General features: G+C 40.4%; 5 protein-coding genes, 1 long non-coding RNA gene and 2 pseudogenes across 10 annotated transcripts; 5 read left to right on the top strand and 3 right to left on the bottom strand.

Annotated features, from left to right (window-relative positions):
* Positions 1 to 8: 8 nt before the first annotated feature.
* On the top strand, positions 9 to 7,055 carry LOC120108116 (annotated as a pseudogene).
* A 2,216-nt stretch (positions 7,056 to 9,271) lies between these two features.
* LOC120108115 (myb/SANT-like DNA-binding domain-containing protein 4) lies at positions 9,272 to 10,336 on the top strand. The gene has a single exon (XM_039121675.1). The coding sequence runs from the start codon at positions 9,528 to 9,530 to the stop codon at positions 10,095 to 10,097; it is 570 nt and encodes a 189-aa protein (XP_038977603.1). The 5' UTR covers positions 9,272 to 9,527; the 3' UTR covers positions 10,098 to 10,336.
* An 11,612-nt stretch (positions 10,337 to 21,948) lies between these two features.
* LOC103713567 (DNA-directed RNA polymerase I subunit 1) lies at positions 21,949 to 49,104 on the bottom strand. The gene is made up of 21 exons (XM_008800547.4): positions 48,961 to 49,104; positions 47,849 to 48,018; positions 45,749 to 45,908; positions 45,315 to 45,626; positions 41,766 to 42,011; positions 41,433 to 41,615; positions 40,321 to 40,483; positions 37,287 to 37,474; positions 36,494 to 36,757; positions 35,862 to 35,950; positions 35,640 to 35,787; positions 35,324 to 35,539; positions 34,925 to 35,191; positions 34,679 to 34,820; positions 33,947 to 34,152; positions 31,133 to 31,335; positions 30,706 to 30,904; positions 30,338 to 30,615; positions 24,310 to 24,450; positions 23,250 to 24,114; positions 21,949 to 22,744 (listed from the first exon to the last, which is right to left on the bottom strand). The coding sequence occupies exons 1-21, from the start codon at positions 48,982 to 48,984 to the stop codon at positions 22,211 to 22,213; spliced, it is 4,998 nt and encodes a 1,665-aa protein (XP_008798769.2). The 5' UTR covers positions 48,985 to 49,104; the 3' UTR covers positions 21,949 to 22,210.
* Positions 49,105 to 54,877: 5,773 nt separating this feature from the next.
* LOC103713566 (ADP,ATP carrier protein 1, mitochondrial-like) lies at positions 54,878 to 60,062 on the top strand. 2 transcript variants are annotated; one of them, XM_008800545.4, is made up of 5 exons: positions 54,883 to 55,025; positions 55,670 to 55,703; positions 57,183 to 57,709; positions 58,751 to 59,122; positions 59,466 to 60,062. In XM_008800545.4, the coding sequence occupies exons 3-5, from the start codon at positions 57,203 to 57,205 to the stop codon at positions 59,760 to 59,762; spliced, it is 1,176 nt and encodes a 391-aa protein (XP_008798767.1). In that variant the 5' UTR covers positions 54,883 to 55,025; positions 55,670 to 55,703; positions 57,183 to 57,202; the 3' UTR covers positions 59,763 to 60,062. The 2 variants fall into 2 exon arrangements, with proteins under 2 accessions (XP_008798768.1, XP_008798767.1); XM_008800546.4 differs by lacking the exon at positions 55,670 to 55,703 and having other exon boundaries at positions 54,878 to 55,025.
* Positions 60,063 to 63,751: 3,689 nt separating this feature from the next.
* LOC103713578 lies at positions 63,752 to 66,877 on the bottom strand. 4 transcript variants are annotated; one of them, XR_005509599.1, is made up of 5 exons: positions 66,575 to 66,860; positions 65,958 to 66,098; positions 64,666 to 64,728; positions 64,432 to 64,528; positions 63,752 to 64,325 (listed from the first exon to the last, which is right to left on the bottom strand). XR_005509599.1 is itself a non-coding variant. In XM_039121672.1 (5 exons), the coding sequence occupies exons 1-5, from the start codon at positions 66,810 to 66,812 to the stop codon at positions 63,963 to 63,965; spliced, it is 837 nt and encodes a 278-aa protein (XP_038977600.1). In that variant the 5' UTR covers positions 66,813 to 66,855; the 3' UTR covers positions 63,752 to 63,962. The 4 variants fall into 4 exon arrangements, 2 of the variants coding, with proteins under 2 accessions (XP_038977600.1, XP_038977601.1); XM_039121672.1 differs by having other exon boundaries at positions 65,958 to 66,033; positions 66,575 to 66,855; XR_005509598.1 differs by lacking the exon at positions 65,958 to 66,098 and having other exon boundaries at positions 64,666 to 65,653; positions 66,575 to 66,877.
* A 3,415-nt stretch (positions 66,878 to 70,292) lies between these two features.
* On the bottom strand, positions 70,293 to 74,351 carry LOC103713565 (exopolygalacturonase-like). The gene is made up of 4 exons (XM_008800544.1): positions 74,032 to 74,351; positions 73,136 to 73,453; positions 71,164 to 71,679; positions 70,293 to 70,672 (listed from the first exon to the last, which is right to left on the bottom strand). Exons 1-4 carry the CDS (start codon positions 74,239 to 74,241, stop codon positions 70,436 to 70,438), a joined length of 1,281 nt encoding a protein of 426 aa, XP_008798766.1. The 5' UTR covers positions 74,242 to 74,351; the 3' UTR covers positions 70,293 to 70,435.
* Positions 74,352 to 86,824: 12,473 nt separating this feature from the next.
* LOC120108114 lies at positions 86,825 to 92,542 on the top strand. Its single transcript, XR_005509597.1, has 2 exons — positions 86,825 to 86,952; positions 87,093 to 92,542. It is a non-coding gene; the product is annotated as an uncharacterized LOC120108114 (long non-coding RNA).
* A 23,452-nt stretch (positions 92,543 to 115,994) lies between these two features.
* LOC120108117 lies at positions 115,995 to 131,874 on the top strand (annotated as a pseudogene).
* Positions 131,875 to 132,755: the final 881 nt, after the last annotated feature.

The raw sequence follows: 132,755 nt of genomic DNA, 5'->3' as shown, positions 1-132,755 counted from the left end.
GAAGAAATACCCAGGAAGGTCATGTTCAGATCAGAGGAATTAAATGTGCTTCTTGTGTCGTGTCCATAGAATCTGCTATTGGGAATATGAAAGGAATTGAGAGCATCTCAGTGTCACCAATTCAAGGCCAGGCTGTAATCAGATACAGACCAGAATTTATCAATGTGAGTCAGCTAATAACTTTTATTAATGGGTCTCAATACTGTAAATGACAATTTTTGTCTACAACTGTGAGTATGGTAATCTTATATTGCGCCATAATGTTGAATTTGAACTCTTGTGATTGAGTTTGGTTATATGGAAGTCTGCTTGCTTGCGAGGCCCTGTCTAATCTGGGCTGTGATTTGCCTTGACGATTTAAATATTAGGTTTGATGTGGGTTGGTTCCAGCTTTTCTAAACCTTAACCCAATGCAGTATAAGGTCTCGGGTTTTCCTCATGGACATACCCTTGAATGGTTTGACCAAAATTCAGTTCATGATGGATTTGGTTATAATCTAACTGTCCAACCTAGCTTTACCTTACTATTTGTTGATATGCTTATGAATGTTAATAGCAAGCATCTGGGGAAAATGAATTTTATTTTATTAGATAATGAAGTCTGCAGTAATGCTGAAGAGCGTGAAACGAATGAGAACTTCTATGATTTTCTTAAATATGCTGTTCAATGGTCTGTCCATTTTAGCGTTTATTGATTTTAATATTCGAAGGACAGAATTTCGTAGTATATTTTTTCGAAATTTTTGATACATGGTTAACTGGCCTAGAATCCACATTTAACAGATTTTTGCATTGCTTTTCAACTGTGAACATGTTTGGCTGTGATCATGCTTGACCACCAGTGCAAGAAGTTTCTTCTTGCCTACATAGTGCATATTGGAATTATTCATAAAAAATTCCTACTAACTTTTTTCCTTAAAAGTTTTGGTGATATGAAACCATCAGGTACCTGCACACCAGAATCCCATATTTTATTGGTTTAAATTTTATATCATGCATGAAGATGCTCTTTTGTACTCGCTTTTTCACGTGGATACAAAAATTTTACTCAATGAATATGAAGATTTGCTTACCCATAGAGAACTCTTACCAAAGTTTCTACTCAAAAGTTTCACTTTTAGGAATATCTGGTGCATGTGGCCTAGAAATCCTATGCTCAATCTGTTAAAGTTCAGTTCAAATTTTTATGCATGTGTACTTTCTAATACTACATAATCTCTAAACCACTAGTATGAATATGAAAATTTGCTCATTGATTAGGGCTGGACTATGTCTACTAAAAAGAGCATCGAGCAGAGCTGCTGAAAGATAAGTTGATTTGTCAATTGTGTTGTTGTCTGCTGTTTTAGCAAACTAATTGAACAATCAGAAACATAGTCAGTATAAAGTTCAAAAAACAAAAAAGATAAAAACTTCAAGCTAGGAGAGGCACCTGGTTGCTTCTGTTTGGTGATATATTTTAAATCCTATCGTTTCTAGACTCTGTTAAAACATGTTCAGTTAGATTGCTCTTAGTTTCTATCCCATTAATAATTTCAATATGTATTCTTTATATGAAATCTGGATTCTGTCTTCAGGCAAAAACAATTAAAGAAGCCATAGAAGACTTAAATTATGAAGTTGATGAATTTCCTGAACAAGAGATTTGTGTATGTCTTCTTCGAATCAAAGGAATGGCATGCACAAGCTGCTCAGAGTCTGTTGAACGAGCACTTCTCATGGTTGATGGAGTTAAAAAAGCTGTTGTTGGCCTTGCCCTTGAAGAAGCCAAGATCCACTTTGATCCCAACGTAACTGATTCTGATCACCTAATTGAGGCTATTGAAGATGCAGGTTTGGTGCGGACCTTATTAGCTCTGGAGATGATTTAAATAAAGTTCATCTGAAACTTGAAGGTCTCCGTTCTCCAGAAGATGCCATCCTCATCCAGTCATCCCTTGAAGCAACTGAAGGTGTAAACCATGTTGAAATAGATCCAATGGGTCAGAAAGTAACTGTGGCCTATGACCCTGATCTCACTGGTCCAAGATCACTCATTCGGTGCATTGAAGAAACTGGTCAAGGCCCTAACTTCTTTAATGCAAGGTTGCATACTCCTTCAAGGCGTAGAGAAACAGAACGTCATCAGGAAATTAGGGCTTACAAGAACCTGTTTCTTTGGAGTTGCCTGTTTTCGATTCCAGTTCTTGTTTCTCTATGGTACTTCCTATGCTTTCTCCTATTGGGTGACTGGTTAAGCTATAAGCTATACAACAATCTTACTACTGGAATTTTTCTAAGATGGGTCCTTTGCACTCCAGTGCAGTTCATAATTGGCTGGAGGTATGATTCTGAATATTACACTAGTTTCTTCCATGTTGTAATCATTGTTGGTGCCCTCATTAGCTGATATGATTTCCACCATCATTACCAACACTGTAATTGTTGTCTGCTGCCACTTAATATACTCTTGTGATGATACTTAATTTTCATTAAGAGAGGGTTTTCATATTGATTAACTCATATTTAATTCAGATACATGGCTTCTGATTCAATGTGATTTTGTCCTTATTTATTGCTTCTAAAATTTTTACTGTTTCCCATTAGTCAACTTCAGTTTGGGGGGAGAGAGGAGGTGCTTTATTGATTACTAGTTATTTCTTGTTAGTACTTGGTAGAAGTCTTCTCCCCCTATTCTTTTTTATATCTTTCTATCATTTATGTTTACAAACTTAAATTGCCAAGTATGAACAACATTAATTAATATTTCACATTAATTAATTGTATTCTAGTTTTGTTGCAATTGCTAATGCATATTTTGTATGTGGCAATTGTTGCAGATTCTACATTGGATCTTATCATGCTTTGAAACGAGGCTCCTCTAACATGGATGTTCTTGTTGCATTGGGAACTAATGCCGCTTACTTCTACTCTGTGTATATTGTTATAAAAGCATCAACCTCACGATCATTTGAAGGACAGGATTTCTTTGAAACCAGTGCTATGTTGATATCTTTATTCTGCTGGGAAAATATTTGGAGGTGATGGCAAAGGGTAAGACATCAGATGCTTTGGCGAAACTGACAGACCTTGCTCCTGAGACAGCTTTTCTGCTAAATATGAATGGGGATGGGAATGTCATCTCAGAGACTGAGATCAGCACCCAGTTACTACAACGAAATGACGTGATCAAGATTGTTCCTGGTGCAAAAGTCCCAGTTGATGGAATGTTATAAAAGGTCAGAGCCATGTGAATGAGAGCATGATTACTGGAGAAGCAAAGGCTATTGCTAAGAGACCAGGAGACAAGGTTTCATCCTAGTAAACTTGTTACTATTGTCATAGTTTGCAAGCTTCTTGTATTCTAAATACTCTCTTGCCTACATATTGCAAGCAGGTTATTGGAGTACCGTGAATGAGAATGGGTGCATACTAGTTAAGGCCACTCATGTTGGGTCTGACACTGCTTTGTCACAAATAGTTCAGCTGGTGGAAGCTGCTCAACTCGCAAGAGCTCCTGTGCAGAAATTAGCTGACAAGATTTCAAGATTCTTGTTCCAACTGTATGTTCCTTATTTGATTATCTTCTGCTATACAAGCATCCGATCAATAACTCTCAGTAAAATTGTTTTTTGCTGTTATAAGACTAATAGCTATTTATAGTTATAATACTGATTGTTATTTACAGTTATAAACCCCTTTAGGTTAACTTGTTCTAATTTGATATTTGTAAGTGGATCTTTTCCTAATTTGGAATGTTTTCTGCGGGAAGTGGGCAGAGCCCTAATCTTTGGTCCTATCTTTGTAATCTTCGACATTTAGTACATGTAGGCTTTAAGAGCATGTATTCATGTGGATACAGATGATACAAATCTGTGAAGAAATTTACTATGCTTGAGCTGCTCCTGTGCAACATAAAACCCATAAGTATTGCACTAGTGCTTTGTGGAAACTTTTCTTCCACTTGGCGGCAGATCTAAGCTGGCTTACAAATCCTAGATTTGTAACACTTTATGAAGTTTGATCTGCATACTGATACTGCTGAGAGGAGTATTTGGATGATGATCTCTTTTCTAACCCTTTCTATTTTTACTTTATATTTTATAAGGTTGTGGTGGCTGCATTTCTTACTTGGCTTGGCTGGTTCATTCCTGGAGAAGCTCACCTTTTACCACGGAGTTGGATTCCGAAGGCCATGGATGGTTTTGAGCTTGCTCTACAGTTTGGGATTTCAGTATTAGTGGTTGCCTGCCCATGTGCTCTAGGACTAGCAACACCAACAGCTGTTATGGTTGCCACTGGAAAAGGAGCTTCTCAAGGGGTCCTTATCAAGGGTGGTAATGCACTTGAGAAAGCACACAAGGCAAGTAAGACAAAACTGCTGTGGTTTCTCTTTGGTTATCATGCTGTGGTATTAGTTCTAATTGTTTGATCCAGATTTTGGTGATGCTATTAATGGTGAGACTGATGATTATCTGACATTCTTCATTAATACAGGTGAAAACTGTCGTATTTGATAAGACTGGAACACTGACTGTCGGGAAACCTGCTGTAGTTCACACAAAAATCTTCACAAATATGCCACTACAGGAGTTCTGTAACTTGGCTTCTGCTGCAGAGGTTAGCCTTTTTAAAGCAATATATAGTTCTTCCAGATACTTATAGTGGATAATTGTATTGTATCCAGGATTATCTGTCTGTTTGCTACTGCAGGGTTGCACTGGAACCTTTTTTAGTTCAGGATGAACTTGTGATTTCTTCAGAATACCTGGATCAATGTTTCTTAGCACTTGTCTCTTTGGGAGACATCCCATAAAATTTCCTTGGCATTTTATGTTACTTTTGTCAGGCTAACAGTGAGCACCCTTTTAGCAAAGGCTGTGGTGGGGCATGCAAAGAAGCTTCACCAGCTGTATGGGTCTTACAATGATCACAACAGTAGAAGCGAAGGACTTTGAGGTGCATCCTGGTGCAGGTGTTAGTGCATATATTGGTGGTAAAATGGTTCTGGTGGGAACAAGAGGCTCATGCTTGCCTTCCAAGTCCCAGTAAGTCTCCCGAGGTTTCAAGACTATATGTCAGACGCTGAAAATTTAGCGAGGACCTGTGTGCTGGTTGCTGTCGATGGTATGATTTGTGGAGCTTTTGCCGTGTCTGATCCCTTGAAGCCCGAGGCTGGACATGTGATCTCATTTCTAAATTCACATGAGCATCTCAAGCATTATGGTAACTGGTGATAATGGGCTACCGCCAAGTGTGATAGGCAAGGGAGCTTGGAATAAGTACAGTGTTTGCTGAAAACAGATCCAGTGGAAAGCGGGAAAAAATTAAAGAGCTGCAGGTAAGCTTAAAATATTGATCTGGTTTTATAACCTTTACTCTTCCAATCCAAATTTTGCATGCTTAGTTGAATATTCTTTTTTTTAAGAAAAACAGTGGGGACATCGTCACCAGGGTTCGAACCTTAGGACCTCTCTCAAATGGAGATGGTCACCAACCAGCAGAGCTATGGCTGGTGAACTAGATATTACTTTTCTGTCATCTGTCGTTACACCGGTTCTCTGTTTCTCTATAATATGACATGGAAGAATCTAGAAGAGGAATATCACAGATGATAATAATTAGTCTGCTACAACTAGATTAATTGAACTAGTTAAACCAATTCAACAAGTTCTAACTCAATAGAAAAATAAACATCCTTGCTGAACTATCTGCGTAAACTTTCTGAGTCTAGTTTCCAAGTCATTTGAAGGTGAGACAGGTTAGTGTACTGATTTATCTGGTAAAACACCATATCAATATGGTTTCATCCCAGCCTGTGTCAACTTGTTAGAAGGTTTTTCATTTTACTCTTTGCTGAATGCTATCATTTTCTTTTTCGTTTAAGTCTTAACTGAGACTGTAGGAGTTTCTACCACATGCATTATTCTGCCCTTTTGTCCTTTGCTTGATGCATTCTAAACAGTTAGAATTTAGATTTTGAGATGTTACATTGCTAACAAAGGAAGTTTATAAGAAGGATGACATGGGGAGGAAGGAAAATGAGAAATTTCATTCTACTTATAAAGCGGTGGTATTCAATTTTTGTTAAGATATTATAAATCCAAAATTGCATAAAACAAGTAAAATCACCAACATCATGATTTTATGGTATATATGAATGAAAGATACTAATTAAACAGCTAAAGTTCATGACCATCTGCAACCTCTTCCCCTTTTTTCCCAAGAAACATAGAAGTAAACATAGTGTCAAGAATAGTTAGTTACTTATGCCATAGAATACAACGGCCAATCATGTCAGAGGCTTCTGTATCACATTGCAGATGAAAGGATTGACAGTGGCAATGGTGGGAGATGGGATTAATGACTCACCAGCATTGGTTGCTGCTGATGTCGGTATGGCAATTGGTGCCGCACTGACCATTGCTATTGAAGCTGCTGATGTTGTTTTAATGAAGAGTAACCTCGAAGATGTTGATCACTGCCATCGATCTCTCAAGGAAGACAATTTCTAGAATCAAGCTTAATTACATGTGGGCCTTGGGGTACATATATACTTGGCATGCCAGTTGCTGCTGGGGGTTCTCTTCCCTTTCACTGGAATCCGAACTGCCACCTTGGCTTGCCGGGGCATGCATGGCAGCCTCATCACTCAGTGTCGTCTGCTCCTCTCTCCTCTTGCAGTCGTATAAGAAGCCGTTGCATATCCAAGATGTTCAGGGATCTGATGAAGTACTCCAGTTCAGTCTAAGTTATCATCTTCTTTGTATCATTCAAACTTTCCCCACAACATGATTGCGAGATTCCTCGCCGTTGTTATAAGAATCAGATGAGTATAGCTGTTAGTCCAGCAGGTTATACCCTCATTGTCTCAATGCATCCTTGCTTTCCTATTAACATGATTGGAAATTGCTGATCGGTCACAAGAACTAGTGGCTATAGTTGAAGTGTCTGTCCGTCAAGTTCTTCTAAAGTTGGTATTAGCTTTGATCTGTATCGTAGCATCAAACTTAATAAGTTGGTCAAGAAGTTACCGATCATTTTTCTGTGATCTAACAGCTGTAACTGTTAGTCCAGGTTTTTCTCTAATTTGATGTGAGCTGTGATTTCTGTTGCTTCATTAACTTTTCTTGAATAACATGTTTGGGAAATTTTTTTCTTTGTTTTTATTGTGAACAGTACCTCTCCAATTTTTTTATATGCTAATAATCTTTGCACTTTATCATTGGAACTATTTGATATGGCTCGGATTTGCCATCCCTAAAATCTCGTTTGATAGCTTCTACCTGCCAACCAGACAGCAATATGTCTAGCAAAATCAATAGCAATCAAATTTTCAAATAATCAGTGTGATTAAAAAAAAAACGTCTGATCACGGTGCATCTAAATAAGAATATCTTAATCACCAAGCCAAATAATATGCTTTATTATTTTGGGAAGAAAACAGGCCTTTTCGGCCATCTTGCCTTTTTGTTTTTTATTTTTCCTCTAACTCTGCTTTAATTTCTAGAGGGTTTAAGACACTTCAACTTCGAAGAGAGAAACAGAGGAATAGAGGGGTAACGATAGAAGGGAGAGAAAAGAAGAGAGCAGCGAGACTCAACCCAGATCTACTACTATACATTTCACAATCAAGTTAAAAAATCTTAAAATATTTGAATATTAATTATAATTTTATTCAAAATAAAAAATATATTATTGAAAATTAAAGTAGGCAACATGGCGTTCTCTTGGAAGCGCTAAATGGTGCTCGGTATTGAAATTTAAAATTTTAATTAAATATTTTAAAAAATAAGTGAAATATAAAATTAAAATACAAGAAGAAGAATGACAATCAAAAGTTGTGCTAGATTGTTTTTGGTTCATCTTGAAGTGAACACTAACAACATGTTTCATTTTTTTTTCCTTTCCTTGTTTCGTTCATGTAAAATGCCATCTCCTTGGATACTCACGCAATACCTTTTTTTACAACAATAGGTTTTGCATATAAATTTCTATTTGATTATTAACTTTGTAAAAACAAAAAAGAAGATTTATTTATTTTTTTTACTTGTTGATTGATTGTAGAGCGGGTCCATATTTAAGGGGATTTTATTGGGTATTTGTAAATATGCATTGCTCACTTTATTGCGAGAGTCAGTGGCAAAACCCATCTAGAAAATCCTTAACTATATATTATTTTGTGAAAAAAAAAATCTAATTTTTCTTACAAAATTAATAATTAAATATTTTTATGCAAAAACCGACTTCCAGTACTCATATTACGTAATTTAAGAAAGATAAATACGAGAAGCGTGTCGAGCCAAAGGCAGAGAAACTTAATTTGCAAGCATTTTGTCGAGTGACTTGATGCGGTGAGATCCAATTCTTCTCATCCAAAGCGACCATGGTGGTTTCGGTTCAAGGCGAGCGGCTCCATATAGACCAAACCGGATTCTTGCACCTGCTTCGACCGAACCGCTCACGGTTCACTTTAGGTCCGCTCCGACCATGCGGTTGCTAAGTTTATTGCCTTCAGACCCTCAAATGGGCCCATGCGGTCTCTATGCAACAATCCATGCAGCTCGCTCGCTTTCTCTCTGTCTCTCTTCTCGCCGCACCCTCCGGCCAAAGAGTCTCCATTTTTACGCGTTCAAGCTCTCAAAGCACCGCGCGTTTTCGTCCATCTCGTCGTCGAAAGCCTAGCCTCGTTGGATCAAAAGCCATAAGGTTTCTCATCTCTTTGAACCTGTTTTCCTGAAATCTAGGGTTTCGTTTCGGACTCGGCTGTTCGGATCGATGGGTTTCTGGGTGTTTTTTCTTCTTCGATTTCTAGGGGTTTTGGGTAATGCCTGTAAGCCGGCCCTGAGGAAGAGGGGAAGCCATGGATAATTCGATGACTGGCAGCGGCTTTCTCGCTGGATCATCCGCCGACCCTTCCGTACACCACCACCCCCAGCCGCACGACCCCCTCCCCTACCTTCAACCAATGCTCGCCGCCGGCCTCTTCGACCCCCGCCACCGCTTCTCTGAACCCCCCGTCTCGCGGGAAGGGCATCTCCCCCTCCTCCACCGCCGCCGCCACCAGCGACGATGACGACCAACTCCCAGCCGCCGCCGCTGCCGAGGAGAACGGCCACGGGCAACAGACCGGCACGGGATCGGGCAAAAAGGGCTCACCTTGGCATCGTATGAAGTGGACCGACGAGGTGGTCCGGCTGTTGATCCGGATCGTCGCCTTCGTCGGGGATGACTGCGCTCATGAGGGCCCGTGGATGGGACGGCAGGTGCTGTGAAGAGGAAGCACGGGCCGCATTCCAGAAGAAAGGAAAATGGAAGATGGTATCCTTACTGATGCAAGAAAATGGCGCCTTTGTTTCGCCACAGCAGTGCGAGGACAAGTTCAATGACCTGAACAAAAGATACAAGAGGTTGAACGATATCCTTGGTCCCGGGACCTCCTGCATTGTCGTCAATGATCCTGCAAGCTTGGAGTCGATGCCCATCTCCAAAAAGCAAAGAGCGACGTGAGAAAGATCCTGAGCTCGAAACATCTTTTTTACAAGGAGATGTGCGCGTACCACAGCGGCCAGAAAATACCTGATTGTCCTGATATCAATTTGCAGAGCTGTTCGCTACCACACGTCACATTGTCGAAAGATGGCAATCAGTGTGTTGATGGGGAGGGGGAGGAGGACGAGGATGAGGCAGATCATGATGAAGGGGATGAAGAAGAGGGGAGCGAAGAGGTTGAGAGAGGGGGATTTGAGAGTTTCCTTGCTGAAATCGATGCAGTCCTTCAGGACCCGACGAGATCACCATTAGAACAGCGGAAGTGGTTGAGGATGCGGGCATTGCAACTCGAGGAGGAGAGATTGGACATTGAGACTGAAGCTCTGGCAATAGAGAGGCAGAGGTTCAAGTGGCAGAGGTTCAGCAGCAAGAAGGATAGGGAGATCGAGAGATCGAGGCTGGAGAATGAAAGACTGATGCTTGAGAACGAGCGAATGAGGATGCAGGCAAGGCAGAAGGAGTTGGAGCTGCATTTCAAGAGGTCTGGAGACTCGTTAGAGTCTGCTGGTTTTGGGACAGAGGAAGAGCAAGGACGGGAGCAGATGGAGTTTGGAAGGGTCCATTAAGATTTTGTCCTTGAGACTAACCATTGGCATTTCTAAAGCATTGATCGTCACCTTTGTTGTTGAGGTTTCTTCTGTACAGCTGGGGAGGTATTATTGGTAGGCTATACTTCATGTGGCTTTCTCTGAATTCACCATGTGGACTTCTTCAATTACTGTAGATGTAAGTTATAACTTGAGATGATCATATCTTATGATGTGTTAAACAAGGATTGCTTGCGTTCGATATGTCTGGATAAGGCTATGTATGGTGTCGCGTGGACATGGACGTTGAGATCAGATTTGGACATGTGTCAAACTTGGCAAGAGAAAAAACAATCAGAATACAAGGACATGCAAAAAAAAAAAAAAAAACTAAATTAAATATGTTTAAAGTTTTTTAAATATTGTATAATGGAAAAAATGAAAAGATGTTATAGGCTAAGGCAGTTCGATATACATGTCTGTCATATAATTTCTAAAATTAGTTCAGAGTTACAAGAACCATGATATTTTGCATAATTATTTGAATACCTACACATTATGTTCTAAAAACAATAAAAACCCACATGTATCACAATCACAGTTGCGAGAAGTTGCAAGAAAAGAACTTGATAAGAACCCATGTGTCCAATGTGTATCCAATTTGCTGATACATGTTTGACACAGATTCTTTGAACTAGACATTAGGCCTGTTAACGAGCCGAGCTGCTTGGGCTCGGCTCGGTAAAAGCTCGGCTTGAGCTCGGCAAAAGCTCGGCTCGTTAGTTAAACGAGCCCGAGCCTGAGCCCAAAATGAGGCCCGTTTAAATCCGAGCTCGAACCCGAGCAGCTCACGAGCCCAAACAGAGCTTGTGACTTAACACGACCAAATTTTTTTTTCAAATATTTGGATCTCTCTCGGATCCTTCAGAATGATGTGATGTGGCAGCGGAAGAGATGGCCTGACAACACTTGTAGGGGAATGTCACTTCTCTTGTATCAGAAGTGGGTGGGAACAGCTGGGAGTTGATGGTCTCGAGACTAAGCTCAGTGGTCTGTCTCGAGGAGAGGCTAAGCCCATGTCCTCTATGTCAGAAATGGGTGGGATACTCAGAGGGAGAGAGAGAGATTGAGAGAAGGGCGTAGGTAGAAGAAGGCATTTGGAGACGGCACCGGCAACCACCGGCGACTGCAGGACCGGCGAGGTGGGTTCTCAAGAAAGCAACTCAGGCCGAGCTCCAAGCACGGGTTCTCAAGAAGGCTCCGAGCGTCGGCGGTCGTGGTTCGATGCTAGGCACAGAGAGGCTTGCAATGGCGCTTCGCACCGTCGGCGGGCGGGCTTGGGGCTTGACGAAGAGGAGGCCTCGGGAAGAATAAAAAGCACCCGGCTTCTCTCCTCCGGAACTGGTGGCGCTCTTCTCCGGCGCTGGACGACGGACAACCTTCCCTTTCTCTTCTCCGGCGTTGGACGACGGACAGCCTTATCCTCCGGCGCGGTCGGCCGGTCTTCCATGGGAGCCGCAAGTAAAGGTATGTGAGTGTTAGATGCTTGATAGAATGTCACAAAGAAAAGAAAGACACTCCGAGCTCGGGCGAGCTCGAGCTCGAGCTCAAGCTCGAGCTTTTGCTTTGCCAAGCAAGCCCGAGCTCGAGCCCAATACAGAGCTCGGTACCGAGCCCAAGCCTGAGCTCGAACTTCTGTGAAACGAAACGAGCCCGAGCCTCGGCTCGTTAGCAGGCCTACTAGACATGAGAGTCCAGGTTACATAGGCTATGCATGAATTATTGCTTTTGCTGACATTATGCAGATTGACAATATTGTTTTTATGTAGCCTTAGAACAAATGAACTTTTGTATACTTTTCAATATTTAAAGAAAGTTTGAAAATGCTAAGTTGCTAATATATGGATGAGAGAAACTAGTTTTATCATATGCTCTCTCTCTCTCTTTCTCTTCCTTTTTTTTTTGTTGGAGATCATGTTGCAAAAGCATAATATGAGAGTCGTTGCTTGTCATAATAGGGTATTGGATGTTAAGGTTGTGAAGGATTGAAGGGGATATGTGCTGAATCATTGAACTGGCTGCAAGGTTATGGTTCTCGAACAATAGAAAAAAATATTCTTCTAATTGATAAAATAAATTAGCTATATATTGTGTTCTTTAGCAATTCATTTTGGGACATTTACTAAAACAAGGCAGCATTGGGTGTCGGAAGAAAGCAACTATGAAATGGGAAGAATTGTATATTCAAAGAAAGCATGGATGCTTTTGGTAAGAAGTGGTTACTATTTATAGTCTTAGGTCAAGAAATCTTCTGATCTTAGATAGGCAATAGTAAAGATCAGTGAAGCCACTGTCAGTTTAGCATAAATAAAAACCTATGAATGCTTTCTAGTTTTGTTGATTGGAAACTTAGAAGGGCCAACAGGATGGTTGGGACTCAATTGTATATGGAAATGCTTCTAGGATTGTCTTTTGGTTAATTGTTTCATCCACTTAGGGATGGTCACAAACCAATTCTTAGAATTCAGAAAAATCATAGGCTTGTATTATCCTCAAGTTTTAGGGTTTTAAGTTGTAAGGGTACAGCAAATTCTGATTGTGCATGATGTGCTCTTGCAGGGTAGGGAGGAGAGAGATGAAGGTTAGGGATCATATAATCCTGGCGGTTTTGGCTTGTTCAATTAAAATTGGAATATTGCTTTTGGATATGCTTGAGTTTGTGGAGTTTGGTTTGCGTGTAGTTTGGCTTGAGATTCAGGGTTTTCATCAAACATGTCAAGGGAAACTCTTTTTCTTTTTGTGCATATGATTTCCAAAATTAGTTCAACGCGACAAGAACCATGATATTTTGCATAGGTATTTGGATACCTACAGACTATGTTCTAAAAACAAATAGGTATTTTGCGTAGTTCAACGTGACAAGAACCATGATATTTTGCATAGGTATTTGGATGCCTACAGACTATGTTCTAAAAACAATAAAAGCCCACTTCTATCATGATTACAGTCACATCCACTAATTATTGAAAATTTCCTACTTTATGGAAATTTGTAAAAGTTGCAAGCAAAGAGCTCAATAAGAACCCAAGTATCTGACGTGTCTCTGATTTGCTGATACATATCCGTCACAAATTCTTTGAGCTAGACATGAGAATCTAGGTTACATAGGCTATGCATGAACTATTGCTTTAGTTAACATTATGCGAATTGACAATTTTGTCTTTATGTAGCCTTAGAACAATGAATTTTTATATATTTTTCAATATTTAATGAAAGTTTAAAAAAAGCCTCACTCGCTGCTATATGGATGAGAAAAACTAATTTGATCAGCTCTTCTCTCTCTCTCTCTCTCTCTCTCTCTCTCCTCTCTCTCTCTCTCTCTCTCTCTGTTGTGTGTGTGTGTGTGTGTGTGTGTGTGTGTGTGTTTCGAGATTATGTTGCAAAGAAAAATATGAGATGGGGCATTGTTTCTCATAATATGATATTTGGATGTTTTAGGTTTCGAAAGATTGAAGGGGGATATGAGCTGAATTCATTGAACTGGTTACGAGTTTATGGTTCTTGAACAAAGGAAAGAAATTCTTCTAATTGATAAAATAATGTGGCTATATATTGTGTGCGTTAGGAATTCTTTTGGGGATGATTACTAAAACAAGTTCTTATTGGGTGTCAGAAGAAAGCAACATGAAATGGGAAGAATTGTATATTCTAAGAAAGGAAGGATGCTTTGCTTAGAAGTGTTAACAATTTATAATCTTAAGTCAAGAAATCATGTGATCTCAGGTAGCCAATGGTAAGGATCAGAGAAGCAACTGCCACTTGAGCTTAAATAAAAACATGTGGATGCTTTCTAATTTTGTTGACTGGAAACTTAGAAGGGCCAATAGGTTGGTAGTGACTTGATTGTTTAAGGAAATGCTTCTAGGTTGCATCTTCTGGGTAATTGTTTCATCAACTAAGGGATGTTCATAAATCAGTTCTTAGAATTCAGAAAAAACCATGGACTTGGATTACCCTAAGTTTTAGAAGTTTTAAGTTATAGGGGTACAGCAAATTGTAATCATACATGATAAGCTGCTCTTGCAGGTTGGGGAGGAGAGGTGAAAGTTAGGGATCATATAATCCTGGTGGTTTTGGCTTGTTCAACTAAAATTGGAATACCTGCTTTTGGATATGCTTGAGTTTGTGAAGTTTTGGTTTCACTGGTTTGGATCGAGATTCAGGGTTTTCGTCAAAGATGCCAGGGGGGTGTTTTTTAGCTTATAATTTCCAAAATTAGTTTACTGCTGCAAGAACCATGATATTTTGCATAGTTATTTGAATACCAACACACTATGTTCTAAAAAATAATAAAAGCCCATCTCTATCACCATCGAAGTCACTGAAACTTATTGTTGAAAGGATCCTAGTTTATAGCATTTTGTAAAAGGAACTCGATAAGAACCTGTGTCTAGTGTGTCTCCAATTTGCTGATATATACCTGACACAGATTCTTTGAGCTAGACGTGAGAGTCTAGCTTACATAGGCTATCCATGAGTTATTGCTTTGGCTGACATTATGCACATTGACAATGTTGTTTTCATGTAGCCTCGTACCAATGAACTTTTATATGCTTTTCAATATTTAAATAAAGTGTGAAACTCCTAACTTGCTATTGTATGGATGAGATGAAATAAATTTATCAGCTTTTCTCCTTTTTTTTCAGATCATGCTCACAAACAAAATATGAGATAGTCATTGGTTCTCATAATAGGGAATCGGATGTTGAGGTTGTGAAAGATTGAAGGGGATAGGGGCTGAATCATTGAATTGGTTACAAGTTTATGGCTCTTGAACAAGTAGAAAAAATTCTTCTAATTGATAGAATAGTGTAGATACAATGGGTGCTTGAGCAATTCTTTTGGGGACGATTACTAAAACAAGACCTCATTGATTGTAGGAGGAAAACAATGACGAAATAGGAAGAATTGCATATTCCAAGAGAGCGTGCACGAGTTGGTAAGAAGTGTTACCATTTATGATCTTAGGTCAAGAGATCTTGTGATCTTAGATAACCAATGGTAAAGATCAGAGAAGCAACTGCCACTTCAGCATAAATAGAAACCTACGAATGCTTTCTAATTTTGTTATTCGAAACTTAGGGATTCGATTGTATAAGAAAATGCTTCTAGGATTGTGTCTTTTGGGTAATTGTTATATCAATAAGGGATGTTCACAAATCAATTCTTAGAATTCAGAAAAATTATAGGCTTGGATCACCCTTAAGTTTTAGAAGTTTTAAATTGGAGGGGTACAGCAAATTCTAATTGTGCATGATAAAGAACTCTTGTAGGGTGGGGAAGAGAGAGGTGAAGGTTAGGGATCATAGAATCTTGGTACTTTTGCTTGTTCAATTAAAATTGGAATACTTGCCTTTCAATATGCTTGAGTTTGTGGAGTTTTGGTCGGAGTGTAGTTTGGCGTGAGATTCAGGGTATTTGTTAAACATGTCAGGCGAAACTTTTTCGGAACAAAATAGAAAGATCAAAGGGAAGTTATGAAACACCATTTTTGAGTATATTTTGTTATACGGTAACTTTGTGTGTGTAGTTTTGATAATTTTAGGATGAAACTAGTATCTATTAAGATGCATGAACAAGTACAAAAAAGTCCAGGTAATTATAGACTATATTTTGAACTGGTATATAACCCAATGCTAACAACCATCATCCATATGGATGGAGGTTTTGGGTTCAAATGTTAGTGGTGCCATTTCTTAAAACCTAGTTTGGAAACCAGATAAGCAGTTCTGATTATTTTTTTGTTATCCTTGATGGTATAGCTGGTTCCAGAACAAGGTTGGCTAAGTCGAGATATAACTTATTTGTGTTTGGATATAACTTAAGGTATAGCTGGTGGATGCTCTTGCAAATGATTAGTTTTGGATAAGATCCGCCAAACCGGTACTAGGACCCGTGCCGGTCGGCTACCAGTTCGGTACGGGGTGAACCAGGCGGTTCACTCCGATTCTATAGACCATAATTCGAGCCTTTTAAAAAGGTGAGGGCCCAAACTGGTTCAGACCGATGTGAACCGAGCGGTTCGCACCGGTTCCGCTTCGAACTACCTGATTTGGAGCGGTTCAGGGTGCTTCGGGGAGGATTTCGAAATTTAGGACCAAACCGATCCGGTCCCCTCTAGTTCGGTTCTGTACAAGGTGAACCAGGCAGTTCAGTTCGGTATAGAATGTGCCAGGCAGTTCGGCATATCTTGGGTTTGGATCTCTCGCTATGCTAGGTAAAACATCTCATGCGCTTTCATGTCATAGTGAAACTAACCTTAAGTTCCAATTTCCTTATTTGGTAGAATTTTTAGTTGTGAGATAGGTCTTTGTGATAGTTTTTTCGGGTTCTCTATCTTTGAAGGTCTCTGAATTGCACATGAATAGGAAAGCAACCTAAGTGCTGAACCTAGTTATTAACACATGATCTAAGTCTTTTGAGTAGATCATTATTGTGGTGCGGATCCTATCTACCACTAGGGCATCAACATTGATACAAATGCGCGAGGTGCTTGAGAGAAGAGGAGCTTTTAGACCTTTGGCTGTTTCACTGTGATTAAATGGCTGATTTGAATGTCTGAGTCTGGTCTATTAAGATCCTATTCTTTTTAACATTGTCCAGTTGTGATTCATGGGTATTTTTGGCTAGTGGCTACTGATACGAAGGTTAAATCTATGCAGGATTTCAGTAAATCAGGCAATTTTATTCGAGGCTTGGACAGAATACTGTTGAAGGGTGTTCGAGAATTAGACTGAAACTATGGATATTGTCTTGTATTCTATTAGATGTTCCTATTCTCTCTCTCTCTCCCAGGGGCCTTTCTTCTCTTGGGGGACTACTACATAAAGAGTTCTTCGAGTACAATATTCTTTTCATTTTATCATTATTCTCATATCTACCTATCAACTTGTCAAGGATTAAGGAGTGATCGAAATGTTTCCTCCTTTTCTTCTATTTCATTTATTATAGTTTTTGCTGCTTCTGGGAAAAGGATTAATACTTCTGTCAAGTATAGAAGATTTAAACATTAGATCACCATCTGGATAAGCACAAAGGGTAGTCAGATACTGCCAACATTTCTATGCTTTCAAGAATTAAATAAATATGAGATTATGCATGAGAACTCAGTATACATGAGAATTCATTGGAAAGACAGCATGATTGGCTCTCCATGCACAATTCATGATCAATTTATTTTTTTTTAATATCCATTCTACAAGCTTATTTTTCATAAATAATATCTTTTCATGACTGGACACCTTTGTAACTAACTATTCAATTGCAAAGCAAAATTATCACTGTTAGTGTTATTATTTACTGTAGCTGCAAATACATAGTGAATGTCTGGTAAGATTTTTTTTTTTTTTTTTTGCATAAATGCATATATAAACCTCTGAGTATGTGCATATTAGGATGTTTGTACACGTCTGGGTCCATTCATCGGAGTAGTGCTGCTGATCAATGCTCTTTTATATGCCCTTTTATCTGTTCATGTCAAATATATGAAGTACTTAAAACATCTACAACAGTAGCTGCAGTTTTTTGTTATCTATAAGGTTGTGTGCGCTGATACCATTACTACATAATTGATGTTAGCTATAATTAGTTTATCTTTTCTGTGTGAGCTTCCATTGATTCGCTAGTCTATCATAACCAACCACTTGAAATTTTTATGAGTATTTAGTGAGTTACTTTTTTCCTGACACAACTGCAGAATTCGAGATACATCCATTCAATAGGTACCAACATTAGTTCTTCCCTCCAAATGAAACTCTATGATTTGGTTTTGTAGATTTTGTTGCTTTTGATTTTTTAAATGCCAACACAGCTGCATGTCTAGCAGCTTCTGCAGCACGGGCATTTTTCACGTGCAAAGCTGCAGATATTGATTTCTGTTCAGCCCACTTTATTTAAGAATATAATATTGAAATTTTGACTTCAACCCTGTTGAAGGAACGTTGCTTCAATTATCCGACTGGACACTGCGTGCGAAGATATCCCCAATTCTTCGGATGTATTGGACTATCTTTTCTTGTTAGGTTTTTATTAAAGAATCTTTTCTACCTTTTGTTTTCAACATGAATTTGTTCTGATATCATGCTGATCCTTTGAAAGTTGTTTTGATGAGTACAGTCTTTACTGGCTTGCTATACTCTTACTATGAGATGTAGCATCAAACATTCTTGACCAAAATCTCTTCATGGCAAAGGAATGAAGTTCTTTTGCTGGATGTTCAGCTTTTTCTTTCATAAGTAGAAATGTTCAGATCTGGTAGCGTACTTGTGCTGAACTCACTGTGCTATTTAAGGCCTTGTGATTTTTAGATTGTCATAGACAAGTTAAGAAGAGCAATTTGATTAGGAGAAATAATTCAATTGTTTGGTCAAGATATCCAGGATGTGTCTTGGGTGGGTGTTCATACGTTGTGAATGAGGGACACAGAAAAAAAAAAAAAGAGTTCTTCTGTTTTGTATGATCTGAAATTAATTTCAGGAACTTAAGATATGGAAAATTAAAAAACGATGTCTACAAATGGAAAGATGTTCTGATGAAACATAGGAGGAAGATGCGTAAGGGAGGAGCCCCCCCCCCCCCCCCCCCCAAATTGAGCTAAAGCCTCAATAAGATGATGAAACATAGGAGGGAGTGCGTAAAGGGAGGAGAACCCCCCCCCCCCCCCCCCACCCACCTTACCTGTACATCTATAGACCAACTACAATCCACTCAACGTAAAAAAAGCATACACTTAATCCTTAACCATTGCTTTAAACACCTTAAAAAAAGGGGCCCCAAAAAGGGGGGGAAAAACTAAGACTTTTTTCTAGCTAAAAGGCATTTATTACTCCAGTCTTGTTGCTGTGTCTCAAGCCAAGGATAACTTGGTCAAAAGCCAGTCTGTTTGGTGTGCTTAGCACGAATCCCCCAGTGAGGCACCCCATAATCATTTATGATTTAGTTGAAAGGAACTGGAATCTCAGCATATGGCCTTGAAGAGTAATGTTGTAAATTATACCTAAATAAGAGAAATATTAATTATTAAACTGGGTATTCATTTAATACTAAACTACTAACCGACTCTACATTCGCTTCTCTTCTTTGGGCCTTGAAGCAGGCAAGTTTTGGTTTCCTTGAATTTTTGCAAGAAAAACATCTTCACTGCTGAAACCTTTGACAGGAAATCAGTATAATGTCAAGCTCTGAGACCTGGCTAGCAGTTAAGAGACTTTTATACTCAAAGAGGAGTGTCTTCTACTCTAGGCCATTCGGCATAAGTTTCTTCTTCTTCAGCCCTTATATGAACCTAATTCTATAGGTTTTTCTGGTTTCTATTAAGATATTCTTTGGTTTCCTAACTTTTTGGCTCAAGTGAATAGCTTGAACGGAGGTAAATTGAACTTCTTGCTGCAGTCAGCGTCCATTTTTTATTGAGGGACCCCAAGAGTAGATGTTTGTATTTGATTAATTTAAAAGGTTTCGGTCGCTTGTCCCTATGAATTCTTTTCCGTCCAAAGTTGAAGTTTATATTGGCTGAGTAGCTGATTCACAAAGGCTGAATTCACCATGGACTAATAGATCACTAACAAGCTTGGCTTCAATTGATCTTATCAAGCTTCTCTCAGGTGAACTTTTAGATACATTCTACCTTTCTAATAGTTAAGAGGCTGCTTGAATTCTGATCTCCACAAACATGGTTCCAAGAAATGAACGACTAGAGTTTGAGGTACACGAGTTGGAAGTTTTTTGAGTTCTTTATCCGGAGAAGTTGAATCTCATGTTTAAATGTTTGTCGGTCATGAATGTCAGATATTTCATTTAACTGTTGATCAGCAGTTAGCAAAGGAACAGAATTCACCTAGAGGTCAGAAGATCTCCATTAACAATAAATTATAAATAAACTGATGCACATAACAGTTCACCTATAATCACCAGCACTAACAACAGTACATAGCATCATTTCTATGTTCTTTATGGCCGGATCTTGATTGTGGATTTCTTTTTGCAAATAGATCGTAAGATTTGTGAATGATTAAACGATTCTCGGATAATGTAACTATAATTGAAGAATCATTGGTGAACCGGGGCTTGTATAAATGGTCACACCCTGCTTAGCAAGAGACTATGGGTTCATGTCTTGGATTGTGCATTCCTAAATAGTTGGTTTTTGGTAACTATAGTGCAAATGGATTTCCCTCTTTTTCTTCTCAAAGAAAAAAAAAATCATATGATAAAGAAAAAAAGTATAAATAATACATCAACATGCCAATAATTTGGAGAATAAAGTTACTACGATCACTCACTGTGTTGCAAGGGGGATGATACCCTCAAATGGTTGTTGATTAGAAAAATTCACATAAATGTGCTTTGTAAAATTTACAAATCATCTTGCATAGGCTAATCATAATTTTTCTATAGCATAAAGACAAACGATGAATTATTTATCAATTTATGTCTCGACGAGTCAAATCCTTACTTTTTAATTTTAGTTATTTATCAAACTCTTATATGCTTTGTCTTGGGCGGTCATCCTTCTGTATCCTTAAACTCTAAATTGAACTATATAAATGTGGCCTAATTGTTCAATATTCCAATTAAAAAAATTATCCTAATTAGACTAGTTCAAAGATTTAAAGCTGCTGTATAACAATTCTATTTAGATTTTTTCTTGAAAAGTTTAAAATATACTAGACTCATATAGAAGAATGGATTCTAAATGATAAGAGAAAGAAGAGTAGAGACAATATGTGGAAGACCCACTAATGCTAACTTTCAAACCAACAGACGAGAGAATAGGAATGAAGGTGAAACTATGAACCAAGAGATGAAAGAGAGTTGTAATACTTTTGAAAAATATTAATTGTAAATTAAATTATTTTTAGATCTTTTTAGAATTTGGATTTTAGTTTCTTTATCTCAAAATCTTTAGTAACACATGCATCTGCACGTGTATTTTAACTTATTCCTGAATTCCTTCAGAATTTCTGGCTCAAATTTCTCTTCAAATTTTGCTTGCTGTCAATTATTTGTCCCGCACTATATGTGAATACAATAAATAAAAAGATATCTTATTCTAAATATATTAGAAAGAGAAGTTGAATACATTTCAAATTACACGATAAAAGAATAAAATTGGAAGTTTAGATAATTATAATTTATTTTTTATCAATTTTCTTCGGGACTTTCAGCATAAAATTGAAGTGAATCACTTAGAGAGAGTGAAATAGATAGACAATTAATACAGGAAGTTCCAATTGCAGAAGCTACTCTAAACCTTACTGCAACTTCTGTTTCCGGATATAGTTGAAAAAATTGCTTCTTCGCGATGGTTACTAATATATGTTGTATACCTTCTCGAGCAGGAATAATAATAGGGTAAAGCACAACTACAAATGATCATACAAGATGGGGGACTTGTGATGCTCTACATCAGATTTATGATGTTAAATCCTGGCTTGTAGTTTAGCTAATTGTTATATACAACTAAAACTCATTTAAAAATCTTTGGCCAAGATTACAGATCATTGCTGATATCTCAATCTGTCAGCTAATTCTACCCTGAAACTCAGAAATTGAAAAAGAAAACTAGAGAACCAAACTTTCAGGAGAAAAAGGACAATGTTCTATACATGGAGCATCATTCATTCACATGGGTAATTTAACAATAATATACATCTCATCATCATTAACTGTAGCTTTGTTGAACTCGAACAAAATGGATCAACAGTCATTAACTGGAGACAATGAAGAGAAACTACAAATAAGTACTCTGATTTTGAACAAGTATGTATTTCAACTAGACAGGTCATCCTCTCATTACTCGAGAGTCTTGCATTTTTAATTCAGTAGCACATTAAAGAAAGAACTTGATAGATCATTTAATTAGTGTACGACCTGTATTTCTACAAACAAAATATACAATTAGCTTGAATACCCATACAGTACATCCTTTTTCACTCTTAGAAATAAGCTATGATTAAGCAATGTAACAGAGATAGATGCACCATACAAGAAAATGAATAAGTTACCAAAAAAAATTATAAATAAAGACATGAATGCGATATACATCTATGAAATAATACATAAATGCAAAACCATATCCATCTATTCATTCATCAGAGCTGCAGATTTTGCATCAAGTCAAAACATCCGGTCCCCATCTTCACTGGCTGGCCAAGGCAGACACTAGCTGAAGGGGCATCTAAGGTATCCACCTCCCCATGGAAAGCGGATCCAACAATGAACTTGGTTGCTGTCTCGAAAGTCATCTTGCCAAAAGGTGAGGTGTTGAAATCGGTCATCCCGATCCTGTTCATCGGCCGATACCCACCATGGAAGGTCATGAAGTCTGCAATCAGCATCAGGTGACGGATATTTACGCGTATGCCATATGCATCAAACACACCCTTCACCTCTTTTATAATGGTAGCTCTGGCTGCTTCTACACCATATGTGTTTAGCATTGCATGTATATCATTTGAGGTTATTTTATTAATATCCAAGTGATCTTCCAAGTCCCAAAATGCTTGGAAGTTCACTCCTGCAGTCTGAAGTGAGAGGGGCTCATCCTTTTTTGGCTCAGTCACCGAGCACAATTCAATGTTCTTAGACTCCTTAACATAGACAGACTTGGCAGCCTTCTGAGCAACCTGCATGAAAGCATTGATCTCGTAAGTTCGATGAAAACATGATTGATAAATAATAATTTTATACAGAAAATAGAGTTAATTTTGTTACGAATAATAATAAGCCACTATATAAAAACTATCTTAAGCTCACATCATGCATCAGCAAGGCTTTCACACCATTTCCTGTATCAATATACATGAGACATCAATTATTGATGACAGACTAAAAAACAGTATCAAGTCAGACTTATCACGTGTTTGATTGGAGAACTGCAGTTTCTATGTCAAATTATAGACTAAGAAACAACCAATATAATATTCACAAATTATTGTTTCCATTGTTGCAGATTGATAGAATGCTGGTCTTTCCAAAATAATCGCACCATATGAAGAGAAAGTGATGAGCGATTTTCAGAAAAGAATAAATAACACACAAGCATAGGCCCTGAGCTACTACTAACAACCATAAGAAAAGACAAAATCAAGTTTCTCCCACCTAATTTAAGCATTGAAGAAAGAACGGTACCTCAGCCAGTAAAATGCGAGGCTCCTTCTTAAAAATGTAGTGAACCTCAAAGTTCAAACCCTTTGCATCCACAAAGATGGTTCTATTAATCTTTTTCTTCCTTGGCTTGGTCGTCGTCTTCTTGGATTCTGATTTTGATTCCTTGCTGTCCGCCAGTTTCTGCTGCTTCTTGCCATCCTTCAACGTAGGAGTAGGCTCAGCTTTAGATGGGCTTTCAGGTATTTCCTCCTCAACCTCCAAGCTAGGATCTTCAACTTCCATGCTGTGATCTCCTCCCACTGTATAGTCCTCATCAGCCTCAACCTGATCAATTTCACTTTCAAATCCAGATTGGGTCTCTCCATCATGCTCATCTGCTTTGGCAGAGCTCTCTTTTTCGATACCATCCTCATACTCCATTTCATCACTAGCTCGTTTTTTCCTCTTTTCAGCATCCATTCCTTCATCTTCATTGATTCCATCATCATCATCGACACCATCAAAGCCACTGCTATTATCCTTGTCCTCCCCGTGAGTGGATTTGCTTCCATGTTCATCTTCATCTGTCCCTTCTGCCAAGTTACTTTCTTCTTTTGCGGTAACAGAACTGATGTCACTGATCTTGCATATCATGTCCAAGTGTTTCGCTATTGCATCTTCCATAGCACCAATAAAGTCTGTTCGTAAGGTTATCATGCAATCTTCTAAGGTTAAGCTTGAATGCGGAGGGTAAAGCTCAGGTGGGTAAAGGTTCATCTTCAGCTTATAAATTGTCGACACCTCATTCCCATGAATGCAGAATGGCACACTGCAGACCTCCATACTCTCTACAATGTCTGCCAAACAGACCCTCCTTAACTTTGAAGCCAGCCGTTCAGCATCCTCCCTGCAAAAAAGCAGTCAATAACTGCAAGTTGTAAAGAATGTTTGGGGACACCAAGAGATGATATATCTAGAAATGAAAACAGACTCTTAGCAATCACTAAAATAGAAAATATCAACCATCATGGAGCAAGGTAATTCACACAATCGATAGGTGGCTCCCAATTAGCAGGTACAAGGAATAAATCCTCTGACTCACCTGGTCCTTCCATCATGCAACGGACATGTCATAACAGGAGTACGAATATCTACTGATGCTGTCATCAGGATTTCTTGTAAGCGTGGAATTCCAAGAGTCACATTCATTTCCCCTCGGCCGGCAAGATGAAAAGTGTTGAGCCTGAAGAACCAAATTAAAAAGAAAAGAAAAGGATAGTACATTAAGTCACGAAAGATGCAAGACATCACCGAGATATTGTGCCAAAAGGGAAGAAATATGAAGAAAGTAAAAAATTCCAGCAGGCACAAAGAACTTATTTTCACAGGTTACTGATAACTATATTTATATAGCCGAGAGTACAAATTGGCCACGTTTCTATAGCTTGTGTTCAGTTTTAATACAGTACGGACTTAAAAAAAAATGTAGTGCAGCCACAAGCATGGCCCCTTCAAATGCAAGAAATAATAACCTATGAAAGGTAAAACCATGGTTTGAAATAGTGGCAGAACAGGACAGTACCACCGGTACTTTCGATCAGGTACTTCTAATTGGTTGAAGACCAGAAATTACAAATTATCGTGTTGGATGTCCAGCTAGAGTATGATAAATGAAACGTGAAAAATGTGACAACCATGTCGAATGCAAATGGCAAAGGAAAGCAGGAAAATTTTTTTATGATAGTTATTCCTGAATTATATACAACATTTATTGGGTTTCTTACCTTTAATACAGGAACATCAGCATCCTCCAAGAAAGCCTAATTTTTATTACATTAAAATAGTAAATATTTTGGAATCCATTTGTACAAAGTCACAAGTCTCTTAAAATGTTACCTGCAATGCTCATGTTCCAGAAAAGTATGGAAACATTTTAACTGAACCATATATGCATTACTCCAGTAGACGCAAACTTCACATTGCATAAACATGGTGTTATTGTGACTACATTTGAACAGGCTCTCATGACTTGCCTGATAAAAATAGAGGTTTGATTGAAATTAAGGTTTGGAAGGTCATTTAGATGTTGGAGAAAGTGTGAGCTTGGCTAGACAGATACTGGTATTGCAAAAATCATTGAAACTGTCATTCTGATTCCAGATCAACTTAGGACTCTTGAAATAGCTTTGTTAGCACTAATGTTCCCTCCTACTAACAGATATTACCTTAGCAGATACATGCACTTTCTCAGATAACTATTACTATTTAAGGGGTTAGCTCAGGATCTCTCAACAAGAATGTCTTACTAAATATATAAAGCTATGCCTCTATTGCTGCACATTCACTTTGAAACCCAGGTCCTCACAGGTTTCAACCATTTTCTTCCAGAAGTACAGGAGAATAATTAAAATTGATGTCATGGAATCTATTCAGCAATTCTTTCATCAAAGTTTTCCTGCCAAATAATTGGAAGCATACTTACATTAGCTCATGCCCAAGAAATCAGATGCCTCCAAACCTGGACGCTAGACCGATAAGTTCATGCGGACTCTATATAAGACCATTGCAAAAAAGGGCATATTGGATAGCATTTACCTTGCTCATGAAATCGCTCATACTCTTAACCTGGAATAGCTTGATCCTGCTGAAAGCAGATATGGAAAGGGCATATGATCGATCATGATGGGACTTTCTCGTCACAAAACATAAGGCTCATGGTTTCTATGACTAATGCATTGACTGGAATTACAACCGCATTAAAGCTCCTACATTTGCCCTTTTTAATGATGCAATCCCTTTCAAATACTTGTAGGCAAGGGCGTACCATGTTACCAATGTTTATTCATAATGGCAAACGCTGTATTATTAAAAGTATTAGACAAAGCTGTGCAGCAGGGTAGAGTGCAAGCTTACCAGGCTTCTCCTGCAACCCATCCCATTTGTCATCTCCTATTTGCTGATGATCTACTTCTGGTGGCTAAGGCAACTCCTCAGAATTGCAGCGTGTTAATGGATATCTTTCGGTAACACGGCAGACATTTTGAGCATGCATAAATCTTCAAAATTCCAGTATCATGTTTAGCCCTCATCTTAAACCACTGACAGACTTCTTACCCCTACAATAGAGAGCTATTGCTCAAATGGATCGATGGAGATGGAAAGCTTATCAATGGCTAGCAAATCAAACTTGATATTTCTCAGTCTTGGCCTCCATTCTTGTATATCATATGGCTCATTGTAATATCCCTAAAAGGATCATATCCAAGGTTGGCTGTCTCAACCCGAACCGCCAATTTGGGGCATACCAAACCATTCCTAGCGGAAACTGGGTCAAGACACAAGTTCACTTTAGAACCAACCCAAAACGAGCAAAACCGCCCAACTTAGGGCAGTTCGGGCAGTTCGCTATCTTGATATCCCTCAATCTGACCTTGAGTCGCCTCGCCTCCCAATCGATCACCCCCTCCCTCTTGCATTTGGCTAGGGTTAGAGTTTCAACAATGCACCGCCCTCCTTTACCGCCTCCGATGATGATTACAAGTACATGCTTTGCCCTCTCTCTCTCTCTCTCTCCTGAAGACGATGATCCCGATGGCTTCACCCTCTCTCTTTCCTATCTCGAAGATGGTGACAACCTCGATGGCTTTACCCCTTCTATCTCATCTATCTCAGTCTCTCGAAGACGACCCCGGTGACTTCGCCCCCTCTCTTACTCTCCTCTCTCTCTCCCCCTTCCTCTACATTCCCCTAGATCTGGTACACCTCAGGTTGGTACGGTATGCATCCATACTCGACTGAATCGGTCATCGACCGATATGATCTCCGATACTGATTTGGCAAATCTTGATCATATCTAATACTAAGAGTATGACAAAGCAATTTTTATGGAGTGGAAACTCTAATAATAGGCGAATGCATCTTATGGCATAGGAAACTAGTTGTCAACCTCATCCGCTAGATGCTCTCTATACACCATCCTTATTGGCCTGGCACAGTGCTTTACTACTGAAGAAACCTTCATGTGTTCTTTTCAACTCTTCCTCTCTAAGGTCACAGTTCATCTTGGCCAAGTATAGGGAACGGTAGTGAAATGCTAATATCACTCTAGGGAGAAGCGCTTAACAAATGTGGAAGACACTAAGTCAATTTGCCCCTCTAATCCTTGAGAATGGCGCATGGCTTATAGGAAGTGGATCCTCTATTTACATTCTCAATGATCCTTGGATTTATTCCGGGACTCAAAATTAGAAAAATGTTCTTATTAACACCGAAGCTCTCGAAGGAACAATGAGTTAGTTGCTTACTGAGGACAAAATGAGGAACTCGGAGCTACTCCAACAATCTTCTTCCACTGAAATTAGTCAACCTGATAACTTTTATTGCTATTCCTAAAGGGAATTGGAGCAATTGTATCACTTGCTGGACCACTGCATCGTTAAAGCCAAAGAGTAAAGATTTGCATAAGTTTTTTTCTGCCAGATCAGAGCATCATCAGTCTCTAGCAGTTTCAGTTTTGGCAAAGGAAACCCCCTCCTTGTCTTGCTCATTTTTTGGTGGAAAGTTTCATGGAAGAGGTTGCCCAGTCTTTTGCACAAGAGAGGTCTTAATGGCCAACCACACTATGATCTTCGTACAAGTACTGTTGAAACTTGAAATAGTTGATCATGTTCTCTGTGATTCCATTGTTGCCAAGTAAGTCCGGGCATGCACCTCTATTGCGGCCTTCAACACTGCTTGTGCAAGCACCTTAGACCCACTCCTTCAGCATTGAAACCTAATAATGAAGCATCCGCATCACGCACAAACATCATCATTTGTTTTGTTGGTTACTCAATATGATTTGTCAGAGATGAATCTTTCTTCCAACAAACTCAAAAGAAGTCTTTGAGAAGGTTCAGTGAGTTTTAGAAAGGCCCACACACTTGCTGTTGAGTTCATCAACAATACCTTTGACTAGGTAATTGCTGGGGAAACATGGGACCCCCGCCCCTTCCATGGTCCTCGGACAACCTCTTTCTTATAGGAGCCCCCACCCCCTGCAATGTTGAAAATCTCATTGGATGGCTTGGTTAAGGATTCAAGAAGAGCCAGATCCCCCTCCATTATCCAAGGTCACTCTAGCCGATTCTAGTAGCTGGTGATAGCCCACACATCAATTTTATTGCACTATACGCTGAACTCCATGGTGCCTGGGAAGGTCTATGCTATGCTGTGGATACTCTCTAAGTTGACCATCTTTAGCTCGAAGGCAAATCCTCAACAGTAATTCGATAGGTTAATCGGCCACTGATTTCAAATTTAAAGACCCATCCCCATCTACTAGACATGAAAAGATTAGTCTACAACATGAATCTATCACCACTCACATTTACCGGATGCTAACCAATCGGCAGATTTGGTGGCTAGCTTCGTCACCGACCATGGAGTGCATGCACTCTGGATTAATGACTTGCCTTCTAATCTTAGAGAATTTGTTTGGGCCGATAAAATGGGTTGTACTTACTTTCATGTTATTTAATACATACCTGTCCTACCAAAAAAAAGCACTTTGAGTAAAAAAATGAGTAGGATAGTTGCACCAATTAACATGACAAGGAAAACAACCATCAGACTTGAAGAACGGGCAAGAAGCTCTTTATCTCTGATATTGGGAACATTACCCTTTCTATTATGAGATCTGTAAACTTGCAAATAATTGCCATTCCACATACCCAATACAACTGATGGGGATGGATACTCTAAGCCAAGTTTAATCCCCTTGAGGTTTACCAATTAATATGCCATGCTGCCAATTAGTCTACAAAAAAATTGTAGGAAATATCGATGCTCATATACTTCAGTCATATGACTAAATTGTTGCAGGAGCTGATGTGATTGGTTAAATATAGGAGTTATACACATGCTAACGATTTTAGTTGTGACATTTACTAATGTCAGCATCAGATAGTTGTACCTAATAATGCCACAAATGTTTATGCCCAAGTAAAATAATGAGCTTCAAAAACAAAAAAGGAATCATCTCAAATTATAAAAGGGCAAAGTCCCGCCTACAAAGCTTTAAGCAAGAACTAACCATTTAGAACCAATGAAAAAACGTTACACTATCTTACCATTACTGCTTTTAACTGGAGCATCCAAACTTCAATTGTTTGTTATAACATTAGCTAATTTTTTGGCGGTGCACCAGCTACTGATTCACTCTTCTAATACTGCCTCCAAAAAGCAGTTCGTTCTTCATTCATAGATTTACCAGACAAGCAAGAAATCTCATAATTATAGTACCTTTCATTTCCTACAAGAGCCTTTAATTTAACCAAACCTACATAGGTGACATGATACCCAAGATTCAACTTACTTACCAGAAAGCTTAATAGCTTGACAAATATCTAATACTTCTACATAAGTCAAAAGTATTGGCCTAACTCGTTTTCACTGTTCTTTTAGTTGTGCAACATACCTGAGATGATAACTAATCGTGATACATTAATATTTCAAAAATGAAGACATTTGTGTATAAACTTTCATATAATTGTGATAACCATTAAAAACAAAGTGACATTTGGTTTAAGTATCCATAAAATATTGATAATTTTATATTAAACATATAAGGACAATCTGATCGAAGTGCCCTTAAAACCTCAAAGGACGCTTCACTTATAGTGTCCAACACTTAAAACTAAGAGTCCCAACACTCCGGGAGAAAAAAAGGGGTAAGTGTTGGACACTTGTTGCTGACATCAGCATTACATGACAATTAAAAGTAGTGTCCAGTCATTACATCATGTGTCATGTCGTGTCCCGGTGTCCATAAGTGTCAAAACTTCTAAACCAAAGCACACCATCTCAGTGCCGGACCCCGTACCGGTGCTATACTATCATTAGATCAGTACGATATGGTACGAGACCGGTTCAACATAACAAGTGTCCGTACGCCCTTCATACCGTGTACCAGTACCGAATCAGTGATATGGTATGCCCCATGCTGCCCGGAACGGTACGACGAACCTTATTCGAAATAGCTTAATAATGAAGTGTCCATGTAACATAGAATATCAAATTTGAAATGCGTTAAATTGTTGCTAAGTATAAAAGGTATTTTTGAGGCAACATTTTACAAGAAGAGATCTTACGTCATCTGTGTTGATGGTTCTCCAACAGACTGAGCGGCAATCACACCAACAGGCTCACCAGGCTCAGCAAGACTTGACAAGTACTTAAGCTTCATTAATTTCATCAAGTCCTTTCGCTTAATTTGATGAAGAGAGCCTTGGTGGTTCTTTGATAGACGAGCAAAAGTAGTTGCATTCTCTCTCAGCAAATATGGTAACTCCTTAATATAACCATTTGATTTTGACAAATGTGCATCCTCAAGTTGACTGCTAAGCCTATCAAGAACAACCGTCTGATTCTGAAGATTGTAGGTGACAAAAAAAAATATATTACCACCAGGAGGTTAAGAGTTCGAAAAAGAAATGAAGTTTAGGGATCCTGTCCTTACAGCAGCAAGCGCTCCTAATTCAGAAATAAAGCTAGTTTTTAGGACATCAACTCCATCTTCCCCATACATAAATTGGATAACTGATCCATCTGCATCACGTACTGTGTGATCATAAGAGACTTTCAGACACTCAAGATTCTTAACAAGACATCGTTGAAGGTATCCACTTCGAGATGTTTTGACAGCCGTATCAACCAACCTGCATATATGACATATTGGTCAATGTGCTAGAAAACCTGAAATTATGATAGTTTGAATAATGCATGTGTATGCAAATAAATACAATTAAAAAGATGGTACATATATGCATTTGCAGTATACTTGGGTAGATATATGTGCTAGCTTGTTACTCGAAAGACGAAAAAGGAAAGGAATTTTGATATGAAATCTTAGGTAGAACTGTTATGAAGCTCAAAGTTTGTTGTACCCATCACGACCAGCCATGCAGTGGAAATAATACTCCTGAGGGCGAAGACCAGTCAAAAAACGATCACTGATGAATCCCCCAGCCCTACATGAAACATCCCAAGGGGGAAAGCAGGGTAATGTTTTCCCTGAAACCATACGTGGGACTCGTTTCCCTTCCAACTCTTGTTGCCCAAGCAAAGAAGAAATTTGTGTCATGTTGACCTACGAAAGCGGAGAAAGCAATCAGTAAAGATACTTTTATTAATGACCAATATGTAATATATGCAATCATGAGAGAATAAGCCTGCTTTATACATGCATTAAATGTATCATTAAATCAAGCACATTTAATACCTAAATTCACATCTTTCTTATTTTGCTTCTAATAACACTCGGTGTTTGACAAGACCGTGATTGGTAAAGGGTTCAGAACTAAAACTTAGAAACCAATCAGGTGACCTTGTATATAACAAATGGAAACCTTCTGACAATAGTAAACAGCTCCATATTAACTATACATTATAATGACTCGAAAAACCTTAGTTCTATTAAAAATCAAATGGGTCAACGAAGCTCTACCATTATCATATTTTGTTCTAGTAGTAATAAGTGGGGCATTGATACAAACCTCCCCATGGTCTGTTGTACCGATATTGGGCACTAGACCGGTTGCCCGGCAACATAGGTCGGTACATGCTCGCACCGTGCCGTGTCAGACCTGTACCGACATAGTAGAGAAGGCGAGGGAGAGGGCGAGCAGGGGAGAGGAAGAGAGAGAGAATGGAGAGAGGAAGAGAGAGAGAAGGGTGGTGGAGACCAGTAGAGGGCTGTCAGAGGCCGGCACCCGGGCAGGAGGCGGAGGTCGCGGCCGGATTTCCTGTTTCGTTCGAAACAGGGGTCCATGCCTTTTTTTAATTTCACGATATTTAAGTGAAATCGGCAAACAATTTGCCAACTTTACTTAAAAATCGCGAAATTAAAAAGCGGCTTGGACCCCTATTTCGAACGAAATAGGAAACTCGAACATGGCCTCCGCCTCCTACCCAGGTGCCCGTTGGCCCTCTACGGGCCTCCGTCAGCCCTCCTCTCTCCCCCCTCTTCCTCTCCCTCCCTCCCCTACTCACTCTCTTTTCCTCTTTCCTTCTCCCCCTCCGACAACGGATTTCGTTTCCATTGTCGGAACCGTCCCAGCGCGGACCGGGACGGCTCGGTACAATCGAAACCATCCGATTTAGGACAATTCCGCCGACCCTAGACCTCACTGTCAGGTGCTCGATGGCATGTTAATTACAGAAATAGCCAGGTCCTATTGTTTCATTTGCACTCACATGATTACATGATATGGAAAATGTACATTTAGATTGCATATAGCAAATCAAATATTTTTCCCTAACACGAGAGAGAGAGAGAGAGAGAGAGAGAGAGTTTGTAAACAACATACTTAGATAAGGCTTGCCATAATTTTTTCACATTCAAGGTTATTCAAAGTTAAATCGGTGCTCATAAAATAGATATTCCGAGTCCTCATGGCAGAGGTCAACGACAATGACAAGTATACTCAATCTTCTAGTTTTCATAGTGACACTAGGTTACACACTCAAGAAAATATAGGGAAGATGAGATACATCAAAATGCAGAAGAGAAATGTTTGGAAATTAGGATAAGTTTTACTCCAGTAGTCTAATTTTATTCAACAAAAGCTTGGAGACAACTACTCATACGACTTGAAATACTGCCCCAAATCCTTTACAATATAGCAGTATAGTTAACTCATATTTGACTTTCGAGTTCAATTTGAATTAGTGAAAGTTATCTGAAGCAATGCATGGGCATGCAAATATATCGCATAGAAAACCTCTCAAATTTTCACCTTTTCTAGTTTATTTACCCAAGACCATTTGAGAATATTTTGCAAAAATGCATGAAGAGTGTTCCGCTGCATGTGACAATCCTGTAGTCCCTATTCATTTGGTTGCAGAATAGAATCTGCTGGAATAGCAGAAAATAAGTAATAAGTTTGATAGAAAATAAAGGAGCGGTGAAGAACAACTAAGTTCTACCATTTTCTCAGAATATCTTTATTCTGATTTAAATGGATAGGTGAGTTAACAAAAAAAAAAAATCCAAAAGGTGCCACTACACCAACCCTAGAGCAGTGGTGGATAGGAAAAAATGAAATGTTGAAAAATACAATTTTACTCTAGGTTAAACCCATCCTGCACCAGGGCTTAAGAAAAGGAGGCAAATCACTTTATAAACACAGAAGACCAACAAGTTTGAACCTTAATCAGTTTTAGAATCATAATCTGCATTAACAAGTCCACAAAATCATGATTCTAACTACAGTACAACTATTATTGCAATTAGAGGCTAGCTAACTATGTAGTAGAATGCATAAAGATCGCTCATGAAACCTAATGCTCATAATCTCACCCAACTCAACCTTGAGTAGGCAATTCTATCTTAGTTTAATCTAGCTTCACTTTGCACCATTTTTTTTTTTTGCTGACACTTTGGTTACTTTATCTTCATGCTCATCTTTGTTTGGTTAAAAAAAATGTTTCCAACTTCCACTTAAAGGATCCTATATAGAAAAAAGCAAAACAACATTAGTGCATAAGAACATTGGCCATGAGCTACACAGATGTCTGACAATCTTGCAAAACAATTAAATGTTGGAAGGAGACAGTTAAGTAATAAATTTTACAGATAGAACGGTTATGACAACAACCTTCTATTCAAACAGAATCACTAAAAAAATGTGAACAGATTTACATCCACATCATACATACTAAATGAAAAAAATACGAGGAAACAAAAAAAAAATTCTTACCAAACCACCTTTAGCTCCAGTTGTCGTCATAAGAGAGAGACAATTTCTCAGAAAGGGCTTTTGGAGTCCACTTGGAAATAAGGTTTGGTTTACCTCGGAAGTCAGAACGTTCATAGAACTGGACATCATTCTATCCAACAATGTTGTTGCAGATTCTCTATTACGACATAGGACCTTCTCGATCTCCCTCTGTAATTTCATTGGGTCTAGCAAAAGTCCAATACGATACCCAAACAAAGTGTGTTAAATATATTAAAATTTTAAAATACAAAGTACAACAAAAACTTCAAGAGATGTCATATTCCTTTTTTTGGTTAAAGATGTCATATTAAAAGGTCGTGTTACCACATAAAAAAGAAACAGAAAAGGCATTGTAGTAGCAGTTTTTTTAGATGACCGAAGCAAATCTAGGTAACACTTAATTCAAATATGGATTAAATCAAAGCACCACAATGGCCCCAACATCGGAAGAAGCTTAAGAGTATGATAAATACATAAATAGATCAGCCGGGTCTTTGCCAGGGACTCTTAACACAAGACAAACGAGAAGTGATAACACCAAACATTTTGAGGGTTTGGAGGTTGGAGGAGGGAGGGACAGAGGGACGGAGACAGGGGGAGAGAGAGGGAGAGAGAGATCGGGGACATAAATTCATTATTTAATATTTTAAAATGAAAGGCTTGTGAATGGAATCGTAACATGCACACTGTAGCCGAGTAATTTGAACAAACCTCTATCCCCATCTTTAAAAGCAGTAAAACGAATGTGGACATCTTCACTTAGTGCTTCACTTTTTTCTAGTATTCTTTTCCTCTCCATATCTGAACTTTGGTCGAGTAAAAGGTCATCTACTCCACAAGTAAATCCATGCATCTGAAACCATAAGTTGTCATTCACTATATGCACACAGGTAAGGCATTAAAATAAATAGCAATGCATCAATTGTATAATTCCTGGGAAAAAACTTAGCAATTGACCTGTAGAAATAAAGTAAATAGACGACTGAAAACTGAAAGCAAAATGCCTGCAGTGTCTGCACCATAGAGTTCATGGATCGTATGGACCAACCCATATTTCCCAAATTGAGCCTTGTCAACCATTCCATGTATGAGATCATTGTTGTAAATAAGTAACTTCAGTTCATTATGATTTTTTCCAAGATATTCCTTGGGAATTCTGCCTTTATTTTCAACAGTAAATGGTGGGCGGCCTCGTGTAATATGATTTAAAATTGCAGTTATGACCTGGATTGCCACAAAGAAGTTAGATGAAAGCGCATATTGTCAGATCATTGAATGTTTCTTAACATTAAATAGTTTAAAGCTAAAGATAGCAATTTCTAAACAGTTTTCCATCAGCATTTTTATAGCATCAACCTGTTTTCCCGTCCATAGTGGAATTGGCTTCCAAATAGCAGGAAGAAGAGGCTGTATCTCATCATCTGAAGATAATGTGCAAACATTTCGACCAAATCTGCCGGGTTGAGAACTGGCAATAGGAGGCATGCAAGAAGCATACAAAAGCTGATGGTACTGCTCACGGGTCAAAAATGTGTCCAACTTTGTTAGAAGTACAGCACTTACTATATGATCCTGAAGAATACATTGCAGAAAACATTGGGAACTGACAAATTCAGTTTCTTTCAGAAAAAAAGAAAAAAGTTCAAAAAATGAAACAGCATCAACTCGTTACCTGAATCAGACCCCTGATTGGATCCCCACTTGTTGGAACAACGTACTGCTTGTTTGCATTAACAATGTTAATGGCTTCAGCCCGTGAAATTTCATCTTGTGGAAGGTGAACATTCATCTCATCTCCATCAAAATCAGCATTGTAGGTGCTGCAAAAATAAGATTTTGTTTTAGCATTGATGAGAAAGAGGAAGCCAGTACCAAAATAAATTCATTTTGAAACCTGCAATTAGCATAGTGCATGCGAAGTGTCTTTTCTCCTTTCAGAACACGAACAACATGAGCCATCATGCTAGGCTTGTGAAGAGTAGGCTGCAAATTCAAAAAATAAAACCACAAAGGAATAAAAAACCTATAAGAAATAACAAAGGAAGCTACTGAAGGATCATATTAATTTAGACATGTTGAAATTATACGTTAAATTAGCTTATTCACTGGTCTTATGTTACAAAAGGCTATAGGACTGTTTTCTTCATTTTTGAGTTTTAGGCATCCAAAATACTCCAAAAGGCACCAGGTGTTTTACACATCTATTCATAAATCATCAGACAGAATAATAAACAAAGCAGACCCATCAAAATATTTCATAAATCTGCCACACATTTTTCTTCTCCGCTGAAAAGATTTGTCCACTATAGTAAAAAAATTTAATAAAATAAGGGAAAAACTGAGAATAAATATAATCAGATTAGAAGTACAGACTAGTTGTCAAATAAATAAAAAATGTGCTCCACCAAGTGGCTTATACATCTAACACAGTAACACACCATTATTTTATACCCAGCACAAATGGCAAATATTTAAAATTGTTAAAGAAAAGAACACCATGGCAATCAAATGTTCTTAAAATCCAACCTGTCGATTAACAAGTACAATGTCCCCATCTTGTAAATGACGATACACGACCTTTCCTTCAAACTCAGATTCTGGACCCTTCCCTTGCTGCACAAGAACTCCTCTTGATGTGGGCAGCTTCCTTGAAATTGAATTGCGCATGTTTCTACCTAATTGTAATTTATACATTCTCTCATTGTCCTTGTAATGTGTAGCTCCAGGATGAATATCAGCACCATTGATGATAGCATGACGTAGCTTATTAACATTCCAGGGTGTCACTCGCTGAAGAATCACAAAATTTATTACTACTATTGAATAATATCAAGAATTAAACCATTAAAATGAAGGATGAAACAGTAGCAGAATACGAACCAGCAAAGTGATTGATAACATAGTAGCAGAAGGAATACATAGGGGCATGCCTTACCCTCCCCATTTGATCTTTACTAGTTTTGTGCTGAAGCCTACTTTACATCATGCTACATGAGCATTGGTTGGAAAATGTTCGTTATAACATACTTATATCCCAAATCCACCCTCCCAACACATGCACAAAGGGAGAGACAGACATTTCTTTGTATCTAGCATGCATAAAGACAAGGACAGGAATATTCACTCCAACGGTTGTGAGATTGGTTGGTGTAAGAATGAAATAGTATGTCAGAAAGAAAAGTTTAATAATAGAATTTGGCAATTTTCCATACAATTATGTTCATATGTGCTACAAATATACACATCTATATGTGCATGAGCAAAATAGCGCCAAAAACGAGTTAAGAGGATATTTGAGTTTAATAAAACCCTGATATACCTCAGGATATGTTAACCTCAGTGCAAAATACGGAGGAATTCCTATTTCATTGACCGCTAAGTACGGATCTGGAGATATAACAGACCGACATGCAAAATTGACCCTCTTTCCCATCATTTTCTGACGAAGGATACCCGCCTTCTTCTCCAATAATTGGCGTATACCATTGACTTCCCTCTCAGTTTTAACTGCAGCAAAATGAACCACCATATACATCAGAATCAAAGAACTAAACAATATGAATCTCCAACTAGCAAAACGGGAATATACCTTCACAAGCATGACATGTAAATTAGGAAAAAAGGAAAGAAAATGTAAACTGTTGTGTTTGTGTCTTACTTGTAGACTCAATGATACAAAAGATTATTGTAGGTGCACATAAGAATGATACATAAATAAATATCTGAACTCAAGAACCCAACGAAGTTGTCACTGAAATTTGGCTTTGGTCAGAAAATACACGTGAGAAGCCAACCTTGATTTTGTGGAGGCAACACTAAGATAATAAATAAACAAGATATAATAATTATTGCCCTTAAAATTATCAAGTTCTAAACTTAAGAGTTCAACTTCAGCTTCAGGTTTTGATTTCCTTAAGAATATCCATGACTTGTTACTCACAATACTTAAAAACGTCATGCTTAAACTAATTGAAAAAAGGTTAAAGATGCCCAAATTTTTCAATGTTTATATTTAGTAAATGCAGCTTCTGTACATCTATGCCAAGCTAAGCTCAAAATGGAAAGTGAATATATAAAGCAGAGAGGCAGACATGTCCGATCTGATATTTAATACCAAGAAGAAGTCTAGGCTTCGAAAACGCTACTCCTGGCCCAAGCTCTAATGTTGCACTCTTGCAGTAGTTTGACATCTTTTCTCAACCATTTTCACTCTAATGTCAACCGGCTAATATTAATCAAGTCACTTACAGACAAGATATATTCTTGGTCTATATTCTCTGTATGACTGGGTGTTATCTGAAAAGCACCCTGTTTGAACCAGGCCTAGCTTGAGAGACAACCAGAAGAGTTAAGCTTGGGCTTGGGCCAAGTTCAAGCCAGCGGCTACCTAGGCTTGGGCTTTCAACTCTAGGCTAGACTAGGCCAAACCAGTTCCCTGACACCCCTAACTCTTTTCCCCAAAACCCTTCCAACTATTTTATACACCAAATCCAAGTTTGGAATTCAAGGTGGCAAAACCGACAACTCAAGTATTAGTTAACAAATTATATAACTAATAATATAGTTGACAATGCATATAGGAGTTCTTCCAATTTCCTTATTGCTAATAGTTAAAAGCTAAACTTTCTAGGAACATCAACCTAGGTCAAGCTTAGGGGTGCAAATGAGCCGAGCAACACACGAGCTGCTCGAGCTCGACAAGGGTCGAAGCTCGACTCGGGTCGAAGCTCGACTCGACTTGACTATTACTGAGGTCCAGTCGAGCTCGAGTAGCTCGAACAATTTGACAAGTCAAGCTCGAGCAGCAAAATACTCGGCTTGAAGACTCGTAAGCCGAGTCGAGTATATATATTTTTAATAATATTATATTTTATTTATAATATATATTATTAATTTAATATTTTAAATATAATATTATGTTATTTTGACCATATTGCTTAATTATGACCAAGGCTCGAGCTCGAATATAGCCCGGTTGATATTCGAAACAAGTCAAGTCGATCTCGAGTATTGCTTTTTTTTTATCGAATCGAATTCGAACTTGGATGCTAAAGCTCAATCGATCTCGAGTCGAGTTTCTAGCCCGAGTATTTTGAATTGAGTCGAACTCGAGTCTCTAGCTACCCGACTCGGCTTGGATCGATTGCAGTATATTCTCGTGCACTCATGCTCAACTTCTTTGCATGTTTTCTTAAAGTTCTTACCCTAATATTTGAACTTCTTAAAGATAATTTCATTGACTGGTATACTGCTAGGACATGCTTGTTTTTCATTTTGGCTTCTTTAAATAGCATAGCGGACATACTTAAGACCTATTCATGAACAATTAGCATGCAACCTTAGCATGGCTAAAGATGCTAGATCTTACTACTAGATCTAAAAATAATGTGTAAATGTTTGGAACATGTCCACTTCCCAGTAGTGAGCCACTAAATGTAGCTTAGCATGTCTTAGCATACCAATAGCATATTCTTGAACGTCATCTATCTATCTGCACCAACATTATATGATAAGGCCTTGCTCGCTATCATTGCAATTTTTGGTTTTTAGATTTTAAAAAATAAAACACAAAAACCAGGACAAGAAACATGATTGATAGAGTATTTTTCTTTTTTTTCCAAAAAAAAAAAAGAAATTCTTGCCTAGCTTTTGAAAAAAGTGAAAGCTATTAAGAGCAGCTTTCAATTTTTTTTCTGAAAAGAGAAATGTTTTGCTTTGCCCCCATCATCGTTATCATCATCATTGTCACAACCACTACCCTCATATTCGTCACCACCACCACAACCGCCAGCACTGTTGCCACCACCACCACTGCTGCCCATAGAATTTATGCTTATGCTTTTAAAAACAGTCGACCATATCAAACATATTTATGTTTTTAACAATTTAGGAAAAGCAGAAACACAGTTGCAATTTTCATGTTTTAAGAAAATAAAAAACTAGCAGTGATGCTAATTGCAACTGAAGCATGCTATGTGGAAGCCAACAAACATGGTCATGATAAAAGTTTCAATTCTCAGATGACATAACAGTTCATAGGCATGAGAAGCTGAGTTTACTGGAGATGAACTCAAAAACTGTCTTATAATTTGCAACAAAATCAACAAGAAAGACCAAGTAATTGACAAAATTAACTAAAATTATTCCTTCGAATGACATAGATTAACCAATTTTGATGCATCACCTGCAATAGCTTTTTGTCATTATGAACCAACATGAACATGAAACCAGCACAATGAAGACAGGGTAATGCTAGTAGATATGTTTGTACTATGTCTGTCAACTATTTACATAAACAGATAATATCAAAAAATGTAATAAAACCAAAAAAATGTTAAAGACATGGTACTTACCCCAGCCCTTACTACTATCAAACAACAAATTGACATTTCTTTGAAGATCCATCCAGCTCCGCACAATATCAGGATGATCAGGGCCATTAGCAATGACATTTCTTAAAGCAATATTGGATTCTTGCACTTTACTTAACAAAACATTTTGTGGATGTTCCAACACCTAGATTATATGACATATACAAATATATGAGATGTAAGAACTAGCTCTAAAATGTAAAATGAAGGATACAAGTCATCTACATAAAATTGGCATCTTCTGAAATAGTCAGGCTTTTGCCTATGAAAAGACAAAAAACTCTTCATAACTCACATAATATGACAAAAAAAATAATGTAATGATCATAAAATTGTAGAAACAAAAATGCCAAAATGAGCAAAAGAAATATATCAAACACGCAGTAAGGTAACTGGCATGATGCTAAACACCAAAAGGGCTATGCTTGATGGCATACCTTAAAGCAGGCCTAAGAAGAAATTCTAGGCCAGAATTAAGATAGAACATAATTTGCAGTTTAGACACATTAATATGACCACTACTTTCACAGAGAAACACTATAAAGTATAAACTAACATGATATAAAAGCAAGATGCCACTCTACTCCAAAATGAACCTTCAGGTCAGGATCAAGCCTGCCAGTAAAGTAACAGCCAAGACTTGTGTTGTTTCACCCAATGCCAGACAGACTTAGTTGATCGCCAGACTGTCACCTTTTGTATAAAAGATTTGTCAGAACATGGCATCCCAGCAAATACAAGAGCGCTGTAGGGTTCCAACAATATGGCAAAATATAAGTTGTTTCATGCTGTTCAGATAGGTGCGAGCCCACTTGGAATCAAATCCTAGGCATTCTGGGATGCCAACAGAGGATAGAATTTTAGACATCACGAAGAGGCAAAAATGTCTTAGATAAAAGGGTGCAAAAATAAATCATGCAAATCATGGAAGAAGAAAAGGACCAATAATGTATTTATCAAATCCAAAATTGTAAAATAATGTTAATGTACTGTGATCAGTATGGTATCGTAGCAAGTGGTGAAGCAGTTTGTTTAGGGATAAAATCAGTAAAAACATACAGAGTATGAGGGCATGTTGGAAAAGATTTGCTCACCCCACGAGTACCACTCCCAGCAGGAGGACGAAACTTGCTTGGTGGAACAAGAAGAGTCTTCAAGAAAAACATTGCATATCCTTTGTCCCTACCCAAACGATTCAAACTTCTACGCTGAACATCGCATATAAGTGCACATATTTTGGCTTCATTATTCCACAAATCTTTTAAAATAGCTTCCACCTGAAAAAATCGAAAGAGCAGACACATGCATCCGATCATGCATACTTGAACTCAGCTATTAATGCTTCTAATAAAATTTAAATTTATAAAATACATGAAACCACATGGCTGCATGGAACATGAATTGAATTTAAAAAGTACATTACACACCTCGGAAGGTAATAGATGCTTCTTCTGTCCTGAAGATAACATCTGCTTAGCAATCTCAGGAGGGAGATCCCTTGATTGTTTTTTGGTTTTTCTTTGGACTTTTGTAATGGAAGATGGTTCTTCATCAAGTTGTGAAGCACTGTCTCCTCTTGACTGTGAGCCTTCAGTATTTTGATCCTCAGTGGATGACAGACCCAGATCAGACTCCATTATGAAATTACTTCTTATATCAGAAGCTTGTATAGCCTACACATGATCATTCCAATGGTTAGCACAAGAATCATAATATCACTTAGCAATGCAGAAAACAAAAACAAAAAAAAAAAGTTTGATAAAGGTTGAATTTTAAGCACAGAACTAGATTTCATTCCATACAATTTGAGACAGATGGCAGAAAGATATGTGAAAAACAAAAAAAAATGATTAGTTGGATCTCCAATTCATCTTTTCTAACTATGCGACCATTCTTCTGGCCATAAATAAAATAGGACTACAACCAATAACACAATTTCAATTGCATCTCCTTTTTAATAGAAATCCAGTTCCCTGCATATTATCAACCATTTGGTTAGCTTAAAAATACAAAACTAAAAACAATGTTGAAGTTTTAAAAATCAATTGTTCTACCAATCTGTAATTATAGCATGCATGTATGGGGGTGTTTGGAGTCTAGTAAGTGGAGCCACATGCAGCTCAACTTGTAGGTGCAGGCAAGCTAGCTTGTTTGAATACTTGCAACTCAATTGCACAGTAAGTTGAGTTGTTTGTTGGGCAGCAATTCATGGCTATCTTATGGTAGGCTGACTCACGGTCAAAATGGCTGCAGACGAGTTGCAACTGCTCAAGTAGGTATCTTATATATACATATATATCTTTTTCCTTCCTCCCTTCTATCCCATCCACTGTAGAGTCCCTCCTCATTGTTGCCCTCAATGCTGCCACCCAAGGTTCACAATCTCGATACTGAATCTCGTGCAGGTACCATGTTGATATAGCGCCGGAACGCCCAACATGGGGCGATATGCACCAGTATTGCGAACCTTGCCATCACCAATACCCGCCACCTCCAAGAGGCCCATGGCCATCTCCACCTTAGACTTCAACACAACAGGCTTGTCCTCTTTCCTTTCTCTCTCCTCCCCCACAAGACTTGAGTCCCACTCGCCATTGCCCTCAATGTCGTCGCCGGCCCCCGCCACCATTGTGAGGCCCATGGCTGCCTCCTCCGCCTCGAACTTCACTACAACATGCCTCTCCTCCTTCCCATCTCCTCTCCCCCACCCTGCCCTTAGGTCCCTCCCAGTTGTTTCCCTCAAGAACGCTGCTGGCCCCTGCCACCTCCGATAGGTCCATGATTGCCTCAACCTCGATGAAATGTCTATCAACGATGCCCCTCTTTTCCATAAACTCTACTCCAAATACAAGAAGTGAGCTTCCTTATACATCAACTACCGCACAACTTAAATTACAATGCGACTTGAGTTGCAATACAACTTCAACTCTAGAGCTCCAAACAACCCCTATATGTGTGTGCATGTATAGAAAGAAATAGCATTTCATGGTATTTTAAAATAAATCTCACCAAAATTATCAAGCACAAAGGTTAGAAAATAAAAACATTATGCAAACAGAAAGAAAGTATCTACCTCGCCTTTAGTAAATGGCATCATTAATACAAAAAGAGCTGGTGTTTGTAAATTGAATGGAACTTTGCATGTGCCTATCATAGCATAAATGACAAAATGGTGCACGGTCCATTTTCAAAGATAAAATGAGGATACAAATATTACCAAACTTCTTATTATGAATTCAAACACAAAGTGGTGGTCACACTGAATATGGATAAGCATTAGCCCTCACCATTCTGCAATCAATTTTTCTTAATTATTTATTATTTTTATTTGGAATCTAATATATGTATACACTAAAATTGAGGCTCTGCTTGTGCAGAGCTCTCCATTTGCCACATGGACGTCCACATTAATAACACTATTAATAAAACTCTTTATTTTGGATAATAAGTAGGGCTCTTATTTAATATATTTCTTTATCAAAATATAATAATAAAATATTATTGATAAGAATCTTATTAGCTTATTAAACCACATTAAATAAAGTATTTTTTTATTAGAACTAATAAACTAATGTAGAGATTAATGACATTATTAATAACCATATTTACTTAATGTATGATGATATTGATGAAAAATGTTTTTTATTAGTATATCCCCACCCATATCCCATGCAAGTCATTAGATTGCACTAATTTTATATTAATTTCTATTATATTTTTTATAATCATGATCTTACTTCTAAGTGAAAGTACAATCACTAATAACCTCGCTATATTGCATTTAAATATACCCTAGATACAATGCTTTCTATTTCTTATTATACAAAAGTTGGACCATGATCTTATTATTGTATAATGATATCATTTTACCATATTAATAGATATACATATACATATACTATTATAATTTGATATGGTGATAATATATTGTAGTATTAATATCAAAAATTTATTTTAGAAAATAATTAGAATTTTATATCCAGTATATTCTATTATATTTTGTTATCTACCATATCCATTCTATATTGCATTTCAAGAATAATTAGAAAATGGAGAAAAAACTGCACCCTGCGCATCATGCGGTTTATATGCTAGTTACTACTATTAAAGTTGCATCCTTTGTAATATAAAAATGTTGCATCTTTCACAAGATGCAAGTAGCATTGCGGAAATGAAAGATTTTTATTAGAGTTCATGATCAAGAGCATTGAACGTCAGAATGAGAAAAAGGTCCTTAAGACAATAGATTGAAAATTTAGAATCACAGACAGACACTAAACATGAAATGATTGTTTAGAAAGAAATGAAAAAGTGGAGACAGCGGCGGAAGGAGGAGGGGGGTGGGAGGGTGTCGGTGGGAGGTGGAGACGTGTGTGCAATGGTGGGCAGCAGGGCGGATTGTTGGTTTGAATAAAGTGTAGCCCATTCAGTTCACATAATATAGGGCAACAATTCAGCAAATGAGAACACCTAGATATTCTGAAAGGAGTAATCAGCTCCGGGTCCATGAAGAACAACCAGCATATTATGTCTCCCTTTTATCTCCCAAAGCTTACAGAAGTTAGATTCATAGTGAAAACCTTAGATTAAGGCAGTTGGGAAGGAAGGAACATGGGAATGGAGTGTCGACCTCTCCTTTCTAGTTTCTTCTCTTTTCTTTGTTTCACTATTTTTCCCAATCTTGCCTTCTATACTTTCCTCCTCCTTTCCTTCTCTTTTGCTTCCTCTTCTCTCATTTTCCCTTCCCTCCTTACACACCTAAGTAACACCACAACAGAACTAGTTCTTACAAAGAAGTTAAGGGGCAAACAACCTGTTCTGCTTCATAGACCACCACCAAGTCTCTTCTTGGAAACTCAGAAATAATGTACTGACTCAGATAATTATGAACTAAAACAAGGCTTAGAATAATAGACCAAGCATTGAACAAAACCAAAAATTGACTCATCAAATAACAGTCAACATAACAAATATACCTTATTGAGCCAACCAAATGTAGGACTAGTAATTGTTGGATTTTTCCTACTACAGTTCGCACACTTCTTAGACTTTTCCCTCAAAAATTTAGACAGAATGGAGAGAGCCTCAGAATGCTGAAGTGAGGTCCATGTCTGTTGTTGCTTTAAATTCGTTATCTTTGACAACGATTCACTGGTATGTATAGCAGCAGACTTTGTTTCTTCTTCGTTTGGGAAATAAAATTCACCCCATGAGTGAGCTTCTAAAGTTTTAGCCCCAACAATGTCACCCTTTGCTATGAGACATAGTTGTTCAGCATATCTTTGGACCTGAATATAGTTCAAAAGGGAATGAATTATAGCAAATTTAAAAAAGTTGAGAAATTTATAAATGAACTTCGATAAAACAATGACAAAAGGGAGACTCAAAAGACAGCAAAGAGTGGAATTACCTTTTCTTCATTCAACCTAAACTTACGGCAAAAGAAGCAAGTAATCTGAAGAAGATTTTGAAGATTCCTGAATAACAATGGGTTATAAAGTGGTCTTGCAAGGTCAATATGACCACAATGACCTGGGCAACGAAAAGAAAGCTGGCCACAAGATTTGCAGCTGCACAAAGTATTATAAAAATCATGCAGTGGAAATAATTGATAATTCCTAGTAAATGCATTTGCTAAGCAATAATTCAGGTATAAAAAGACTTAAAATATAGGCTAAAAATAAATGAAAAACTGGCAGAAGTGCCTAAATATACCATGTTTGAAAATTAAGCATCTAAAATTTGAGTTTAACAACTAAATAAACTCAGAACTGCATTCCTTCTGCAAGCCAACAAGTTTAGAGACCGGTAGGCATGACATGAAATAATAAGATTGCATAATAATTAATGATTAGACATCATTTTATCTCTTCTTAATTGATCCTTTAAACTAGCAATGGTTATGGTGATTAGACATAATCTATACATTATAAGGATCTCAGACTTCTCTAATAAAGGAGTGCTAAGCATGAACTTGTTAGTGCAGGCCTCCCAATTGGACAGATTTGTGGTGATTAGACATCATTTTATCTCCTCTTAATTGATCCTTTAAACTAGCAATGATTATGGTAATTAGACATAATCTACACATTATAAGGATCTCAGACTTCTCTAATAAAGGAGTGATAAGCATGAACCTGTAAGTGCAGGTCTCCCAATTGGATAGATTTGTGGCCTTCATGCATTGCCTTCTATTCAACCATAAGATTTTCCCCTATTTTAATATAGTTTTTGCAGGGGTCTTCCTAGAGCCTTCTCATGTCTCTTTCAACTAAGGAAGTGGTCTTTTTCCTCCCAATTTTCAGCTTCTCGAGCATCAGTTGGAGTATTCTTGATGTACTGACCCTCGCCTATTTGCTCACACAGCAACTTGAGCTGTGCAGGCAGGATACCTCTCTCAGTTGTGGTCGTACATGTGATTCTTAATAAGCAGCAGGATTTCAGGTGTTTGACTCATGCTGCAACTTGAGTTGTACTGGGTTCATTCGGGCTAGTTCTGACAATTATTTCAGATGTTTCAACTTGATATTGTAATTCTAGCAATTCTTATCTTAGTAACTTGCCAGGAAGATGGTCATTGAGAATTTCTTATGTTCGCCTCGATCAACTTGCTGCCCAGGACAACAACACAAGGGTTCCATCGACATCTGTTAGTAAACTTCTGGAGATGTTTACTTGGAAAGTTTCGGCCCAGGTCAGGTTATGTTGCTGTCACGACGATGGCATAGTTATCTGGCCCAGGTGCAGTTTACTTTGTTGGTTCTATCTATGATGGGATAATGATTTGGACTCGGTGGCATATGTTGCAAAACCAACAGTCTGTCTTTCTTGGCCTATAAGGCAGAAGCAAGGATAAGTGGCCTAATTTCCACTTTGCAAGTGTTAATATATGGGGAATTTAAGAATAGCACTACGACTGAAAAAACTTTACCACGTAGCACACCCATGTATGGATGACTGTGAGCATCATTGTAATTAGCCCATGGACTTTTAAAAGACTTAGTAGAAGATAAATGTTGATGTTTTGATGCAGATACACTGGAGAGAAATAGAAGTTAGAGGCATTATAATTGGTTTCATTTTTATTTAACAAATTCTAATCATGCTTCCATTGATTTTCCTGGGTCTAATAAATATTTCCCACATGTTCTTTCTAGGAAAAAAGATGCTTATAGTGATTTCCTTATCTAATAAATGCTTCCATATGTTTTTCCAAAATAAGAAAAAACTAAATTAAAATTGCTTCCCCATATGAGCTTCTAGGAATACATGTTTCCTTCGCAACTATGTAAGTGATAAAATGCACCTGGCAATATAAATTTGATATAGCACATATAGTGAAGTTCATGTTATCCCTCGCAACCCTTAGTCTAATAGCAACTTATAAATATGAGTGAAGCAATAATGTCATTAAATGCAAATGTAGAAGTAAAGCAATACATTGCAAGCTTCATGTTCTATGCATGTATTTCTTGGCGCAGAAATTGAATCATCAATAAATTAAACTTACGAGTCAGTATCATTGATTGGACCCAATGCAGGATCATACAATCCATCTGGAACGGAAGCATTTTTGGAATCAAGGAGATCAGGTTTGGTAATCTTTTTAACGCTTATCTTTCGAATTTCTTCTGCTGTATAAAAGCTAAAGCGAACTGAATCCACAACCTCTGATGCTGCCTGCTCCAGAAGCATAAAATTAGTGCTGAGCATAAGTGGAGGATGGGGGATATAGCATCAGCAAGGTAATGAATACCACGAAAATACATCTTCTTTACAACTCAATACGATGTTATAGAAAAGCAGGGATTTCAACAAAAACATAGAATGACTTCAATATTGGTATATATGAAACAAAATAGTCACAGTTCCTGTCAACCAAACCAATTAAATGCAACTGTAAAATTTTAGAAGCAGATGAATGAAGTTAACAAAATAAAGAAAAACAAGTAAATTCTTGCAGTATTGAAAGGGGAAAAATAGCAAACTGAGGCTTTTAAGGAAACGGAAATTATATAACATGCAATATAAACCGCAATTGAACATGAATAGCTCTGAAAAGATGCAAAAAGATAGAGTTTTTTCCCTTTCAAGAAAGAGATGACAGGGATGGAAGGAAGGGTGGTACTTGAAACAAAGCAGAGACATGGACAAAAACATAGAACGACTTCAATCATGGCATATGTGAAACAAACTAGTCACAGCTCCCGTCAATCTGACTAATGAAATATGGCTGCAAAATTTCAGAAGCTGATTGAATGAAGATATTCGCAGTACTCAAACGAAATAAAAGAACAAATTGAACCTTTCAATAAACAAAAAAACTAAACTAGAAACAATGTAAACCAAAATTTTGCACCAAGAGTTCCAAGAAGAGGTAAAAGGAAAAGTTTTTTCCCTTCCCTCAAGAAATAAGAGACAGAGACACACGAAAGGTTGGAAAAATCAAGAAAAGATGTGAATTTACGTAAACCGACGAAAGACGGAAAGATCTTGAAAAAGCATTAGCACAAAACAAGCATAATCTTCGTCCAGATAGTGACATCTTGTTTCCAAGATTCGAATCCTCAACAAATGACTGTGAGAAATAAAAGAAAAGGAGTATGGGGAAGGGAGGAGAACCTCTTCGGATCGGGTTTGGGCCATGTTCAAAGCGGAGGAGATGAAGCCTCACAGAGCTTGGAGGAGTCGAGGGGAGAAAGAGAAGGCACGGGCGAGTCCTCAACTCAATGGGAGATCCTCGGAACGCCAAGGTTTAGGGTTTTATTTGCCGGCTTGCCGACTTTATGTCGTTTTGCCTCCCAGAGTCTTTTTACTAATCGAACCCTTTGTAGCGGTCGGTTCGGGTCGGACCGGAAAAAAGAGCACGGGTTTCGGTTCCCCGCTTGCCGACTTTATGTCGTTTTGCTTCTTAGAATCCTTTTGCAAATAGACCCTTCATAGTCCGCGACCGGCGCGCCCTTTTGAGCGGGTTAAAGGCGCATCTATTGTGAAAGGCCTAATAAAGCGACCGACTTCGCTCTCCCACCCCCGGTTGACATGAATTACCGTAGTCCCAAAAAAAAAAAAAATAAATAAATAATAAAAAGAAGAAGAAGAAGAAGCCGCCGCGGAAAGCACCAACATCCCCATTTATTGAAAGCATAAAGTACGCTTCTTTTAAAAAAAATCTAAAATAGAGTTGGTATAAAAAGGTGCCAAATATTGTAGTTGATAAATTTATTGAAGAATGAAGATTGGGTACCGATGACTTTGAATGTTTTTTGCTCCTCAATCCATGCCACTTCTACGTAAATTTGCATTGAAAGTGTCAAGAAAATGTCATATTTTAGAGAGATACACCATCGTATTTGAATATTTATAGAACGAGACATATAAAGAGAGCAAAATTATCAATTAGGTAATAAGTTTGAATGCCCATTTTCTTCTTACATATATCACGCATGTCCATTATTGATTTGATATTTTCCAAACTACCAGATGCGTCACTTATCCTGCCTCTGTTCAGATCATTGCCTCTTCCCGTCGATACTGTTATTTCTTTTAATTTTTACTTTAAAAAGATTTGGCTCTTTTGTACTCAATCTTGGGATATTGCATTAAGTGGAAACTTGTGCTCACGAAGTGTAGGCTAAACTAGTCAGTACACCTCTTGGTAATCACTTCAGACTGAGTAAGAGACTTGTCCTTCTACAAAAGAAGAGAAAGATAGCATGGCAGTAGTTCCTTACTCCTCTGCAATCGGAAGTTTGATGTATGCTATGGTTTGCACATGCTCAAACATTACTCATGCTATTGGAGTTATTAGCAGGTTTCTTGTTAATCCTAGGAAAGATCACTAGCAAGTAGTAAAGTGGATTTTCAGATACTTGAGAGGTAGCTCCAAGATGTGCTTGACTTTTGGGGGCTTAAAACCAATTTTGGAGGGCTATACAGATTCAGATATGTCTGGTGACTTTGATGGAAGAAAATTAACTTTAGGATATTTGTTTACTTTTGCAGGGGGAGCTATATTTTGGCATTCGAAACTGCAAAAGTGTATTGCCTTATGTACCACTGAGGCTGAGTATATTACAGTTACTGAAGCAGTGAAAGAGATGCTTTGGATAAGACGGTTTCTCTAAGATTTGGGTTTAAAGCAAGATGAGTACGTAGTTCATTGTGACAGTCAAAGTGTATGAGACTTGAGCAAGAATGCTACATATCATTCATACACAAAGCACATAGATGTGAGATACCATTGGCTATGTCAGATAGTTGCAGAATAGTTAGTACAACTACAGAAGATTCACACTAACAAGAATCTAGCTGACATGATGACAAAAGTTGTGACAAGAGAGAAGCTGAAACTTTGCACCGGATTGGCCGGCATGGATTCTAACTAGTAAGTTAGAGTACAGTTTCCTTCTTCTATGGGCTGGAGGGGGAGATTATAAGTGGGTCCAGCCCACTTGAGAAGGTCCAATAGCCCATTAGGGCTTGATCTCTATTTTCTTGTAGGACCGCATGGGAGAGTGCGTGAATAAAAGAAAAGACACGTGAACTTGGGAGGCGCTTTCGGCTGAGAAACAAAAGAAAGAATAAGAAAAGAGAGCTAGGGGGTACTGTGACAAAAGGGCAGAGGGTGCAGCCAAAGAAATTGGCATGCCAAATAAAGAAGAAAAAGGAAGAAAAATAGGTTCTTTTTTCTTTCTTTATTTTTATCGGGTGTGGTTTTTCGCACAGTGATTTAACAAATTAGGTTTCTATCTAAGAGTTATGTTGGATGCTATAGGAAATTTATAGTATTCATTGTTAGAAATCTCATCACATTCTTGGGTTCATCATATTGTGGTAGTTTGGGTGATATCATTGTTACTCTTAGGGAGGTGATGTTGGAGTTTTTCCAATTTGTTGTAAACTCAAGTTTTGAGCATAAACTTGAGAATTGTAAACTCTATATTTATTATAGTGGATTGATTGGATTTGCCCTGTGTTTTTTTTCCTGTACACTGGAAGATTTTCCACATAAATTTGGTATATTTTTCTTTCTGCTCTTCGGGTATTTGATATATTGCCTGTGTGAATATTGTTTCTAGTTGGCTTTAGTTTTGGCTTAGTTTATTCTGTAATATTTTGGACCCAACAAGGTTGATGTGAGTTACGGTAGTCCCAAAATAAATAAATAAATAAGAAGAAGAAGAAGAAGAAGTCGCGGAAAGCACCAACATCCCAATTTATTGAAAGCATAAAGTATGCTTCTTTTAAAAAAAATCTAAAATAGAGTTGGTATAAAAAGGTGCCAAATATTGTAGTTGATAAATTTATTGAAGAATGAAGATTAGGTACCGATGACTTTGAATGTTTTTTCGCTCCTCAATCCATGTCACTTCTACGTCAATCTGCATTGGAGGTGTTAAGAAAATGTTATCTTTTAGAGAGATACACCATCTTATTTGAATATTTATAGAACGAGACATATAAAGAAAGCAAAATTATCAATTGGGTAATAAGCTTGAATGCCCATTTTCTTCTTACATATATCACGCATGTCCATTATTGATTTGATATTTTCCAAACTACCAGATAAGTCACTTATCCTGCCTCTGTTCAGATCATTGCCTTTTCTCGCAGATACTGTTATTTCTTTTAATTTTTACTTTGAAAAGATTTAGCTCTTTCGTACTCAATCTTGAGATATTACATGAAGTGGAAACTTGTGCTGATGAAGTGTAGGCTAAGGTGATGGAACTGTTGTTCACCCCCAACAGAAGGAGTTTAATTAAGGGGGCTTTCAGATGCTAATGTAAATATCCTAAGGGCTAGTCTTTCACATAACCACCCTTTACTTCGTAAAGGAGATCTATTGATGGCAAAAATCCAAGGTTGGTTGGTTGCATGATAGGACAATAGTAATAAATTCTTCCACAGATCCACAATGACAAAAAGGCACAGAAATTCCACCTGCTTGCTAAGGGCCAGGATGGAGAAGTTGCAAAGGCTCTAGATATAATCAAGTGCGAGATTCTTTAGTTTTTTAAGTGTTGCTAGAATAATAATGATGATGTGAGATGGGAACCATCAACCCCTCCCCTCAATAGGGTTGTGATTGCAGAGAAAATTGGGATGCTTCTGCAACGGGCTTTTGATACTGAGGTGGATGAGGCTCTATGATCTATGCCGAGGGATAAAGCATTGGGATTTGATAATTTTTCACTTTTTTCCTTAAAGAGGTATTGGCCGATCATCGGAAAGAATATCTTTCTTAGTGGTTAAGCAATTTTTACCATCAAGAAGATGAAAACTTCATTATAATCTTCTACCCAAGAGGTGAGATGTGGTAGAGCCATTTTATTTTAGGCCTATTTAACTTGTGCACCACTCTCTATAAAATTATAGCAAAATCATTGTCGACAGGATGCAACCGGTGTTGAAATTACCGATTTGTCTTGAACATGGAGCTTTCATAAGGGTTAGAAGCATTTCAGATAACATTCTTCTTGCTTAAGAGATCATGAGCGACCTCATCAAGGCCTCCATCTGGCATAGTCTCATGGTTATAAACTTGGATGTGGAAAGAACCTATGACTGAGTTCAGTGGGACTTCTTTTTCCACTCTTTAAGGTAGATGAGATTCCAGGATGATTGGATTGGCTAGGCGTGTGGTTCCATTTAAAGGCTCCCATTTGTGTTGCTGATCAATGGATCCCTTGCAGAATTCTCGAGCTCTCTATGGTTTTTCGGTAAGGGTGCTCTCTTTCTCCGTACCTTTTTATTATACATGATGATGCCTTGTTGCGTATGTCGAGGATTGTAATCTCCAACCATGTATTAACAGCTTACTAGCTTGACCTAGCAGCCCCACATATTTTGCATCTTTTGTTTGTAGATGATTGTATGCTGGCGGTTCATTCCACAGAGGCAAAAACAATAGTGCTGAAGGAAATTGTCATGAGGTATTACTTGATGTTTGGCCATAGGGTCAAGTTGCAGAAATCTTCATTGAAGCTCAGCTCGAAGGTTAATCTTGGTATGAGGCAAACAAATTAAGGCACTGTGAGAGTATCAGAATATACCAGCACGTGGCTATATCTTGGGTGCCAATCATTTGAAGGAGGCATGGTAAATCGGACCACGGAGCATTAACTCAAAGCATGCAAGGAAGATTGGAGGGCTAGAAGTGGAGGGCTCTATTTATGATGGGTAGGATCACCCTGATCAAATCAATGTTGTGCGCACTACTAGACTATTTGATGACTTATTCCATAATTCCTAAAGCTATCATCTTAAAGATGGAGCAACTAATGATGAATTTCTCATTGAACTCCATAGATAAATTTTAGTCTCATGTGAGTATCAAAAGATGCCCAACCAAGTATTGATAAAGACTACTAAAGCTCCGTTTACGAGAGCTGTTGGTAGTAGAGCTTTTAGAAGTAGAGCTTTGAAAGTAGAGTTTCCTGAAATAGAGCTTTTATAAAAAGTTGTTTACTTTTTGGTAAATATATTTCTAAAGTGCTGTGCCACTTTAATATATATTTGGTAAATAAACTAAAAAAATATTTTTGGTATGATAAGATGACCATAAAGAATATTGCACAGTATTATACAACGGAGCATAATAAAATATAATATGCATTAATACATAAATATATGATATAGTATAATATTACTATAATGTAATATAATATTACTAATATAATATTATATACTATAGTATAATAATTTAATATTATATTAAATTATTTAATATAACATATCAATGTATTATGATATAATGTAATATAATACTATATTTATAGTATAATACAATAATAAAGATATAAAATATTATAACTATTAGTGTAAATTAATTTTTCATAATATAACAAATTTTCTAGCTAGGTGATAAAATTAGTTAAACAATTATTAAAAAGATATTTTGTGTAATTGTTATATTTTATCATGAATATTTTGGTCAAAAAAACAGTTTTTCAACCGAGCTTAAAAGTGCTTTTCGAAAAAGCTTCAAAATGAAGCTTTTTCCAAAAAACTGTCTTTAGCTTTCTGGAAAAGCTAAAACAGTTTTTCGAAAATTTTATCAAACACCTTTATTTTATCTAAAAGTATTTTTGAAGGGCCAAAAAATATTTTTTTGCAAACAAAAGATGCAAAATTTGTGGAGCTGCTAGGTCAAGACTACTAAAATTTGTCATGGTTTCTAGCATACCTCAAAATCTGTTTTGCCAGAGTAAGCCTGTTTCCCAAGCAAGTAATCAACCTGCACAGAAATGTATTGTAACTCAAGTCCTCCAGCATTCGGCTACCAGAACCGTTGCTTGTGAACTTGGGCTGCAGCCTCATGCAGTTGCCAAAATCTTGCATTTCCTCGTTGACATGCACTAGAATGACTAACAACTTCACAAATATTCTAGAGGTAATGGAGCCCACACACTTTAGACGGCCCTTCACTGCCTTACTGCAGTTTCGTCACGAAGATTATGTCGATGTGTGTGTTGTCGTATGATTTGCGGTAGGGCGACCCTTTTGAGTTTTGACATAAAAACCCTAGGATGCCCCACTACAAGCCCCCTCTCCGCGTCTCTCGCCGTCTCCACCATTGGCTTCCTTTCCCTATAAACGGGAGGCGCCGAGAGAGCTCCTAGAGATTCAGGGGAGGAGTCAGAGAGAGAGAGAGAGGGAGCCTTCGTTTGTATCGTTTCCGAAGGGTAAGCCATTAGTTTTCGTTTCCGTAAGATTTCTGTTGCTAGATCTCTCGATCTCTGGTCGTTTTATTCGGTTGAATGGTCTATGGTTTTTTTTTCTAGATCTGGTTTCCGATTTCTTCTTGAACCAGTTTCAGATTCCAAGCAGGTTCGATTGATCTCAATATCTTGTCGTGATTTAGATTTTTGATCGTTTTTCTTTGTTTTTTTAATCCAAGATCTGGAGCGACTTTTCGTTTCTAGTTGTCTGTAGGATCGCCATGTACTTAATTCATTTTTCCTGAATGTTTTAATTTTCGACATTGTTTTCTCATTTATAAAAAAAGTCAGGGAAGATTATATATTTTTGTTTAATTTATATATATGTTCTGGATCTCCGGTTATTACATACGATTCTGGGGGTCTTGATCTGTTAGTTATTGTCCCGTACAAGTCTTCTCAATGTTCCTGATGATGCTCATCATCCTTATTGGTCAAGGTATAGATGATATTTATATCGTTCCAAATGGATATAGACGAAATTTTGTCTGTTCATATATTGGTCTTTTCGTTGTTTTCCTTGATCCAGGGAAGGAATTTTGTTTCTTAAATTATTTTATCATTTGTTTTCTGCTCTAAGCTGCTTTTGATCTTGTCTTATTTTTGGGGTACATCGTAACCATCAGCGTGGATTTTTAAGTGGTTTGTATACTCAAGCCGTCATTTCTGGTTATACTTTAAGTATTTTTGTTTAATATTTGGTCAGTGTTTGCCTGTTATTGAAAGTTAAAAGGAGGGCAGAAACACAATGGAAGAAATTTAGGGCCTCATTGGCTTGATTTGGGATTTTAGGTTTTGATTTGGGATATTGGATTTCAGATAATGATTGTTTTTTTCCCTTGGACATTGATTATAGAGGACCTAGTTATCTTGTTAGATTGCATGAGGGGCAATGACAGTTATTGTGAACTGCATCGAGTTGTGTTGTGCGAATATTTTCCAAGTGTTTACCTCCATATGGGTAGGTAAACTTCAGTCAAAGTGAAATCCGCATTTTCTTTGACCTTCCTACGAGCACATAAGAGAAAGGTGCCTGAGATTTCATTATAATATTTTGTATCATTGTTGACATAACTAGGAATCATATGTGGGATTTTAGTGTATATATTTTTATAACCCAAAATCGTCTATTTTTTGATCTGCTTAAGGGGATATGGTCTGCTTTAATGGGGAACCCAACCATACAATGTAATCTTCACATTTGCCTGCTGGAAATTTCCAGGCTGGGAATTTTGCTTTAGTTTATAGGAAAAGAGTTCAGGAAATTTCTATTATTATGTTGCTGTTTGTTACAGTTTGTTAATGCTTCTGTTGATGTTTGGGTAGTATTAGCCATTCGTGTTCTGTTTCATGCTTGCCTAATCATTATGTGTATAGGTATAAGCTGTATTAGCCTTATCTCCTAATCATTTTTGAAATCAACCACAGATCTTAGTTTGATGTATCTGCTGATCATTGTGCGAATTTATGTCAAAAGATGATTTAATCAGCTTGCCTGGAGAACTGGGGAGAACAAACATAAGTGGATATGACAATAGGGCAGTTTAAAAGCAGGCAGTCCTCTTAATTTTTGGATTAAAAAAATGGACTGTAAAGAATGTCATCTTTTGTTTGTAACTACATATGTGGGGACCAAACAAGTGGGATTGCTTAACATTCTTGAATTGCATTGATAGGATTCAATACATCTTTATTTACCATGGATTCTCAGTGATATTTGCTTAGTGTTTGTTCATAATATAATGTACTTAATGACACAACATTAGGTGCTTTAACTGATAATTTAGTAATATGCACAAGCAACAACCCATGTGAAAAGGAGGCTCTAAAACATATGCTTGTCTAGCATAATCATCAGCTTTGTTTTAAAAAATCATGGACATGCATTCTCCAAATTGCTGTTTTTATTTCATAAAATTCTGAATTATACTTTTCCCGTTTCTAATAATATTGTAGAGGGAGCACTTAGCATGGTAAATTGCTAAGCTAAATGTTTTTAGTTTTCTTTGAGCAATATTTAATATTTAATTTTTTTTTTACAAAAATTGTATCTTCTAAATTAACAATATGTTTCTTGTGTTAAAATTTGCTACTTATCTGAATGCTGTACATTGTTTCTAGGTTTTTCTTTACTACAAACCATGGCTGATCAAGTTAACCACCCAACTGTAATCCAAAAGGTTGCCAGCCAGTTTCATCTTAGTCCCAGCTTTGCACAAGATATGCAGGTCCGCAGTTACAACTTCAGTACGCCTTCTCTGTATGAGAGGCACTTCGCATCTGCAAGCTTTGTCAACAATGCGCTGCAAACTCCATTTATGCCTGCATGCAAAGCTACCTGTGATCTCTCCATGGTGTCATCTGTGTCACCTGTCTTTGCCCATGCGCCTTCAGAAAAAGGTTTTGCCAGCTTTGCAATTGATTTCCTTATGGGTGGAGTCTCAGCTGCAGTTTCCAAAACTGCTGCTGCACCTATTGAGCGTGTGAAACTTCTTATCCAGAACCAGGATGAGATGATCAAGGCAGGTCGGCTTTCCGAGCCCTACAAGGGTATCGCGGACTGTTTCCGCCGAACTATTAAGGATGAAGGTATTATCTCTTTGTGGAGAGGGAATGCTGCAAATGTGATCCGTTACTTCCCAACTCAGGTCAGTTTTGTTACCTACCTCTAAATCACTTCATACTTAAAGTTTATTGTTGCAACCTTACCCAATTTATTTAATTTTGCAAGATAGTCAAGAAGTAGTTGGAATTGATTGCATCTGTTTGCTTATGAAGTTCTTAAATTGCAACTCGTGGATTTAGTTTCCTTTTGACTTGCTTCTCAGAACCAGGGTGTCGAATGACCTGGTTGGATCCTCAACTAGAGTGTTCCATCTGAACTTTAAAATCCCCGCTGGTTGCTAGATAAATTTTATCTTCATGGCATAATTCTTGAAAGATTTTGGGGAGCATGCACCATTTTCTTGATCCTTCTGTAGGTAATTAGCTGAGCTTTTGAAAAACCAGACGCCTTCCCTAATTTTTTTTGGTTTACATCACTGAATGCTAATTTTTGAGTTTTGACTTATGCATTTCGTACCTTTTCTAAGTAGAAAGAATGAAAGCATATGATGGAAGGTGTTTGTAGTTAGGAGGGGAAGAAAAGGATAATTTGGTTGCTTGCAATTACAACACTCCTTTTTGACTGGCCAGATTGTGCCCTACATGTTAGGCCTAGGTAGGCCTTATATTCATATTTTTTTGCCCATTGATTTCTCTATAACCGATTTTAAAAATATATTCTTTATACATTTTTTGCCTATTCTTCTTGGACTGCTTATATATTCCCTTTTCCTGTTGTTTGATGAATTTGGTGAGGACACAATATGGCTGTACAACATCAAGGCCAAAATATTTCCTTGGCTTTCAGATTCATAGATTTTCCTTATGGTAGTATTTTAGCATCTTACTGTGTTTTTTCAACTTCTGCTATCATCTGTTGTTGATTGTAATTCATTCTCTGTGTGCTTGTACTTGAGCACCATCCTCACTCACAGCAGATGTATCTGTTGTCTTATTCCCTAGAAATTAAAGCATGTGACCAACTTCTTTGATTTGAATCAAGAACACTGACTTTATTTGTACTGGATGTTTAAATGATTCTTTCCTTCAAATATGCTAATTTCCTTACCTGTTATCACTTGCAGGCCTTGAACTTTGCTTTCAAGGATTACTTCAAGAGGATGTTCAATTTTAAGAAAGATAAAGATGGATACTGGAAATGGTTTGGTGGCAACCTTGCTTCTGGTGGTGCAGCTGGTGCTTCTTCTCTGCTATTTGTCTACTCATTGGACTATGCCCGTACCCGTTTGGCAAATGATGCAAAAGCAGCCAAAAAAGGTGGTGAAAGACAATTCAATGGCCTCGTTGATGTCTACCGGAAGACATTGAAGTCTGATGGCATAGCTGGCCTCTACCGTGGATTCAATATCTCATGTGTTGGAATTATAGTTTACCGGGGTCTGTACTTCGGAATGTATGACTCTTTGAAGCCAGTTGTTCTTACTGGAAAATTGCAGGTATGACATTTTACAATATGAATCAATATTTAGTAACTTGAATGATAATTCATCCTATGAACATCAGTAAGTGGTCGATATTTAACTGTTGGCTATCTCTTCATGCTCAAATTGCATGTGTAATATTGTTGTACTTGCCTGAGGATCTAAATATGCTTACACCTTATACGAGCTCTTCTTAGTATTCTGTATTCATCAGTTGCCATATTGTTGGGTTCCTCGACGCTTCTGAAGTTTCAACATAGATTACTCGTGTGATATGTCTGGGTGTTTTCAGTCTTATTCACCTGTTGATAAAATTGCATGGTGGCTCTTCAGCTTGTTTTACTTTGGATGATTACAGGATAGTTTCTTTGCTAGCTTTGCCCTGGGTTGGGTGATTACAAATGGTGCTGGACTTGCTTCCTACCCCATCGATACTGTTCGCAGAAGAATGATGATGACCTCTGGAGAAGCAGTGAAGTACAAGAGCTCCCTGGATGCATTCTCCCAGATTCTGAAGAATGAGGGGCCAAAATCCCTTTTCAAGGGTGCAGGTGCCAACATTCTCCGTGCAGTTGCTGGGGCCGGTGTGCTTGCTGGCTATGACAAGCTGCAGCTGATCGTTTTGGGGAAGAAGTACGGTTCTGGTGGTGCTTAAGTTGGAGATACCTTTTCCTTAGATGGCGATGAAAACAAAACTAATATTTCTATTTGAGAGTTCGTATGCCTTCCATCCGGTTCGGTTTTATCTGCCATTTTAATAATTTTTTTCTGCAGCTGGGAATTCTCCCTCAATTTTTGGAGTGATGTGCTCCGAAACCTTAATTATCATTGTTATAGTGGTGGGTTTGCCCGCTGAACGTGGAGCGTCAGAAGTTTTGAACTTTGTATTCTTATGATAGTATCTCAAATTTAAGATGACATCAATGCAGATGCCAGTAATTTGTTCCTGCTGTTCCCTTCTTTGTGTAATATGCTTTGTTCTTGCCGCATGTGAACAGGAAGTTTATCGACTATTTTTCCTGTTGTATCCATTTGGAACCAAGAATTCCCGAATTGTTTGTTAAACAGTAGATCTCAGTCTTACGTTTGTAGGCATGATACGGCATTCAACTTTGGGAGAGTTAATTGTTATCTTTATTAAGGTTTGGAAGTCTTACTCCTAGACATGACCAACTTATTTCACGGTCAATTTCATGTCTTCTCCTTGTCGGTAAAGAATGCAACTCTTACCAACGAAGTAGTAGCACGGTGGGAACGGAGTTTTGATTCCATTAAAGTGGCCTAGGTTCGAAACGTGCGGGCGTCGATTAAATGTGGAGACTGGGTGCCTTCCGTCTGGTTTGTTCGGTGGAGTCGCTATTTGGTCTGCCGGATACTTAGGTGGTACTGGTGTGATGTACTCATATGTGGATTTTCTACGGATCAAAGAGGGTATGAGTAAAATTTGTCCACCCGCATCGAACATTCTCCAGCGAAGGAGGCCAGCGGAGGTTGCTACGCGGGTGAGATTCTCCTCATCCCCTTTTCCTTTTTGTTTTAGCAAAAAAAAAAAAAGAAAGAATGCAACTTTCCTTCTCATTTGGAAATATTGGTATATTTATATTTTTTAATAGATATATGTTGAATATTAGATATATCTATATTTATTTTAAATAAAAATAGATATAAATTGAATATTAGTTATATTCATATTTTTTTTAGTAAATACAAGTATAATTTAATGTTATTTGGATAGGTATAAATCAGATCCAGTGGAATTCGATAACAAAAATTAAATAAATGACATAATCATGATATGAAATCTACTATCAAGATCGCAGGTAATGCACCATAACCATAATCAGGTAATGGTATAAGATATAAGTAGTAAACCTGCATGGAGACTGATTTGACCCAAATTTTGAATCATTGATCCAAACTAAATTATATTAAAAATATATTAAAAATTGAAATTATTTAAATAAAATGTATAATATATAGTGTTAAATTTTTTTTATATTAAATATTATTATTACTTTCTAACTGTAGCATGGGTAAAAATTCATGAATTATCTACTTTAAAAGAACATCCATCCATACATACACATACAAATATGTGTGTGTGTGTGTGTGAGAGAGAGAGAGAGAGAGAGAGAATATAACGAACTTTAATGATAATCGGCTACATTAGTACCATTATCATTGATATTAGCGAACTAAACTCTATACAAGCGAAGCCTCCATACAAAAACTTCCATCATTAATACCATTATTATTAATATTGATCATGTGCAACACGTGAGGCATAATTTTTTTCTCTTTTTTCCAACTATTTTTGAAATCCAATATAACAATATAATAAATTATAATAAATATGAAGCTTGAATAGCTAAATTTCCACTGTATATTAAGCAATGAAATTAAAATGATAGTTAAGTACATTCACACCAGTATTATCAATATTTGTTGCATTGTAAGTAATAATTTTTAATGATGGTTGGTGCATTCATATCAATATCATTATTAGTGTCTATATAGTGAATAGAACTCTACACAAGCTAAGCCTCTTCTATTATTAATACCGGTGCTATTTATATCGATTTCATGCAATACATGGGATATGATTTTTTTTAATTATTCTTGAAATGTAATATAACAATCTTAGGTTCGGCCTATTGGTTAACCAAACCCAACTCAGCCTGATCCACTGACCAGCCTAATTGAAAATTATCCTAGCCCGACCATGCAACTAGAACATGACCCAAAGGCCTGCTCCATATTTGCATTGGGGCAGAGCCCCTGTTTGAATCGTAGTCGGAGAAGAAAGTAGATTCCGCCGCCTCAAATTCCGACCGGGTGGAGGAATCTCGTTAGCTATAAGACCTGCATCACCGTCCTCTATTACCCCGCCACAAACCTCCTTCCTTCTTATTCTTCTTTTCATGTTTTGTTCGAGTTATGGCCACTTTCCTCCACTGTTATTGTGGCTACGGCCGATCCTCACTGAAACGAGGCATGAAGCACCCTAAACCCATCTTTCTTCTCTTCCGTTCTACCCCTTTCTCTATTGGGATATTCTCCTGAAACCTCTTATACATGTTCTCATCCCACCATGTGATCAATTAGGCACATATCTCTCATGTGTCAACCCGAGCAACGAAATGGTGTGAACAGATGCCATCATTATCAATCCCTATTGTGTTCTCTGCACCCTAACCTGACTCTTGTTCCGTGATTTGACTAGTTTGACTATCTATAATGGATCGACTCAGGCCATTGGATGCTGCTGCCTGGCTGGCCCTGTCCTTCCTCCACCTTTTATTGATACTTTTCTACTATAATCCCTGATTTCCATGACTATATTTTCTAATTACTAGATTTGATTCTATGCAAGGGTGTCAAGACTTAGGATTTTATTTTTAAATTTATCATAGATATATTTTGATAAAAAATATCTTTATGGATATTAGGTTGTAAAGGAGTCTCTCATAATTAGTTAGATTTATCTGTTAGTTAATCTCGTAAGGTAAGTAATGATCTGTCTTTTCTAATTTTTTATTTAAATAATATTATTTTTGGCATCAAATAAATTGTAAATCAATTTATCCATGATTTATGAATTTTACGAAATCGTGTTTTGAACAGAAAATAAACATATAATTTAATATATTTTATAGAATTTTATTACGTTAGTTTTTTGATCTTATATGAACTTGCATATTTTGATTGAATTATAGTATATATGTTATTATGTAAAAAGAGCTCTACTACGTATTAGAATCAGACCCTCAGGCTGACTATGTTAATGGAGGTTAAATGTTGGCATTTTAGCTATTCCAGAATTTGATTACTACGGACCTACTCAGCAAGAGTAAGCATAGTTATGGACCTACTTTATAGGGGTTAAGTGCGATACTATATACCTACTCTGCAGGATTTGAGTGCGATATCATGTACTTACTTCACAAGGGTTAAATACTATACTATGAACCTACTCTATAGGAATTAAGTGTGGTATTATGGATATAGGCTCAACCACAGGGATAATGTGGTCATAGTTGAAGGCTGTTGAGTTTAACATGATATTGTCAATCGAACTTACGAACAAAAATATGAATATTTGAGTAGTACTGGATATTCTGGATTTATATTCACTACCAGAAAACACGCGTATAGTGACGGAGATTCCCGTCACTATACCGTGTTTTCGGTTACTAATACGGAATTTGTGACCGGAGCTTCCGTCACTGAGTTGGTTACAAAAACACGCGTCACTAAATTCTCAGTGACGGCGGCAATTTCCGTCACTAAACTCCGTGACAGAACCATCGTCACTAAGCCGTTACAAATCTAAGAATTAAATATTTAAGAAATTTCGTATTTTCCGTCACTAACCAGTAATTGAGTTAGTAACGAAGGTAACTTGGTCACTGATTTTGTCACAGAATTCGGTCACAGGTTTGGTCACTGATCTGTCACAACCTTCAGTGACAGATTTAGTCATCACAGACATGGTCACAAATTTTGTCACTAAATTTTGTCATTAATCCCGTCACGGACCTAGTGACAAGGTTACCATCATTAATTTATCACAACGCACTGAGCGAAATCAATTTTTAGTAACCAAAATTCTGTCACTAAGTTTATGGCTGCTTGTCACAATACTTGGTAAACAATTCAGTAACCAAATTTGGTCACTGATTACATTCCAATAACCTGGTACATTTAGTACATTGATTGGCTCATAATAATAATATCATTAATAGCAAAAGCATTCAACATTACGCAAAAGTCATTTAACATGTCATTCAAAATAGGCATCAACATATCCTAAATCCATCAAAATCAAAGTTCAAAAGTATGTCATAGAGAAACATCATAATGAAGCATGATCAGCAGAACCAGAATCATCATTACTCCCTTGATCTGCATGCTTTGGTCTAAAGCCAATCTCTTCTCTCATCTTTTGAAGAACCTCCTCTTGCCATTTTTTCTTTTCGTGCTCAAAAATACCTAGAAGGTCTTCACGCGTGTACAGCACTGGAGCTTGACTTATAGAGGTGGAAGAGGATGATGATTGCCCAATAATTTTAGTGAGATCCTCCAGGAAACTAAAGCCATAGACATGGCCATGAGTTGGGACACCAGTTGCCTTAAACCACAAGTCATAATCACGTGGTGGAGCATCTGAGGTGGAGGCATAACCATATTTTTTGGAGTATTCAGCTGAATACTTTTTCTGCCAGTTGATTTGAAAGAAGAGAAAAACATTATGGTGGATCAAACAAGAGATAAACATGAGCAAGCTTAATAATATTTATGAATCATAAAAAAATTATACTTACCAATGACAGCTTCACTTCTCTTATCCACATATCCTCCCATTGGTGGACCAAAATTTTGAGGTGGACCTGTGGACTCCACCACTGCAGGCCTAAGGGGCTTTTATAAAAAAAAAACACATTATATTCAAGCAATGGCAAAAAGAACAACAAAGAAAAATCAAACAAATTCATTCAGATTAATAGGACAGTACACCATAAAATGGCAAAAGGATGTTGTAGAGTTATATATGCTACCTGTGCCCCAGAAGACTGCGGATTGCTGGCCATTCCCAACAGAGATTTAAGCAGCAGCAAACACTAAAATAGCGGTAAGACTAACATCAATAGTAGATACGAATAATTGGATTGGATTAAAATGAAAAGGCACTAAAGGATCCAAATCTCTGAGGACCCTGACAAACTTTCAAAATCTGTAAAAAATACAAATAAATGCATCTGGGGCAGCATCTGTCAGTGAAATAAGCTTGCCATTTTGGGAAAAATACGAATAAACCCTCCCTACTCAACCTTCTTACATGCCACCCAAATAATCTCTGTCAAAAAGAAATACTTAACCAGTATATACTATCTCATCACATAAAACCTCAATTCTGGGAAAAATGCTGTTTAAAAGGACCCCAAAAATATTCACTATAATGTAATTGTTCATGTGATATTTACCCAAGCACGTCTAAATGATAACAAACTAATGACATTGTCATTCAACATCATTACACCATTCAACAAAATAATTATGTGTATTGCTATTGCAGAAGAAGCAATGCAAATACCATTATAGTAAAGGACAGCAGGAGATCTATGTCCCTATATCTGATAAGATAAGTAGGTAACAGGGATGAATATTAAAAAAATATAGGATACAAAAATCCCTCTTAGGGAACAAACACGATTTAAGAGGCTTGTCTCCTACAGTCCTTAGAAAATGGAGACAAGGATCTTTCAGGAAGACTATAAATGCATTCGTGATTCATGATGCAGCTAAAAAATTTACCCAACTAAAGACGACTTAATATGCCAAAAAATTTAGAATAGCCTTGCACATTATGTTCATTATAAATAACACACTAGTTTATATGTGTAGATAGATGCACCTGCAATGTAAAGATAATTCTCTATTCTTCAATAAACTTCTAGCCTTGCAAAGCAAACAAGGCAGCAGCTGACTTAAAATAACTGATGGTCTTGTTGATGAATACTGCATTAGCCCACAAAGCCCGATGCTCTGATAATCCAAAAGACAATTTTAAAGGAATAACCACTTGGGGTTATTATATCAGATTTTGATGCCAAAACTAAAATAAAAAATGTTCATTCCATCATAATACTTTTTTAAGTCATGGCCGGATGGTTAAGGTTGGCTAGATAACTAGTTTAATATCAGCACTGATATGTATGACTATAAGAACGAAATAAGACATGGATCATACAATTTTTTCATACAGAGAGATAGAAGTTCAAGTTAAAAATCAGAATCCAATACTCCCAAGTCCATGCAAATAAACAAGAGGTTGAGGGAAAGAGCTTACCCTTCACCTAGAGAAAGGCACTGCCATTCATGGATTCTGTAGATAGAAATGTTCTGAGGGAAATGTTGGTTTTGCCCTGATACAGCAGGAGACAAATGCAAAGTTCCAACTTCGATGCAAGATCAATAAAAGCCTCAAACCCTAAACAAAGGTGAAAATTTAAAATAGGGAAGGGGGAAAACCAAAACCCTATCTGACCCTCTCTACTCAACCCCTAAACCCTAAACAAAGGTGGAAATTTAAAATAGGAGAGGGGGAAAGCCTAAACCCTATTTGACCCTCCCTACTCACGAATCACATATGCTATTAGGGATCTTGCAACCAAAAGGCTCCAATCTTGATGCCTGAGGGCATTAGAAAACAAGCCTCTTGATATAATTTGAAGCCTACAATGAATTATACGAGGTTTTGAAAAACCCTAGCAAACTGACAATCGAATGCTTGGATACAGTAATCACCGGATTCTAAAGAAAAATTAACAAAATTGGGCCACAACGCTTTGAACATGGCTCATCCCCCTAAAACTGAAGAGAAAGAAGCCCTAGGGCTCTTCCTGATGTCGAGTACCAACATCAAGAAAGAGGGGCGGGGGCAGAGAGGGGAGACGGGGGAAATACCTGAACTTGCTCGGAATCGAGGGGAGACGACGCTGCGGCGATGCCCGAAAGGAGAGAAAAACGGCCACTTTTCCCGTTCTCGCCCGCTCCTTCTCTTCTCTTTGATGTCTCTTCCTCGGTCGCTCCGCTCGCTCTCTCCCCTCGTGAACAGATCAGGGAGGGTTTGGTCTGCCGCTGGAGTGCAAACAATGCGAAGGAGGTTGTGCCCGCGTTGCCGCCTTTTGTACCGAAGAGGCATGCGTTATGTTCTATTTTTTGCCTCGATGGGTCATGGGCTCGTAGGTAGGATTACTGATGGACCGTTCTAAATCCCAAAAGACCCTCGTTGATTATTTATTTAATCAGATATTCGAATTCGAATCCAAAAAAATAGATCTATTCGTATCCATATCCGAAATATTTTTGAACAACCATCCAGATCTGCATTCGGATCCGATCGGATGAAGAAAATAGTATTCGAATCCAACCCAAATCAAATACGGAAACGAATATGGTCAGATAAAATCCGACCCATTTTCAGTCTTAAGTGGAGCATTCCAAATAATTTACTGCCATTAATCACTAGGGGTGCAAATGGGTCATCGTTTGTAGCTGGCGCCATGGGATTTGGGAATGAGAAGAAGGGATTTGGATTTTCTAGAGAGCGATTGGGATTTGGGTTATCGAAGGAATTTAGGCGGGGCAGCGGGCACACTTAGTTTCATTTTGGATTTTCCTCTTTTTATTTTTTTTAAATTTATAATTACTCAAAAATAATATTTTTAATATTTTTGGAATTAAAAATTAAATTTGGTGACGGAAATTTTTGTCAATAACCCGTCACTGCCAAAAATAATCTTCTAAAAATTTACAACCACTTGGGTTACGATATTTATGACGGCTGAATTTGTCACTGTCTGGTTGCAATTTCGATTACCAGTTTTGTGACAGATACCCCGTCACTACGGTGGTCACTAAGTTTTGGCGCCCATCCTATCCGCGTATTCCGTGACCGGTCTGTCACTAATCTGTCACTAAGTTCACACCACGGTGACCAAATTTCTGTTTGTTACTAATCCGTCACAAATAGTGACTGATAACGGTCTGTCACTAGTTTTCCGTCACTATACGCGTGTTTTCTGGTAGTGATTTTAAATAGATAATTTTGTTTATATGCTTCTTTTTGGCAAAAAATATTTATTTACATTATTATATGAATTATCGAATTAAGGTGCTTATTATTTACTAGGTGCTTATTATCTCTTCTTTCTTCACATATTCACAGAATTAGTGGCTCATGAGGTGCTACTATGTTCATGTCGTTAGAAATGAGAACAGAGCAAGATGTATAAATAATGATGATGCATAAATAATCAATACAAGATGTATAACCCCCTATTTTAGACATTTTAAAACAACTCAACTTTAATTGAGATGAGTAGGGTCGGCCAAATAAATTCTTTTCATAGAATTGTCCATCTTGATCTTTGATAAAATTGTATTATTTTTTCAAGGAGATAAACAACATTACAACTAATGATTTATATTATATATTATTTAAATAATCAATATTTTTTAATACAAAATCTAGGTAGATCGATACTATGCCAGATCAATCTCATGTACCTTTTTTAGGAATCAAATTAAACTCGGCATCAGTATATACTCTTAGTTAGTATTTTAATTTTGTGTTAGAAAATCATAACTTCAGAGAGTGTTTTTGCCTTATGGGGTAAGAAAAATAAAAATAAGGTATAAACTAATACCAGCTAATTAATCATAGATACATGATAAAATTTTTTTTTTGGTATTTTTTAAAAGTGCTACTAACATAATGGGTCATGAATTCTATGATAAAGACGAGCAACAAACTAATATCTGGCAATAGGGCTGGAAATACGCTCAGACCGGCTTGAGGCACATCAGGCCGGGCCAATTTTAGGTCGGGCTACAGGCTAGGTCGGAAAGAGTTTAGACCGAGTTTGGTACCCATTTATTTTTCTGGCTGGGCTTAGGTATGTTCTCGGCTAGCCTGAGGCCGAGCCCGAACAAAGCCCGAAATGGAGCCCAAATTCAAGCCCAAATCAATTTATTTTTTATATTTTTATTTAGAGAAAATAATAAAGAAGTAAAAGATAAATTAAAATGAGTTTAGCTGAGAATAATGTATCATATATAATTTACTTGTGTTATAGGAGAGAGACCAATTTTTAGCTAGCTTATTTACTTATGTTATATCATTCAGGTTCGGGTCAGATTTATTTTGCTCCAAACGGATAATTCAGGCAGGCCCAATCGGGTTTAGGTCGGGCTCGGGCCTGGGCTCAAGCCTGGATTATCCAACAACTTTCTAGCCTAAGGGCGGCTCAAAGCCAAAAAAAAAATTTCGGGCTGGATTCGGATACGAGCATGGCCTAGCCCAGTTCGGCCATATCTGGCAATTTATCGTAAATATGGAACAAAGTGTTATTTTTCGGTATTTTTTAAAATATTACTAAAATAATTTTGCCAATTTTATGAAGAAGGTGAGTTACAATATAGCAATTTATTATAAATGTGAAGTAAAGTATCTTTTTCTTATATTTACTACTAAAATAATGCAGCGAATTCTATGATTTCTTGTTATACGTGTTCTTGTTTTCAGTGCGTCATTTAGATTTCTGCGGTGTCTGTAGCTAATTGTCAGCACGTCTAACTAGCTGTGTAATTTAACTAAAAAAACTAAATACCTAAGAAGAAAAATTGCTCTTGAATGCTAAGAGGCTGAGATCATCTCTAACACTGCTACTTCTGATACGCTAGAACAGCAACAGATTAGTAAAAGCAACGGAGATGTGATGATTGATAATATGTTTTTCTTGTTTTACAAAACTACAGCGTACGTGTCATCACAAAATGGAGATTTGAAACTCCAGGGATGTTTCTTCTTTGCCCAATACGGCAATACCATGATGAACCTTCTTTTTTTTGCTAGACTTATGAACCTTCTTTCGCCACCATCTTTGTCATCCTGGAGAGGACATCAACGGTTATAATAAATGAGAAAGAAGACAAAAGATTTTGTCTCCAGCTCGCTGCAACTGTTTCATGTGTGACTTATCCTTCTGTTGGTTTTATATACTAAAACTTTTTTTTTTTTTGTAATTACATTACCAACTTAGCTAGTTGGCATCCACGCTCTACTTTTATGTTTGATATTCAAGCTAAGTGATGCATTTTCTTGGATCTCTTTGCATTCGGCACCTTTTGCTTTATCACAAATGCTTGTGAGTTGTACTTGTGTTGGCTTGTTGAGTATTTTTTCCATGTCTAAGCTTGTGATTATAATTCATCTTTTTTTTTTCAGCACCAAAAGAAATACCATTGGCACAGGAAATGGCAAGACTTCCTATTGGTGGGCTGCAAATAACCAGAAATAACCTTTTAATGTCAATTTAAGCTTAGAGATTTGTTCAGTTCCCTTATTGAGCACCATAGAGACGATTTTCCTCTTCTCAATCCCAGCAGTACACCTCATGTTTAACCAGTGACTGCTACTGAGATGCACTCTCTTAAAAATCCGCACAACTTATTTAGCCCGCAGGTTTTGTTTTTATACACCAAACAAACGGTACTATTAGATCATCAGTTTGTGAGTTTTTTTTTTTTAATGACAAAAACTCACACAGAAAGATTCACCATTCTATAAAGAAGGAATGAGAGACTGAAAAGCAATCTCAGAATCCATCGAGAAGAACGATTTTGAAGAGGGAGAAAAATTCCTTTCAAGCGAAGTCCATAGTACAAGTGGTCAGTGCAAGGGTGAGCACCCACGAGACCTCTAGCCATTACATGGAGACAGGAAATCCGGCCAAACATCTTGGAGAAGACAAGAGAGAGTCCTCATAATAGTGACAAGCAAGCGGGAGGATTCATATAACCTAGGGCCGTACCTTGGACATAGTAACATTGAGCTAATGAAGGGGAATTGGGATCCATGAACTTCAGGTCTATATCTTGGAGTACAAGGTTTTTACAGCTCACAGCTTTGCTGCAGAAGAGATGCACTGCCATCCTTGAAGCCGAGGTGCCTCTGATGTTTCGGAATGTGACGTTGCTGATCTCAACCAACGACGGAGCCTGCAGGAAAGAATAAACAGATGTGCATTTTTTTTTTCGGTAGAAAAATATGCATAAAAAGTTGCATAAGCTTAGGAGACCAGGATAGTTGTCTTCTAACACTAGATGTGTGAACTTGAAGTCTTCAAGAAAATTAATTTCTTTTCCCCTCCTCGATATCATTCCGAACTATATATGCAAATCTAGTTCAGCATTTTTTTGGTAGAGCTATGATTTTTAAGAAGCTTCTTGGTTCTGGTTGTTGTCGACTTCATATACAAATATTGGCTTACCACCCGTAATTATCTAGATCCTGATACATGGGGGACTCACGATATAGTTAAAATCTGAATCTAAAACTATAGATCACAATTTAATATCAATGTTAATGATAATTTCTTTTGCATATTCCCTTGCAGGTTCAAGTTGCTTCTTTTTCTATCATGGCGGTGTAAGTTTTGTGTGTATCTGCGGTGCGCCAACAAAACTAAGAGAAGAGAGCTAGCTCTTACCCCTTTGACACAGTTGCCAACCGGGCAGTACTCTTGGTCGACGATGATGGGGTTTTGGACGCCCCTCATCACTATGTCTTCGAAATGGAAATCTGAAGCACGGCTCCTGTTGGACTTCTGCCATGTCTTGACCCTGAGACCGTTCGTGGTTCCCGTGAGGGTGCAGTTCTTCACGGTCACCCCACTTACATCTGGCTCATTTAGGTATCGGCCGAGGCTCCCGATGCTGATGCCATGGCCAGGGCCGCAGAACACCCCGGAGACAAGGATTCGCCTGCTTCCCGGGCCGACGGAGACGCAGTCATCGCCGGTGCCGATCTCGGAATCTGTGATCCTGACATTTGTCGAGTTACCGATGTGGATTCCGTCGGTGTTGGGGGCGTCTCTTGGTGCGACGATCTTGATGTGTTGGATCCTAACGTTGTTGGATCCGAAGATGGTCATCTGGAAGGACTTGCTGTTGACTAGGGATATGCCGCGGACGGTGGTTTTGGTGACGAAGTTTAGTCTCAGATTCTTTGATTTGGGCGGGGGAAGGCGAGAAACACACATCGAATCTTATGGTCAGTCACATATCCAAGTGATAATAAAAAGAATCTAATTTTATCAAGCGTTGATCAGAAGAAACTTATTTATCCTTTCTCACGTTTAAGTTACAAACTGATGTCGTAATTAATATGAAGTTCTATTTCAAAATAGATTTTTTTTTAAAAAAAAGAATTTTTTAGGCTACGTAAGTTGTATATCCGGTTCCGAAAAACATGTAGTTTAGCTTGCAATTGCAACTCTTGTCCACTAATGCGCATCAGTGAAATTCCTTCGTGTCCCAATAATAATATTTTAAGAAAATTGTCAGAAAGATTTTTTTTTCTGAGTTGTCTTTCTTGCATAGGCTTTCTCATTATATATCTTTTGAAGATTATGATGTAATAAGCTTACAAATTGTACTGAAAATTAGTTCACAAAATTGCAACTTGATTTTGAGAAGATTAAATCTTGTGCGGTCTAAGCTAGATATGCAATGCAATATATTGAGGATATTTGACTTGCAAATGCGACAACTAAAATGATTTGTCTGGTCATGCCTATCAATGAAGCTACTTGATGTCCTTTTTTTTTAAGGAAAAATGACCAAAAATGATTTTCTACATCTTTCTTGTAAAATATTTCTTATTTTGTATGATTCAAAGTTTATTATATTTAACCTTGCAAGTTCTACTACAAATTATTTCACTAATGCCTCTATGAGGATCCATATTAATTCCACATTAGCTATACACTAAGTAGATCTTGAATACTGGTACAAGTTCAAGGAATCTAAATAATACCTTCCAGCTAGTCTTTTAGGTAAAATTCTGGGTTGGTACCAAATAGTATTAGAATAGACTGACCTATAACCCATGTAGACTAGGGGATACTACAGCACTAACTCATTGGGATTAACCATGAGTCGATCATGCTGCTTATGATTAAATTTGAATAGATTTGGAACTTTAACCTGACAAGGACACTAGGGTTTAAATAGAGGAAGTATGTGAAAATCCGTACGGACGTGTGTTTAGTCCCATATTAGCTATGCACTGGATAGATCTTGAATATTTATATAGGCCAAGAAATTCAAATGATATATACCTTTCGATTAGTCATTTTGAATGAGGTTTTAGATTGTTACAACCCTTCTTTGAAACAAGGATTCCCTTCTTTTTTTTTCAAAGAAAGCTTGTTCTTATTCCTCCACCAAGAATAAGTAAAAGAAGTGAGGGCTTATTTTTTTGGTGCATGGATCCTTAATTGGATGGATGTCCGAATGTACTAATAATAATAATTACCTACGACCTTCACTTTTTCTCATAATTATATTTCTTAATTTGTATTGTCTAAAACCTCTCATCAAGAATGGCTATTGTTGACATAAAATACAAAAGAAGAATGAAGAAGAAGAGATGATGTCCTCGTTTACAAGCAAACTTACACCAGGAAGGAGGCTGCAGTCTTTCTTTTTGGAGCATGTGTTGTGCTGCCACGCGTAGGATCCTTGGCCATCAAATGTTCCAGAACCCGTTATCAACAACCTATCGACGTGATCAAAGGTGATCCACTCCTTGTGACCTTCACGATTGAAAACATTTATATCGGGCTGCGCTTTCACCACTCCGGAGAGCTGCACCTCCATGATGCCATTGCATGGTCCCTCAAACTTTATTGGGTTAACCAAGTACTCGCCTCCTGGAATATAAATCCTTTTTCTTCCTTCTAGGGGACATGCTGCTTCCCATGCTTTAAGAAAAGCCTACAAAAAAGGGATCCAATTGAGTCTAAGTCAAGCTCAAAGAATTTGCTTTCGACGTACCCAAGATGACAATCCGACTAAGGAATTGGATCAGCAAGTTGTTAATGATTACAACCAAACAAGCGGAGCATTGTAATGCACACAAATAGGTGGCATATACTTTTTTGTCTCCGTAGGAGCACTCCCATGGCAACAATGCCATTGCAGAGTAAAATTTGATGCGGAACTTTCATTGTCAATCCATGTTACCATCCTACATAACAACAGCAGTATCGGCAACGTACAGCAACAAATAAATAAATAAAACAGCGACGGAAAACACTTTCTAGCAAGATTCAAATCCAAAATATACATTTAAATGGAAAAAAAAGGTGCAACCGTACGTTGCCCCGGTTAGAACATCATATGAGAATTGCTTCTTTAAATTTATCATATGCGCATATATACGGTACTAGCTGGTGGCATGGTTTGCTAAGTTTCTACATCCATGTTGGCGTGGTCTCCACCACCTTCTTAATCATAAAAAAAAAGGGGGGTCATATGAACATATAAGAGAAACTTGACTTGAGCTTGCTTACCGCAGAAGAGTCGGATTTCCCGTCGGCAGCCGCACCAAAATTCATCACATTGAAAGCAGTGGTACGCTTGTTTTGGAAATTTTTGCTCGGAGCGATTGCACCGACGAGTTTAATTCCTTTTGCAGATTTCTTGCCATCGGTCTGCGCTACAATTGAGACAAAGATGAGCAGCAGCAATGCCGACGGCAAGCAGGCCCTTCTGAGCTCCATTTGAGCCCAGGCTTATTCCTCCCTCTCTCCTCTGCTTTCGAGCTCTCTTGCCCAAGATTTATAATCGCCGGGGAGGAGTGTCCAAGGCCTTGACAACCCTCCTTGCCTTTAGGGGAGGGAGGGCATTCTTGTCTTGCAAAGCTCATGTATCAATACCTAAACATCTAAACTTAGGATGCTTCTTCTCATGCACCTTGCCTTCCTTTTAGTGGTCTAAAATGTCTCAACTGTCCGTGAGGTGCTCGCAGCTAATCGACTCGGTCATTGCAATGGCTTGCCCTCCTCCAACTACGGTCAACCATGTTCCCTTGCTCAGCCAACCTTCACCTCCGCTAAGAACGGGGTTCCCTCGAGCTTGGACCACCTGTGCAAACCCTCACCGATTAACCACACCCAATGGCTCCCATTCCTAATTAAGATAATGGTAGGAAGTGCGATTAGGCTGTTGCATTCTTTAATGAAGCATGCATACATGTGAGGGGAAAAAAAAATCATTCAAAAACTATAGAGATCTCACTCATCAGACTCCATTTAGAAGAGTTGTTTTGGTCATTTAGAAGTGGCTGCGTCTCATTCATCTCAAGGCAAGTTAGGCCAAAGCAAACGTGCCTTAGATTCCCGCGTCCATGCAAATTTAATACCCCACGTTGCATGCGGCCTTACTTCCTATAACAGTGGTAGGGCTTCATTTTTTTTTATTTTTTATTTTTTTTAGTACAGCAGCGGCTCATGCACAACGGATGTGGCTGCAGCCCATAAGATCAAAACGGATAAGAGAATACAAAGATGATGAAATCAAGGATAGGCTGTCCCAAGTGAAACCCCTGGAGTGATGAGCTGCGAAGGATGCCACCCAGTCAGCCGCACTGTTAGCCTCTCTGTAGGCATGAGTGGTCCGGTGGGAGGAACACCTGCCCAAAAGTCAGTAGATATCATGAATCAATTACAACCCGCCGGCGTTACTGCTCGGATATCGGATCCAGTCGATCATCGTGGCCGAGTCCCCCTCAAGGATAATGCATTCCACCCACAATACACGCCTCGCGTAGAAGACACCCTCCCATGCCGCTCTGGCCTCCGCCCCGCCCACCACCAATCGGGCATCCTGATTTTTGATGACGAACCCTGCACCTCCGCTGCCCCTAATTTCGCTAACACCGCTGTCGAAGTTCACCTTAAGAAAGTCAGTGGTGGGGGCTCCCAAGATATGGATATGGTCCTGGGCACTACAAGAGCGGAATGAGAGCCCCAGATTCTCCCAATCAACCCAAGGGACGATGCAGCAGCAATGCCAAGGACCTCCGCCGCATGGGTAAGAGATCGGTCTGCCACCAGCCTCAGATGCATGCCTCTGTCCTCAAACACTGGGGCATTCCTATCCAACCAACAATTATAAGCCAGACAAGCTGCCCTTGTCTCCTGCTCCACATTATCCGGCCTCCGGGAGGAGACTCGCAAGAAAGTTAGAAAATCCTCTATCGACATCCACCTCCGTGTCAAACCGGAGGAAACTGCTGCGCACTCCCAAATCTGAACCGCACGCGGACATCCAAAAAGAACGTGGAAGATGGACTCTTCCTTCTTTGGGCAAGTCCCACACTCTGAGGAAATAACAACTTTGTGTCGGATAGTACTCCTCTAGTCGGCGGGCATCTTCGAGTCACCTTCCACACAAACAAGGCCACTCGGGGGTGAGTACGCATCTGCCAAATCTATCCTGCCTCAAACTACCATATCGACTCCCTCCTAACCAGCACCAATAGATCTCTAGTTCTCACCTTCGGCCTGTTGGAAAAATTAAATGCGCATGCAGTTTTTCTCTGCATAATTACCACGGACGCATCTGCAAAAATGACCAAAAAGCCCTTGACCAATACCCCTATATATACCCCTCAATTTCATCCTATTCAGAATATGAAAAATTAGAAAAACAAATATTAAAAAAATTATGGAGGAAAGTTCTTCCTCTTAGACACTTCTGATTTTATTTTTGCAGTTATATTTAGTTTATTTTATTCTTTTTATTTCGTTTTTCGTTGGACTTGTAAGTGCGATCGGGTTTGATTTGGCTTCTTCCGAGACGTACCAAAGAAGAAGTTTAGGATCGTCGTATCTTTGAGGAGGATTGCTAGAAGACCCGTATAGCGTCTACGTGCTTCGACCTATCTTCAATCAGGCTATTTTTTCTAACTTTTATTTTTAATTTAATATTAGTGGATCTGTAGGATTTGCAATTTTATGATTTAAATTTATTAAATGAATAGATTTATTTCGTGCTAGAATAGATTTCTTTTGTAATAAAATAGATTTATTTTGATCCAAAATAATATATATATATATATTATTCTGTTTAAGATTTTCTATTAATTGCAATTATTAGATTTATTTGTTTATTTAGGTGATATACTGCTAACAATCCAAAAGTGTTTGGTTTATTTTTTTTGTTAGTAATATATAATTTAGTAAATCATTCTAAAAATATAATAATTTGTTTAACCTCTAAGAGGTTTATCATACCTCCATTTGGACTCCTCAAGAAGTCATTTTCAGATCCCATTCAAACAAAAAATTCGGAAATTAGTTAATATCTAATAATTAATTCATTGAATTGACTTATTAAATCTCAATCAATTATTCTAATAAGGTGATAAATCATATAATTCATTGAATTGACATTTTAGATCTCAATTACAATAATTGATTTGCTACCACAAAATTAGTAATCAATTATTCTAATAAGATAATAAATCATATAATTCATTGAATTGATATTTTAGATCTCAATTACAATAATTAATTTATTACCATAAAATTAGTAATCAATTATTCTAATAAGATAATAAATCATATAATTTATTGAATTGACATTTTAGATCTCAATTACAATAATTGATTTGCTACCACAAAATTAGTAATCAATTATTCTAATAAAGTAATAAATCTTATAATTCATTGAATTAATATTTTAGATCTCAATTACAATAATTGATTTGCTGGCACAAAATTAGTAATCAACTATTCTAATAAGAAAATAAATCTTATAATTCATTGAATTAACATTTTAGATCTCAATTACAATAATTGATCTGTTGGCACAAAATTAGTAATCAATTATTCTAATAAGGCAATAAATCAATTCTAATATATAATTCATTAAATTAACATATTAGATTTCAATTACAATAATTATCTAGCTAGCACTAAATTAATAATTAATTATTACTAATTCAAAAAATTTAAACAGAAATTCAGAAATTGATTAATCCAAAATAACAAATTTAAGTTTGCACTTAGGCTTTTGTAAAAGTTAAATTTATGTGATTTCTAGTGATTATATCCATTAATTAATAGTATCAAAGAAAAGCTTGTCAAAAAGGCATACGTGCCTAAGAAAGGCTGGTACTTAAGTGAGCCTAGTGCTCCACCACCTATCTGAAGCTGACCTGGCTATTATTTTTGGATATATCAATTAGACATTCAAAATTCAATACAAATTTTTGTGCAATTTTTTGACATAAATTTTTTGCCTTCATTCAGGTTTTTTATCTCTTTTTTGTAACCTTGAACCTATGGCCTCTAACATTAGTGACCACCTTAGTGCCAAACCTGAAAAATTTGATGGCCATAACTTTAGGATGTGGTAGAATTAAATGCGGTTTTGGCTCACCATATTAAGGCTGATCTCAGCCATAGGTAAGAGCACTACTGAAGTTGATAACGGTCCAACCCAAGATGGTCTCACCCTAACCTAAGTTTTGAACTCTATTAGGATTGAAGAGCAGCACAGGCTCAGGAGTAAAATCTCTACTAGGAACAAGAATGATGCTTATAATGTAGAGGCCTCGTCTAGAAAAAATCAGAACCAACCCTTCAAAAATAAACATTACAAAAAGAAACCCCACCACCCTAGAAACCTTAACCACCACAATAGGAGACCAATCGAATTCCAGGAGCAAAAGAAGAAGAAAGAGGAAGATGATATTCGTTTCTGTTATGTGTGTGGTTGGACCAACCATTTGGCTCTCTAGTGCTTTTATAAGAAGACTACACCTCTTCAATCTAAGAAGAAAGGTCCACACATAACCAGTGCTCAAGTCAACATGGTGACTTCCAGCGCTGGCTCATCTGAGACTGATTTCAAGTCTGTTTCCTTCACTCTTGAAGTTAACATGACTTTACAAGCACTTGATTGGCGGATTATACCGGAGCTGGTATTCACATTTGTTCGAATCGCTCCTGGTTTTCTTCTTACCATATCTCAAGTGGAGGAGTTGTGATCATGGCAAATAGCTCGGAAGTGCGTGTGCTAGAAGTGGGACGTATAGACTTAAAGCTTACTTTTAAAAAAGTTCTGTCCCCTGCACGGTGTCCAACATGTTCCGATCATTAGAAAAAATCTAATTAGTGGTTTCTTGCTTGTCCAGCAAGGCTATCGTCTTGTTTTTGAGTCCAATAAAGTTGTAATTTCTCATGATGTAATGTTTATTAGAAAAGAATTTCTAAGTGAAGGATTGTTTAAATTGAATGTAATAGTTTCTTCAATAAATAAAAATTCTTTGATTATGAATATAGAACATCCTTCTATTTGGCATGGTAGATTAGGTCATGTAAATTATAATACAATTAAACAACTAATGAATCTAAATTTAATACCAAAAAGTGATCTTAAGAACCATGAGAAATGTAAAATTTGTGTAGAAACCAAACTCCCTAGGAAACCTTTTAAATCTGTTAATAGAGATTCAAATCTATTAGAGTTGATCCATAGTGATGTTTGTGACTCTGGTAGAATCTCTAGGAGAGGTAACAGATACTTTGTGACCTTCATAGATGATTTGTCCAAATTCTACATCTACCTAATTAAAACCAAGGATAGGGTGCTCAGCAAATTTAAAATTTTTAATCGAAGCTGAAAACCAAAAGAAAAGAAAAGTAAAATTCTTAGATCAGATTGGGGAGGTGAATATACATCGAATGAGATAACTCAATTTTGTAAAGATCATTGAATCATTCATGAAGTGACTACTTCCTATTCTCCCCAATCAAATGGAATAGTAGAAAAGAAGAATATGACTTTAATGGATATGGTTAACTCAATGCTTATAAGCTTAGGAGTACCAAAGAATTTGTGGGGGAAAGCTTTAGTTTCAGCCTGTTATATCCTCAATAGGATTTCCTCCAAAAATAATGATTTAACCCATATGAAGTTTGGAAACATAGAAAACTTAATCTTAGCTATTTGAAAGTGTGGGGGTGCTTGGCAAAAGTGAAAATACCCGATTTTAAGAGAAAAAAAATAGGGCCTAAAACAGTGGATGCCATATTTATAAGATATGCAGCCAATAGTAATGCCAATAGATTTTTGGTGATTAATTCAGAAAAAAGTAATATTAGTAACAATACTATCATAGAAGCCAGAGATGCAACATATTTTGAAGACACCTTTCCACTTAGAACTAGAGTAGATAGTGGTATAGCTAGCAACTCTAGTAGAATAAGGACAAGTGAAATAGAAGTAGAAGTAGAACCTACGAGAAGTAAGAGATCCAAGGTAGAGAAAATATTTGGAGATGACTTCTATACCTTTCTTATAACGGACTCTCCAACTACTTTTGAGGATGCAATGAAATCCTTGAATTCACCTTTTTGGAGAGAAGCTGTGGACAATGAGATGCAGTCAATTATCCAAAATCATACTTGGGAATTGACTGATCTTCCTTCTAGCCGTAAAACTATAGGGTGCAAATGGATCTTTAAGAAGAAACTTAGGCCTAATGGATCTATAGATAAATTTAAGACTAGATTAGTTGCCAAGGATTTTACTCAAAAACCTAGGGTAGATTTTTTTTATGTTTATGCACATGTAGCTAGGATTACTACTATTAGGGTCCTGATAGCATTATCCTGCATCCATAGATTAGTGATTCATCGAATGGATGTAAAAACAGCTTTTCTAAATGGAGACTTAAATGAAGAAATTTATATGGACTAGCCAGAGGGATTTATAATCCCATGCCAAGAAAATAAAGTTTGTAGATTAATCAGATCTCTCTATGGTCTTAAACAATCACCCAAGCAATGGCACTTGGAATTTGATAAAATTATACTGATATTTGGATTTAAAATCAATAGTACAGACGAATGTGTATACCATAAGAGAGTTGGAAATAAACTTGTAATCTTGTGCCTTTATGTAGACGATATACTGAGCTTTGAGACAGATTTTCAGATAGTTGATGAAGTAAAGCAATTCTTAAGTCATAATTTTGATATGAAAGACTTGGGACAAGCTGATTTAATTTTAAATATCAAAATAATTAGAAGTGCAATTAGTATTAAGTTATCCTAAAGTCATTATGTTGACAAGATTCTCAACAAATTTAATTATACCAATTGTCAGCCTGTCTCTATTCCTTTTGATCCTCTGCACACCTTAAGAAGCACTTAGGAACTCCTGTCCTTCAAGGCCTATATGCTCAAATTATAAGCTCACTTGGATTTCTAACAAACTACACCAGGCCAGACATAGCATATGCTATGAATAGACTTAACAGATATACTGTTAATCCAAATAGAGATCACTGAACAACATTAGAGATAATTTTTAGGGATCTTAAGGATACTAAGTCCTATAGTTTGCAGTTTAGTGGATTTCTTGCTGTTCTATAAGGCTATAGTGATACCAACTGGATCAGCGATACCTTAGATATTAAATCCACCATATGATATGTCTTTCTTATAAGAGGTGCTGCTGTGTCATGAAAATCCACCAAACAAACTTTGATATCTAGGAGTACCATGGAGTCTGAACTGATAGCTTTAGATACCACTAGCACTGAGGCTGAGTGGCTCAGAAATCTACTAATAGACCTTCTTGTAGATGAGTCACCTTTACCACCTATCTCCTTACATTATGACTGTAAATCTGCAATAGATAAGTACAACCAAGAAAATGCCAATGTAAAAATGAACAAGCACTTAAAAGTGTGTCATAAATTATTAAAATATAAATTAAAAAATAACGTTATTGCTTTGAATTTTGTAAAATCAGAAAATAATTTGGCTGATTAGTTTACAAAAGGTATATCTAGAACAATAGTTCTAGAGTCGTTGAGGGCGATGGGGCTTAGCCCATAAAGATAAATCACCACGGTGGGAACCCAACCTTAAAAGGTTCAATGGGTAGAAACAAACCAAAGTGTGACTAAATGGAGCACTATTTTATGTTTTCCTCATCCCTATGGCGCTGTGCTCATAAAAGCAAGCAATAGGATAAGTTTGTTTGTATAACTTTTAATGAGTCTGAGATCCAAGAGGCAGGAGCTTTCTTGCTAGCTTTCTTATTAGGACTCACCTATATGAGCAGTCATGAGGCCGCGATTATGGAAAATGGACGATTCTATTAAAAGCACATGAAAGATACCTGCGCATGGCCATATTAACGCAACCCGCTTAGAACTCAGATCGGGCTATATTATGTGTACTGTTGATTTAATCTGAGCCATGGACTAAGGTTTAAGGTTAAGACCACCTTGGCTCCATTGATGTAATCAATTGTCACTAAGTGAAGGTTCAAACTGAAATATACCTACACCTATTACATAATATAAGATATCCAATATTTTATTTTGATTTAAAAATTATTTAAAAGAAATTAATTTTTATGGGGGATTGTTGGAAAAATTAAATGCACACGTTGCAATTCTCGAGCCGCATGCGCAATAGCCAGCGAGCGCCTGCTGCGGTTTTTCTCCGCATAATTGCCGTGGACGCGTCCGCGGAAGACTTTTCGCGGATGTGTCCGCAAAAATGACCAAAAAGCAGTCTTCCGCGGACGTGTCCGCAAAAATGACCAAAAAGCTCCTGACCAATACCCCTATATATACCCCTCAATTTCATCCTATTCGAAATACAAAAAATTAGAGAAAAAAATATTAGAAAAATTCTGAAGAAAAGTTCTTCCTCTTAGTCACTTCTGATTTTTATTTTTGCAATTATATTCAGTTTATTTTATATTTTTATTTCATTCTTCGTTGGATCTGCAAGTCTGATCAGGTTCGATTTGGCTTCTTCCGAGATGTACCGAAGAAGAAGTTTAGGGTTGTCGTATCTTTGAGAAGGATTGCCGGAAGATCCGTACATGGGGCAAACACTTCTTTGGGATAGCGTCTACGCGCTTCGACCTGTCTTCAATCAGGCTATTTTCTTTAACTTTTATTTTTAATTTAATATTAGTAGATGTGTAGGATTTGCGATTTTATAATTTAAATTTATTAAATGAATAGATTTATTTTGTGCTAGATAGATTTTTTTGTGATAAAATAGATTTATTTTGATCCTGAATAAAGTATATATATTATTCCATTTAAGATTTTCTATTAATTGCAATTATTAGATTTATTTGTTTATTTAGGTGATATATTGCTAACACGGCCTACCCGTCTAGCCCCACACCCTCCTATCCTCCATTGCACCTATCAGTAGCGGCATTGCTGAAACCTGCTTGGCCACCTGCTCACCAAAGATCCGTCGAACCAGGGCCTCATCCCAGCATCGCTCACCTGGAAGAATCAGGTCACCTACAGTGCGGCCCTCCAGCTCCCCGGGTCGAGCATGGTAGGCCACCTACAGAAATGCAGATTAGCCACCCAACAATCTCTCTTAGAATCTAAAAAAAGAGTTACATTACTTACCTTGTAAGTGAAATCAAACTACAAGTCTAAATAATTTCGACAATTCCACAATTCCACAATTCCTTTTAGAACCAAGGACTGAGACAAGCGTTCAACTAAAATCTCCAATGAGCTCCATAAGGCAAGACCGTCGGAAGTCAAGAGAAGAAGAAGAAAGAACCAACGGTGGTCTAGCGAGAGGGTAGAAAATTAGGATGGAGGAGGTAGCTCTCATAGGAAATTAGGATGGAGGAGGAGTATGTCTCCTACTTTAAGTAGAACAAGACTTCATTTTTTTTTCATCTTCTATTGGCTCTATCCTTTTGTTTTTTTTGGTCTTCTCTAAGTCGAACAAGGCTCTATCCTTTTTTTTTTCATCTCCTACTTCAACTCTTATATCCGGGCGATCAAATGAGCTAGATTCATTTCTTATTAGCTGGGCTGGGTATTGTATGAAAGATGTTGTCTGGAATCTGAAATTCTCCAAATAACGTTGATGAGGAAGGATGTCATCCCATCGTGTGAAAGGAAGGAGTGACAACGTTCAACATTGAAGGTGTGAGTCGGTGCGATTTCCACCATCTAGCATCGTAACCCAGAGATAGTTGAACGTTGCTGATTTGGGATCTTAACCTTTGCAACTCTCTAATGGCAGCAGAACTCCTTGGTTTCCTGAACTTTGAGTGCCAGTTGGATGTCGCTGTAAAGTCTGCTATGGGGACTTAAGAAGCAATACTGTGTTGAACGAGGATAAATTTAAGATGCCGAGACCTCCCAGTTTTTTCGGCCGACAGAACTGATGCCAACTTGCAAGACATTTAACACCTTTACGATGGCCTTGGTATCCCCATAGATATGATCGACAAAGTTTGTCCGGCCGTCTTTCGGATGACGTTCATGGGAACTTGAAGGACAGTCATCCACTAAATGGAAAGAGTCTTAAGAACGAAATTACTTAGCGCCTAGGTATGTCCTCAAATCCTAGGATCCCTCACCCCCTGGCCACCTAAGGTAAACTTTGATAGTAGTTTGCCAGCTGGCGGATGTTGTATTGGTGTTGCCTTTGTGATTAGGGACCATGAGTCCAAGTTGGTAGCAACAGGAGGGCGGCGCACCTTCGAGACTTCAGATCCTGGAGCGAAATGTAGAACCGCATGAGAGGGGTCTCCTACGCAAGATGAGTTCTAGAGACGGGGCGCATCATCCTGGAGGATGACTCAGTAGAGCAGATTGAGTGGATTCTACATGAGAGGTCAAGGGTGTTCGATCACCTGCTTCTAGCTGACATGCGGAGGCTGCTGAGAGAGTGCAATACCTTCCAGGTTATGCATATGTTCTGATAGGCGAATCGAATTGCTGATTGGGTCGCCTCTTTTGCTGCTCACCATTCTGAAAAGATTCTCTAGATCCGCTTTGTATTTATTTCTTCACTTCTGTGAAGTATTTTGTCTCTTGACTCTGATAGCAATGCTCAAGCGAGACTAATATGAGCTGCCGATGTATCCAAAAAAAAAAAACAACGGCTAAGTGACAGGACTCTGCTTTTCCAGCTTGATAACTTTTTTCTCAATCTTATCCGGAAGGAAACCCCAGTCGTTTGATCTGGTTGAAGATTGATGTTTGAAACAAACCCAATCCTATCACACTTGTCTTGCTGAAGTTTATCCTTAACCAAGCCAATAGTTCAAAAGCATGCAGGATTAGCTTCAGATTCTGCATATGTTCCTTTGACCGCGAATTGGAGAATCAGAACTTGTCGCATGCACTTCGGATGGGCAAACTTGCCGGTGCGTCACATAGCTCAATATGTAATCAACGGTCAGTTTTTGCATTGGACAGTTTAAAGGTCAATTGTGCATTAAATTTCACTTGTACTTCGAGCCCCTTAATTCGCAGATTTTGGCTTTCAATCAGCAGCGTTCTCTCTAATCAGCAAATAGTTCATTGTTTAACATAAGTATCCATATAATCAGTAAATCATAGATTAAATCATTCAAGGAATTCCATCCATATCAGGATTTCCTGCCGGGATCAGACAATAAATGTTGATGATCAAGTTCCTAATCTTTGTAAAGTATATTTAACTTAAGTTTTTAGGATCTAGTGGTAAGTTAACATGATATTAGAGTGCAGGCTTGCTGGAGTTCGGCTTAGTCAGTTATCATAAATTAAGAGCAAAGCCTTTATTCCTTCCATTCTGGTGGTCATCTTTTCTTCTTTTTTTTTTTGCACTAAAACCGGAAGTATCATACATAACGTGTACGGATGCAACCAAGAAAGTCAAAAAGCAAAATATCGCGGAGAATACTAGGCAACTCCGCCTCTTCCATCCAGAAGTGGTCCCCGAAGTGGTTGACAACAAAAGAAGCCACTCAATTTGCGGCCCCATTGGCCTCTCTAAACACATGCTTCGCCTGAAGCATCATCTCACCATAAACCATGGTCCGAATATCTTTCAAAAGTGGTGGTAATCGCCGCCCCCCTCCGAAATCTGCAGAATCCATCCAATGACTGTCGCAGAATCGCCCTCCAGAAGAATTTCTCTCCCCTGCAAGACATGTCGTACGTAGCACAATCCAGACCAGGCTGTTCTTAACTCCGCTCCTGGCACGGAGGTGTCAAACAAATGGCAACGCCCAGCTGCGATCACTCTAGAGTCCGGGCTCCTAACAACAAAGCCCGCACCTCCCCTCCTGCCGCTCTGCAGGACACATCCGTTGAAGTTAACTTTGAGAAAACTCGAAAGTTGGAGCTTTTAGGTGAAAAACACCAAGCGAGATGCTCTATGAGCAGATGAGGAGCCCTTATCAGCCTAAATTTCACTGAGTCATGACTCCATGCATTAATTACAGAAGGAATACGCTGCTCTCTTCTTTTTAAAAAGAGCCATGTGATGTGGTTAACCGTTAATGCATCAACTAACACAGGTGTCTGCACATAAAACAATAGGAATGATGACCAGTATTTTCTCACATGTGACATACGGATGAATGGAAATATGTGGAAATGAAAGTTTTACTTTTATCATATTACACTGAATATAATTTTTTGACCAATTACTGCCTCGACCTTTCAACATTTGTAGACCACAATATGCTCTCCAAGCATAAGATAATAGACGTGCAATTAAAATTAACAAAGAAAATCATGCAATGAACTTTATCCCAATATTCCAAAATTTTCATAGTCCATGCTAAAATCCAGGCACAATCAAATTTTGGTTCACGGGATAGGTATACCCAGCCAATGCCCAATCCATTAGTATGGTACCTATCTAAGAATTTGAAATGACTATGGATAGGATGCCTACAAAAAATCGACTATCTGGATCTATCTCAATTCTAATTAATCCAAAAATTTCCAATCTCATCAATAAATAATAAAATTGTCAGATATTTAAACCCATCTGATTAATCTTTATACGGATCGGGATATTTGAATTGGAATGGGTGCTTGAACTAGAATTACAAGAAAATGAGAGAGAGGAGGAAGAATAATATTAAGTAAAAATAGCTATAAATAATTTAAAAATAAATATATTTTATTATTTTAATGTAAAAATAAAAGTTAGATGTCCTTCAAAAATTTGGGGTTTGGCAACTTGTACATGGCGTGGAGAAGATGAAATTGCGTCCGCTGGTATACAACGTTACACCCAGCTAAAGTGATTCACTGTACGTGACTCCATGAGCAGACGGAGGAGATTATATTTATCCATTAATAGAGAGGGAGAGCTGCCTGAGCACTCTGTGATGTTTTATTTTCTAGCTTGATTGGGTGTATTCATATATGTATTATATGAAATACTTGTTTTAAAAAAAAAAAAAAAAAACAAAGAGTTCCTAACGGCAGCAAAATGAACGTTATACGCGCGATGCGATACACGCGTCGTCCGATGGGCAGCTGGGATTACACGGATCCGAAAGACCCACCGACTTCATCGCCTCTCTAAATAGGACCCTTCCATGGCTCTGATTTCGGTAACCGCAGCCGAGGGAGCGAGACAATGAGCAAGCGAAAGAGAAAGAGAAGCCTCTTGGTAAGTGCCTCCACTATCTTTCGCCATCTTTTTTTTCCCGTCTTTCTTGGGATACTCTTTCTTCTCTCTTTATGAGCTCGATAATGGCGCTTCCGAGGAACATGTTCTTGATTTTTCTTGATTTTTCTTTCTTGTTTTAGGGTTTACTCTTTGGTTCTTTAGCCTAGACCGTTTGTTTTTGGATGAATTACAGGGAATGTGGAATTCCTTCGGTTAGAATTGAACTTTTCATTTATCTCTCTAAGATCTTTGATCCTTTGCTAGTTTTATTTATTTCTCATGTTTTTGGTGCCGTTTCTCTTGTTGGTTAGTTCAGATCGTTTTGAATGTGAATGAGTTTCGGAGGATATCAAGGTATTTTGATAAACATTAATCTTTTTGTGTTATTTTCCGAGATTCTTCAATCTCTCTCTCTCTCTCTCTCTCTCTCTCTCTCTCTCTCTCTCTCTCTCTCTTTTGTTGCTTCTCATGCTTGATTTGGGCGAGTTACGGTGGGCGACCGAATTATTTGAATCACAACCAAATATTCTGCTTATTGTCTTTCAAGATTTGCCATATTTATGAGCCGGTACGGTTAGTACATCTTGGAGCATGTATTTAGTTTGCCATATTTAGTTTGAATCCTATTTTTCATCACATGAACACTTTCACCTTCTCCGAGGCATCTGATATAGAAGGGATATAGAAGTCCTCCATTGTTAAGATAATAATAATAGAGGAACTAACGGATTTTTTTTTAAAACAAAAGTTAAAGAGTTTCCACACCGATATATCTGCGACTCTAAAACGTTGAATCGGAGCGAGATGAATAAGGAGCTCTTCTAATTCCTCGCTTTCATAGAGGCCCATCAAACTCAATCTTCCAGTCGCTCTTTCTCCAGCTCCTCTGTGAGGCCCACCGAAATGTTTGTTTCACTGCTTTTAGGTAGGGTTCTATGAGAAGAGAGGAGCAGTATCTCATCCTATCAAGTATCCTCCCAAAACCTTATGTTGTTGCCATTACGCAATCCGAATTCTGTACAAGTCCAAAATGGAAGAAAATCCTTTGAGCTATCCCTCCATAGATAAGATTGATTCCGAGTGGGATGTCTTGTTCTTATACCCAGCCTCTTTTTACGGTGGTATGTTGATTGGATCAAGTCTTTCTATCTCTCAGTCAACCCAGGTTTCAACTATTTCCGAGCCTATTTAGCTAAGAAAGAGCTATTCAGATTTCTAATGTCCTTGATCCCCAATCCTCCTTTTTTCTTTATATCTATACATTCGGCCAGCTCACTAGAGAATGAAACCCGCTGACCTTCTCGCTCTCTTTCCATAAGAAAGATCTTCGTAATTTATCAATCCTTTCCTCGCCCATACTGCTAGTTTGAACACAAATATTAAGTAGGTTGGTAAGGTAGGCAACACAGCATTTACTTTAAGTGAAACACCCTCCCAAAGATAGAAATTTTCCTTCCATGAAATCAATCTAGATTCCATTTTCAATGCCAACACTTCTTTGGAACCTCTTTGTTACAAAGAGGCATGCCAAGGTAAGTGAACCATTTAATGGTATTTGCAGAATCTTCACACATGTTCAAGCCATGGTATGCTGAATCGGCCCGTACCGGCTGGTTCGACCCGTACCGGACCGGTTTGGTACAACCGTGAAAAATAGTTCCGGCTCCGAAAGGGTCGAAACCGAGCGGTACCAGTTGTGTACCGGTGCGCACCGGTGCGCAAAGGTACAAACCTGTTATTGGTGCGAATCGGACTGGTTTGCGCCGATACGCGGGCGCGCGAGGCAGTATGCTTGCGTACCCGCACGCCTACTCATGGAAAAACGTGCCTGCAAAGGCACCCGCGCACGGAGAAACGCGACCGTGATTTGGGCAATGCGTCCCCCGCTTTGGGCAGCGCACCTACAAAGGCGCCCGCGCGGGTAAACGAGGAAGCGTGCCCGCGCGCGGGGGAAGCGAAACTCGCCCGCGTACGCGAGCGCGCTGGGAACTTTGCGGGTGCGCGCCCGTGCGCAGAAACTGTCTAAACTGGTTTGGTATCGGTTTTCACCAGTACGCCGATCAGTACTGGTTCGCCGTACCTTGGTTCAAGCAAATTATTGACCTTTTGTGAAAGTTAATACTAATCCTGACAGACTTTTAATAAGAAATGGTAGATCATCTTTTCTAAAATGTTTTATTTGGATGAAATGGATGCATTTGAAATATGTGTCTTTGTGGCAAGAGAAAGAAGAGCAGCCTCAAATATTAGAGCTGAATGGGATAATGCTATTGCTGCAATCTGTTGAGTGGTTTGGTTGGAGAGAAATACTTGAATTTTACTACAAAAGGAGTATTTAGCTATGATGGTGCTGGGAAATCTTAACTCGTTGATATTTGATTGGAGAAATAGTGTTGGAAAAGTTTAAGGGCATGTTTGGATATTCCTGCAAGAATGATGCCTATTGGCCTGCCTAGCCTACATTTTCTAAGAGCTCCCGTAAGCTCAGAAGGAAAAAAGATTCATGGAGGTCTTTTTTTTTCTTTTTACCACGGGTTGGAAAGTGTTGGGTTAGCATAGGTCATGCTCAAATAAACTTCCTAGTCCATGAATCCAACAGAAAAATTCAACCCAAATCCTCCCGAATTACTAAACAATCCTAAGTCTATTTGTTTACCTAGGGGTGAGGTGTGATAGGACCAGACTGGGATATATTTCCTGGTGGTTTTTTTTAATTGATATTTTCTTTTTTGAGAAATATCTCTTGGTGGCCTTGTGCAGATTTTCTAATTGGTTTAGGAAGGTTGTGTATAAGTTGTTGCTTTGGGTCTTCTCTCTCCCTTCTTCGTCCTCTCTCCTTCTTTCTCCATTCTCATTTCATTTATCAATAAAATGTGAGATGATTTTATTCTCCATTTTGCTTTAAAAGATAAGTCATAAATATGTTAGTGAAAACAATGGGAAACTTGTTTAAGCTTTTACTATTGGTCTCTTAACTTTCTTTTTTTATAAAAAAATCTATACCTTATTGTTGCAACATACATGCGTTTATCTGCCACACAAGCAAAATGAGCAGCAAAGATGGAGCCCTGAGGAGATTGTGGACGGAACTTACGGCTAAAAACCTTTTTTTCCCCATTCTTCTCTAGTCGTTTCTCATAGCTCTATAAGTAGGAAGTAGTAAGTATCTTGAATATTTATTTGGAGCAGAACATGCCTTAGCCATTCCATCCATACCTGTTTTTCCTTCTGTTTTTTTTCTTCTATTTTTTTAATTCAATGAAGGTGTTGGCTCAGCCTGGTGGTGATGTCTTTTGGTGGTCGTTAAGACCCAGACTTCAATCCAACTTTATCTCCGGTTTGGGTTTGGGTTGTACCTTTCACACAAAAGAATGATTCACCTTCTTTTGCAATGCCAACCATTAGGTGCAATAGCCACTTCAAGGCAGCTGGAAGAGATTTGAGTGCTTTGTGATATGTGCACTATATAATCCAACGGTAGATTTGTGAAAGAAGATGCGAAAGATACGACCCAAACCCTTCACGTATTGGGGCAGTTTTGGGGTATTAGAGAGGACTACATGTAGTATATGACAAATCACCAAAAATATATGCAAATTGAGATTTTCTTTATGATTGGATATCCAATTTGATGACCTGACCTGATTCGCTTGGTTGCTTAGATTAACATTAAGTTATTAAAGCTGGATTACCGGAATTTTGTGGTCATACAATTAGTCTCCTAACACGAGCCTAATATTTACTACTCGCGTCGGTTCTGCATGGCATACATTATTGATTAATTATAAGCCCGATTTCTCTAGAACTTCTATATAAAATTTAAATTATTATAGAGACACAGACAAGGGATACGAATACAAGCCTCATATAGTGCACCAAATGAGCAAACATCCATGTGTCATCTACTGTGCTACTTCACTGGAAATTTATAGTTCCCAGGGACTGAAATGACCCTCAACCCACCAGCCCAAAGTTGCAAAGATGACCATCTCATTCTTAACGTACTCTCTTGAGTTGGGGTTGTTTTGAACGAATTGAAAGCATGATTCTAAGTAAATGGAAGAAAAATGGTGCCGGTTGCTTTCTACTTTTCTTGAGATTTTTTAATCAGAGCTATTAAATTATTATATTTGTGTTCCTCTAGGTGCTGAATTTTTCCTCCTAAATTTGTTCAGAGTTGGTATTGTAACAACTAGCTCTCATGAAATTGGGAGTGGGGTTAACTTTAGGAAAAGAGTACCTGGTATTATATATCAACGAACGGGAACTTATATTCAACTTGGTAGGAGAAACTTTGTCCAATAAACTCCGAAAGGATGGTAACTTTAGTGAACAGGGAATAGGAATCGAGGAAATGGTGGAAAAGGATAGCAAAGCAATGAACTTGAAAAAGTAGAGAGTACTTTAGTTGGGCACTACTCGCGGTTACAATATTCTTTGGGTTGCAGCAAAGAAAATTCATTAATCATTCTCAGACCAACAATTAAACATGTGAACGACCAAGACTCACGAATTGCTCACAAACAAAACATGAATTACTTATGAACTACAACTACCAGTTCTCCGTGCATATACTACTTAGTACATATTTCTCTTTCGGTGATAAATAAAACCGGATGGCGTGTAGCCTCCCTTATCATCAAAAAGAAAAAAAAGACTTTCAACTATATGCTGTTCATGTTGATGTCCTTGGCAAGGTTTGATTAGTTTGGCATGCCGAAGATTTCTGGATCTTGGGATGCGTGTATGATTGAAGGTAGCCATCTTGCAACTTTAATGCATCATGAATAACTTCTGTAACTAGTGGAAATTATTATTTTTCTATCAATCATAAACCATTTCTTGTTGTTTCTCGCTTGTGTTTAGAGTGCTATATGTAATTATGATTTAGTTGACTATTTCACCATGTTCTCAATATATACATACACATAAAACTGTGAGGATGACATTTTCTTCATTCTGTTTCTTAAATATTAGAATTTGTGCAGCCAATGGGTGCATGAGTGGATGATTTGTAGATTGGGTTTATTTAGCATTTCTTGGTAGAAAGAGGGCAAGAAAAATTGTAAGACGAAATATATCCTCATTGCAGCATAAGTTTTTTGAAATCCTTTTTTACCTAGAGGTGCAGAAGGTATGGAACTAGTTCCTACTCTTACCTAACATTAATTTGATCACCGTCGGCATCAGGATTTGGATTCATGTTTTTGACTCATTCCACTGATAGCTGGCTCAATTTGATTCCAAAAGAATTTAGACAAGCCCAATCCCAACTTAATTGAGTGTTTGCTCTTATTTGGAACTCACATCAAAGTAACGCAAACTTTTGCATGAATCAGTCTCAAGTCAGTTCAAAGACAGGGTGGATTCAAGTTTGCTCGACCCACTGGCATCCCTACTTCCTAATATGATCACGCGCATCTCTTTAAAGTGGCATTATTTTGAGTCTTTGCGGGACGTCCATACCATATTCTCAACATGTTGAAAATTAAGAACCAGAATCAGATAGAAAGGTTGTGTTTTTTTTTTTTTTTTTCGGGTGGCAGATGGAAAGTTGATAACGAAAGATGCTTTCTCCTTTGGCGGTCAATCGTACTTCTCCAAGACGGCGTGTAGGCCTTGGAACCACATGTTTCTTTCCTCTCCTTCCCTCGCAACCTTGTCCTTGGAAACATCGGTTCGCTGTGCGTGGGGCCTATTCACAGCCACTTGGTCAACGACAAATCCGTAAGTAGATCTGTCGCCCACATAATAGAATTGCAAAACTTTTCCGTCCTGAAGTAACACAAATATGATCCCACTCATCCCTCCACTTTTCCCTTTGTCCGCCGCATTACTAGCTATAAGCCCCTGTACACGTGGACGGTAGATACTCATTTGATCTTGAATTGTTTAAATAGAAGGGGGTAATGGGGCGAGCGATTATTGGAACAGTCCCCTCGACCTTGTCCGCCTAATAATTTGACCTCTGGGGGAGGTGAACTATCCGTACCCTTTACGCCATCTAGCCTAGAGCCTAGGCTTCGAAGTTCCAACCAAACTCTTCTGGAGTTTATAGAGCTAAGGTTTTGCCAGTCCAAGGATCCAAGCGAGGGCTAATAGCGCTTAAAGTCAAATCGTTGTCCTCTCGCCCGAAAGGCAAGAGGCAAGAACGAGCTTGCTTTCTTGCTTGCTTGTTTTTTGGAGGGATATATTTGTCGTAATAGCTAAGATGCAAATCATATAGAATATCACATTTTAAACACGTATCCTTCATTACTTAACCATTCTCGAGCCTATAGACTATTTTGTATGATAGTATCTTTTCTTGAATTAACTTAAGTGCATTATGCAATTGATTTAGAGCTGCTTTTTTTTAGATTTTTTTGACCAAAATAGTCGCTCTTTAATTATTTTAGTGGTTCATTAGCGGAACACAATTTAATTGGACTTCTATAGATATGAGTCCTTTTTTTTTTTTTGTTGATCAAAAATCGTTGTCTCAGAAACATTTAAGAGATCTCATGCAGATCTGTAAAGAAGAGATTTCATGCAGGTCTGTAAATTGACGTATGGATACATCTAAAATATCCACGGCAAATATAATGGTATCTCTAACGTGGGCCCTACATTGCACCATAATAAGATCTTACCATATCAATGCCTGGTCCGGTAGATGAACGGGACCCCACATGCACGAGCACGAGCAAAGCATTTAAGCTGTTTTTCATCCTAATTCCAACTCCTTCGGGCCAATAAAACAGTCCCCCACCACCTCCACTATGCCATCACCAACTCACAAAGAAAAGAAAAAATCAGAAAGGTGGTGAGGAGGCCGCCTCAACCGCAACCGCGCCCCCCTCCAAGCCCTCCAACCCTGGCCACCATGTGCCGATTCCTGTCCGCCGTGAGCCAAAGCCTGCTTGGGCTGAAAACGAGTGCTCGCGTCGCCGATGAGAGCTCCCTCGAGGGAGTCGACCAGGGCCACGGTCACGGGGGTCGGTATAGCCTTTCAACCATGCTCGAAATCGTGCGGAAAGCGCTGGAACTCGTCCCCTGCATGATGGGTCGGACCGATGACGGGCCTGAGCTTGGCGTGGTCTCTGACATGAACGAACTCATGGTACGTGACGGCATGCGCTACGCTATTTTTGTTTAGTATCCTGCCTAAGATGGTTGATGGCTTTGGGAAAATATATAATCGGAAGCAAGATCATATATATGTATAGTACCAGCTTGTACGTTCTCTAGGTATTGTTACGGGGGAAATAAGCCGCCATGCCCCACGTGACCGGCACGCGCGCCCAGGAAGACTACGGCTGCCCTTTGATCCAGCAATCCGATCCTGAGTCGGACATCCTCGGCTCCGCAGCCCGACCCCGAGTCGGCTGCCCTTTGATCCAGCGCTCCGACCCCGAGTCGGACGTCCTCGGCTCCGCAGCCCGACCCCGAGTCGGCTGCCCTTTGATCCAGCAATCCGACCCCGAGTCGGATATCCTCGGCTCCGCAGCCCGACCCCGAGTCGGCTGCCCCTTGATCCAGCGCTCCGACCCCGAGTCGGAGATCTCTTGATAACGACAGGCTATTCCCCAGAGGCACGCCGCGGCCTCCTGCTCCACTACTCCCTGCAACGGCTGTATCCGATGCTGCTCCACGATCTCCTGCATCAGCCGTACAAAGCGGAGCCCTACTATGCCCTGACGTGGCCGTACCCGGTGCTGCTCCACGACGCCCTGTAACGGCCATGTCAGTGGCCACACCATCGTGCCCCACGATAACGAACCCCCCTGAGAGACCCCCCAGCCAGGTATATATGCGGCTGGGGGGAGAAAGGGGGGGGTGAGCAATATCTCCCAGAGCACTCTCTTACTTGCGATTATCACCTCTCCTCCTCCTCCAATCTCCTCTGACTTGACCGTCGGAGGGCCATCACCACCCTGGTGGTGGTGCAAGGCTTGTTTGCAGGTTTCTTGGCGGAAGGTGGAGCGCAACCAACACCAACCAAGACAACTCAGACGGAACCCCGTTCACACCGCAGTGCCAATCGTTCTCGGTTTGGACCACCAGCAACAGTTGGCGCTAGAGAAAGGGCCCGAATCTTAGAACGATCGTAATGGCACGGCGAGGTGGTCGTGGAGCTTCCAATGCTTCCGGTCGCGGAGCCTCTCGCGCCTCCGGCCGAGAGGCTGCTGCGTCCCCAACGCACTCTCAGCAGCACTCCACCGCCCCTTCTCCCATTCAGACGGTCGAAGCTGCTCAGTTCGACCAGCTAGCCCAGCAGGTTCGCACCCTCGCGGAGGCAGTGCAGAATCTGCAGGGTGTGATCTCTCGGGTGCCGCAACGGGCTCAGGAGCCGCTGCCCCCCCGAGCACTCGCCTCTTCCTCACAACCCGCGCTCCTTCCTCTCCCATGGAGAGGAGCGCCGGCGCGAGGAGGATTCTCGAGTGCGGTCCATTCTGCCAGGACCTTCTCATCGGAGCTGTGCGGGGTACGAGAGGCGGACCCGGGCGCGTTCTCAGACACCCCAGTCCTCGAGGGGCCCGCACTCCAGTCGGTCCCCCTCGCGCCGCCCCTTGTCCCCCACCCACCGGTCGCGCTCCCTGGACCGGCGGGTGGACGATCTCCACAGACAACTCCAGGTCCTGAAGGGCCACTCCAAAGATCCCTTCGCTGACTTAGAGATCTCCTCCCAGCCGGCGCTTGCCTCGAGGATCTGCGGACCCCGAACCCGCCGGGGTTCAAAATGCCGGCGATCGAACCCTACGACGGGGCGGCGGACCCGCGGGACCACGTGGAGAGTTTCAGGACTCTTATGCTCCTCCATGGAGCATCGGATCCGCTCCTCTGCAAGGCCTTCCCGGCGACCCTCCGTGGCCCGGCAAGGGCATGGTTCGCCGGCCTGGAGGCTAACTCCATCCAGTCCTTCGACCAGTTCACCCGCTTCTTCATCAGCCATTTCGCCGTCAGTAGCAGGCGGCGACTGGTCTCCGACTCCCTCTTTGATGTCCGGCAAAACGAGGGAGAAAGCCTGCGGGATTATCTCACCCGCTTCAACAAGGCTACACTGGAGGTCCGGAACCTGAGCCAGGAAGTGGCTCTCTCAGCCCTGAAGCGTGGCTTCCGGAAGGGCAGACTCACCTTTTCCCTGGACAAACGCCTGCCGCGGAGCTTCCCGGAGCTGTTATCTCGGGCAAACCAGTATGCAGACGCCGAGGAGGCAGCCTCCCACCGGAACAAGGAGGCCGCCGAGGCCCCTCTAAAGCCCGGGAAGAAAAGGCGAAAAGAGGCACCCCAGAGGAGGAGCCCGACGCCTCAACGCCGGCGCAGAAGCCCGTCACCAGCAAGGAACCACGGCGCCACACGCCCTCGTTCTCCGCACCGACGCTTCAACCGGTACACCCCACTCCTGGCCCCCCGGGCCCAGATCCTCATGGAGGTCAAGGGGCGGGAGGACCTCCCGGTCCCGAGGCAGATGAAGAAGATCCCTGGGAGGAGGCCTTCTCGGGCGTACTGTGAGTACCACCGAGACCACGGCCACGATACCGAAGACTGCTTTCAGCTTCGGGACGAGATCGAGGCTCTCATTCGCCGAGGGCGTCTCGGTCGATATGTAAACGACCGACGTCCCCCGGCAGACCCGCGTCCGGCCGACCCGGCCCCTCAGGAGCCTCGGGAGCAGAATCGACCCGTTGCGGGAGTGATCCACACCATCACTGGGGGCTGCTCTCGGCCCGTGAGGAACGCAGGGGGCTCGACTGAAGCGTCAGGGGCAGCCGTCGCGAAGAGGCAGAGGGTCGGTAATGTAATCACTTTTTGTGATGAAGATGTAAAGGGGGTTCAGACCCCCCACGATGACGCCATGGTGATCTCCCTCACTATGGCAAACTATGATGTAAGGCGTGTTCTTGTGGATAGTGGAAGCTCGGCTCCGGTTAGTGGAATTCCTCCGAGCCAATGCTGATGTGTTTGCCTGGTCGGCGGCCGATGTACCCGGTATCGATCCGGAGGTCATTTCTCACGCCCTCAACGTCGACCCGACCCACCGACCAGTAAAGCAAAAGAAGAGACACTGTGCCCCGGATCGGATCCGGGTGGTCGACCAGGAGGTAGACAAACTCTTGGAGGCAGGTTTCATAAGGGAAGTGAGCTACCCCGAGTGGCTGGCAAACGTCGTACTTGTCCGGAAGGCGAGCGGGAAGTGGAGGATGTGCGTCGACTACACCGACCTGAACAAGGCGTGCCCCAAGGATAGCTTTCCGCTTCCGCGAATAGACCAACTGGTCGACGCAACTTCCGGATATCAGCTGCTGTCTTTCATGGACGCCCTCTCCGGCTACAACCAAATAATGATGGCTCCACAGGACGAGGAGAAAACGGCCTTCATAACAGACAGGGGGCTGTACTGTTACAAGGTAATGCCCTTCGGTCTGAAGAACGCTGGCGCTACTTACCAGCGCCTCGTCAATAAAATCTTCAAGGAGCAGATCGGCCGGAACATGGAGGTGTACGTGGACGATATACTGGTAAAGAGCCACCATGCGGATCAGCACATTGCGGATCTGGAGGAGACCTTCGCCACCTTGCGGAAGTTTCGTATGAAGCTAAACCCAGCGAAGTGCGCCTTTGGTGCTTCGGCCGGGAGGTTCATCGGCTTCATTGTCAACCAGCGGGGGATCGAGGCCAACCCGGACAAAATCAAGGCCATCCAAGATATGTCCCCTCCGACCAAAGTGAAGGAGGTTCAGGAGCTCGCTGGGAGGGTCGCCGCGCTCGGACGATTTGTGGCAAAATCGGCCGAACGCTGCCAACCGATTCTTCAAGGTGTTGAAGCGCCCGAAAGACTTCCTCTGGACGGCTGAATGTCAAGTGGTGTTCGACCAGCTCAAGGAGTACATGGCGTCTCCTCCCCTGCTGTCCAAGCCGCAAGAGGGGGAGATGCTCTACCTTTACCTGGCGGTCTCCCCAACCGCAGTCAGCGCAGTACTGGTTCGGGAAGAGGCAAAACTTCAGAAGCCCGTGTACTACACCAGCCGAGTCCTCCGGGATGCCGAGACGCGGTACACGAAGGCTGAAAAGATCGCCTTCGCGCTGCTGACTGCGACCAGGAGGCTTCGCCCCTATTTCCAGGCTCATTCTGTCACCCTTTTGACCGATCAACCACTGCGGCAGATCCTCAGCAATCCTGAGAATGCGGGACGGCTGGTGAAGTGGGCAGTAGAACTTGGACAATCCGAGTGTCATGTACCCCTAGGTCCACATATCTCCGCTCGCGCCCAGGCCGTATCCTCCTCGAAGAACCCGCGTATCGCGGCCGCTCAACTAACACTCCTCGCAAGCAGCAGCTGCCGATCCGATTTCCCAGGTAACGCATTAATTAGCGTTTAATGCCCTTCTCGTGTTCCCCCAGGCAACGCTTAGAGAAAAGGAGAAACATGATCGCGGCTGGCCACGGAGAAACCCCGTCGGGCAGCGAGCGACAAGCGCACGGCCAGCCTTGGCCGACCAACGAGTGGAATGTCCCGAGGCTCGGCCCTCGGATGCCTGGCTAGCCCGATGATCATCCCGGGAGCAGACTAGCCGGAAGCCCCGACCGGTCGCCTCGGCTTGCGCCAGCCTTGGCCGACCAACGAGTGGAATGTCCCGAGGCTCGACCCTCGGATGCCAGGCTAACCCGACGATCATCCCGGGAGCAGACTAGCCTGAAGCCCCCGACCGGTCGCCTCGGCTCGTGCCAGCCTTGGCCGACCAACGAGTGGAATTTCCTGAGGCTTGACAACCCTCGGATGCCAGGCTAACCCGACGATCATCCCGGGAGCAGACTAGCCTGAAGCCCCGACCGGTCGCCTCGGCTTGCGCCAGCCTTGGCCGACCAACGAGTGGAATTTTCTGAGGCTTGACAACCCTCGGATGCCAGGCTAACCCGACGATCATCCCGGGAGCAGACTAGCCTGAAGCCCCGACCGGTCGCCTCGGCTCGCGCCAGCCTTGGCCGACCAACGAGTGGAATTTCCTGAGGCTTGACAACCCTCGGATGCCAGGCTAACCCGACGATCATCCCGGGAGCAGACTAGCCTGAAGCCCCGACCGGTCGCCTCGGCTTGCGCCAGCCTTGGCCGACCAACGAGTGGAATTTCCTGAGGCTTGACAACCCTCGGATGCCAGGCTAACCCGATGATCATCCCGGGAGCAGACTAGCCGGAAGCCCCGACCGGTCGCCTCGGCTTGCGCCAGCCTTGGCCGACCAACGAGTGGAATGTCCCGAGGCTCGACCCTCGGATGCCAGGCTAACCCGACGATCATCCCGGGAGCAGACTAGCCTGAAGCCCCGACCGGTCGCCTCGGCTCGCGCCAGCCTTGGCCGACCAACGAGTGGAATTTCCTGAGGCTTGACAACCCTCGGATGCCAGGCTAACCCGACGATCATCCCGGGAGCAGACTAGCCTGAAGCCCCGACCGGTCGCCTCGGCTTGCGCCAGCCTTGGCCGACCAACGAGTGGAATTTCCTGAGGCTTGACAACCCTCGGATGCCAGGCTAACCCGATGATCATCCCGGGAGCAGACTAGCCTGAAGCCCCGACCGGTCGCCTCAGCTTGCGCCAGCCTTGGCCGACCAACGAGCGGAATTTCCCGAGGCTCGGCCCTCGGATGCCAGGCTAACCCGATGATCATCCCGGGAGCAGACTAGCCTGAAGCCCCGACCGGTCGCCTCGGCTTGCGCCAGCCTTGGCCGACCAACGAGCGGAATGTCCCGAGGCTCGGCCCTCGGATGCCTGGCTAGCCCGATGATCATCCCGGGAGCAGACTAGCCGGAAGCCCCGACCGGTCGCCTCGGCTTGCGCCAGCCTTGGCCGACCAACGAGTGGAATGTCCCGAGGCTCGGCCCTCGGATGCCTGGCTAGCCCGATGATCATCCCGGGAGCAGACTAGCCGGAAGCCCCGACCGGTCGCCTCGGCTTGCGCCAGCCTTGGCCGACCAACGAGTGGAATGTCCCGAGGCTCGGCCCTCGGATGCCTGGCTAGCCCGATGATCATCCCGGGAGCAGACTAGCCGGAAGCCCCGACCGGTCGCCTCGGCTTGCGCCAGCCTTGGCCGACCAACGAGTGGAATGTCCCGAGGCTCGACCCTCGGATGCCAGGCTAACCCGACGATCATCCCGGGAGCAGACTAGCCTGAAGCCCCGACCGGTCGCCTCGGCTCGCGCCAGCCTTGGCCGACCAACGAGTGGAATTTCCTGAGGCTTGACAACCCTCGGATGCCAGGCTAACCCGACGATCATCCCGGGAGCAGACTAGCCTGAAGCCCCGACCGGTCGCCTCGGCTTGCGCCAGCCTTGGCCGACCAACGAGTGGAATTTCCTGAGGCTTGACAACCCTCGGATGCCAGGCTAACCCGATGATCATCCCGGGAGCAGACTAGCCTGAAGCCCCGACCGGTCGCCTCGGCTCGCGCCAGCCTTGGCCGACCAACGAGTGGAATTTCCTGAGGCTTGACAACCCTCGGATGCCAGGCTAACCCGACGATCATCCCGGGAGCAGACTAGCCTGAAGCCCCGACCGGTCGCCTCGGCTTGCGCCAGCCTTGGCCGACCAACGAGTGGAATTTCCTGAGGCTTGACAACCCTCGGATGCCAGGCTAACCCGATGATCATCCCGGGAGCAGACTAGCCGGAAGCCCCGACCGGTCGCCTCGGCTTGCGCCAGCCTTGGCCGACCAACGAGTGGAATGTCCCGAGGCTCGACCCTCGGATGCCAGGCTAACCCGACGATCATCCCGGGAGCAGACTAGCCTGAAGCCCCGACCGGTCGCCTCGGCTTGCGCCAGCCTTGGCCGACCAACGAGCGGAATGTCCCGAGGCTCGGCCCTCGGATGCCAGGCTAACCCGATGATCATCCCGGGAGCAGACTAGCCTGAAGCCCCGACCGGTCGCCTCGGCTTGCGCCAGCCTTGGCCGACCAACGAGCGGAATGTCCCGAGGCTCGGCCCTCGGATGCCAGGCTAACCCGACGATCATCCCGGGAGCAGACTAGCCTGAAGCCCCGACCGGTCGCCTCGGCTTGCGCCAGCCTTGGCCGACCAACGAGTGGAATTTTCTGAGGCTTGACAACCCTCGGATGCCAGGCTAACCCGATGATCATCCCGGGAGCAGACTAGCCTGAAGCCCCGACCGGTCGCCTCGGCTTGCGCCAGCCTTGGCCGACCAACGAGCGGAATGTCCCGAGGCTCGGCCCTCGGATGCCAGGCTAACCCGATGATCATCCCGGGAGCAGACTAGCCTGAAGCCCCGACCGGTCGCCTCGGCTTGCGCCAGCCTTGGCCGACCAACGAGCGGAATGTCCCGAGGCTCGGCCCTCGGATGCCAGGCTAACCCGATGATCATCCCGGGAGCAGACTAGCCTGAAGCCCCGACCGGTCGCCTCGGCTTGCGCCAGCCTTGGCCGACCAACGAGCGGAATGTCCCGAGGCTCGGCCCTCGGATGCCAGGCTAACCCGATGATCATCCCGGGAGCAGACTAGCCTGAAGCCCCGACCGGTCGCCTCGGCTTGCGCCAGCCTTGGCCGACCAACGAGCGGAATGTCCCGAGGCTCGGCCCTCGGATGCCAGGCTAACCCGACGATCATCCCGGGAGCAGACTAGCCTGAAGCCCCGACCGGTCGCCTCGGCTCGCGCCAGCCTTGGCCGACCAACGAGTGGAATTTCCTGAGGCCTAACCCTCGGATGCCTGGCTTAGCGCCGGAAGAATTTCCTGAGGCCTAACCCTCGGATGCCTGGCTTAGCGCCGGAAGAGTTTCCTGAGGCCTAACCCTCGGATGCCTGGCTTAGCGCCGGAAGAGTTTCCTGAGGCCTAACCCTCGGATGCCTGGCTTAGCGCCGGAAGAATTTCCTGAGGCCTAACCCTCGGATGCCTGGCTTAGCGCCGGAAGAATTTCCTGAGGCCTAACCCTCGGATGCCTGGCTTAGCGCCGGAAGAGTTTCCTGAGGCCTAACCCTCGGATGCCTGGTTTAGCGCCGGAAGAATTTCCTGAGGCCTAACCCTCGGATGCCTGGCTTAGCGCCGGAAGAGTTTCCTGAGGCCTAACCCTCGGATGCCTGGCTTAGCGCCGGAAGAGTTTCCTGAGGCCTAACCCTCGGATGCCTGGCTTAGCGCCGGAAGAATTTCCTGAGGCCTAACCCTCGGATGCCTGGCTTAGCGCCGGAAGAGTTTCCTGAGGCCTAACCCTCGGATGCCTGGCTTAGCGCCGGAAGAATTTCCTGAGGCCTAACCCTCGGATGCCTGGCTTAGCGCCGGAAGAATTTCCTGAGGCCCAACCCTCGGATGCCTGGCTTAGCGCCGGAAGAGTTTCCTGAGGCCTAACCCTCGGATGCCTGGCCTAGCGCCGGAAGAATTTCGGGAGCCAGGAGTCAGCAAGACGCTACCGAGAGTTAAAAGAAAAAGAAGGACGAAGGCGAGATGAAGAAACAAGTGAACAGTCCGACGGCAGCAACAGCTGCGCAAAGGGGAAACTTGAAAATATCTGTAAAGAAGAAGACGGACGGGGAAAGGCCCCCGATTAAATAGGCGGAAAGGCAAGTGACGCCTCGATGACGCCAGAGGACGCCTGGCTGCCGAAGGGTCGCTCGCGCCCCAAAGGCGAATCGACACCATTAAGGAAGGATGTCCGCCGAAATCCTCAGACTGCCAGGTCGGCAATAACCGCCATACGCCATAAAAAGGGCGGGGAGCTCGAAGCGCGCGCGCCTCTCCGAGGAACGGCGGCAATCCCGAAACATCACTCCCTTCACCTGTTCCCCTTCTGGTTCCAGGCTCGGAAGTGGGGGGCTACTGTTACGGGGGAAATAAGCCGCCATGCCCCACGTGACCGGCACGCGCGCCCAGGAAGACTACGGCTGCCCTTTGATCCAGCAATCCGACCCCGAGTCGGACATCCTCGGCTCCGCAGCCCGACCCCGAGTCGGCTGCCCTTTGATCCAGCGCTCCGACCCCGAGTCGGACGTCCTCGGCTCCGCAGCCCGACCCCGAGTCGGCTGCCCTTTGATCCAGCAATCCGACCCCGAGTCGGATATCCTCGGCTCCGCAGCCCGACCCCGAGTCGGCTGCCCCTTGATCCAGCGCTCCGACCCCGAGTCGGAGATCTCTTGATAACGACAGGCTATTCCCCAGAGGCACGCCGCGGCCTCCTGCTCCACTACTCCCTGCAACGGCTGTATCCGATGCTGCTCCACGATCTCCTGCATCAGCCGTACAAAGCGGAGCCCCACTATGCCCTGACGTGGCCGTACCCGGTGCTGCTCCACGACGCCCTGTAACGGCCATGTCAGTGGCCACACCATCGTGCCCCACGATAACGAACCCCCCTGAGAGACCCCCCAGCCAGGTATATATGCGGCTGGGGGGAGAAAGGGGGGGGTGAGCTCTCCCAGAGCACTCTCTTACTTGCGATTATCACCTCTCCTCCTCCTCCAATCTCCTCTGACTTGACCGTCGGAGGGCCATCACCACCCTGGTGGTGGTGCAAGGCTTGTTTGCAGGTTTCTTGGCGGAAGGTGGAGCGCAACCAACACCAACCAAGACAACTCAGACGGAACCCCGTTCACACCGCAGTGCCAATCGTTCTCGGTTTGGACCACCAGCAACAGGTATTATCTTTGGTGGATGGTTGTTTACATATATATTAGAATGTTTTGGGGTATGGTTAGGCTGAAAAACATGAGTTTTTGTTTTAGTAAAAGATGGATTTATCGAGAAAACCTATAAGTTTCCATTCATTTTGTTTGGCATTCGTGCATGAAAACACTTATAGAATCCTTGATGCCCCTTTCGTTATAGATTTTACGGAGGTTCTATCAATGGATATGGATCTACAAGAAAAAGGGGAGGGCTTAAAATATTTTACTCTTTTTAAATATAAAAATAATCAGCTTTTTTTGGAGTAAGTCAATAATCAGCTTTTAAATGACATGAGTGTTATGTTTTATGTGGCAATTTGTTTGTTGTAATTTTCCAGACATGGAAAGTATGTGGATGGTGGCATGCGCTATAGATCAGGACTTGGACAATACAAAGTCATGGTCGGGGGAGGCCTTCCAATCTCACCATATTTTTTAACAGTAGCGTGATTTTTTTAAGTAAAAACAAATCCCAATGACAACTTGCCGATTTGCCCGTGCTTTCAATCATATTCCTTTATATTTTGTGGTCACAGGGGAGTAGGGAGATAAAGACTATCTGGTGGCTTCTCTTAATCAATATTTTTTTTTAGTTCTTTTTAAATTCTCTTTCTTTTCCACCATCTCCGAAGGAAGAAGGGGGATTGTGAATCCTGGCTTGCCGATTGGAACCATGTGGCTGTGGATAACATTTTATTGGCTGTAGGCGTCTGAAGCTAAATAAGACTTAAAGGTTTTCAAAGGGTGGTATCTGGGCTAGAAAAAGAAACATGGAAATCATTGGATTGCGATCTCAAGAATTTATAGTTGAAATATGTAATTGCCTCTTGTTTGTACTGTTGGACAATCTATTAGCTAAAACGTTATAATTTTCTTACACAATTTTATTGTTTTATCTTTAGTATTTAATTAATTGTTTTTTGCACATACTAAATAACTAAATTAAGTTTTAATGTTATATGGTTCGAGGCACGTTATGAAAAGCACTTCTTTTAAAGTAGAATTCATTCTGCCCAGATGCAAATAGTTGATGGTGGTTTACTTCCAAGATACAACAAATCATTTCGTGTTCTTCTTGAAGTGTACTCTGACAAAAGAGAATAAAAGTCAAATCCGAACTAACTAGATCCAAATGCATTAAAAATTGGCAAATATGATTAAATCAATCTATTTCAATTTTCTTATATGTGGACACAATCTTCTTTTCAAATGCTTAATAAGTGTATTTGAGTTCACTCACTTAGTACTTTCACTTCTCTTCTCTAATTTTTGGTATTATTTAGATAGAAGGAGATGTTATTATGATGGATAGAAAGTACGATCCCTATCCTATTTATAAATGTGAAAGGGTGAAATGTGAAATGGTGAGTATAAATTAAATGCTTAAGCATCTTTTTGTTGAATGCATCTCTTCACACAATCTATCCATTCATCAAAGGTTGTGTCTCTTGGGATCATCATTAGATCAGATGCATCTTTTTGTGAGGATCCATCTCTTCATTTACAGATGTCTTCTGAAGAGATAAGTGTCTATTTGCGAAGCATCCATTTGGAATATCTTGTGAGAAACAATTAGTGATGATTCTTAGAATTCTCATAAAATTTTAAGTGAGGAAAGAGAAATAAAGATAAAAAACCAAACCTTATCTATTAGGAAAATTAAGTTTTTTGGGAGTCTAAGATAAGTTTTTATATTTAATTAGGTTTATGTTTGATGGGTGCTCCATACCCTGACGAGCCTGGAAGCTGAACCCACGACATCCACCATGTCGGAACCATGGGCAACGGAGGGCAGTTCGGCGACGAGGCAAGCACGTGGAAAGGAAGAGGGTCGCGATGGGAGTGGAAGGAAGAACAGTTCGGTTGCCGCGACGACGGAGGAAGCAGAAGATGCTCGAAACTGGGACATGGGAAGCGGTTCGACGCCATGCACGCAGGTTCCGCACAACGTCGTAGACGTGAGACGAGGAGAGGAGATGTATTCTGAAGCACGGGGGGGCATGGACGAGGGAGTGGATGAGTGATGGCGAGGAGTTGATAAGTGATGGCCCGGGTCTCTCATGGGGAGGGGGAAGAAGTATTTAATGGAGTGAACTCTCTTGGGATTGGGGGACGTAAAGTAGAGCATTTATCTTGCATGGGTTTTCTCTCACCCAAAGAGAGTTATTTCATTTGAATGTACAGTGGTTCGCTTTCACTGCTGTAGTTTGCCAATTCTTTTTCTTCTTCCGTTCGACTCTATCTCTGGTTGGGATCTATCAACTGGTATTAGAGCCATGACGAACAAGGAGAGGATCGAGCGAATGGAAGCTGAGCTAAGCACCCTACAGGAGGAGTTGCATGGCTTGGAGAAATGGGTGGATGGGCGGCTCATGAAGGTCTTGGAGGCTGTCCGACATCTCCAAATCACCGTGCAGCTACAATCGTCGTTCAAGCAGCCGTCACCACTACCAACTTCACCTGGGGGTAGGACTCGGGCGACTGGAGGAGTTCTTGGGGGCCAACGTCGTCTAAGAATGGACTTCCCACGGTTTCCCGGGGATGATCCCATTGTTTGGTTGGATCGTGCTGAGTAGTATTTCGAAAGCCAAGGAGTCTTGGCCAACCAACAGGTAACCACCGCCTCATTCTATCTGGATGAGGAAGCTAACCACTGGTGGCAGTGGTTACGACGGACATACCACGACGAAGGAGCACTCATTACTTGGAGGGTATTCGAGCAAGAATTGTTAGCCCGGTTCGGCCCCAATGAGTATGTAAACTTCAACGAAAAGCTTTTCCATATTCAGCAACAAAGCTCGGTGAGGGAGGATCAATAGGAGTTTGAGAAGTTTGCTAATCGAGTCCGGGGCTGGTTACAGGACGTGCTCCTTGGCACTTTCGTCGGAGGACTCAAGAAAGAGATTGCGAAGGAGGTATGCATGTGACGATCCCATTCTCTGCGAGAAGCAATTACAATTGCTTAAATGTGGGAGGAGAGGCTGGAGGAAAAGCGAAAGCAGCCCATAGCGGTGGACTTCCGAACCCATCTACTCTTGCATTGCAGCTTTCCGCTCTAACACCGATCCGACACATATCATGGGAGGATATGCAGCAACAACGGGAATGAGGACTCTGCTTCAAGTGCAACGAGAAGTTCATTCCGGGGCATCCGTGCAAGACTCCACAAGCCCGTCTGATAGAAGCATATCGCGTGGAGGATCTGGAAGGACCCAGCAGGGGTGAAGTCGACCATCATGGCGATGGAGCCAGCAGCCATCAAAGATTATCGTTGGAAAGCAAACCTTATGGATAAGATTTTGGCTGAAGGGGGGAGGGATGATGGGTGCTTCGACCCTGATGAGCCCGAAAGCCGAACCTACGCTATCTGATGTCTCTAAACCATATCCCATGCACAGCAGCCGCCACGTCAGAACCGTGGGGAGCAGAGGGTAGTTCAGCGATGAGGCAAGCACGTGGAAAGGAAGAGGGTCGCGATGGGAGCAGGAGGAAGAATAGTTTGGTTGCCGCGATGACGGAGAAAGCGAGAGACACTCGGAACAAAAGCCATGCACGCAGACTTGGCACAAAGCCGTGAACGTGGAAAGCAGTTCGACGCCATGCATGCAGGTTTGGCACGACGTCGTGGACGTGGGACGAGGAGGAGATGGATTCCGAAGCACGGGGGGGCGTGGACGAGGGAGTGGATGAGTGATGGCGAGGAGTTGATAAGTGATGGCCTGGGTCTCTTGTGGGGACGGGGAGGAAGTATTTAATGGAGTGAACTGTCTTGGGATTGGGGGACGTGAAGTAGAGCATTTGCCTTGCATGGGTTTTCTCTCACCCAAAGAGAGTTATTTCATTTGAATGTACAGTGGTTCGCTTTCACCACTGTAATCTACCAATTCTTTTTCTTCTTCCGTTCGACTCCATCTCTGGTTGGGACCTATCAATGTTTGGATAAATATCCCATGTGAAATTCTAAAATCTAAAAATTTTGAACTAAATATTTTTTAATAAACCAACAATCCCCCACATGATTTAAAATTTTGAAAATCATATAACACATACAAAATGCATCTGAATTAAGAATACTATGCAATAGGTAAATGTACCTTGTGGGTTTGAATCTTTGCTATTGTCGGACCTATTCGGGTTAACGCTTTTCAACCTTGCTTTAATATTTTGGTTTCATGAATGCTTTGGAGATAGCCCATCCCATAGGTTGCAGCCCCACAACTATACTCATATAGGTGAGTCCTTCAAGGATGTTTGCAACGGATGGACACACAACACAATTAGCTATGGACCTATTAAGGATAATTATCCTTCCTCATACCGTTGTAATAAAAAGCACTTTTACGAGAATGGGACTATCAAATAATTATATCCGAATTAAATAGTCCTTCTATCATCCTAAAATAACTTGTTAGTACTTATTGAACCTTTTTTTGGGATCTCTAGTCAGTAAGGTTGGGTTGCCATTGTTGGATGATCAATTAGTGGATTTCAGTCCCATTTCCTTCGTTAATTCTATAACTTGCCTTCTCGTATGTTCTTTAGTTAGTGGATCTACAATATTCTTAGCAGATCTTATATAATTCAATGCTATTACTCCATATTTTTTGGGGTACCTTAATATCTTTAGTCTCAAGCGTATGTGCCTCTTAGGTTCATTGGAGTCTTTTTGTTTAGCTTTAGCTATAGCCGCTTGATTATCACAATGTATAGATACAACAAGAATTGGCTTTTCCATAAGAGGAATATCTGTTGATAGACTTTTAAACTATTCTACATGTTGACCAGTACTATTAAATGCAATCATCTTACCTTCCATAGAGGATCTTGAGATACAAGTTTGCTTGACTGATTTCCAAGCTATAGCATCTCTACCGAGTGTAAATACATATCCAGTAGTGGACTTTGAGTTCTTTGAATCAGCTATTCAATTTGCATCACTGTATCCTTCTAATATAATGGGATAACCAATATAATGAATACTATAAAATAAAGTGCTTTTTAAATATCTAGGCACTCTATCAAGTGCTTTCCAGTATTGTGCATTAGGAGAACTAGTAAATCTACTTAAATCTACTAAGTGTTCATACAACATGAGCAATATCTGGTCTAATGCAAATTCATAACATACATCCATGAACCAATAATTTGTGAGTACTTTAATTGTGCCATTCGCTTACCCCTATTTTTACTCAATTTTACACTATTGTCATGAGGTCTGCTCAAGTGTTTATAATTAAACTTATCAATTTTTTTAACATTTTCTCTATAGCGTATGATTGTCTAAAACTTTGTGGTGATCTTATCAATTTAATTCTTAAGATTACATCAACTGAACCTAGATCCTTCATATCAAAATAACTAGATAAGAAAGATTTACTATCATTATTAATTTTTATGTTGGCTCCAAAAGTTAAAATATCATCAATATAAAGAAGGATAATAACATATGAACCATAATTTACCTTAGTATAGACATATTTATCAACCCCACTTATAGAAAAGTCATAAGGTTGAACTATTGGATCAAAGTTCTCATGCCACTGTTTTGGTGCTTGTTTTAGCCCACACGAGGATTTAAGTAGTTTATACACTTTATGTTCTTGTCTAGACACTATAAAGCCTTCTGGTTATTTTATATAGATTTTTTCTTTAAGATCACCATTAAGGAATGCTGTTTTGACATCTATTTGGTGAAATTCAAGTTTAAAAATAGAAGCTAAAGCAATTAAACTCCTAATAGATGTAATTTTAGTAACTGGAGAATAGGTATCAAAATAATCAAAACCTTTCCTTTGGATAAAACCTTTAGTAACTAATCTTGCTTTAAACTTACCTACAGATCCATTTGTCCTTAATTTGTTTCTAAATATCTATTTATAGCCGATAGATTTGCATCCTTCAAGTAGATCAACAAAAACCCAAGTTCCATTATTTATTAAAGAATCTATTTTATTATTAATAGCTTCTTTCCAAAACATAGAGTCTACTAAATTAATTGCATCACTATAACACTTAGAATCATCTTCTACCAAATAGATGTAAAAATTATTTTCATAATTCTTTTCAATTCTTTTTCTTTTTCTTTTAATAGGTTCTTCTAAATATGAAGATTTAGTATTTTCACTAATATCATCTATATTAGAATTGCTACCAGAAAGGTAGGTTAGAAAAATTAAAAGATTTATTAACTTTATCTTTAAAAGGCATAATATTTTCAAAGAAAACATATTTCTGGACTCCATTACAGTATTTACATCAATTCTATGAATTTCTGATTTTATGATCATAGTTCTATAAACATGACTATTTTGACTATTTAAGATAATTTAAATTAAGTTTTCTATCTTTTCTCATTTTATAAGGTATAAGGTTAGAAACTTTATGGAGAATTCTACTAAGAATATAATATCCAGATAGAAGAGCTTCCCTCCACAAAATAAAAGATACACCAGAATTAGTAATAGTAAATTAACCATATTAATTAAAGTTCTACTTTTTCTTTCAACTACTTCATTAGATTGGGGTAAATAAGGTGGTGTAATTTCCTGGACAATAACATTGATTTCAAAAACTATTAAGCTCATTTGAGGTACATTCTTCTCCTCTATCTAATCTAAGAATTTTAATTTTCTTATTAAGTTGATTTTCAACTTCACTCTCGTAAATCATAAATTTATTTAGAGCTTCATCTTTTGTTCTAATAAGAAACACATAACAATATTTAGAGAAATCATCTATGTAAGCAATAAAGTATCTTTTTTCTATTTCTAGTTAAAATGTTTAAGTCACAAACATCGCTACGTGTTAATTCTAAAAGTTCAATTTCTCTATATACTGTTTTAAATGGTTTTCTTGGTTCCTTAGATTATACACATATCTCACATTTTTCATTTGCATTTATATCATATTTAGGAATTAAATTTAAATTCATCATTCTCCTAATAGTATTATAGTTTACATGATCAAGTCTACCATGATACAAATTAAAAAATACAATATTATAAAAAAAGTATAACTAATTTGATTGCTTTCAACTTTTGTTACATTTAATTTGAATAGACCATCAAATATATAACTCCTTCCAATAAAATTACTATTTTTGCTTACAACTACTTTATTTGACTCAAAGATCGTTTTATAGCCATTCCTTATGAGCAAAGAACTACTAATGAGATTCTTTCTAATGGGATTCTTTCTAACTTTTAGTACATGCTGCACGTTGTAAAGAGCAAGAGTCTTGTGAGACGTTAATATCAAATTTACTCTTCCTTCACCTCTAACATTTGCAGCAATAGAATTCCCCATCTTCATGGTGTTTCCATCGGAGACCTAATAAGTGGAGAATAGGAATTTATCAACACAAACATATACATCGGCACCAATATCAATCCACCAATCAGTGAATTGATGTGCCAAATTTATCTCAAGGTTTAGTTATTGAAACAAACTTTTCATTGGCTTCAAGTGTATTGGATCCGGCGGCCACCATATTTGCCTGTAGGCTGTTCTGATCTTTCTAACTCTTGAGGAGCTTAGTCATCTGATAGCGGTAATTTCTTGCAAAGTGCTCAGGCTTACCACAAATATAACATCTTTTACTTGTATTTTTATTTTTGTTAATTTTTGATTGAGGCTTAAGTTTATTATATTTTTCTTTTCTAAATTTTTTATTTTTGTCTCTCTACAAATTTACCTTATATTGAAAATCATTGGACAATTTATTCTTTTCTCTATTTTTTTATTTGAAGTGAAATAATTAAATCATTCATAGTTGACAAATATCTTTTATGTTTTAATGATAAGGCAAAAGATTTTCACTTAGGAGGTTGGAATTTGTCATCAAGATTGATTCCTTTTTGGGTCATATCATGAACCAAAGCTTGTAGCTGTATTGAGTTGAGGCACTTCGGTTGATGGATGGCACTGGCTTTGGAGGCTCCATGTTCACCCTCGGGTCGCTTTATTTTTATGAAAGGTAGCGTGGGGTTGCCACCCAACCAAGAGGGTTCTGATTAGATGAGGTGTGAGGCTCCACTCTACTTGTGACTAGTGTCGTGACGAAGGGGAGACCATTGAGCGCGTGCTATTCAGTCTCCGATCCTAGAGCGGCCCAAGTGCGACAGCTGGCTGGCAACTTGGGTTTCTTGCAGTCTCCAATCGTAGTTACAACTTTTCTTGCTTACCTGAAGGAGTCCATCAGTAGACCGATCATTGGCTCTGGGGGAGTCAATGATACCTATGTTGTTTATCATACTTGGTTGGACAGGAATGCTAGAATTTTTTAGAGATAGAGGCAAAGTTTGAGGGTCATAGTCGTTAGAATGATTATTCATGCAAACGAGTTTACTTAGGCTTAGACTGTCGAAGGATTTGGGATTGCAAGGGACATCTAGAGGGCCCCACTCAGCTTTAGGAGCGACTCGGATAATTCTCGTCTTCTGGGAGCCTCCATCCCTGAGCTTTCTCGAGGTGAATTTCGATGGAAGTATGCTTGATGATGAAGGTCGAGGAGGTACGGGTTGGTGATTAGAGATGCTGATTCCAGACTAATCGCAGCAAGGGGGAGCCGACTCTATGATATTTCTATTCTTGAAGCCGAGCTCAGAGCTGCTTGGGAAGGGATCACCCATGCGCGGGTCAGATTGGGATAGAGCGCATCCATCTGGAAGGAGACTTGGCAACTGTAATTAGGTGGGTCCAGGGCTACATTAGAGACATGATGAGCACTCGCTACTGCTGCTAGCGAGATTTAGATACATTGAAAATCAGCAAATTTGATTGAAGCAATCTCTCTCAATTCTTTTATATATAAGCACAATTCTCTTCTCAAATACTTAATCTGTGCATTTGAGTTTACTCACTTAGTGCTCTCAATTCTCTTCTTTAATTTTCGTATTATTCATATGGAAGGGGATGTTGTGGGGATGTTATTCTAATGGATGGAAAGTACAATCTCTTTTCTATGTATAGATATGAAAGGGTGAGTATGATTAGATACTTAAACATCCTTTCGTTAATCCATCTCTTTACATAATCCATCCATTCATCAAGGATTGTGTCCCTTAGGATCACCATCAGATCAGATGCATCTTTTCATGAGAATGCATCTCTTCATTTTCAAGGTCCCCCGAAGAGATAAGAGTCCATTTGCGAAGCATTCGTTCGGATATGTTGTGAGAAGAGAAAGCATCGATGTTAAGTAAGAAACAATTAGAGACGTGTTCATAAAATTTCCCTAGAATTTTAAAGGAGGAAAGAGAAGTATATATTTAGAAAACAAGTTATTTGAGAGTCTAAGATAAATTTTATATTTAACTAGATTTATGTTTGGATAAATATCCAATATAAAATTTTAAAATCTCAAAATTTTTAATTAAATATTTTATTAATAAACTAATAAGTTCCTCAGGGAATCCAAGATGGCGATTCCCCTCCACCCTTGCTCCATTAACACATGTGGCTTCTGACTGGGTCTGGATCATTTCTGATAATTGGTCTTGCCTTTGCTGACTCTTGGCTTGGCCCAATTAACAAGCGACTTGGGACGGGTCATGCGTCGATCATCACTCAGTTCAATAGTCTTGCATGGAGGTTGGACATGGGAAATGTTTATCCTGTTCCCATTTTGGGGCAGGATATATTCACCCATGTTCTTACCCGGCTTTTTTTCCATTTAAGGCAATAGCAACCTATGAAGTTTCTAAGTTGCCAAATAGAGTGCCTTGCTAGCTAGTTTTTTACCCCCCCGGTAAAATAGATTTTATTATATCAATCTAGAATACATACATCCATGAGCAGCAGAAAATAAAATATATGAACATTCAGAAGGAATATCTATCCCAGCCATTTAGCCGGAGCTAGTTCAATCTCCACAAATGAAATTTGTGTGTAAATTTTAGTTACTGCAAGCAATTTGCTTCTGAGCTAACTCAATACTGACAAAATGAAGTCCGTATCAATCAATATTTTTTTTTTTTTGTGCTTTGATAAAACATATCTCCTTATCATCTATCCCACACTCCATTCTCTTCTTCTTTCCCGTGGCAATGTCAGCTGGAGCAGCTACTATCTCCATCCTCTTATGGATGACTGGGGATCCAACGAGGATGCTATGTCATGACTAGGCCTTCACCTTGTAATACCACATAATTCCTCCACCTTAGACAACTCCAACTCCCTGAACCCTAGCTCCTCTTAAAAGCCTTGGAATCCGATGCCTAGGGCTAACTAAATGTACATGGAGCCAAGAAAAACTTAATGCTATGGGTACTTGTATTAATCTATTTTGGTAAGTAGAGGGTGAGCAAAACAGAAAGGTACATGCAATATATATATATATATATATATATATATATATATATATATATATATATATGCATCCCTATATATTATAAATGCGCAATTCGTGCATCAGTATAGGCGATATATGCATATCAGTCTCATATAAAACTTACCATAATTTCCATCTCTTCTCCTCCTACTTTGATCATCTTATATTTGTGCCCCACATTATCGATCTACCTCTATTGAGTCTCGAGCCATAAGAACACTACTTGCCTCTCCCTTTTCCACTTCCACCACTTTGGCTCCTTTGTAAACATGGCCACCTTCCTTCCCAACTTTCTCTCTAGTGGTGGCTCATTGTTTAACCTAGCTCCTTATTCTCTACATAAAATGTCGTCCTTGCCTATGATCCCCACCTCAATATCACCAAACACGGCAGCACTTTTCTGTAACAGCCTTTCATATCTCACGAAACTTGCTTTCAGTCTAGTTGAGCATGAACATTAACACCATAAATATTTTAGCCACATATTTAGGAAAAATGTCTGAAATAGTTTTAGAGAGGGTAATATGGTTATTAAGGCTGGCAAAAGGTCGGGTTGACCCGTGATCCGATTCGACCCAATCTGTTTTGGAGGACTCGTGGGGTCTAGTCGAGTCCTAAAATTAGGCTTGTTCTATTTTTCGGATCAGATCTGGATTTGCTGAATTCAGGCTTGACCTAATCCAACTTATTTGAAATTTTTAATAGAACCATCTAAGAGAGAAAGATCTGTAGGACCTAAAATAATATAGAGCCAAAATAGTATGGAACCAAGAGAAGGCAAAAAGAGAACTGTATAAGGCTGCGCCAAGAAGAGCTAGAAATTACATAGGGTTCATGTCTCCAGAGTCAAAATCATTCAATGGTTATCAACCTAGTAAGATTGCCTGAGAATTGTTAGATTGTAAACTAAATCTCTTGTGCAGATTGTCTAAACAAGAAGATTTATATAGAGACAGAATGGACCAAGGCCTGCACTATGGAGACAAGGTTTATTTCTGTTTTTCCGACAGAAGAAGCATTCTAACTATCAACGAAAAAAATAATTAAGTTCATTTACTGTAGACGGAAGGCAAATTGTAGACAAAAGGCAAGTAAAGTTCTACGTCCAAATAAGTGAGATTTCTTCAAAAAACGAGCCCACAAAGTTGCCAGACCAAACCAAGCATATTACTTAACCTGAAGGCTAGAGATTGACCGAAAAAATAAAGAAACTTTCGTGTATCACGACTTCATTTTTCTTAAAAATGCCACAAATATTTAGTATTACTATTGTTGTTTTTTGAAATTTTATGGCATCGGTACCTCAGCCATGTAAAACAATCCAGGGAATGCAGTCATGAACCGATCAAATGAAAAAAATTCAATGCATGAGGCAAAAAAATTCAATTTTCCACATGTACGATGATACCTGGTAAAAAAAATGTCAAAAGAGCACATAAAACTGCAAAGCTTACTAATTATTAAATTTTTATTTTAAAATACTAAAAATTCAACTTCTGAATTCCATGACAGACACTGTCCTAGACTCGGATCTGATGCAGATCTATAAATTTTTTTGATTGGGTCTGTGAATTATACGTAGATCCGATTCGACTCGAATGATCCGAAAAAATGTAGTGGTGGATCCGATCCGATCTAACTCAATATAAATATTAGGTTGGGTCTGAATTCAAAATTAGAATTTGAATAAGGAATTGTGTCACTTATGTCTGATCCAATTGGATGAAAATAAAAAATAAAAAACTAATTTTTTATTATAAAATTAATTATGAAGTAGAATTTTTGGAAAAAATATTAAAATAATCTTCTATCAGATCAGAAAATCTGACAGCTTTTTTTTACCATCATGTACATTCCACGTGCCAGTATTCACGCAGCACACAACACAGCGCCACGCGTTGATCGGACGCTAAGGGAGCTCTCCAGACGACCCCTGTTTTTCTCCGCCCCCGCGGCAGCACGGCGGAAGCCCCCCTCCCGCGACACCTCTCTCTCTCTCTCTCTCTCTCTCTCTCTCTCTCTCTCTCTCTATATATATATATATATATATATATATATATATATATCTCTCTCTCTGTGTACCCAAATGAAATGAAAAGAATCCCTAAAATTTCTCTTCCTCTCCCCGTCCTTGCCATTTCTGTCGGCATGAAATTTTAGGGCTCCTCCCTCCGTCGCCGTGATCGCGTCCCTTCCGGCGATGTCCTCCATCGGCTCCGGCGAGCTCTACGCCGCCATCGCCCGCCTCCGCCAGCGCTTCGACCAGCACCGCAAGCGCAAGCTGGACGACTATGCTCCCCTCTCCTCCCCATCCGCCGCCGCCGCGGACTCCGACTCCGACGAAGACCAGGATTCCTTCCCCCTACTAAAGATGCACAAGCTCGGCTCCTCCTCCTCATCCTGCGCCGCCGGAGACGATCATCCCTCTCAGCTTAGGCCTTACCCTTCCTCTTCCTCCTCCTCGACCCTTCATTTCTTCGTTCGGTTGATGTCCCGGAACACGGTCGTGATCCACGCCCGCCCGGACGACACTGTCGACTCCGTGATCGACCAGCTCCAATCCATCACCGGCATCCCCACCTCGGAGCAGCGTCTTCTGTACCGCGGCCGCCAGCTCCAGGGCGAGGCCACCCTCGCCGCCTGCGCCGTCGAGAACGATGCCAGCCTCCAGCTCACCGGCCGCCTCCGCAGCACCAAGTACCCCAGGGCCTGGCAGATCGCTGACGACCTCATCGCCTCCATCTGCTCTCTCGACTCCATCGGCAACGACCGCGTCCACGGCACCAGGACCAACGTCGAGGGCCTCATCAAGCGCTTCCTCGTCCTCACCTGCAACATCTTCGAATCCAACCGCGAGGAGGCGGCCGCCCACCTCGAGGTTTTCACCTTGTCCGGCGCCCCCTCCGCGCTCGTCAAGCTTTACCTCTCTCCGGTCCACGACAACCGCCTCGTCGCCACCAACGCCATCAAGATCTTCCTCCATCCCAACCCCGACTTCCTCCCGGAGGACATCCATGTGCAGTGCGCCCCGATCGTTCTCAAGTTCTGCAAGATCCTCTCCGGAACGGTCGGCAAGAAGGACCCGCAGTACACCCAGTGCCGAAGCGCGCTGGCCTCGCTTCTGGAGGCAGCAGGGGGCGCGAGGTACTTGACCCATATGAAGCCCCTCGATATAATCCTCGATCTGCTTGGTTTCATCAGCGAGCTCACTAAGTTGGTTCTCTCGGAGCTGTCGGGTTTCATGCTCAACGAGCAGCCTGGTCTCGACGATCTCTCCAATTTCCTAGCTGCCATGCGCTGGGCGATCCAGGACTGGATGGGCATGGAAGGGCCGATTGCGAGGCATTTGTATAACAGCAAGCACCCGGAGTACGAGGATTGGATTGGTTCGCTGCATCATCTGTTCATAGAGCTCCTGAAGATGGTCGACCAGGGCCTGAAGAGGGTGGAGGACTGTATAAACCAGGAAGGGCTGGAGAAGTGCGAGTCCTTTCTGACCATGTGGCCCGACATCGTCGCTGTTCTGTCCATAGCAAATGTCTTTGCCAAGATGTTTGAGGATGCCCAGCAATTGCTCCATGCGCTTCTTTTGGTGCGGCGAGTTCCAGTGAACTTTCTGCTTAAACATGCTAAGAGGAGCGATAAGCTTCGCTGGTTTCTCAAGTATAAGGATGTGACTGATTTTGAGGCGAGGAGGAATTTGGTGCTGATGCTGCTCCCCGAATGGAAGGATGAGGACGATCTGCATGAAATGCTTATTGACAGGTCGCAGTTGTTGGCTGAATCTTTCGAGTACATCAACCAAGCAGATCCCATGGCACTGCATGGCGGGCTTTTCCTGGAATTCAAAAACGAGGAGGCTACAGGCCCTGGTGTTCTGAGAGAGTGGTTTTGTTTATTATGCCAAGCAATTTTCAATCCACAGAATGTCCTATTCTTGCCATGCCCCAATGATCGTCGACGATTCTTTCCAAATCCTGGTTAGTTCATGCCTTTCGTGCACTCCTTTATTTCCATATTAGTGTGCTGTGTTCTCATATTGGCAACAGCATTTAGTGCTGTCACTATTTTAGAAGACCTGCTAACTTGGGCTCTGCAATAATGTTTTCGCATCATGTTTGGGTATTGAGAATGGGATTCATTCATGAATCAGTATTGAACATCACTTGGTTGGTACTGCCAATCAACTTGCTACATTGTCTTTGATATTGGATTTCTACTTCTTGAATTGTTATTTCCTTTCTAAGATATCTCCTTACATCTATTAGATTCTTGAAGTTATTTTATTTTTGGATTGAATGGGCATCTAAGCATCCACTAGGCACAAACCGAGCACCTAGGTGTTATGCAGCCTCTTGGTACCCATTTGCCACCTAGTCTTTCAAAGCGTTGAGGGTTGTTGATCATCAATCTACCAATTATGTAATAATGATTTCTTTTAGAAGTGGTTTAGGTAGAATTATTCTAATGAATAAATATTCTTAAAATCTAGAACACATGCATTAATTTTAGTCCGGGAGGTTTGATAGAAGTTAACAAGTTGCGAGTTCGGATCCTCTACGGTGCATGTTTTGCATCGCAAAGAGCTGTATAATCTTTGATGGCCACCGCATCATCTAACCGTGAGATGGATAACTGTCAAACAAGGCTTGATGGATCCTATTAAGTTGGATGCCATACACGTCGTGTCGCCTTTGAATATTTGACAATTGTCTATCTCCACGATCAAATGATGTGGCAGTTGTTGCCGCTGTAACTGGACTGAGGTAAGAGCACAGCTCGGACGACCCTGAGGTTGGCTAGAGACAGGCTAAGCTGACTGGTTGAGGCATTGGGTGTTGGACTCCTCCGCTGGGTAGCCTGCAAGAAGTCCACTTGCTGGAGAATTTCTGACGGGAGACCCTCCGATGCCTAAGTCAGAACAATGAGATAACAATATGAAAGAGAGATTTTAGTAGAGGGCTCTGTAAGAAAGATAGCGTATTGCATCCCTCATGTCCTCCGGGTTGTTTTTCTTATATAAGGGAGCTAGCTTTATTGTTACTTTGATTGACGTGATGTGCAATAACGCCAGACAGCGACTGGTGGTACGGCCGCAATGCAGGGGTCGGTCCATGTGGGCAGAGTCGATGCAAGTCTGACGTGGGACATGGAGCTACCATGATCATGGATTGTCAGGACTGTAGGATGTTAAGGCTGTCAGCTCTTGTCGACGCATATTGATTGTTCTCCGTGGTTGGCGACTCAATTGGTGCCGAAGTCGTTCATCTCGGTTTATGTCCGAGGACGGAAAGGTTGGTCAGCCCCGAGGTTGAGGTGTTCGGTATTTTTTCCATCACTTATCCCCCACTTCCGAGGCCGAACAATGCTCTAGTTCGAGCGATGGAAGTTGAGCGATTACCGCAATGGAGAGCGATATCTTCGTCGGGGGCCTTAAGCATGCCTCTTAGTCTCCTCAAAGCGTCGCCAAATCCGAGCCATCTCAAGACATCATCATTGCGGGGCGACCCCGAGACTCCATTAATGCAGTGATCCGACGATTCGCCCCTGCCATCTCCTAGGTGACACGTGGCTCGATCTACTCGGACAGTTGGATCGATGCTTCGATTGGGGCCGTCCGTGCTCCTTTATAAGGACGTTCCTAACCTTCACACTCTGCCCTTTGCTTCATTCGTCCCTTCGCTCGAGTGCTCGAACGTCTAGGCCCCCGGGTGGTGCTCTGGTGAAGCCCTTCACTTCCAGCTCCGGCGTCCTTCGCACTTCTCTGTTTCCGATGGATTTTTGCTCCTTAGCCTCTGGGCCCTCTTGTTGCCTTCTTCTTTGCCTCTTCGTCCTTTTTGTCGTCTTCTCGTTCTTTTGTCTTTTCACCCTTCTTTATCTCCCCTACTATGGACGACTGTGAGGGTAGCGTCTAAGAGGGGAGTTGGTTGTCAGGCCATCCTTCCTAGGCTCGGTAGTCATTACCTTTAGTTGAGTCCGGAGCCCAATCAGGCCCGGACCAGGAGGCGGCCGTCTTTACACAAGAGGAGATGGACTTTGTTCAAGCCCGACATTTTATTATTGCCGAGTTTGTCTTTGAGCTCGCCGGTCCCAATGACCGGGTTACTCGACCTCCTCCTTTGCTTGGATTGTATAAGGAAACTCTAAGGGTCGGGCTAAGGCTGCCTCTCTATCCTTTCTTCGTTCAGCTGAGGAGGGCCTATAGCTTGGTTCTGACCCAACTAGTGCCGAACTCCTGGCAGGTCCTTGTCGGCTTTCTGTCCCTTTATCTTTTCTGGGACATTCGGGCCTCGACTTCCCTCTTTCAAGGGTGCTTCCCTTTGTAAAGCATTCCCGAGACAACGACTGGTTGTATTTTTCTTCTAAGAAAGATTGCCAATTGATTCGAGGTGCTCCTCCTTTTCATGGGTGGAAAGGGAGGTTTTTTTTGTCCGCTCTGAGCAGCCATGGAGGTTTGAAACCGCGTGGAGGGCGCCTCGGACCGACCTGAATCGACCCCCAAGGTTGTCAGGTGATGATCAAGGGCCTTGGACAAGCTTTTGGGATCCCAATCCAAGGCTCCCGCCTTGCAGGAGATGCTATTCGAGGAGACCCTTATTTACGTCGGTCTGAGCCCGACCGACCCCCTGGGTAAGCTCCTCTTGAGCTCTTCCTTTATCACCTTGTTGTATTCTTTTTTGACTGTCTTCAGTTTTGTAGTTCTTTCTATCATGAAAGTTCGATCTCTCGCAGATTTGTAAGAAAAGGAAGGCGAAGAAGAGGCTGGCCACGGTCGAAAAAGATGAGGCTCCCCAAAAATTAAAGCAGAGGGCAGAGTCTTCTTTGGTTACCGTCGCAGAGGTTACGCAGAGGTCGGGGGCCCTCATAAGAAAAAACCGAGGGGGAATCCTCTTGGGCTGCTACTACCTTGATCGTTGCGGAGATTGGGACCCCTCAAAAGAAAGGACCAAGGAGGGAATCCTCCTCAACTGCTGCCGTCGAGGTTTCCCCCGAGGCTTTAGCTCTCGAGGTTCGCGGCCCGGCATGGTCGGCTTCGAACTCATCCGTTCGCCATGAGCGCCCTCTTGCCTCGGGCCACATTTTTGGATTTTACTCTCTGCGGTGGTTTGCTCGAGAGTTAGATTCGGCTCTGACAAACCCCGGGGTGGCAAAGGAGTTGGTCGAGGCCATGCAGCTCCCGGCTGACACGAAGGCCATGTGCTCTGGGGGCCTTGATGGGTTCTTCAATGGCGCTTACACCACGATCATCTGGGTAGGTCTCTGACCTACGAACCTTTGCATGGTTCTTCACTGTGGTTACTGATTCTTATTCCCCTTTTCAGCATGCCCATGTGGTCAGTGAGACAGAGCGGCTGGCCGAGAGGTTCATGAAGCGTATTTCGACACTCGAGAGAAAATTGAAAGCGGTCGTAGAGTGGGCCAAGCTGCTCGAGATGAAGACCAAGGTGGCTGAGGAGAAGGCCAAGTCGGTCGAGAATGAGTCCAGGTTGGTGGAAGCCCGTGCTTCGGCTGTGCAGACCCAGGTGGAGGCGAAGGAGATCCAACTGTCTACGACCAAGAAGGCCCTCAAAGCTGCCGATCATAGTGCAACGGATCTTTCTGTGAAGCTGGCCCAGGCCGAGCAGAGGGCCCGAGAGGCTGAACAATGGGCTAACGAGGTGAACCGTTAAGCTGCCAAGGCCAGCGAGTGGGCTCTTTATGCCGAGGCGAAGGTCGCAGAAGTGGTCAAAAAGTATTGCACCTCGGAGGAGTTTCGAGAGGAGGCCCTAAAGATTGCGGTTGATGCATTTGCGAAGGGCTTCGAGGCATGTTGAGCCCAAGCCCAACGGCTTTTCTCGGGGATGAACTTGTTGATCATTGATGACGACGATGGATCCTATCAAGTTGCATGCCATACACGGCGTGTGGCCTTTGAATATTTGACAGTTGTCTATCTTCACGATCAAATGACATGGCAGCTTTTGCCACCGTATCCAGACCAAGATAGGAGCGCAGCTCAGACGACTCTGAGGTCAATTGGAGACGAGCTTAGTAGGTTGGTTGAGGTGTTGGGTGCTGGACTGCTTCGCTGGGTGGCCTACAGGAAAATCCACTTGCCAGATAATTTTTGGCGGGGGATCCTTCGATGCCTAGGTCAGAACAACGAGACAACTGTATGGAAGGAAGAGAATTTAGCAGAGTGAGGGCTCTGTGAGAAGGATAGCATATTGCGTCCCTCAGATTTTTCAGGTTGTTTGCCTTATATAGGATAGCCAGCGTTGTCGTTATCTGGGCCGACATAACGTGCAATAACGCCAGACAGCGGTTGGTGGTACGGCCGTGGTGCGGGATCAGTCCGTGTGTGTAGAGTGCGGTGCATGTCTAATGCGGGACGTGGGGCTGCCATGATCATGGACTATCTGGACTATTGGTTATTGGGGCTGCAGTCCTTGTCAACATGTGCCGATTGCTCTCCGCTGTTGGCATCTCCTCGATTGGAGCCAAAGTCGTTCACCTCGGTTTATGTCCGAGGATAGGGAGGTCGGTCAAGCCCAAGGTCGAGGTGTCCAGTATTTCTCCATCGGCAGCCTTCAAGTGGTGTACAAATCTCCGCGATGCAAAAATATGCACTGCAGAGGGTCCCGACTCAGAAGGTTGCTTATATGATAAAGTACAGCTATATGAAATATTTGGTTAGATAATTTGCAATGTCAAAGTCATGTTGGCTCCAGTTCGTCTTGATCTCATTTCTACTTGTTGGGTTGGCTGGAAATTGGGGTAATGTAGTTGTTCCAGCCATCGTACGTCATACGGTACCAAACCAGATGGTATGAAGCATACTGTACCATACTGATTCAGTATCGGTACACGTTACGCCGAATTGGCCCCCATAGCAAACGTGCTGATATAGTGAGGGCGGTATGGGGCTCGATACCAAGATAGCTTACCTTGGTGCTCTCTCAGTTATGGCAGTTCCAAGAAGCTGGCATCTGATCATGTTGGAACCCTGAGGTGCCTATCTCTGAATTTCTAACTTATGTCTAGATTTTTTCTACGATGGAATCTGAAATTTTCAGTTATTTGGCTAAAATTTTGATTATATAGGAACACTTCAATTTGTCAAAAAAGAAAGAAAGAATGGAAACAACAAAAAGAAAAGAGAACTTGGTTGATGAAGATAAACTAAAGCATCTATTGCTTTTTTGCAAAATCCAGTTGCACCTTTAACACTCCTTTTTAAGACACTACAAGACTGCTGAAATAGCTTTTGGAGATAAAGCCCAAATAGATTCCGAAAGAGAAAATAAAGAAGAAAAAAATTAATTCAGCGGACCAGTTATGAGAGTGAAGGAAATGGCCATTTGGAAGATGCCAGCTACTCCTTTTCTCCCTCACCTGGCGTCTTTTCCTCCCTCTTTGCTCCATTTTTTTGTGTTTGTTCTTTTTTTAACTTCTTTCTCCTTTTTTATCTATTTCCTATTTTTTCTTCTCTCCTTCATTGTAGGTTTCTAAGTAAGTCTAGCATATAACCAATCTGTACGAAAAGGGAAATAAAGAGATGGTCTTTCTTGACTTTGATGCTAGAGTATTACACATGACTTGGTCCATATCAGTTGAGAGAACCACTTTCACTTGGATCTTTCTTTTGGTACATCATGTTTGTGATTTGGTGTCCAATAGTGTAGAATGGTCTCTAGCATTCATTGTACACCTTTCTTTCAGATGTCTATGTCATCCAAGTATAATGTGAATCATTTTAATTCGCACTTGTTGCATCAAATCTGCCTAACCATTAGCTCTCCGGTCCCAATGGACATCTAATTGCACTGTTATGTCGCTTTCTTGATGTAGACAAGAAATAGAATATGTTTGCGAAATACTAGTCTCCCTAAGATCCACCTTCTTGATGAAGATTTGGGAGGTGAAGTTTGTAACTCTCACCCCATCAAGTAGTATGGCCCCTTGGCCTTGATGCGAAAGGTTGAAGAATGTCATCAATCTTGATATGCTTGTAGCTGAGTGGATTTGGTTTTTTATGGTAAGAAGTAAATGTCTTGAGTAGCTTGTTTCTAACAATAGTAAGTTTTAGAATTGTAGTCTCCTTAGCCTGTAAGAAACCTCATCCTCTTGCTTGTCCTCTACAATTACTTGTCATTACTGAGTGGTTTTGATCAAGTCCGCCAAACCAGGCCGAACCGTTCCGCCCGTACTGAGCCGATCTGGTGGGGGACTGGGTCGGTTCGCCTCTTTTTTGGGAACCGGCTCCGAACCAGCCAAAACGGTTCCAAACCGATAGGAATTGGCCGGAACTGGTCGCGAACCGCCCGGACTCGGTCGAACCAATTGGTTCTATGCGGAACTGTGCAAACCGTCTGATTCCCACCGAGTCAGACCGGTTTCGAACTAGCCCTCCTTCCTCCTCCCTCTTCTCTTTCTTTTGTTTTAAAGGCTGATTGGGAAGGGTTGAGAAGTTTCTCAGGCCTTCCCAACCTATCCGAACACTCCTTCCCCATGGCAAAAATATGTTGATTCAGCACGATCGAAGGAGGAACCAACTCTAAATAAAGTTTGTTTTCTCTCCCCTATTTCATTTTCTCTCTTTTTTTTTGGGCGCCAAAAAATACCTTGGAATTTGCAAATAAGGGGAGATCATGCCAATTTTTTTTATTTTTGCTTGATTTTATGATATGTTGTAGATCTATGGATGATTTTAAGATATTTCATTGGATTCTTGTAGCATGCAATATCTCACTAATTATTTTATGTTTTGTATTATTTTAAAACAACAAGATGCATCATATAGGTTATACCCGGATCATAAAAACATCAAAAAACATCAAATTATACTTAAAATTATTAAAAAATTTGAAAAAAAAATTGATTACCAATTAATCAAACTTGAAAAACTTTAAAAAAAAATTTGAGCAGTACAGAACCAGTACCATACCGACTCGCCCGCCGAATGGGTCCTAGTACCGATTCGGCGGACCTTGGTTTTGATACATATTTCCCACAATTATATACTTTTGTCACTTGAAACAGGACAATTTTGGCATAGGTTTTCTTCCCTTCGCTAGTTCATGTGTTGTTACATTTTGGTCTCTTAGTGTGTCGTCCATCTTGGGAAGTGTACTAGAATCTTGAAGAGGCATTCTCGAGTGCTAGCGTGCCTCTTTTGCTTCAACAATAATTTCTCTCTAATAGGTTTCAATCTCAGGAAGTGTACTAGAATCTTTGAGAGGCATGCTCAAGAGCTAGCTTGCCTCTTTTGCTTCAAACAAAATTTTTCTCTAAGTTGTAGGCCTACTAATCTGTTGCAATGACCTCTTTGACTACTATGATCAAGCACTAAAAGCTCTTGACATTTCCTGGTGTACAATCATATTAGTATATGCCTGGTCTAATCTTCTAGCCTGTGGAACTGAATATATATGATTATTGGTCCACAGGAAATATTTTTTGAGAACCCACTCATGGTTCTCGTCTCAAAAAGAGAGGCCTCCTAGCTTGGCTTGGAGAAGGAGAGATCCCCTCCTTATATAGGGGAGGCCTCTAAATCCATCCTCTCGCCCTCCCATCGAATGTCAGACTAAACCAAAACTGCCACCAAGGAAGCAAAACCAAAGTTCGAGAGGGAACTCCAAAAGGTTTCAAATCAATATGTCTTATCCTTAGTTGTCATCTTATGAGTTAGTTTCATGATAGTTCTTATTTAATTTTTTATGCTTTGTACTCATCATTATTAAGGAATACTTTTGTGCTTCAGTTTGCCTTTTCATTTAGATGACTTTAATCATGGGCTTAAAGGAATATATTTATTTGTGATGCAGCATCTGCTGTGGATCCTTTGCACCTCAAATATTTCAGCTTCACTGGACGGGTGATTGCATTAGCCTTGATGCATAAAGTGCAAGTAGGCATTGTGTTTGATCGTGTATTTTTCTTACAACTAGCTGGGAAATCAGTTACCCTTGAAGATATAAAGAATGCAGACCCATGCTTGTATATTAGTTGTAAACAGATTCTAGATATGGATGCTGACCTTATCAATTCAGATGCTTTGGGGTTAACATTTGTCAGAGAAATCAATGAACTTGGTTCTCAAAGGACTATTGAACTCTGTCCTATGGGAAAGGATATTGTTGTAAATAGCAAGAATAGAGATGAGTATGTCAACCTCCTGATTCAACATCATTTTGTTACATCTATCTCTGAACAAGTGACTCATTTTGCTCAAGGTTTTGCTGATATCCTTTCCAATTCAAAGCACCATAAGTTTTTCTTTCAAAGTTTGGACCTCCAAGATTTTGATCGATTGATAGGCGGAAGTGATAGTGTCATTAATGTGAAGGAATGGAAAGCACATACCGAGTATAATGGCTACAAGGCAAAAGATCGTCAGATTTGTTGGTTCTGGAAGGTATGTACATATTATGTTTAAGTATAGCCAGTGTTTTTTTTAATTTTTATATGAACCTCTTATGTGCACAACTAGTTCTTTGTTCTAGACGAATAATTTATCATCTCTCTGGTATTGACTTTGTCTAGTGGTACTGGGACTTAGGAAATGTATTTAACTCTTTTCTAATCTACCATAGAATTTTTGCTTTTTGTGATTTCTGCAGTAGTTAGAAAAATGAAATTCTGGAACAATTCATTTTCACCTTGATTATCACTTAGCCATGATTGACACCATGATATCATGTTCTATCTCAAAGGAAGTTATGTTGTGGACCGTTCCCAGCATGATTATATTCTTTACTCTTTCTTAGATAAATGGCTGCCATCTCTATAGTCTTAGTGAGCTCTTGAGTTCTTGGCATGTGATGCTTCCTTGTCATCTGGAAATATTTTAGACAAACTGATTGCTATTATTATGAAAAATACAGGAATGCACAGTAAATGCTGGAAATGTTGCATTGAAGTTATAGATTTAAAATAGAGTTTGCTGCATCGATCTCTCTCTCAACTACAAAACACAGTCATTTGGAGGTCTTTGTTTATCATCCTAATAGGTGTTATTAAGAATCCTTCTTGATAGTTCATGTTTGATTCATACCATTTAGACATTGGTATTAATGTCATAGAACTGAAGACAACTTACATATGGTGTCTGTATTATCTCCACAAGCTGGATAGTGTAGTATATGTTGCATCCAAGACTTTTGACAAGTGGCATGCACAATTTATAAGAACTGAGATATGATGTCCTCATGTTGGTTATGAAGTGTGCACTGCATAATGCAGATTTGCATTGGACATTTCAAGATCCAGTATGTGTGAATATAGGTAGTGGGACAACTTGTCGTATCTATCTATTTACCTGATGTCAAACCTGACATGTTTAACCAAAAACATAATCATTAACATATTTCAAGTCAATCTATATGCAGATTGTGTATATATATTAAATACTCTATGACAAGTTGTTTTGACGTACTGTTTCTGGCTTTGACATTTTTCAGATGTAGTGTGCTTGCTAGTCTTATTACGTTTAGGAATTTTAGATCTCATATATCAAAACTATGTGTGTTTTATACACAAATTCACATTCTTGACCCATCACTGTATGCTTATCCATGTAAATCTTGGATAAGATGTGAGAGTACACTAGCAACTTTTACAAATTTCTAGAGATGCTTGGAGGGTGGTTGCAAGTGAAAAACTAACTTTTAGCAGACATGGGTGTGGAGGATTTTAGTGACTTTCACAGGCTTCCACAGATTTCTGTTTCAGCAAGACATTGACAAATTCAAAATGTCTATTAATTTAGAAATAGTCACAACTTTTTGGGTTGGTGGAAAAGTGTACAGAGCATGGTACATAGAGGAATAGTGGGTTTACAGAAGTTGCGGATATGTTCTTAGGAATAGAGAATTCATGTTCAAACACGAATTGTGTATCTGGAAAGGATTGGACTTAAATGATTAAAACCATTTATTTCTTTTCCTATTTTCCCGTTATGTTTGCATTTGTATGCTATTTTCTTTTCCTTTTCTTTTTCTGTTGGGGGTTGGGGGGAGTCGGATCGGGCTTGCATTTGGCCTTTTAGATCTAATGTTCCAATAAATCTGATATCCTTAAATGACAGACCCCCTCTGACATGGAGCCTTCACTTTCATTATTACAGGAATAAAGGCTGCGGATTTTTCATTCCCCTTTGGTGGGTTTGGGAAGTAAAGTAGTGGTTGTAACCAGGGGTCTGAATAGGTTAGACAGGGGGTCAGATCCAAGCAAGGTCCAAATATAAACCGAATGAGGTAATTGAGTTCAATTATGGGTTTTGGTTTTCCTTATGGATAATTTGGTTTGGACCCTTAATCAAATACTCAACTCGAAAAGATATTGTTCACTGATAATCTTCCTCCAATAATTTTTCTTTGGAACCTAAACAACCTTATAACAATAGAGCTATTAATTCAGAAACTAAAATGTTCATATTCTATGATTCCAAGTTGTTCCTCCAACGTTTAGGTATTGCATGTTGTGCTTGTGCCAGGCAAGAGCATACTTAGCACCTTCTGCTGTGCCTCATTCCTTGCCAAACAATTGGCACAAGCTGGCACTTTAGTGGCAGAAGCTGCCAAAAACACCTTGACATCGATGAGGACCAGTCATTTTTTGGTCTCTATTTTTCAATTGGGGCCCTTTACACTTATATCTGGTGTTGTTTAGAGTTGTTTCATGTATTGGAGCAATAATTTCAGGCTACATATGGTGATACATTTGAAAAGAAGGCAAGCATGCATGTTCAGTATTTAGCAGTGTGTCATTTAAGCTAACGAATGGATTAGTATTTTTTTCTCTTATACGGTCCTTAATAAAATAGACAATAATCATTCATAAAATTTTGGATGAGAAAATTTTTCAAGACTAAGATTGAAAGATGAAGGCATGTATAATACGTCATATTGTATGAAAATCTTTGTGAGCAAATTATAAGCCCTTTTAATGGGACTCTTAAATCCTGGAAATGATTGGATATAATAAATTTTATGAGCTTTTAAGATTTGAGAATTTTTTAGCATTTAAAATGCTATTTTAACTCAATCACAATTTGGACTTGTCCTTGGGCTGAAAAGTTAACCTTCTTATTTTGATAGAATTTTTAAGGTGATTTTTATTGAACTTGGATGAAGGTAGTTCCATAGATACATGTAATTCTTTCTATCTAAAGGTTTGTCTTTAGCTGTTTGCTTGCTGAGTTATAGTGTTATCCTATTTTTGGGAGGTACCTTTTGTGCTACTTGGCATTTGATCGTGAAATGATTTGTGGATTTTTCCGCAATGCCTAAATACAGATCTCTGGATCTTCAACCAATAGAATCACTTGCTCAAACTAGTATCTTGCAAACCTTCAGGATACATGTAACTTCCCGTTAGGTTGCCAATAACATGTTTATGAGATGCTTTAAAAGAGGTCAAAGGCTGTAGAGAGAAGGGAAATGTTGTTTCAAAGTCCTTGCTTGCAGTTGTTCTATCCATGAGTGGAGGCTTCAAAATAATTAATATGTTTTGGCATCATGACGGAGAGGAACGGTGGAGGTGTCAAGAATCAGAAGAGCTTGTTGCTAGGTAGCCCAATTTGGGGCAGGCAGTTACAAATTGGAGTTAGCCTGAAATTCGTGCCATTAAAGTTGCTAAAATGGACTCAAGTTTCACAATGACCAATTGGATAAATGACCAAAATTCTTGCAAGGCTTTAAATTTGGGAAATATATTGCCAACAAGAAGGCATGTGTATTAAGCTTTCAAGGGCTGTGGAATGCTGCAGAGAATGTATTATCAGAGAGTTAATGGTTTTAGGAAGGGCTCATGCACCTTTTGCCATTGAGGATGATACCATCAAGTACGTGGGACCATGAACATGTTTTGATATATTGTCCTAAGAGTTTTTATGATACGTTATCTTAGTAACATTTAATGGTATACGTGGTTCTACAACCATTTGCTCTTTGGTGATGGTTTGTTTTGAGACTACAGCTTCTAAATTGGTATATTCGAGCTCTAGAGAGGTACTGATTTTCTTTTCTAGAGAGCTCTACAGCTTCTACTACTGGTATGAGATGAATTAATTGGTGTCAGATGACCATCGAACTGAGCCAGATTTCTTGTATATGGTTCTAGTTTTTAGTGTGTCGAATGGTTCAGAAAAAGCAGTTTATAAAATGACAATAAGGCTATTATTGTCCTATGAATTTTGTGCGGCTCAGAATATAGGGGAATAGTGAGTTTAAAGTATGTTGAGATAGATGCATGGAAGAACTAGATAGGATGGTGAAAAATTAGTATTATTGAAGCAGCCATAGAAGTTGCAGAAACTAAGCACAAAATGTTGGAGAAACAATTAAGAGCTTGTTTGGGCAAATCCCTCAAGATCCGATGCGATGGGCCTAGAAAAGATCCGATGAGATGGGTCACCTCGTTTGTGGGTAAAGCACTCTGGAGGGGTTCTTTAGACCAACTCTTCAGTTGTTCGACCGCATTGAGCGATATTTTATTTTTTTGACTTTATGGGATGTATTCATACTAGGCATGTGTGACCCATCTGCTTTATTAAGAAAAAAAGGGGGGAGGGGGTGCATAGGGGTCATGGGGCCCGATCCCCGGAGGAGGAGAAAAAAGGACCTGGAAAGGTCTTTGTTTTCCCTTCCTGCCTGGAGATTGGGGCCCTTGACCCCCTACTCTCTCTCTCTCGCCCCCCCTCCCCCCCTCCTTCCTTCCTCCCCATTCTCTCTCCCAGTTCATCCAGCTAGATCCTGCAGGATTTACCCAAACAGATCCTCGGATGGTTAGTACGTGTACTACAAAGATATGAGGTGGCCCATTAAGATGGAAAATATTTTTTGTTGACATGATGTAGAAAAGATGTAGGGAAGACCTTAGGTAACACTGGACGAAAGCATGTGAGAAAGGACATAGAGGAGCTTAAAATATTGATAGATGTATGCAGGAATGCTTGGTGGATGAGGGATTCATGCAACCAAACTCAAATAGTTTGAATAGGGACAAGGCTTGATGGTTATGGTGTGTGGACAGGTGCGTAAGGTTTGCTCATTTCCTTTCGAATACTATGACTTAATTTATTCTCTATTAGAGGCTCTTTAAATCACCTGGGATCTCGAACTCTTGGCTTTGGTGACTGATGCAGTTTATGTATCACCCTAAATTGCATGATTTGCCAGGCATTATGATGTAAATTGTTGTGTTCCTGAATGTTTGGGATCTTTGCATGCCCTTCACCAAATAAGATTACCAATGACTAATTTGCGACATCCTGGCAGATTGTTGAAGAGATGTCTGAGGAGCAGCGGAGGATACTTCTTTTCTTCTGGACATCAGTGAAATACTTGCCTATTGATGGTTTTCGTGGCTTGGGTTCTAAACTGTATATTTATAGGTCTTTGACTTCCCAAGACTCTCTTCCCACGTCGCACACATGCTTCTTCCGCCTGTGCCTCCCTGCATATAAATCCAAATCCAGCATGCCAAGACCCGCTCCGGCTGATTACTTCAAGAACATGTGAGCTGTGGGTTTGGTTTCTGGTAGCCGATGGACAACAAAGGGAATCTGTGATGTCTGTACAGATATATGATCACAAAATTATGTTCATCATCGGATTATGTAAGCAATTGCTATATCTTCCATATCAGTTATCTTTATAGAAAATAAGAATTTTCTGTTCTTTTTTTTTTAGACCTATTTACAGTTTTAGCAGTAGATAGAAAGAATTCTCCATAGGAAGTAAAAAAAGATGAAGGTAAAGGGGATCTCTATGTTGTTGTGGCGGCGGTGTTGGGTTGTTGGGGGTTTGCGGGTCAAAATACTCTGAATACTGACAGCAAATTTGAGGGAAAGGACTAGCATTTCTCATTCTGTTAAATGATGTAAACTTTATTCCATGTTACTCAGGAGTTGTACAGATGAAATTTATTGGATATTGATGAATTGCTGTTAGCGCTTAATGTGATGTTCATAATGCAAGCAACCAATCATGTATATTAGACTAATATCTTCAGATTTCAGAGCACAAAAAATTTTGATCGCTGACGGTGAGGATATTGGAGTTATTGGCCTGACCCAAAAACAGCGAGTTATCCGCATAATATAATCGGATCTACTTCCACTATTATGTTATTATATTCAGTTGTAACCTCTGGATGCTTGGCTCCGCTGACATTCCAATTGATGCCTCATATAAATGCGGAGCCAGAGCTATGACGGCCCGTCTTTCGTTTTCCTTGTGCGATCTTCAGAGTACGGACCCACCCCCTGACGAGGTAATTTGTGTCTCCTTTCTGCTGCAATCGCTAGCAAGTGCTACCAGCAGGCCTACCTTTCTGTAGCGGGCATGCCCAAAGGAATCAGAAACCACAGGCCTCATCAGGGTACGTACGGCCTTGTTATTAACAACTGCCCTCATTCTTGTCTCCCACTTTGCCTATGATGAGTCGTTTTAGCTTTAATCACTCCCCACTCACAGGCTGTGACTCACAAGCTGAAGCTAAGCCTGCTTAGTAAGTATCTCCACTCATAGATGTTTTCCTCTCTGTTGGCAATGTCTGCCATCAGGCTGCTTCTATCATACATGTGGAAGCTCCAATGTCAAATCATCAACCTCAATGGGGGCAGCTATAAGTAAGAGAATCTGGTATGATCGTTTCAACAGCACAAGGTATACATGCTCGACCTTGCGAAAGCATTCATATATTCGTATCCAACATGGCGAATTGTTGCCTCAAAACAAAAAAGAAAAAGGTGAATCGTATATCCAGACAATACCTATAAAGCCACTCATAAAACCATAAATTTGTGAAAAGAATATACATTCACTTCATGTTCGCAC

Source organism: Phoenix dactylifera, unplaced genomic scaffold, assembly GCF_009389715.1.
Source record: "Phoenix dactylifera cultivar Barhee BC4 unplaced genomic scaffold, palm_55x_up_171113_PBpolish2nd_filt_p 001179F, whole genome shotgun sequence".
Lineage (NCBI taxonomy): Eukaryota > Viridiplantae > Streptophyta > Magnoliopsida > Arecales > Arecaceae > Phoenix > Phoenix dactylifera.
This window is presented reverse-complemented; position numbering and strand designations above follow the sequence as displayed.

Bases quoted from the DNA above. Each gene is read 5' to 3' on its own strand.
- LOC120108115 (XM_039121675.1), top strand. From the start codon at position 9,528: ATGTGCGCGTACCACAGCGGCCAGAAAATACCTGATTGTCCTGATATC.
- LOC103713567 (XM_008800547.4), bottom strand. From the start codon at position 48,984: ATGGCCCAAACCCGATCCGAAGAG. The intron at 37,475-40,320 runs GTAAGTACCATG...ATTTTGCTGCAG, and splicing joins TGATAGTAGTAAGGGCTGGG to TTAAAACTGAGAGGGAAGTC. The intron at 36,758-37,286 runs GTATATCAGGGT...GTGATTCTTCAG, and splicing joins TGAGGTTAACATATCCTGAG to CGAGTGACACCCTGGAATGT.
- LOC103713566 (XM_008800546.4), top strand. From the start codon at position 57,203: ATGGCTGATCAAGTTAACCACCCAACTGTAATCCAAAAGGTTGCCAGC. The intron at 57,710-58,750 runs GTCAGTTTTGTT...TATCACTTGCAG, and splicing joins TCCGTTACTTCCCAACTCAG to GCCTTGAACTTTGCTTTCAA. The intron at 59,123-59,465 runs GTATGACATTTT...GGATGATTACAG, and splicing joins TTCTTACTGGAAAATTGCAG to GATAGTTTCTTTGCTAGCTT.
- LOC103713578 (XM_039121672.1), bottom strand. From the start codon at position 66,812: ATGCCTCTTCGGTACAAAAGGCGGCAACGCGGGCACAACCTCCTTCGC. The intron at 64,729-65,957 runs GTAAGCTCTTTC...CCGCTATTTTAG, and splicing joins TGCCTTTCTCTAGGTGAAGG to TGTTTGCTGCTGCTTAAATC. The intron at 64,529-64,665 runs GTAGCATATATA...TTTTTATAAAAG, and splicing joins CGCAGTCTTCTGGGGCACAG to CCCCTTAGGCCTGCAGTGGT.
- LOC103713565 (XM_008800544.1), bottom strand. From the start codon at position 74,241: ATGGAGCTCAGAAGGGCCTGCTTGCCGTCGGCATTGCTGCTGCTCATC. The intron at 71,680-73,135 runs GTAAGTTTGCTT...CCCAAATCAAAG, and splicing joins ACTGCAGCCTCCTTCCTGGT to AATCTGAGACTAAACTTCGT. The intron at 70,673-71,163 runs GTAAGAGCTAGC...TCTTTCCTGCAG, and splicing joins TTGGCAACTGTGTCAAAGGG to GCTCCGTCGTTGGTTGAGAT.